Here is a 110539-nt window from a genome sequence, read left to right on the forward strand (position 1 = left end):
TTAAAGGGGTGGTAAACCATGATTTCACTTTTCTGACTTTAGCTAGTGTGTAATGTTGCTGTTTGAGCATAAACAACATCTGCAAAGTTACAACGTTCAAAGTTTAAAGCAAAGGGAGATATTTGCTTTTAAAGTAATCAATTTCTAAGGACTACAGCAAATGGCCGGTAGGCGACTACAGACATTCCTCCAGGGTTGCTGACATCACCAGCCCCAATATTTACATAAACCCCTCCTCCGAGAATATTAAATAAGGGGAGGCGAGGCCATTTTGCTGGGCCGTGCAGAGAGTTCTTCAGGGGCAGGGGCTCAAATGTAAAAAAGGGGCAATATATATATATATATATATATATATATATATATATATATATATATATATATATATATATATATATATATATATATATATATATATATATATATATATATATATATATATATATATCCTTATGCTCATCAAGCTTGCATTTATTTAATCAAAAATACAGAAAAAAAGTAGCCTAATATTGTGAAATATTATTACATTGTGTTCTTTTTAACTTTTTATTAATCAAAGAATCTTGAAAAGAGTATCACAGTTTCCATCATTGACATTAAATCCTCATATTAGAATGATTTCTGAATGATCATGTGACACTGAAGAGTGGAGTAATGATGCTGAAAATCCAGCTGTGATCACAGGAATAAATTATATTTTAAATTATTTTAAAATAGAAAACCATTATTTTAATATATTTCACAATATTGCTGTTTTTTATCAAATAAATGCAGGCTTGAAGAACATAAGAGACTTCTTTCATAATGCTGCATAATATTAAAAAATGTTAACGTTAATATAATAAAGTCCTTTCACGTAACCTGTAGGTGCCGGTGGCACTTGGGTTTTGTTAACTTTGATAGTTTCATGAAATAGTAAACGGTGTATCAATATACATAAATACAAGTGAATTTAACACGAAAATGGATTCATGTTGTGCATTCTCATTATATAATTTTTGTAAATCTTGAACACAAAAAAAGTTACGGACAGCAGCTTTAAAGTTTTTATAGAGTTGATGTATAGGCCAATAATATGTATGGCATGGAAACAATATGTATAAATTTTTATTTAAAATATTATGCTCTTAATGTCAATGTGTTCGATTCAGTTGTTTATATTGGAACTCAGCAGTTAAAAATAATTCAGTGTTTCAATATTTGCTTGGGGATTGCAGTCTACAAGGAAGTCTACAATTTTCATGTGCAAATCTTGAGTACACACACGTACGCACGCTAACGCACACACACACACACACACACACACACACATTGGGTTTTCATGTTTAATGGGGACATTCCATAGACATAATGATTTTTATAATGTACAAACATACCGTAAATCCTCTAATATTGGCCTGTATTCCATTAGCGGCCGGGTCTCCAACATTGGCCGGTCTCGCTGTCACCGAAGGTAAATAAAGGCCGGTCTCTAATAGCGGCCGGGGCTATTATTAGAACCAACGTTTTTCTGAGCAGGCCTCAACATTATGCTTGTGATAGTAACATGCAAGTACCACAGGGTACTGGTCATGTCAATCACCTCACTCTTGACTCGCACGTGAGACTTCAGTCACCGGGTCCGGTAGGCTAACGTTTATGGCGCGAGGATGAGAACAAACATGCAGCGGAACATGAGGAGGACGAAGAGGAGCTGTACAATAATGAACTTGTTGTAGAGGCTGGCGCGAGTGATGAGGAGTTTACAGGGAGAGATGAAAAGGATGAGGATTAAACAGAATTGGAGGATTTTTTTTTTATAACTTCAAACCAAACGAGAAAGGAATGGTTAAACTTTGGAGCGGTAAGGTGTCTGTTGCCTTTTGTTATGAATCAATAACCTAATTATCACCGTGTATGGTTAAGTGTTTACAATGCACTTCCTGTAGCCTATTTTTGCTACGTTTTTGTTGCCATATTTCTACACTGGAATTTAGCCTGAATTACCGGTATTTGTTGTTAATGTTCTGTATGCATACCATAATGTTATGGTAACTGTACGTTTTCAATAAATGAACCTAGTATTTTATAGGTTGAAATAGACGCAAAATCTCATTTTTAGTCATTCTACTGGTAGTTTGATTTGCTCAAATAGAAATTGAGGCCTGCCTCTAATTCTGGCCTCCTTCCAATAAAGGCCTGGACCGCGATGCGCTTGAGTAAAATAAAGACCCGGGCCTATATTAGAGGATTTACGGTATATTCTATTCACTAACCCTAAACCTACCCATCACAGAAAACTTTCTGGATTTTTACATTTTCAAAAAACATCATTTAATATGATTTAGCTGTTTTCCTCATGGGGATTTCTGTCTCTTCCCATTGCATTGATGTTTGACAAAAACAAGGAAAACATTTTCTCCTTTCAATTTTATTTGAGACATTCCAGATGATGGAAGGTTAAGACTTTCCAGTGAGCATAATTTATTCTGCTCTAAAAAGTCAATAGAAATATCAAAATAGTTGTTACAAGGCTTTTCTATTGTTGAACAAACGCCCGCTTCTTTATCACACACACATTCTCATTAGATGTTACATGGGCAGAAAAACAGGTGGATTGATCCCCAAATACGTTGTTTACTTTTTTCTGAAGAGTGAGTATATTGGTGCAGAGAAGTTAAACAATGAGACAAGACAAAATGTTCTCCAGACCGCATGACAGAACAGCTCAGTTTGCAATGGCATGAATATGGAAAGACTGTTGAGTTCTTAATGTCACAAACATGCGCGTATGACAGCGAAGTGATGCCTGAGATGGAGGTAAGAATTTATTCATCCTCATCATCATCCTCGTTGTCGTCATCATCATCATCCTCGTCATCATCATCGTCATCTTCACCATCATTGTCATTGTCATAGTCATTTTCATCATCAGGGTTGATTTTCCCATTCATCACGTCTTCGATCCAGGCATCAAGCTCGTCAGCGGTGGGCATGTCCTCTTCATCATCCATCTCCATCCACACACTGTCAGCCTGTGAATAAGACAGAGAAAATGAATCCGAGACAGTTACTGAAAATGAGACAGACAAACACTTTATAATAATCACAAACATCAAAAATCTCCATCCAGCAGAAAATAAATTGAATTTACAAAATACCTGACTGATACTATCAGAGATCGTTTAAGAAATCGCTTGACAAAATGAAGAAAATGCCTTGATTTTGACTTGAAAACCAATGACTCACTCAACTTGGACTTGACATGACTCGACACTGACTTTTTAGCAGCTGTAATTATTACCGTTATTATTGCACGATTGCATGTTGCTGCAGCACTCCAAATACACAAGAGAATCTCCCAAGATTGTTTCTTTTGGATATAAACACTTCAAAATTAACCATTTTCATAAAAGGATATTTACTGTATGCACAATTTGCAAAGCCAGGATATTGGACATGACTAAAAACATGTAATCTAAATTGCACTTGCATGATCACCAGCATTAGAGACATGAAAGAAAACGATGTTCTCACATCCTCAACATCCACCACACCGATCTGAGGGGACGAGAGGTCAATTCCGAAGGTCTTCTCCCAGTACGGCACCATCTGCAGGGATGGAGAGGGGTCAAAGGTCAAACCTTGGTTCATATGGTAGTTCACTGTGAAATGTTGTATTTGTAAATGAGCGATCACTCTTGTCACCACCTTTTGAAATTGTCATTTTGAGTAAGCCCTTTTGGGGATGGATATTTTCTTCATAAAGATAAATACACATTTTTTTCCGATTATTATTATATCTTGAATATAAAATAAAACACATTTTCCTTGGAGGTTTTTAGAGACGATGTGTGCTACATACTCATTAAACTCATTCAGTGGTCAGTTTTCTCCTTTAGAGGGCATCAGAGTCAAACAGAAATCATAGAGTGTTGAAGCACCCGCTCTCAATCGTCCTTTGTACGAGTTCATTACATTAGCTTGAATTTTTAACAGCTGATCATGTAATGTGTTGTATATGTTATATAATGTATTTTGTAGGCTATGTCATTAAATTGATTTTAATTATGAAAGTATGCATCCACTATATTAACAAAAGCACAGATTACAAATGTAAAAATTACAACAATATAGCTCTTATAGTTCATAGAAAAAAAAGCATTTTATCCAAGGCACCTTATGGATGTACTCTAAAAGGCACATCATTCAAAAAACATGTTCTTGGAGTTATCAAAGGTATGTTTAGTGTTTCTGGATACAATATTAGGTTTGTCATACCAGTGGAAAGTCATCAGGATCAATCCAGATGATGCTTAAATCTGGGTTTTCTGTGTTTTCTTGAGCCACTTCCTTCAGGATCTCCAGGAACTCATAACCGTCTGGGAAAAGTCAACATTCAATCATTTGGAGTCCCGAAAAGTCAGTATAATGAAATCCTTCAAAAGACTATCAAAAATAGTGGCTTATTGTACTCAAATCAGTGTTTACCAGGGTCAGACTCCTCAGCAAAAGCAACAATGTGCTGTCCGTTAATATCATCTTCCTAAGGCCAACACAAGACAGTAACTGTTATGATAATGATAATTACAGGTGTTACATATGAAATTACATAAGACAAGAACATTTTCTGAGCAATCACTGGATGCAACCGTAATGACTCTCTACTACTGTATGCCCTTTTCTAATCAAAAACCATTACAAAAACATACATACCAACTAAGTAAATAAGTGATAATAATTGTTTTCAAACTATATTTTGAGAGGCAAAAAAAAAAAGGATTTTAAGACTTTTAAAAAAACATACACTTAAGATATTAATTTAAAATGTTGAGTGTAACATAATGACTGTTAAATTCAGATAAATCAAATTATAAAAATATTGTAATTTAATAATATTATTTAATTAATAATATTACTGTTTCAGTCTTCTTCCAAGACTGATCAGAAATCATGAGCTTAACTGAGATTACAGTACTAGTTTATAATGGTGAGTTTTGCATATAGTTTTGTAAACAAAAAACAAAACAAGATATTAAATTAATGTAGAAAAATTATTTAATTTTGAAATGGTCTTCATAGTTTCACACTTTTTTTTTCTCACAAAGTGAATGGGTTTTTACTGTATACATGAAACTGTTGTTAGGACCATGTGGTCAAAAACTTGTATAATGTCACTCCCTAAATATGTCAATATGTAAATATGAACAGAAAGATGACATTTCCTGAGGAAGACTCATATTGCACATAAACAGCAAGATAAACATATAAAGCAAACTCTTTTGAATTCCATATATAGACTTTGTTAGTTTTGGATTGACTTTGTCTTACCCAGATCTCATACATGCTGTGGGGCTCCAATTTTCTTAGAGTTGGTCTAAAATAAAAAATGAGTAACAAGTGAGAAATTTTGTATTAAGGATTTATTCAAGCATCCTTCTGAAAAGACTTTTGAGGAAAAGTGTGATTTTATTTAATTTTTCTCTTCAGCTGATCAGAGTTCACCTGTCGTGATCCTCAATGTAGTTAATGATGTCCTCCTCAATGTAGGGTTTGCCAGGGATGGTGACAGGTTTGCTCATGAAGGGCTCGTAAAAATCCACTTCATTCATCTGCAGGTTTAATTTCTTAGCAATCTGGGAAAATTCGGAGATTACGTAGACCAGACACAATGAATGAATACAGGGCTCATTAAAGTACCCCTATTATGCTTTTTGGGATATTACCTTTGAAAAAGCTGTTTGTGAATGTAAAAGGTCTGCAAAGTTTCAAAGATCAAAGTGTATAAATGGAGTTTACCGGCCCTAAAACCTGATTTAAAGTCAATGGCACAGAATTTATTGTTAGCTGCGTTAGTAATATGCGCCTATATGCGGGTGCACAATGCACGTACACTGCAAACATTTTTAAATATAAAAAATAAAAGGATTCCTCTTTGGAGAAGCGGTCTGTCTTTCCGCTCGCAAATTCCGCCATGTAAATAGCAAATCCGCCATGGTGCAAGCGCAACTGGCTTTTAAAGGGAATGGGAGATGCAACTCTGATTGGTTTTTTGCACGTTATGCCTAAAACACACCCATGACTCATTAAGAGACTAGGTATAACCTTTTTGGACCATGTGCCTGGCGCGCCAATACTTTTTTTCTGTCATTAAACTAGCAAAAGTGGATTCGGAAGTGCACCTGCGCTATCCACTTCAGACCATGCGCTCAGATTGTTAAATAGGGCCTATTGTCTCCTAAAAGAAAGACCTGTTGTGCAGTGTCCTGTTTGCGCCACAATGTATTTTTCACTACGTGAGAACATGATGTGTGGCATGAGAGCGCCATGGCTTGTCGGACATAGCAACTGTAACTAAAGGTGGCACTTTTTTGTGGACTCACAAAGTAAAGACTCCTTGTAAGGCCGTAAGTGTTTAGGGTGCTATTTGGGACGGGGCCTTATTTCCTGCTCGAACCTACGTAGGTTTGTAACAAATCTGCATAATGCCAGCCTATGGTCTTCACTGGCTGACTGTGAACAGCGTCTACTTTGACCTGTCTTTAACACTGTAGTTGTAGCTGAGACTGGAAGAGTTTGTTTCATATTGTAGACATTTCAAGAAGATGCTGTTTTCTGCACTGCCAAAGCAAAACCACTTTGATGCACTTCCAAAAGATGAGAACTTGGTCTGGCATTGATACTATCATGGGCGTGGTAGTGGGGGGAAAAGTGGACCTGACTACCCAGGGCCCCGTCTAGGGAGAGGGCCCTTTGAAAAGTCTGGAATATATTTTAACATGGAACATGGGGGCCCATCAGGACTGCCTATGCATAGGGCCCAGGATTTTGTGCTACACCCCTGGATACTATTAATTTCACTCTGTATTTGAGCTGCATGATGAATCGTTAAAAGATCGCAATCTCGATTTAAACACCAACATGATTTTATTCCTAAATAACAACAATTTGGTTATTTCTATTAAATCTTTGACAAGTACAATCACAGCGAAGATTCAAAACTGTGTTGGCATTGCCGCTGATCCAGTAAGAGCAGTTGTTATGTAGGCTATAGGTATGAAACAGCTTCAGTCTTTTCAACCACACATTATCATTATTTCTATGTTTGGATATAAACACTGATGTCTACGGTAGCGTAAAAAAAAGTAAATCACCTTTTGAAACTAACTTGTGGCTTCATGGTGCAGCTCTCCTCTGCATACAAGTGCTGAGGAAGATCCGGAGCTGAAATTCAGATATGGGCATTTGGTTTCCGACACGCGCCGTAAGTGGTAGGAACTTTTAAAATAGCACAATAGGGACACTTTAAAGGCTTCTAGTCTGATTTCAAGGGTTTATAATTTCAAATCATACAAGACAACTTATGTTTTCCTACTTAATCCTAATAATAATTTGTATGTGAGTAATGTTAAAGCAGACAGTCTTGTGGGAAGAGCTGTGACACAACAGAATATATTTGAAATATAAATATTTTGTAACATTTTAAACGCCTTTTGATCAATTTAATGCGTCCTTGTTGCATAAAAGTATTAATAAAAAAAAAGAAGGGTTTTTCACTTGCTCTATAAGAATTCTTTAATTACTTATCATTTAATAAACGGGGTGTGCACACACAGACATGATAGTCACATGCCAGTTTCCCTTTGTAAATTAATCAATGAATATATTAAATGAATGAATGTGTAAAAGCACCTACTTTTGGCTCAAAGGTGGCAAAGAACTTGATGAAGGGATGAAATTCCTCAGCTGCGTCATCATACTCAATGAAGTCTGCGAAATAACAAATTTGGCATGATGGAAGTTGCTTGTTAAAAATAAATTTAGAAAAATAGTACAACCTAGGCTGGAATCATAACCTGAAATTATCTGGAACTTTTATCAGTGTTTGTACAAGGCAAACCCTCAATGGCATACTAACGTGAAGATTTCTCGCTCTTGAAGAAGCCCATGAGTTTAATGTCCTCCTCGATGTTATGAAAGCCTCTGAGCTCTCTGTCATTACTGATGATCTCCACTGGTTCCTCAATCACCTGACAGAAGAATTACTCAATTACCAGTGACCTTTAGGTGTATGATCTATAACCATTATATATAAGCACTCACATCATATAGGAATTCCAGCAGCGTGTCAGCTGCCAACTCGCCATCGTACTCAATGATCTCGTCATCCGCAAAAATGTAAATGCTCTCCACCTCCAGCAGGCCTGCAGAAAACAAAAGTCTGATGAACGTTTAAAAGGTATTTGATGGATTGGCTCATTCAGCAGATAATAGATGGTCTGGTTGCTATATAAACATTTGTGAGAAATGATTTACCCAAGACATTCCCTTTTTATCAGCCAGTCATAGCCCTAACTTTAATTTTAAAATCAGAACAAAATGTTTTGATGATAAGAGCGCTGTTTTAGTAACAAAAATTAATATTGATCAAGGAACATGCTCTACTTGTGCAAATTGCATTAAAGCAATAGATCCCACAACGAAAATCTTTTAAACATTCATTCAGTCTCATTTCAAACTTACATGACTTTAACAAATGCAATTTCAGCCTGTTGCTGGAGGAAAAAAACAAAAAACCTAATGCCAGGTTTCAGAAGACCAGAGTTAATATGGACAACCTTTATGGACGGTAATAATTTATAATAAGGTCCCATTAGGTAACAACATAGTATGTCATTTTCTGTGATACAGAGCATTTATTTTCACTTGTTGTTCTCCAACAGCATATATACTTCAACAGACTGATGGCTACGGAAACCAAAGGTAAGAATTACACCGATCAGGCATAACATTATGACATATGAGGTGAAGTGAATAACACTGATTATCTCTTCATCACGGCACATGTTAGTGGGTGGGATATATAACGCAGCAAGTGAACATTTCATTTCATGTCCTCAAAGTTGATGTGATAGAAGCAGGAAAAACGGGCAAGCGTAAGGATTTGAGCAAGTTTGACAAGGGCCAAATTGTGATGGCTAGACAAGTGGGTCAGAGAATCTCCAAAACTGCAGCCCTTGTGGGGGGTCCCCGTGATGCAATGGTCAGTATCTATCAAAAGTGGTCCAAGGAAGGAACAGTGGTGAACTGACGACAGGGTCATAGGCGGCCAAGGCTCATTGATGCTCGTGGGGAGCGAAGGCTGGCCATGTGGTCTGATCAAACAGACAAGTTACTGTAGCTCAAATTGCCTCCTTTTTGGGCAATGTTCTGCTGGGAAACCTTGGGTCCTGCCATCCATGTGGATGTTACTTTGACGCGTACCACCTACCTAAGCATTGTTGTAGACCATGTACACCTTTTCATGGAAACAGTATTCACTGGTGGCTGTGGCCTCTTTCAGCAGGATAATACGCCCTGCCACAAAACAAAAATGGTTCGGGAATGGTTTGAGGAGCACAACAACGAGTTTGAGGTGTTGACTTGGCCTCCAAATTCCCCAGATCCCAATCCAATCGAGCATCTGTGGGATGTGCTGAACAAACAAGTCCGATCCATGGAGGCCCCACCTCACAACTTACAGTACTTAAAGGATCTACTGCTAACATCTTGGTGCCATATACCACAGCACACCTTAAAGGGTCTAGTGAAGTTCAGATTTGGCAGCAAAAGGGGGACCAACACAATATTGTGAAGGTTATGCCTGATCTGTGTATATTACATGCTGTAAATCAGTGGTTCTCAACCCTGGTCCTCGAGGCTCACTGTCCTGCAGAGTTTAGCTCCAACCTTGATCAAACTCACCTGCCTGTAGCTTTCTAGTAATCCTGAAGAGCTTAATTAACTGGTTCAGGTGTGCTTGATTAGCGTTGGAGCTAAACTCTGCAGGACAGTGTGGCCCTCGAGGACCAGGGTTGAGAATGCCTGCTGGAAATGGAAGATTATGGACAGATGTATTCATAGGATGGGTTCAGAGATTACCCAGCTTCTTAGCAACAGCTCTCTCTTTCTTTGAATCCACCAGGCCGAATCCAATGTCCTCATCCTCAAGATCATCAAGCACCTGGGCGGCAAGCTGCAGGAACAGCAACAAGTTTATTGTAATGTATACGAGTCTAAATCAGAGACATCGTCTAAATGCAGAGCGTTCAGTCCTTTACCAATTGTGCAGCCATAAAACACAACCTCTCTCACACTCGATATACTCAAAGCCCAAACAAGACACAAGGCCATCAATGCAAATACCAGAAGTGCTGCCTTTGCACCTTCTAAATCTGTGTGAAATAGGATCTAGAGATAGACAAGAGATTTGACCAATGCAGGGTCTGATCAGGCATGTCAAAGACAGGACACATAGACACAGGTGCAAATGTATGTATGCTTTTGCTTAGGTCAACCGCATACATAAACATAAAGACAGACCGATGCACACTATGCTTCTCAACACAACATAAGCATGTGACCATTCTATCATTTCAGCTTGTATACACACATGCTTGAAATGAGTGCATGTAAACAAAATAGTAACATTCAATACATTCAAATAAAAATATGAATACAAATGTCATAAATAATTATTTACCTTCAGGTGGAAAACTACAATCTTAGTCAACCTGAACCTTTAGACACTTAGAGCGGGGCCTTACCATATAGCCTATAAAGTGACCCTTTATAGCCCTGCTTTTCTCACATTTGTACAAAAACCAACAGTTCACACAAAAATGAAAATCATTTTACTCACCCTCACATTCATTTAAAATCCATTAATTTGTGTGAAATAAAATAATGTCCAAGCTGCTTTTTGCCATATAATAGTGACCCTTTGTGATGTAATGAATGTGCATTCGTAGTGTATATTTTTAGAAGTATATTTTAAGGAAACTGTACTTGCAAATAATACAATAAATTAAAGGCCACTTAAATAGAGTACACTTCGTCCCCTTGGAATTATAAGGTTCTATCTGCGTTCTGAGCAGTTTTGAGATATTGAGCTTCAAAGTTTTTGCATTACATATAGGAAAATGTATATGGGGAACAAGTTTCTTTCAAACATGAAAATAACAGGGACCCTAAATGTATTCTAAATATACAATATCAAAATCCTCTCAAAATTGTAAATGGGGATTTTTGGAATGGGTCAAATGCAGATAGAACCTTCTAATTCTAAAAAAACACTTTTCGCTTAGAATTATAAGGTTCTATCTGCCAAACCATTATTTGAACATTAAATATAAAAAATAATGTTGTAACAATGTCTCAACATGTGTTGGAATGTAAAATGTTATCTTTTCTTTTGACATTTATTTCATATTTTTAGCACTTCCATGTATTTAGGACATTTCAAATTAAGCTAGGCAGGTCTAAATATTTTGTCCAGTGCAGATGTAAATTTTTGGTACCAATTTGGTGGGTAATTAAACACATTATTGAAGAAATTGTTCATCTTTCTTTTGTTTAGACGGAAAGCAGCTACTGTAATACATCTGAGCAGGATTTTATTCCACCTAAAGTGGGCCAGGTAAAATGTCTTTCTCTCTAGACATCAGTATGGCTGAAATAACATGCTAATGTTTATTGTTGTAATTAAGACCCCATCAATTAAACTTTTTACTATTTGACCTTTAAGGCTTAATATTGTAAAAATTAAGACATTTTAAGACTTTAAAAACTGCAAGAAAACAGACATGCTTCAGCAAATTAATTCATAAAGTTTAATAATCATTGAAAAATGATTCACTGACTATATGTGATGCCTGGAATTCGGGCTGCTGTCCTTGACAAGATCGTCAATAAAATTGTCGATCTTGAGGTTTCTTAAAAACTTTGCATTGTGTGCCATAATCCTCACAGATATTGTGTGTCTGCGATCTTTCCTGTCAAGGAAAAAGCCGGCGACACAACCTATAAAGTTGATCCTGATTGGTCCTCTTCTGTGCATTCGAAGTGCTGATTGGCTCACGCAGATAGAACCTTATAGAGCCAAGTCAGAGTTCGACTTTGTAGATAGAACCTTTTTGTTTTTCAATAAAAAGTCCCAAAATGTACACAACTTAAAAAAAAAAACATCACATAATGTAAATAAGTTGTCATAGAATAAGAATATGTGAATAACTCAATTTTGACAAAAACGTCAGATAGAACCTTATAATTCCAAGGGGACGACTTTCATTATGCTTCTTAACACAATTTTAAAAAGTGCACTTTGTAACAATGTCTATAATGTCTATGTCTTATTTAATTTATTTTTAATTGAATTAACTAATTCAAATTATGTTTTAATAACATTTTATTTATAGAAGTATGTTTTTTTAAGATCAGCAGACTTGTCAAACCACCATTGTTCTACATGCAAATGACAGTATCTACCAATATTTCTTAATTTGACCCACCAGAATGTTCTACTTCCAAACTAGTCCACCCACTCTCAACCTTTTTACTACATCTGTGGTTGAACAGCTGAAAGTTTTTTTTACTTATATTTTTATTTTGAACCACAACATACAATACAGTTGTAGCGAATTAGCTCAGAGGGGAAATATTAATAATTATTCATAAGTCATTATGATTATTCATTGTGATTAATTATGAATATTTGAATCAGTTAAATAGATTAACTTGATGTAGCTTGATGTAACATTACAATCAATCAACCAGTTCATCCTATGAATGTTCAGTATTTATTATTAATTAATTCTAAGAAAATTATATTTTTCATGGCCACAGAAAAATAATTCTTCCTTTGTATTTAAATAAGCGCTTAGAGCGCATAACACGATCAATCATTTAAGGGACAATTTGTTTGCAGCGGGGAGTCAGAACCAAACATATATTGTGCACAAACTTTAATAACTAAATCACGGACAAGATTAAATAGACATACATACACAAAACATACATAGCAAGAGGCAAAGTTAAAGTGGTTAGAAGAACCGGGTCAGAACAGATGGATGAAGTTATGCAAAGAGTCTAACCTTGGAGAACCATCCCTGATAAGCTCCTTTGTCCGAGCAAAGGAGTTTACAGTTTTACTACACAGCGATTTGTATTTCTTAGTACATTACTTGTGCTTGCCTGGGAAGGCGTCCAGATATACAATCGCAGGAGAAAGTCTTGCTGGTTCCGTCCAATGGTTTTGCAGTTGCGATCGTTTCCTTCCGTGTTAAGCGTGAACTTGCATGGTTGCTTTGACTCCATCGAGGTTGAGGAAGTTGCACACGTGAAGAGTTGGGCCTGCTGGTGTGGTGGCATCTGGATTCCTGTCCCACACACACACACACACACTTGGGGCTGTGTGTGTAGGCCTTATCTAGCCTGCTGGCCAAGATGAGGTGATGTTTCAGCCAGGAAGAAAAGAAGAGAGGGCGTGGATCTGCAGTGTCTCTTTTAAGAGTCTTAGAGAAATCCCAGCCTCGATGGTCGAGTTGACCAATGGGATTGTTGGGCTTTCCCAGCGGGAAATTCCTCTGTGGGAGATTTATGGCTCTTTGTTTCGATCAAGATTCAAGATTCCTGAGCCCATATATACTCCAATTGATGCAACAAACACACATTGCCTCCTACGAGGAATTGACATACATAAAAGTCGTGAAGCGAGCATTAATTTGATAGGAGACACGACATATATGAGGTTACATGAACTACTAAGTTGTTCATAAGACATGCATAAACGAAATAACATACAAGGGACACTTTACAAGACAGTTATATGCGTATGTACAATGTCCTGGGGTGCATGTTAATTTATAGACGTTTTATCTATAACTTGAGGCAAAAGCGTGTGTTTTACAGGCTTTGTGTCTTAACTATGGCCTTTTTCATGTGGCCACATTTTTTAGAGCCATAAAACGTCTTATTAGTTGGTATCCAGGGTCACTGAGGACCTTTCTCTGTTGTGTTGGGGGAAGGTCTGTTACTAAGCACACAGCATTTAAAACATATTTGTTAAATGTAACAGGCGATTGTGTGTCTGATTTGCCTCAGTCGCTACACAGTATAGCATCAGGTTTTAACATGTTAATCCATCATATTCCAACAACATTGACAATTCTTAATTATATCAGACACATACAGAGAATAAAAACAAATACACCTAGTACAGGGGGGAGGAAAGGGAGAAAAATAATACAAAATAAAATAAACAAACATTAAAAAATAATGGAGAAGGCAGAGGTGAACATAGGGTTGATAAGATAGCAGCTCATGATCACGGGAGTATTAATGACATTTAAGGGACTGCTTTTATAATAAATTAATGGCACTTATTTGTCAATTATGTAGCTTTCATCATTTTAGAAACCTGAACATTCTGCAAAACATCTCCCTTTTATGTTTCACAGGAGGAAGACATGGTTTCGAAAGACATGAGGTTGTGTAAATGATTTTCATATTTGCATTTTCATATTTGAGTGAAATCATTCTTTAACATTCCTGACTACAATAAATCAGCACACAAATTCAAAGTCAAAGTCATGGCACGCACAGCAAGACACATAAGCTTCATTCCGACACATTTTCACTACATCAGAGTTTGTCCCCATCTTCCTGAAATCATAAAGGCTGTGTTTTACACAGTTCATAATGTAGATGTTGGGACAAGCTCTGCTCCTCTCGAGGGTGAGCGGCGCATTCAAGAACAGACGAATAAGTGGACGGATGAGTTAATGGCAGCAGCTGGTCACTGGTCTCTGCCTCACAGGAAGTGCTATCCTGTAAAAACTCACTGCGACAGCTCTCACCGACCACATCCAACACGTCTGAAGGAGCATCATTCATTCTCTCCATGGGTCTTACAAACCGCTCATATGTCATAAAACGCCTTTAGAATGGCTCTAGTGAGGGGGGAAGGATGCTATTCAGATATTTTGGATGAAGCTTTAGTGATAAGCCAGACTTGAGAAACACAGAGAAAGAGAGAACAGAACAAAACACAATCATTTGAGGGCTTGAACATACCTGGTAGGTCAAGGCGGCAGGGCTTGTTAGCAACTGCAGAGAAAGGTCAGGTGACTTTAGACTTGAGCATAACATAGCCAACAAAGAATACAATTAACTATTCTTGCCCTTAGTCACAGTTAAAGATTTAAAAACGAATTTATTTTAGAATGGAGGGAAATTGCTTTGTACAAGCCTCTCTGTTTTTTGTTACTACTTTTTTTGTTCCAGTTTTATTAGTTCCGGCTTGTGTATTGCAAATACAGATAAATATTGTCTATTATGTCACATTTTCCGGTCTTCTCCTCCAGGGGCGTAGGAACGACTTTGACTTTGGGGGGGGCATTTTGGCCACTATGAATCAACGTCCATCCCACCATAATAGTAACATACAGTATGGTGACATGGTACAACATGTATGTTTTGCTCATGTGACAATGTAATGGGAAAACAACATTCTGCATATTGAAATAAGTGCTCATATATGCTGCCTTCACATGCTATCGGAAATTTCCTAATTCCCACTTTAGAAGTCGTGATTACGAGCTTGTTGCATTCAAGTGCTTTGTTGTCGGAGTGAACAGGAATCGTGGTTATTCTTGCCTATTTATTGGGAAAATCTTATTGAAACCAACATCATATGTAGTCTCCCATGCACCGACAACCATATAAACATTCCAGATAGTCCGCTTTCTGCTGATTCTGTAATTTCAGTCAAATGCAGGCTATTTTCGCTGAGTACCAAACATACAACACGCTTCATATGATTATTCTTACATGTATATATGTACTACATTAATGTCAAGACAAGACGACCTAAAAAAAAACAATAAAACCACACCTGCCACAGCAGTAGTTCTCCCCGCCACCATGTTTAAAGCTTATGACACGCCCATCTCGGGAGTTGGGGTATCAAAATTATTTCCAAACTTCCCAGTGGTAAACACGACATCAGAGGGCGTTCATGTGCAATTTTTACCTAGGAAACTCGTATTTACGATAATTCTGATAGCACGTGAAGGCAGCATTATTTCACCCCCATTTTCTTTAAAAAAATCTATTTTGCACTAGGTACACAAAATACTTCCTCTCAGCACCTTTTGGACAAAAATGTCCCCATTGGAACCCACATCATTTTTAATCCCATTGCCATTTAACTATAAAATGATGCAATCTTTGTTAATAGGCTTTTATTCTGTTGGCAGAAAATAGGCTAAAACAAACTTGCCCTCAAATAGAATAGATATAGACAAAACAGCAAATTAATAGCCTAATAGAGATTGAACAGGCTACTCCAAACTGTGATTATTCTGGTTAAAATGTTTTTTTTTTGTTGTTTTTTTTTTACAAATGAAAAATGTATGCATATAACATTTTATATATTAATGAGAGTAATAATAATTATTATATTCGATAAATACAAATATTTAACAAAATTTGAAATATTACTATTACAATAACATTTTAATTATTTAAAAAAATAGAGTATTTAAGAATAAATAAACAATATAATAATATTAACATTTATATTTTACAGAAAACTGCTGGATTACCTGTTAATATGCAGACAGCATATGACTAAATATCATTAGAAAGGTCTAAGGATTTAATGTAAAAAATAAATGAAATTCTGTGCTTTTTATCTGTGATATCAATTTCTTAAAGTCTATGTATTTAATATGCAATATGAGCCTCTTATGCATCCACTGTGGGGGAAAAACTGTACATTGGAGAAAAACATGGATTGACATATAGATTTATTTAGAGATAAGTATTATTTTTCTTATTTGTTACCCAAACGTTGAATTCATACTGGAAGCCAGAGGGCGCCCTTGAGCAGAAACTCATTTGCCTCAGAGAAGTAATCCTAAAGCTAGCGATGTAGGCAAAACAGAAGATAGAAACGCTTTGACTGATGAAATAAACAAGACAATAAACACGACTGCATCAAGATATGGTGTATTTGAGTTCTTCAAGCCTTCACTATTTTCATAATAATAAGGTATGCAGTGGTGATTGAGTGCAGACTTTATTACTGTATAGAATAATATAAAACAATGCTTGTCTGCCTCATTCTGTCCAACAAAATACAACGTTATTAATCGTAGACGTATTTTGCGGGCAGGTAATTGCCTTTATCACGAGGATTTGTGGTTTTATCACCGCATACGTGTACCAACACCAATATCCCCCAGAAAGAACTACAACACACCGAACGAATGCTCTGAGGGCGGTGTAGCAAAGACTCTAGAGCTCCGCTTTGTAGTTTACCATTTTGCTACTGTGTAACGTTAATAACTTTCTGCGGCCAGCGTTTTTGGAAATGAACAAAGATAAATAAAAAAAAGGTTTTAGACCGAATTAAATTTAAGACCTCGGATGAAAATCTGGCGGTTTTTAAGACATTTTAAAGCCTTAAATAAAAAAATAAAAAAAACCTATCACTCTGGCTTTGACTTGCTGGCAAAACCGAATATCATCTTTGTCACACTCGCGCTTTCAAAATAAAAGTTCCAAATGTACAGTGTTTGTCCCTGCGGTATAGGCTACTTTTTGGGTGGGACACATGCAGCATTTTCAAATATTGAGGGGGACACAGCACTTCTGGCAGTGTTGTGTTTTCGTGTATTGTATTTTTTTTTCACAGCACTGGATGTCATATGGTGATCGTGAAACACACGGGACACTTCACTACATGATTTCATGGTGAAATTTGTTATTTTCCATGTTAATCAGGTCAGTTTTGATCAAGAACAATCCACTGTGGCTTTAATTCAGCGTGAGCAACGCGGCAAAATAGACTCGGCGCCGAAACGATCGCGGCACTGCTGCTTCTGCTCTGTTCCTGCTACGCGCTGCCACGGCGCCTCTTAACATGGGCACCGAAAAAAATGTGCGCTGCTTACGCCCTGCTAACGCGTGCAGTGTGAAAACCGGCCTTAGCATCCAAGGCTCTATTGCCTATTGCCTCAATCGTGTACAGTGTCTTTGGACGGATTGCTGAGGAAGATTGCCGGTAACAGCCATTTTTGGATTGTTTGTGATTTGGGACTTAGGAGTCCTCTTTACTAACTTTTCACAGATTTAGGAACTGGTTTTAGTGCTAAATGCTTAGTGAAATACTCTTCGAGCAAACATTTTGGACACGCCTTTTAGCCTTAAGATGTTTTGTGAATACGGCCCTTCAGCATTTCTCATCAGTGTTGTGCAAGTTACTTCCAAACTATAATACATTATAGATTACTGTTATTTAAAAGTAATTATTTACCTTACAATATTACTGTCTCAGAATTGTAATGCGTTACATTACTCCTGTTTTACTTTTGAGTTACTTTCACCAAAATAACTACAGAAGTAGAACTTAACATTCTAAAATGTCAAAATGTAGTTCCCTTTCAAGGGAACTCGCGCTGCGTCACCGCTTTGGGAACGCCCCTGCGTGATTGCGTCGTGAAGCACATGTCATCAGTCCAATAGAGAGATGGAACGTCATAGGCGGGTGACGTCATAGACCCGGAAACTATAAAGCACACCGGCAAACACACGCCGTTAGCTTCTGTTGCCTTCAACAAGCGCTCTCTGTCACTCTGTCCCTGTCATTCTGTGTTGTGTCTGAGTTCAGACTTTTTTGTTTTCAAGTCACACTCACACTCACGTTTGTAGAGAGAAAAAAGCTATGGCGAGCGAACAACAGTTCAAACAGTGTGTTCCTCCCTGCTCACGCTACATTACGAGCGGGGATACACACTTGATGTGTGTTGTTTGTCTGGGTGAGCAGCACGCGCAGTCGGCTCTCGAGGGTGCCGGCTGCGAGCATTGTGAGGCGCTGCCTCTTCGCGTGCTGCGATCCCGCCGGGCGCTCTTCGAGGAGGGCGTCCCGGTTCGCGCTCCCCACGGCACGGGTCCCACTGCTGCTGAAGCTCAGCGACGACTTATGTTGTGGGGTTCGCAAAAGGATCTGTCGGAGGGGATGGAGACGGGCCCCGCCCTATCTCATCCTTCACCCGGCAGATCCAGTGAGGACAGTCATCGTGGCGAGGAAGGCTGCGTCTAAGAAGTCCTGACGCCTCTGGGCCCAGGACAGTGAGGGTGATCCCCTCCGCGGGCGCACGGTGCTCACCGCTGTATACGGTACCCGTGTGTCCGCGGTACCCTCATGGGGTCAATCCGCCAACCCCGCCCGAGTGCCGGGCCGCGAAGAAACCCCGCGGGTCATCCGAAGATGGCCCGCACCCTCTTCGGAGGGAAACTATGCCGTCGAGTCAGTCGTTCCCTGCCGGTTCGCCGCTTCAGGGCGCTGCACTCGCGGTGCAGAGTACATCAGAGGCCAGCCTCGAGAGGCTGGTACCCTTAGTAGATTTTGTGTCAGAGTGGGAGAATCTGCCTCACATATCTCGTTGGGTCCTGCGATGTGTAAGATTGGGGTACGCTATCCAGTTCAGATGCCATCCCCCCAGCTTCAACGGGGTCCTCTCCACTGCGGTGGACCCCGAGCAGGCTCTGGTGATGACTCAGGAAGTACAGACTCTGCTGCAAAAGGGGGCTATAGAGAGGGCCCCCCCCCCCCAGACAGGGAGTCAGGCTTTTACAGCCGGTACTTCATAGTGCCAAAGAAGGATGGAGGGCTGCGCCCCATCTTGGATCTTCGCGTCCTGAACAGAGCCGTGGCAAAACTCAAGTTCAGGATGCTTACACTCAAACAGATCGTGTCTCACATCAGGTCCGAGGACTGGTTTGTCACGATAGATCTCAAAGATGCATATTTTCATATATCCATCCTTCCGCAGCACAGGAAGTTCCTGAGGTTCGCTTTCAGGGGAGAAGCGTACCAATATCGGGTGCTTCCTTTCGGTCTAGCTCTTTCACCCCGCACGTTCACGAAGTGTGTGGACGCTGCTCTGGTCCCCTTACGCTTACAGGGGATCCGCATTCTCAATTACATCGACGACTGGCTGATACTGGCGCAGTCAGCGCGTCTCGCGGTTCAGCATCGAGATGTTGTTCTCGCCCATATGAGGAGGTTGGGGCTGAGGCTCAACTCCAAGAAGAGTGTTCTTTCTCCTGTGCAAAAGATCACTTATCTCGGTGTGAGTTGGGATTCGGTCTCTATGCAGGCTCGTCTGTCAGAGCCTCGCGTAGGGTGGATCCTCTCAGCCGTGAAAGGGGGGATGCTAGACCAGCCGCTCACTGTAAAACAGTTTCAGAGACTGTTAGGTCTGATGGCAGCCGCGTCCAACGTGATTCCTTCGGGCCTGCTGTTCATGAGACCGTTACAGTGGTGGCTCAAGACCAGGGGCTTTTCCCCGAGGGGAAACCCCTTTCGCGTAATCAAGGCAACGCGGCGGTGTCTCCGCACCTTGGTTATGTGGAAGGACCCTTGGTTCCTGACCCAGGGCCCGTCCCTGGGGGCACCGTGTCAGCGTGCGTCTCTGACCACGGATGCCTCCCTGACGGGCTGGGGGGCGACCATGAGTAGTCGTTCAGCCCAGGGTCTGTGGCAGGAACACCAGCGTTCGTGGCACATAAATTGCCTGGAAATGTTGGCGGTGTTTCAGGCCCTGAAACACTTCCTGCCACATCTCAGGGGCCATCATGTGCTTGTACGCACAGACAGCACATCGGTGGTCTCCTACATCAACCATCAGGGGGGTTTGAGGTCCCGTCGCTTATACAAGTTGGCGCGCCTTATTCTCCTCTGGGCCCAGGGAAAGTTGCTGTCAGTCAGGGCAATGTACATTCCAGGGCGGTTGAATGTGGAAGCAGACGCCCTGTCGAGGCAGGGGCCGAGGCCCGGGGAGTGGAGGCTTCACACAGAGGTAGTGGAGCTCCTTTGGGAGAAGTTCGGCAGGGCTCAAGTGGACCTGTTCGCCACTCACGACAATTCGCATTGTCGTCTGTGGTTCTCCCTGTCGCCCCCAGCTCCTCTCGGACTGGACACGATGGTACAGGAGTGGCCGAGGCTGCCCCTGTACGCTTTTCCCCCGATTGCTCTGCTTCCGGGAGTTCTAGAGAGAGTGCGTCGGGACGGGGCCCGTCTTCTGCTAGTAGCCCCGTTCTGGCCGGGCCGGGTATGGTTCTCGGACCTAGTGTCTCTCCTCGACGGCTCTCCCCTGGAGATTCCTATCAGGAGGGACCTCCTCTCTCAGGCGGGCGGAATCTTCGTACACCCCCGCCCGGAGTTGTGGAAACTGTGGGCTTGGCCTCTGAGGGGGCCCAGCTCATAAGTTCCGGTCTCTCAACCGAGGTTGTTGAGACCATTCTTCACTCCAGAGCTCCCTCTATGAGGAAACTTTACTTTCTAAAGTGGAGACTCTTCACCTTATGGTGTCGAGATCGCCTGCGGGATCCAGTTAACTGCCCTGCGAGCGTGGTGCTGGAGTTCCTGCAGGAGAGATTCTCTGCTGGGTTAGCTCCCTCCACACTGAAGGTGTACGTGGTGGCCATAGCAGCTTACCACACTCCTTTGAGTGGAGTTTCTTTAGGGCGACACCCGCTAGTAACCCGTTTCCTCCGTGGAACTTTGTGACTGAGACCTGTGACACGCACCAGGGTGCCGGCCTGGGACTTATCCATCGTCCTTCAAGGCCTGTCCGAGGCTCCCTTCGAGCCGCTCGAGGATGTTCCTGAGAAGTTTCTCACTTTAAAAACCTTATTTCTCCTTGCTATATCTTCCCTGAAAAGAATAGGGGACTTGCAAGCCCTCTCTGTTGCACCCTCGTGCTTGGAGTTTTCCCCGGGCATGGCTAAGGCCTTTCTCTCTCCGAGGCCCGGGTATATTCCTAAGGTCCTCACTAACCCAGTGAGACCTATTGTTCTCCAGGCCTTCTGTCCTCCTCCCTTCACGACGTCAGACCAGGAAAAATTCAATCTGCTTTGTCCTGTTCGCGCACTAGACGCTTATGTCCACAGAGCTGCCCTGTGGAGGAAAACTGATCAACTGTTTGTCTGTTACGGGCCTCCCTCGAGAGGAGATCCAGTTTCAAAGCAGAGAATTAGTAAGTGGGTGGTTGAGGCTATCTCACTTGCTTATGTGGCGGCCGGACAGCCCTCCCCTCTAGCTGTTCGGTCCCACTCCACTAGGAGTATGGCTGCCTCTCAAGCTCTTTTAGCAGGGGCCTCCCTGCAGGAAGTTTGTGATGCGGCGGGGTGGTCCTCGCCGCATACGTTCATCAGATTCTATGAACTTGATGTCAATGCTACTCCGGGGTCTCGGGTTCTCGCCTCTTAACTCGTGCCACAGGCGGGCATTCAGACTCGCACAGGGACGTGGGTATTCTCGTTCCCAAAGCGGTGACGCAGCGCGAGTTCCCTTGAAAGGGAACGTCTCGGTTACGACTGTAACCTTAGTTCCCTGAATAGGGAACGAGACACTGCGTCACCCTGCCATGCTCCTCGCATGCCCGCAAGCGCCTTGTTTCAGGCCTTCTTCAGAAGCTAACGGCGTGTGTTTGCCGGTGTGCTTTATAGTTTCTGGGTCTATGACGTCACCCGCCTATGACGTTCCGTCTCTCTATTGGACTGATGACATACGTGCTTCACGACGCAATCACGCAGGGGCGTTCCCAAAGCGGTGACGCAGCGTCTCGTTCCCTATTCAGGGAACTAAGGTTACAGTCGTAACCGAGACGGTTTCTATAGAGCATTTTACAACCAGTAGAAGGCGATATGATGTAGCATAATGACTGTGGGCTATCCAGGCTACTAACAATAACATATAATTGGCAAAGTGAAGGCTCAAGACAATGCAAGAAAGGATGACAGACAGAATCACAAACGATCCAAGTCTGTTAAAAGTATGGTAGAGGTAAAGTGATTATCTGGCAATATCTGGGAATAGCTTGGGTCTATTCATATTAGACACAACATAACTGTATGTAAACTCTAATGCCATGACAAGATGCACATTTGTTCTTTTCTTATTGTTGTCATTATTTTATTCTCTTTAAATTCAAGAGGTTCACAACACAAAACCGCCATGCACAAAGTGCAAGAGATGTTTTTTTTTTTAATTGCTAGCGCTATTTTGCGACGTTGATAGTTCTTTAAGTTTTAGACAAAGGTTGCATTTAACTGCATTTGCATTTGACTATTACGTTCTTCTTTTCCTTATCTCTGACAAACTCTAAGTAAAAAGGTACACCAGCAAGAGGGATATGAATGAAATAAATCACTATACAAATATATCAGAAGCTGTCATAGTCTTTATTTACAAACTTGGACACCACACGCATCTATTGATTGACCACGAACAGGTAATAAAATGTTTTTCATTCGTTAATGTCTCGCGGTCTTGCTGTTTTTTCTTTTTTTTTTTTTTTTTTGAACAATTACATTTTGGGCTAAAAGTGTGTAGTAACGTGAGCGTTACTGAACATGTACTGAGTAAAATATTATTGAAAATTGATTAGTAAAGCCTTACACTACTGCGTTACAGCAAAAAGTAATATGTTACTGTAATGCATTACTTTTTTAATGCATTACTCCCCACACTGTTTCTCATGTTTGTATATTGCGCTGTCAACAGATGTTCAGAAACAATTTCTAACAAACTACCCAGGCTCATTGGAAATATGTGACTGCAAAACTGCTAAAACGTATAGGGCTACCTATACGCACATTTCACTGCAGTTTCCAACTGAAATAAACACAAGTGGCAGTAAAACACCAACATATTTTACACAAATTATGATTACAGGTGCAGATTATCTACACATATCAAGCGTAGCGTTAATTCTGGCAGATGTCTATCACAGCATACAAGCTCGTTCAGGATTATCAGCAGCTATTGCATTTCTCCAGAGCTAATTACCCTTCTCCATCCCCAGCACCTCCTGTCATCTGTCAGGATTTGGCATTCTGATTCGCCTTGAATCAGACTAAATTCCCAAATTATGTTGTACATTTAATATGTGATAATGATATCTGCAATACATTATGTTGGCTCTGTTCTATTTACCCTAAGGGAGGTTATGCACACTCTCCTCTTATCCATGCTAGGCTGCATCGATGCGCAGGGAGTTCTTGCCAGGGAGAAGAACCATACCGCCAATCCAAACTGTATGCTAACTGTCAATCATCTTTAACAATAGTGGTCCTGACAGAAACTTATTTTAGCGCGGTTCCTTGCACAATATGATCTCAAAATACTTTTGCAATCGTGCATGATTTGTAAACGAATACATCACGCAACCAGCTCTATATGTGTGGCTTTTCTGACATAATAAATGTTGGTAGCTTAATAAAATGCTCGGTAGCTCATCTGGCTGGTACAGCATTGCACTTGTGATGTGTAATGCTCTGGCACGAACTCCTATGAAACATTACGATGATAAAAAAAAAAAAAAAAGCTAAAATGGCATGGTTGGTTCAGCAAATGTGTTTTTATCTCACGTTTGCTTAACACTATCGGTCTGGCTTAGGTGGTATTTTCAAATGGGATTTTAATACTCACTCATGCCATGATACTTACAATGAATGAAGTCACTGTAATGAAATATTGCAACAGTTATGTTTAGGTGTTTTGGAGGAAATTTAACCCGATATTTTGGGCCAAATTTTGGCCTTGTCTACACCTACATGGGTATTTTTATAACCAGAGTTTTTCCTCCGTTAAAAAAAAAAACAATCGCGTCCACACAAGCACAGTTTAAAAAAAATCTCTGTCCACATGAAAATGCAAAACCATACTATGATTGGCTGCCTGATTTCCACATGGGTGGTACCGATGCACTGAGTGATGCCATGGGCTCAGTGAAACCCTTCTACAAGTTCCTTTACTTTGGACTCAGTGACAGGTAACTGTAAATACACAGGGGCAGGGCCCAAGTGGACTGTAATAGCTTCACACACTTGCCTTACTATTTTGTTTTATTGCATTCTGGCGCCTCAGTTCTGCAATACAATGAGATAACTGCACATGTATCTGTATACATTTGATAAGCACTGTTAGCAGAGTTATTAAAAGTTATGTCTGCCATTGCATAGACTCGACTCATGTAAACAAAAGAGATAACGGAGCACAATCTGACGTCAAACAAAGGAGAGAACAGCGCACACTTCGACTTCACAACTTCACGGTTTCACCATCTACACGACAACGCTGCAACCGGAATTTCTAAAAATCTTCACCCTGGCCGGAGTTTTCAAAAAAGTCCGGTTTCAGTAACCGGATACTGCGTTTGCGTGTTGACGAACAGCCAAACCACATAGAAAAAGCTGCGGTTTTGAAAATAGCCGTGTTTGTGTGGACAGGGCCTTCATTTTAAAAATGCTGTGCTACATGCAACGCAATGACATTTAGCAAAAAACCTGTAACCTTCCAGTTTGCAGAATAATAAGTATAATAGTCTGGTTTTGTACAGGTAAAATAACTGGAAGCAGATGAACGGAATCCTTTACAAATGTAGGTTACAAATGCTGCTCTTACGTTAAAAATAAGGGCTATAATAATTCACAGCACTAATAATAAGCAAAAATGACCCCAATGACCTACTGCTTCCGGCGCATATGATGGAAGCTTTACTATCCCATGAGGCCACAGGAGAGAATTTATGAATGGCAGTGAAGCAAACAACTGACGCTGGTAGGTTGCATGACAGTGACAACATGGGAAATGTAGTGCATCTGGATTACATTCATATTCATACTATATAGAACACACTTCTTTAGGGCTTGCAAAGTAAGCACTTATTCAAAATAAAGTTTTCGCTGCTAGAGGTCGCTTATTCAAAACAAAGGCGTAGCTTGATGACTCCTGGATTTTGCAGAGCTTTTATGACGAACGCTTCCGCTTTTTCCGGTCATGCATACACTGCGCTGTTTTAACATTTTAGATACATTATTTGAGTGTGTTGAAGGTTATGTTTTAATGCTTTTCTGTATGTTCGCTCAGTGGCTACTATGAGACACTGCAGTAAGCTAGATCGATATTAGGCATGGTAAAACATGGTACTCGCAGTAAATCAAGAAAACAAGATTTAAACAATAAGACTAACTTCTGTTGAGCTATATAACAATGATTCATTTTCTGTTGATTAATGTATCCAAAAAGTTGCTCACCTGTCTAATAAAACACATATTAAAGCGTCTTTGGTGTTTCCATGGTTTCTACAAAATAAAAATCGAGAGTAACGCGGGTGTGATGTCATGTAGGCGATGCATGGACACGGTTTGTGTCCTTGTTAAAATTGCTTATTTCTCTGGATTTAAACATTCTTGGAAACATTTGGGATAATGTAAGTACACAAGTCAACAAAATATATTACATTGTTCTAGTGGTTTTTGGATATTTTAATCCAAAAATCTTACATATTGTTCCTTTAAAAAAAATTAAATAGTAAAACAATTCTGTTAGATCCTGATAACTAACCTGCTACATAAAATAAATGTTTCGCTGTACTTATAGCACCAGATTGTTGATGTGAAGTATGCTTATTTGTGAGAATATGACAGCTGAAATGACTCAGCTATGATTCATATCTGACAGCATGTGTTCAGACAGAAAAACAGAAAGAAAGAAAAAATAAGCTGATTTAACTCCAAAATCACTTGTGACATAATAATGGATGTTTTGTGTGAAAGGATTGAAAGGTCGAATTCAAATTACTTTGTTTTTTGATGCTGAAGAGGAACTAATGCTAATTTTACCACCAATGTTTTATTCCTCTTGTCTGTAATGTTTAACATGACTAGAGGGGTCTGACCTTCATTTCAGAAGTCAATGTGTTCAGGAAACCAGAAAACAAGGAGGCAAATAGTTTCTTTAAATAGATAAACCTGCACCAGAGAAAGCCAATGACATCTTTGACCTATTGGTTCAGAGGTGAGTTTATAATAGCTACTTTAACAAATAACAAACAGTACCATGGTGTTTCTTGGAGTTATTTTTCTTCCTTTAGTAAATGGCAAAATTGAGCAGTACTCCTCAACAGGCTTTGCTTTCAAGTGACAATTCCACACAGTACTAAATGTTTTCTTTTGTTGTTCAAGCTATTGCTCTTTCTGGCTGTAAGGCCTATAAAACTTCAAACTTTTTTAAATGTTTAAAAATGCCGTCAATCATTTAAATGTTTTATCAAAACTTTCAAACAAGACTTTGTCAAGTCAAGTCACCATTATTTCTATAGCTCTTTATACAATATGATTGTTTCAAAGCACCTTCACATTAATAAACAGGACAATAACAGAATCAATTATGCAATTTCATCTTATATGAGACATATTCAAATTCTGCTGTAAATCAGCTCTTAAAAGATAATAAGTGATATGGCCAAGTATGGTAATACTGCATTTAACCCATCCAAGTTGTGCACACACATTAAGAATAGTGAGTAGTGAACACACACACTGCGAACAGTGGACACACACACACACCTGGAGCAGCCATTTTGCGGTTGGGGTTTGGTGCCTACACAAGGGCACCACAGTCATTTCCTGCCAGTATTGAGAATCATACCCACAACCTTTGGGTTACCAGTCTGACTCTCTAACCACTAGGCCAAGACTGCCCCATTGTGTCATTATTCAGTTCAATGACAGTGTCGATGTTGCAAAATGTATAATATGTTAATAAAACTAATTTGATTAAACTATAAAGACAATACGTGACCCTGGACCACAAAACCAGTCATAAGTCTCACGGGTATATTTGTGGCAATAGCCAACAATACATTGTATTGGTCAAAATTATCGATTTTTCATTTATGCCAAAAATCATTAGGATATTAAGTAATGATCATGTTCCATTAAGATATTTTGTACTTTTCCTCAATATATAAATATATATATAAAAAATGTATTATTAGTAGTAATATCCATTGCTAAGGACTTCATTTGGACAACTTTAAAGGCGATTTTCTCAATATTTAGATTTAGATCTCACCCTCAGATTCCAGATTTTCAAATAGTTGTATGTCGGCCAAATGTTGTCCTATCCGTACAAACCATACATCTATGGAAAGGATGTTTTTTTTTTTTTTTTTTTTTTAATTGACCCTCATGATTGGTTTTGTGGTCCAGGGTCACATATAGTGTCATTATCCAGATCAATCCAGTAAAAGTTTTGTTCTTTCATCTGACAGTGTCAGTGAAGTCAAAAAGATAATATTACTTTGTCAATCCAACATTCAAAATGCATCTTGGCTAAATTACTTTTCTTTGAATTCCAATTAAATTCCTTTTAAATGGCTGCTGAGAGCTAAAATATGCAGCTACTGTTTGTCAATTCTTCTGTTGCGATGCACATGGTCTGCCAACACTGTGCACGTTTTCTTGGGGGTTTTATGATTGTCTTGGTTTGGGCTGGTGGCTCAGCGAGTGAGTTTGCTCTGATGATTCATGTAAATCAGCACATCACCTCTGACTCATCACTGCTGAGCTCGCAGACAGTTTCGTCGCACTAAACGACAGCATTTGTTTCTTTCCCCTCTACACATCAAATAATCCAGCGTCTTCTACCCTCCATAAACTGCTCAAACCACAACGGGACGTTCTAACCGCAGCTTGCTGTTTAACTGTGATAAAAAAGAGTGATGTGGACGGCAAAAGTCCAATAGAAATGAATGATGCTTTTCATTTGATGAACCCAAAATTTAGTAACAACATTTCAGTGAAGCCTAATTTTCTATCTTGCCATTTGAAACCAATAGGGAAATTCGAAACGGCTATGATTACAGAGCAAGACTATTAAAATCATAAGTACAATCCTGAAGGCACCAAGACAATATCTAATGAAACTCGAGCCGTCAATCATTTTCACTGTCTTATTCTCTTCTGCCAATCACTATGCCTTTGTTTCACATGATAATTACATTATCATACCAGATGGTCCTATTCATACATTTCCTAACTATGAGCGTTTTGAAACAAGTAGCAACATTTAAGTAAATTACACAGACAGACTTCTGAGGCAGCATAATGGTTTAATAATCTACAGAAAAATAGAGCGAGCTTTGATGATAGCTAAGCAAATATTTAATTACTAAAATAATAATTTCTTGCTAGAAATTACATCAGAAGTGGAAAATGTTTGTCAAAAACGTACATTTACACACAAACTGGCCACAAATCGCAACTTTCAGACACCATCTTTTTTTCTAGCTCAACTGTCACAGAATGGAAATCACAGGAAGGCAGTGAAGGATATATCTATGCTGACTTCAAAAATCGATCAGATAAAGGTAGGCTATCTAATTAGACAGGAAGTGAACATTGGATTCGGACATGCCAGTCATTCCTTAATGCCTAACTACCTTGGAATGCATCCTCCCAAGGCAGCATTTTTAAGCTTTCAGGTGCAGCTAAAGACTGAAGCCTTGTTTACACTATCAGTCCAAATATGATTTTTGTATACAATTGAAATTTGATCAGAATTAGCAAGTGTGAACGGCACATTTTTTTACATAAAATAACATTTGAAAAAAATCACATGAAATGCAATTTTTACAAATCCGTTTCAAGCTACATTCATATGAGGTTTGAAATCTTATTCAAATCGCATTTCTGGAAATCCGTTTCAGTCTGCTCTGCTCTGATTGGATTTCATGTGGTTTATGTCACTTTCCCATGCCACTTAAAACGTAAACGTCAGACGCTGTAGGAAACATGCTGAAAGTCGTTGCTGAAAATTGATGCAAAGTGCCAGATGAGCAGAATACCACAATAATGGAGAAATATAGTGGAATGTTTTAAAACTGACAGAGACACGAAATAAAGCCATGCATACCAGTCTCCTTGGTTTCTGCCGCTGCCTCATAAAATGCAGTAGTCCAGTGCAGCGGCTACACATTGTCATGTTGTAAATAAGACAACACCTGTATTGCAATTTGCAAACCCCTTCATATTGCAGTTGTTGTTATTGTTTTTGGAGTATGCCTACCAATGCAATGACATTGTTTGACAAAAAAATTAAATAATAATTCCTCTTTCTTCCCTTTTCCCTCCCTACTCTAGCCTGTGCTACACTGAGAAATGTACATGAACTCAGTATTTCAGGCCCTTGTTGCGCTCCCTCGACTCTTCATGACCAATCGCTTATTGTACCCCCAAGTTGTAAGTCGCTTTGGATAAAAGCGTCTGCTAAATGCATAAATGTAAAATATAAATGTTACAATATATGAGTTGTGTTTGTTAGTTGTGTTTTCATGGACTTTTAGTTTGTTTTCATTAATCACGTGTTCTTTGTTTGAGTTTTCCCGCCACTCATCAATTTCAATGGACAATATAATCTTCATCACAGCTGTTCATCATTTAGTTCATCACCATGTGTATTTAAAGGCCCACTGAAGTGCCTTGGAACGCGCAGCATTATTCAATGTGTTGACGTAATTTCCCCTGAAACGGCTCCTCCCCTTTTTTGAAACAGTCAATCAAGTCAAGTCAACTTTATTTATATAGCGCTTTTAACAATGTAGATTGTTTCAAAGCAGCTTTACAGTGTTAAACAGGAAAATAATGCAGCATAATTTTATTCAGCTGTATAGCCATTCTGGAAAAATTTCAAGTATCATACAGTGACAGTGTGGGCTTTAGATTAATAATTTGATCAGTAATTTAGTTTAAATGGTTAATTTAGTTTATTATTTAGATGTATTTCGATGTTTAGTTGAAAAATTTAGTGTCCCCAACTGAGCACGCCAAGCCAGAGGCAACAGTGGCAAGGAAACCAAAACCCCATTAGGTGACCTAATGGAGAAAAATAAACCTTGGGAGAAACCAGGCTCAGTCGGGGTGCCAGTTCTCCTCTGGCCAATTAACAAACAGCGTATTATTATTATTATTCTGGCAGTTTTACAGCTCGGAGGTCATAATAGATCAGAATATTCGAGGGACCGGGGGCAACATGCTGGAGACGGGTTTATTGAGGATGATGTTGATTAAATAATTATTAAAGTGCAATATTCGAATGATCGGAGGCAACACGCAGGAGACGGGTTTATTGAGATGCCGTGTCGATGAGGCAGTTTCAGGGGGAGTCTAATCACGGTCTCCCAGACACTTCAGGGTCCTGTGTTGGTCTTCTCTGGGCGCAGGTCCACCATCTGATCTGGATACGGCCCGGATCCAGCTGACTGCAGTAAACCTCGGGATAAAACAGAGAGACTAACATTAGCGTAGATGCCATTCTTCTGATGATGTAACGAGTACATCAGGTGTTATGGGAAGTGTTCCCGGTTCCGGCTGACCTAGTTAATGCAGCCTAACAATCATTTCATTGAAAAAGTGTTTTATGTGTATGCCACAGTAAAGAGATGTGTTTTTAGTCTAGATTTAAACTGACAGAGTGTGTCTGCTTCCCGAACAATGTTAGGAAGACTGTTCCAGAGTTTAGGTGCTAAATAGGAAAACGATCGACCGCCTGCAGTTGATTTGGATATTCTCGGTATGATCAACTGGCCAGAATTTTGAGACCGCAGTAGACGTGATGGAGTATAATATGTTAAGAGCTCGCTCAAGTATTGGGGAGCTAAACCATTTAGTGCTTTGTAAGTAATAAGTAAGATTTTAAAATTTATGCGATGTTTAATAGGCAGCCAGTGCAGTGTTGACAGAACTGGGCTAATATGGTCATACTTCCTGGTTCTAGTAAGAACTCGAGCTGCTGCGTTTTGGACCAGCTGGAGTTTATTTATTAAGCGAGCAGGGCAACCACCCAGTAGAGCATTACAATAATCTAACCTTGAGGTCATGAACGCATGAACTAACTGTTCAGCATTTTGCATTGAGAGCATGTGCCGTAATTTAGATATATTTTTAAGATGGTAGAAAGCAGTTTTACAGATGCTAGAAACGTGGCTCTCAAACGAAAGATTGGTATCAAAGAGCACACCCAGGTTCCTCACTGACGACGAGGACTTGACTCAATAACGTTTCATTATTACCAGCCTCGTTATGACTAGCCTTTCTGTTTGTTAAAGCCAGTTTCCTCCGAAACTAACCATTTATCATCATAATCTCTTCCATATCTCTTTGAAATTCAGCATTCTGTGCAGAATTTAAATGGGTCCGATATGTTTTGTTGTATTGTTGCGCCAACTCGCGCATATGATCCACGCTGCGCTCTCGTGTTTGTAGTCAACGGCTCTGGTCTAGACTATGCGTGTGCGCTGCTGCGGTGCGCGTGAAACTATCGTGAACCCAGACTTCATTCGCCTCAACTGAAAGCATATTTACACTGTCTGAATCGTTTCCTATCGCATGTATAGTGCGCTATGTGCCATTCACCATGTAGAAAATAGTAAATGCGTGAACAACTGACCGTTTTCAAACGCAGTTCAGGGTCTATTTATAACAGAGGGGGCAGAAATTCAGATTCTAGATTGCATTTGATTGGACAGAAGATTTGATGAGAAGGTGAAGTCTGCGATGTCATCAAAATCTGTGATTCGTTTTAACGAAAGTGAGAAACTGTACGTTTTGAATCTCATAAATGCAAATTGTGTAATTTTTTTGGAACACATCAGCTTATTCATAACCTTAAGGCTAAGATAATCATACTAAAAGCTAAAAAAATTTGTTTTGATTTCAGTGGGCCTTTAAGTTCCTCTCCTTCCCTCAGTGGTTGTCCGGTCTTGTTTGAGATAGCATGTGTGTAAGTTGCGTCAGTTCTGAAACTTCTGTGGATTTCTGTGTGGATTTTTTGTGGTTTCTGTGTGGTGTTTTGAATCATCATCATCATCATCATCATCATCATCATCATCATCATCATCAGCAGCATCATTTTCTTCTTCTTTGTGTATTCCTGCACCCTTGCTGACAGAAGACAGGACCTGAAATGGATTATGCAGCAAAATTTGCTGTGATTGCCCAAGAGGGTGTTGATTTTTTGTTGTTGTTGTTGTTGTTACACTGAACAATTCTGCCGTCTTGCCATCACCTACTCCTACAACGATGAGACACTCAAATCGCTGTTCTGGATCAGGGACAACTACCACCTCCCAGACACCTAAGGACTTGACTGGATGGAGGCCATCATCAGGTGTCTGGAAAGTGTCTGTCCCCGATCCAGAACACAGCCAGAGCCCAGCCCACGGAGAATTCGATAGAGCCCCCCGCAGACGGAGAGAGACCGCCTTCCGCGATGAGTGAGCCAGAGCCCGAAGAGGAAGGGACAGCGATGACTATCGCCCTGGAGCTGGTGCCCCAGAGTGCGTCTGACCTAGGGTTTGAGCCAGCGACAGCAGCAATAGAGGGAATACTGGTGGATTTGGACACAGAGGACTGGTTGATGTTTGGGCATGAAGTTACTGCCTCCCACTCTATTCCATCCGGCATTATCTGTCAGTTCTGAATCATCTGTGTTTCAAGACGACACTGAGACTGCTTCGCTGATCTGTTGGGAACTGGAATTACCATTATTGATCATGTCAAGCTTACCTCTGTCACCTTTACTGCAAAGCTCAACCAGTCCTCCAGGCCAGCCTCTGCTTGATACCTGCAGCCCTTCATCTTCCCTTGGAACGTCTTGCTGTGACGTGAACCGCAGGTCGTGCAACCACCAGCCTCGCTCGAGCGAGAGGATCCTGTGGTTCCGCCTCCAGCCCGTCAACCTATCGGCTTCGCCTTGGCTCCTCCCACCCTCGGCTCTACCAGAGACCCTCGACCTTGCGGCTCCACTGGGTTCCCTCGTAGCACCGGCTCCCCCTTGGTCAGTCGATTTGCGCCTAGGACATTCGAACATTCCACTACGCTCAGTCACTCCCTACAAAGGGGTTACTTCTTCCCTCTGACTCCACTCCTTCACCTAGGTCTCCAGTGTCAGTGATGTCACTCTGTACCATCAGTTCTCCATCTGCGCCATGGGATCCTTCGATCATCACCAGGATGACATCAGCCACAGCAACAACTTGGCTCTTCTATCATCCTCCCTTCACCTGCTCCTGTCACTATCCCTTTGCCATCTCCTTGTCCCCCTGCTAAGCCTTCTCCTCTTCATGCCGCAAAGTCTTACCTTCCATGAGGGGCGTTCTGTTACAATATAACAGTTGTATTTGTTAGTTTCATGTTCATGGACTTTTAGTTTGTTTTCATTTAATAACGTGTTCATTTTGTGTGAGTTTTCTTGCCACTCAGTTTCCAGGGACACAAATTTTCATCACAGCTGTTCGTCATTTAGTTCATCACCATGTGTATTTAAGTTCCTCACCTTCACTCAGTGGTTGTCCGGTCTGGTTTGAGAGCGAAAGAGCGGCATGGGACACACAAATCGGATCTGAACAGTTGCGATACACAATGTGGACAGTCAATCATTTTAGATCAGTGTAGTAAAACGTTGTTTGTACGGGAAGAAGGAGGCGGGAACCGGCGGACATTAAACAAACTTTTAATCAAATAAACACAAAATAAAATGGCGGCGACAGCCCCTCACGGTCGACTGCCGCCTACATACAAACAAACACAAAATGAAAATAAAAAGCTGCAGCCCCTCACGGACGACTGCAGCGGATAACACAACTAAAATAAAACATAACGCAAATTCCAGGCCTGGTCCTCTCTCGTCCCTCACTGTTGTCGCTCCTCCTTTATAGTCCCTCACTCCTCCGCAAGGGCCGAGATCGCTGCGGCGCGCAGCTGGCGCTCATCCTCCCTGATGAGCGCCGCCTCGTCCCGCCCTCACGGTCCCTCGGCCTCGCTGCCCGCCACATACCCCCAACGCCCTTCGCAGGCCGGGGGGTACTCCCGAGTCTGCGCTCTACTCCCCCCCCCCCCCCTCCCCGGGGGGGCCGATCACGGCGGCCGCGGGACCTGGGGGTAAGAACAGCGAGGTGAGAGAACGGAGCGAGGAACCTGAGGAGCGACAGGGACGAGAGAGTGGAGAGAAGAGAAAAGAGAGAAAGAAAAAAAAAAATTCTGGTCCGGTTCCCAGACACACTGCCGCTCGGTCCTCAGCCAGCCAAGAGGTTCTTCTTCGCGGTGCCATGCGGTGGTACTGGACGGCCGGTGGACGGCTCGACGCTCCTCCGCCCCCTGGCGGCCGGCGGTGGCTCCTCCTGTCGAGGGCAGCCGGCAGCGAGTCCCGCGCGCTCCCTGCCCCTCCCCTACACGGCGGAGGGATACAGGCTCCGGCCCACGGCGAACGCCGGTGACTCCTCCGCGCTCCCTCTAGGACGGCAGCCACCCCACCTCGACCCAGGGGCACGGCAGCGAGCTCTCCGTCCCACCGACCTTCATCCGCTCCAGCACCACCGCTTCGGGCAGCTGTATCCAATGTATGCCAGATGTATCCAATTTGTCCGCTCGCGAGCGGACCAATTTGTCCGCTCGCGGACTCCTCTCCTCCGCGCTGCCCGAACTCCGCGGCACCGCGATCCCCCTCAGCTGCGAGGGCTCTTCGACAGCGCGTCCCTCCTTCCTCCCGGGCTTCGGCAGCAATGATGAGAAACATAGAGAGAAAGATAATGAAGCATGTGATTACTCATTCAAAATGCCTCTTTGGAGTCCAGATGTATCCAATTTGTCCGCTCGCGGACTCCTCTCCTCCGCGCTGCCCGAACTCCGCGGCACCGCGATCCCCCTCAGCTGCGAGGGCTCTTCGACAGCGCGTCCCTCCTTCCTCCCGGGCTTCGGCACCACTGTAGTAAGACGTTGTTTGTACGGGAAGAAGGAGGCGGGAACCGGCGGACATTAAACAAACTTTTAATCAAATAAACACAAAATAAAATGGCGGCGACAGCCCCTCACGGTCGACTGCCGCCTACATACAAACAAACACAAAATGAAAATAAAAAGCTGCAGCCCCTCACGGACGACTGCAGCGGATAACACAACTAAAATAAAACATAACGCAAATTCCAGGCCTGGTCCTCTCTCGTCCCTCACTGTTGTCGCTCCTCCTTTATAGTCCCTCACTCCTCCGCAAGGGCCGAGATCGCTGCGGCGCGCAGCTGGCGCTCATCCTCCCTGATGAGCGCCGCCTCGTCCCGCCCTCACGGTCCCTCGGCCTCGCTGCCCGCCACAATCAGATTCCAATTGGATAGACACATAATCAGATTTGCACTGACAGTGTGAAAATAGTCATTGTTTATAGCGGCTGTTCAGATTCGATTTGTGTGTCCTATGTCACTCTTTCGTTTTCCAGAATATCTGCATTGGTTTCTCTGGTAATGACTGTCAGCAAGAGTGCAAGAATACACAAAAAAGATGATGATTTGCACTTTGAAAAAACACAACCTTGTTAACCACGTCGGACACTTACAATTTTGCGTGGTGTGAGAAAGTCACATAAACCATGCAGAATTCGATCAGAGCAGTCAGTTCCAGAAGTGCCTGCAGAGATTGTGTCAACTAGACTCTCCCCTGTAAAGGCCTCATCAACACGATAGCCAGGGGCACTGATCCGCAACAAACCCGTCTCCTGCGTGGTGACTCTGATCTTCCACCAGATGGAATTGGATAAAAATTCTGAATGTTCCGATCCAATCTGACTTCTGTAATGCTGCCTGAATCATAATCACACACTGTTTAATTGTTGGCCAAAGGAGAATAGCCCCTGAGTGAGCCTGGTTTCTCCCAAGGTTTTTTCTCAATTCTGTCACCTGATGGCGTTTTGGTTCCTTGCCCCCATTGCCTCTGTCGCCTTTGGCTTGCTTGGTTGGGGATACTAAATATTCAACAATATTACACTGTCACTGTTTTCTCCAGCATGAACATTTATAATTTATTTATGGCTGAAATGTTGCACGTATATGTAACAAGCAAAGTGTTTAGCATAATGTACTTTAAACAACATTACAAGTAATGTCAGAAAGATATCAGCTCTGCTGTTGTTCATAAATACCAGTAGTGATGTTGTACAATGAGGACATCTCGTCGCCTTATCAATGTCCTAATGTGTAGTGAGCCAGCATACTTTACTGTCCTTACCAATGCACGAATTCGTGAACACGATATACTGATTCAAGAGCTCATGAGCTAGGGAGCTGATTGAGACACACCCTATGTTTGAGAGATGCAATTGCTTTTATCAGTGTGATTCAGCTGTCATATGAACACTGAAGTCTCAGGCTTCTAATTTCACTGTGCAAATCTTGCTCTCCAGCAGCAATGATGAGAAACATAGAGAGAAAGATAATGAAGCATGTGATTACTCATTCAAAATGCCTCTTTGGAGTCCAGATGTATCCAATTTGTCTGGTTTGTATCTATAGTTTGGATGAATATGAAGACTCACTTACAGATGTGAACAGGAATTATACTAGAGGGTAAGAGTATGCGGTTAAAAGAAAAACTATGACATAATTGACAGGGGAATTATGTAATAGTCCTGATGGCAGCTAATTTTTTCTAAAAATATACTCTTAAAGATATACTGCACCATATCACAATGGAATTACTCTTATACTATTATACTATACTTATACTAGTATACTGTCCATTTCAATAAATTGCTTCAAACCTGTGATAACAAGGATTATTTTGCAAATATTTATTGCACCGTATATCACAATGATAAAACACTTATTTTGCTGCAAAAACATATATTAGTTTCTCAATCCTTCCTCACGAGTAAGATGAGTGTTTAGACTGAATGCTTTATTAGTTTCTCTGATACTAAACTTCAGTAGCAAAACAGTGATATAGTTAGTAAGTTAATTTTCTTGAATCAGTTCAAACTGGCCATTGAATACATCACTCATACAAGTTTTTTATGTATTAAGCTGTTATTATGTAAATATATAGAAGTTCAACAACGAAAGGAGCTTGCACACATAATCAAAGAAAAAGTCTTATCCAAATGTTTTATTTATTTATCTAGTAATTCTTTCAGTATTTTTGGCACAGATGTTTTACAGACTTAAGGGCTACTTTTGTTGCAAGTATATGGGTGCTTCTGTAACTACAGGCATTTGTAAGTCCCAGCAGTGCAATTTTAAACTTATGTTAAAATGTGGGTAACACTTTAGAATAATAGTCCGTCATCAATAGGTAACTGTGCAGGAAGTAATGCAGGACTAATGAGTAGTACTACATTAACACTTCAGCTATTACTACTAACTAATATAGAAAAAAGCTTAACTAATCAGTAAGTAATATTGAATTTAGGAGATAGTACATTGTTAAGTAATCAACACTTACTGTATGGGATTAGCCTCATTAATAACTATTAACTAACTGACAAATTATAAATAACATTATTGTGTGTCTGAGACGTAATCAATCATATTTTTTACTCTGAATAAATTCATAAAATGCATCACTAATTACTCAAGGGTTACCTAGTCACTATGCAGGAACTACTAGTGATCTGGACCATTATTTTAAAGTGAAAAAGATGTTTTTTTAAAGTGTTACCAAAATTTGTCATATGATGCTTGATAAATACAAACACGGTGTCATTAAACACCTTGACATAAAATATTTACTGATAAATCAGATTTAATGAAAAATTATGAAGCATTTGTAAGGCAAAAAGAACCACAGGCAAGGCTAAGATATGGACAACACAAACACGCATTTGTCTCCACATTCCACAGAGTGAAGATGTGGGAAATTGTCTTCCCTTCTGTCCTTCACATTTGTTCCTTCTCCCCCACTTCCTTCCCTTTACCCATTCTTTTCTACACTCAGTTCACTTAGAACAATTAAAAAAAGTGGTCATGAACTGGCTTTTTTATTTTTTTATACAGTTGTCTGAGGTCAACTTAAGACGTTTGCATGGTTTTTACATTCAAAAACATCAGAATGAATAAGTAATAGGCTATTTTCTACCCTGGTTTTTAGCCTAGCTCTTGAAACGCTCAGTTTTTTATAGGTGTGCCGCATTGAAGACTTGGAAGTAAACACCCACCACTATGATTGGATAACAGTTTTGCATATTATAATGAGCTTCGGCTCCCCAGTCATTACACGTGAGGAATTGTTTTAAAAACTTCCAATGTGGAGAAACGGCAACCAGAATGAATCGCACCACAGGGGCTGCAAAATGTCTTTATCAAACAAACACAATGATTTATCTCTCATCCACCCGCAATTAATTGGCATGTTATTTTTTATTACTTTGCCGGCCCGATCTGTGGATATAACCGTGAACCGTGCATAACACACACACAAACACACACAGTAGTGCGAGCCCTGGCCCAGTCATGTTCGAGTCTGATCACGAATCGCAGGACAATGAACCAACAAAACCTCAAATATAAAGCCTGTGACAGCGTGGAAGTTATGGTTAGTTAGCCACGTACATAATCAGTAGCTATCAAACTTAACAATGCAATACATTTTTTTACATTTTTTTTACACATAATTGTGTTGCATCATTCCTGTCATATCCAGAAGCCACAGCATTGTTTATTAATCTCATCCTGTCTGCAAATCCAGTCTCTTTTTTACAAACAAATTCAGTGAAATTAAGTGAACAAATGCAATGTCTTCCCCATGTGAGCTGGATCGTCATTAGTTGACGTACCATGTACCAAGTTCAACCATGCATTTTGGAATCCGAAGGAAGCTTATGGCATGTTTGAAACTTTGAAGCTTGGAAGTTCGATCAGGTTTAGCTCCACGTAGGCCTGTTATTTATCTAACACGCAAGGCACAAATCGGTGGGCGGGGCTACAGAATTAGTCTTCTTCAGTTAAGGTGACGTTTCACTGCTCTCTGACGTCACAGGGACGCACATTCGCAGATCGATCATTTGCTGAGCCAGCTGTCAATAAAAGGTTTTCTTTGACTAACAAGGAAGTTTTCAGCTCTGAAACTTACAGGATATTCTTATATTACCATGACCTTTATATCAAAAGCTCAAGGGAAAGTTGATTTCTCCGTTCACCCCTTTAAATAAAAAAATAATAATGTTCTATGTCAATACAAGTGAATTAACAGACATATTTGTTATTATTTGAAATGTCTCAGTGCCAGCTTCACGCATTACTAACCAGATTGACTTTATATCTGTCAGACGTCTACAAAAGCTCTTATTGAGAATCAACAGAGGTTTAGAAGTTGATGTTTTATTGAGCATGTTTACATGCACACCAGTAAGCTGATAACCCACAAATATCAGCTTATTGAAATAACCAGTTTTCCCAGTTGACATGCAAACCAGTAACGCGTTTACATGACTTTATTCATAAATCGGATTATTTCCTTGTAGTGACGTCAAAAATAATAATTTCCGTATCTGACTCCGAGTATTCCATATGTTATGGCAGTTGTGATGTTAAATAAAGCTTACAACGTGTCAGCGGGAAACTTACGGCTCATATATTACTCTCTCATGCAGTTACAGATGCAGCGTTTTGACTGAACCACTTCTACTACACGAGAGATGAGAACAAATTTTTTTAATTTTCTGGGTCTTAAAAGAGTCTGCGTTTGTGATATATTTCCTTCTTTCTTTCATGCAAAACACTCACTCTGTCTAGATGTGTTTAAATCTGCTCTAAATATGCGTTTCTGTCCCCTATCGCACATGCGCATTTCATTAAGCCGACAGAAAGCAGATTAATACGTTTACATGCCGCACAGAATCAGGATAAGAGGCAAAAAACTTCCTGTTCCGACCGGTTTATGCTTAAACGGTTTAAGACCTTACTCAGATAAAAGAAAATGGGTTACCACGTTTACATGACCGTGTTCATTGCCGGCTTATTAAGCATAATCGCTTAAGAACATGCATGTAAACGCACACTGTTTGGTTGTCAGTTTGTGGTCTTTGTTACAGTTTTTACTAAAAACTGTAAAAACTGTTTTGTTCTACAGTTTTTTTTTACCAAAAACTGTAGCTCAAACAATAGAGCGTGGTGCTAGTAACGCCATGGTCATGGGTTTGATTCCCAGGGAAAGCAAGAACTGAATAAATGTAAAATGTGTACCTTGAATGCAATGTAAGTCGCTTTGGATAAAATGCATAAATGTAAATGTAAACACATAAATCGTTACAAAAAAAGCCATAAAATGATTCAGGGTGATTCTGAATCCAGATCAGCCCATAATGCTGAGTGTCCTCCAGACACAGTATTTTTTTCTGCATATTTTATGCAGTTATTCATCTTTTACTCTTTATTCCTGAGCATTTTATGTTTTGTATTGATTTCCTTTTAATTGATTATGTAACTGGCATGATACAGTTGCCTGACAATAATAAATTGTTACATTTGAATTTATTCTGACTTACTCCGGCTAACACTTGGCAGTTGGCACTGATTCAAGTGTACTTAAACTGTAAAGGCTAAAAAGGGTGAGCCTTACCTCTGTTTAATATAATGTTACTCTAGATAAGTGTACACTGGAAACCATGGCATATTTTATGCAGTTATACATCTTTTACTCTTTAATTCTGAGCATTTTATGTTTTGTATTGATTTCCTTTTAATTGATTATGTAACTGGCATGATACATTTACCTGACAATAATAATTTGTTACATTTGAATTTATTCTGACTTACTCCGGCTAACACTTGGCACTGATTCAAGTGAACTTAAACTGTAAAGGCTAAAAAGGGTGAGACTTACCTCTGTTTAATATAATGTTACTCTAGATAAGTGTACACTGGAAACCATGGCATGACCAAAGCAAATCTACTATCTATCAGACAAAGTAATGTAGTAATCTGTAATAGTAGTTGTGACCTCTAACTAGAGATATAGTGACCAAGACTGGTGAATTTGTGACCGTGGGCTCTGTGTAAAAAAAAAACTCAGACACAAGACCCTGAGCTACATTAGTATCCAAATGAACAAGGACAATAAGAGTAAAGAGTAAAGTAATCAAGTGTCTAGATAGATGATTATATAAATGGTCAATAATCAATTGACATTCTAACCTAAATCTGAGGTTGTGATAGAATGGAGTCAGATAAAAGTTTAATTAGAATAAAATTACTTTGCGTACTGAAAAGGCAGAATGTGCATGCCCCACAACTGTGGTCTCAATTCTGAGATAAGTAAAATTAGCTAATTATTTTACAATATGACATTATTTCAAATGAATTTGTCTCATTTACGTACATATTACTTTACACCATATTCTTTTTTTTTTTTTTTTACTGATCATTTATATGATTTATTTTCATCTAAATGGACCTGTCCCACACTTTTGAGTCCTCAATACTGAAAAAGACTTTTAATATGACATTTGTTCAAAGCCAAACAAATCTAGTTTCTATGGAAACAGAAATTAGCACATGAGCACATGGCTGACAGATTGGGCCACCCACATTAGGTCACTCACAAGATCCATAAAAATAAGATAAATATCATATTTTCTTCTGAAGTATTTATTGTGTTACCATACATCCTAGTATTGTATATTGTAGTATTGTGTATTTTGAATTACATTTCAAAAATACATACATGTATTACTGTTGAATACATGTATATCAGGTGCTAAAAGTCAAAACAAATAGCAACAGCAACAGCACAAATACAATATAACATCCATACAAATAAAATAAACTGCTTTTTATGTTGTTGTTTTTTTCAGGTAAGTCTAACAGTAATTTTCATTTAGAGAAAAGTAATAATCAAATGTAAAATAGCACTGCAGTCTTCACTGTATAAATTAAATATTGAATAATCCTTAATTAAAATGACTAAAGTTATTTAGTCAAGAGCAGTGTTTTTTTGTTTGTTTTTTTGGTCCTTTTTTGTTTGATTAACATTACAACAAAGACAGCAGCAGGTTTATTTGGCTGCTGTCATTTTAAAGGTCCCATGGCATGGCATTTTTCTATTATTTTATAATGTTTCCTGAGGTGTACTTATATTGTTAGTATGATTTTTACATCATAAAATGTCATAATTTAGAAATAAAAGGCATTTTTTCAATACTGATGTTTGCCCTGTGGCTGAATGCCCTGTTACAAGAGGCGTGTCTGCTGTGAGACTTCAGTAAAAACGCCCACTGTTGTGATTGGCTGACAGGGGGGAGGGGGCGTGGTTTAACGAGGTCTACGAGGCACGAACAGGCACGAGCTGCTGCCAGAGAGATGGATGGACCAGAGTTCACTTCACATCAGTTCTGTCAGTCTCAGATCAGTGAACTGTTGTAGTTACAGCATATACTTCAGGTTATTAGTCTATTTCTAGTCGGAAGGACTGTCACTCATGTCAGAAAGTTAGTAACTTTAGTAAATTATGGATCAGCGCTGACTGGAGACGCGAACCGTTTAGAACGATTCAGTCCGATTTGGTGAACTGGTTCGGTTCACTAAAAAGAACCGGTTCAAAAGAAAGATTGTTCGCGAACCGGACATCACTTATGTACCAGAGACTGAGCTCAGCGATTGCTGACAAAGTTATTTATAGTAACTACTGAGTTATGAGAGCGCTGTCAGCGTGAGTTTATTGTGTTTGTATCTGAGAGTTCTGAATAAACACGAGTCCCAGTCACACCGAGTCCGTCTTCATCATTATTACCAACTTTGTAACACATGCAAAGTACCATTACAGCTGTCGAGATGAACGAGTTACGAGTAAGTGTTGATAATAGCATTATTTTTAGATATGTTCCTATCATATGAAAAGCGTCAGTGACGCGAATTGAGTACACAGCGCAAACAAAGATACAACAGCATTAATCGAATGTAATCCAGTTTATTGTGGGGATAGCTGGCTAGCCCGTATACCCTCACGCTTACCCCCCTTCTGCTTAATCTCGCGCCGCGTTTGGCGCCTCCGCTGTGGGCGAGATGCAGTACTGGGGGTCGGGGATGTTGAAGGCCGACCGGCCAGTGCAGCCCAAGCTTCGGGGTGCGTGATTTATCTCTAAAGAGATGTGAGTCTGCTGATGTGGAGCAGAAACGACTGTATGCACATTTTAGAACAGATAGACGCGACGAGGACGTACAAAAACACTGACTCACAAGATAGAAAACACGAAAACACTGTTCTGTCTGGAGAGAGAGAAGCCGCTGCGTGTGCACGAATAATAAATAATTAGCTACACATCAGAAATCACTGATCGCAGATCAGAAGGAACTGAAAAAAGACTTCTGTTTTCATTTGTACATCCAAACACTGAGAAACTGCCAGCGTTCACTCGTTCACAAGCAATGATCTCTCGAGCGCTTGCATGGGCGTGCCAGATTCTCTGGGCGGAGGAAAGGGAGGTAACCATTCCTGCTTGGATGTCAAACCAGGAGACTTCAGGATTGGCTAGTCTGGCCTGTCATTTTCTCAAAGGCAGAGAAAGACAGCCAGAACTCGGGTTTACACCGATCAACATTTATATCCACTTGGGGACAATATTCAGGCTAGGGGAACTATTAATGTTGAAAAACCTCATAAAATGAAAATGTCATGCCATGGGACCTTTAAGAGCTGCAGGGATCCAATATACTGTTACACATGCATTTTATTTCTCAACTGTTTATGTTCACTTAAAATATAACATATAACTATGTTTACTAGAATATTCAACGAGGCCAGCATTTTCAATTCAGCTCAATTCAGCATTGCACACATAAAACTTCTTACACTAATTTAGTTCTCTTTCACGTCTTGCGCTTGAATATTGAAATTGGCATGGCTTATTAACATGTGCAAATTATAAACTTTTGTGATACAACATCGATCGGTCAAGTGACAGTTGCATCAACTGTCCAGAGAGACGTTTACGCTGGTCCTGGGCCGTCAGGCAGTTCTTATTGTCGAGCCCTGCCATGGTAATGGTGTTCTCTGATGGAAGTGGCCTGTTTCAGCAGGCTAATGCACCCTGCCACACAGCAAAAATTGTTCACGAATGGTTTGAGGGACATGACAGAGTTTAAGGAGTTACCTCAGCCTCCAAATTCCCCAGATCTTAATCCGATTGAGCATCTATGGGATGTGCTTGATGAAAAAAAATCCCCTCTGTGCAACCTGATACCAATTCATAGGGGTTGATTTTTTATTTGTTTTATTTGGGAGGGTCAAAAGTGACAGTAGTTGCAGAAACACCCAGATATAGAAAATATAGCTGTTTACTAAAATATATTGCTATATTAGCTATATTATATAATATAAAATATATATATAATTTTTGTTTGTGTTCATTTACCCTGTTTATTTACTAGTATTTTACTTCTTCTTTAAAGCCCATCTGATTATATATTAAATATAAACATTAGAGATTAAATAAAGAGATTACATAAAGATTAAATATTAAGACACAATTATATTTTTATTGTGCATCTCTACCCAGCCATGATTGTCTGAAATGATATATAAAGTTGTAAAAGGCTCTGTTGGTGTCTGGGAAAACAGCCTATGGTGTGAGCCTGTACTTTCTACATTAATAAGTCATATGTGCCATGAAGCACACAAAGATTATTATGTAAGACTCCACTGGGCGGCCATAAAAAATTCACACAGCTAGCCTATATATGTAAACTACAAGAGAACAACCCACTCTCAAAAAGAAAAGTTACAAAAGCTGTTACAGGACACTTTTGTATTTACCCGTAAAAATACAACATGTATGCTCGACCCTATACCTACTAAGCTACTGAAAGAGATGCTTCCAGAGGTCGTAGATCCTCTTATTATATCATTAATTCATATTTGTCACTAGGATATGTACAGAAAATATTTAAGCTGGCTATTATTAAACCTCTTACTAAAAAAAACGCAACTTGATCCTAGAGAATTAGTCAATTACAGGCTGATCTCAAATCTACCCTTTCTGTCAAAAATATTAGAAAAGCCAGTATCCTCACAACTATGTTCCTTCTTAGAAAGAAATTATATTTGCGAACATTTCAGGATTTAGACATCATGGTACTGAGACTGTTCTCATTAGAGTTACAAATTGTTTGCTCTTTTCATCTGATCGTGGTTGTATCTCTCTATTAGTGTTATTGAATCTTAGTGCTGCATTTGCTACTATCGACCACAACATTCTTTTGAATAGACTCGAAAATTATGTTGGCATTAGTGGAATTGCATTGGCATGGTTTAAATCATACTTATATGACCGTCATCAGTTTGTAGCAGTAAATTAAGAGATGTCACACCAATCACAAGTTCAGTATGGAGTACTGCAAGGCTCAGTGCTAGGACCGTTGCTTTTCACCCTGTACATGCTATCCTTGGGAGATATCATTAGGAAGCATGGCATTCGTTTTCACTGTTATGCTGATGATACTCAGCTCTATATTTATTCACGCCCGGACAAAACTTACCAATTCACAAGATTAACGGAATACATAGCTTATATAAAAAATTGGACGACTAGTTATTTCCTACAGTTTAACTCCAGCTTGTCCAAAAAGCAGCAGCTAGAGTTCTTACTAGTAGCTCCAGCTGGTCCAAAACGCTGCAGCTCGAATTCTTACTAGAAGCAGGAAGTATGACCATATTAGTCTGGTTCTGTCAACACTGCATTGGCTCCCTATTAAAAATAGTATAAATTTAAAAATCTTACTTATTACTTACAAAGCACTAAAAGGTTTAGCTCCCCAGTACTTGAGCCAGCTCTTAACACGTTATACTCCCTCATGTCTATTGGGGTCTCAAAATTCTGGCCAGTTGATAATATCAAAATAAACTGCAGGCGGTCAATCCTTTTCCTATTTAGCACCTAAACTCTGGAACAGTCTTCCTAGCATTCGGAAAGCAGACACACTCTGTCAGTTTAAATCTAGACTAAAAACACATCTCTTTACTATGGCATAAACATAGAACATTATCAATTTCTATTATTAAAATCAGTTAAATGATTGTTTTAGACAGTATATACTAGGTCAGTCAGACCGGGAAAACTTCCAATGACACCTGATGTACTCGCTACATTAAAGAAGAATGGCATGTACGCTAATGCTAGTCCCTCTGTTTATCCCGAGGTTTACTGCAGTCAGCCGGATCCGGGCCATATCCAGATCAGATGGTGGACCTGCGCCAAGCCTCATCCAACACATCCCTGAAGTGTCTGCAGAGACCGTGTCAACTAGACTCTCCCCTGTGAAGGCTTCATCGTCACGTCATCCAGAGGCACTGATCCTCAACAAACCCGTCTCCTGCGTGATGACTCCGATCTTCAACCAGATGGAACTGGACAACTATTCTGAATGTTCGGATTTAATCTGACTTCTGACTTGTAATGTTTGCCTAAATCATCATCATACACTGTTTGACAGTGTTGGCGAAAGTTACTTTGAAAAGTAATGCATTACAATATTGCGTTACTCCCGGGAGAGTGGAGACTCTATCCCCAGGCGGTCCAGCTGATCTGGAGTCACTTCGGGGCCGCACCTGTTTGCCGCCCCAGACACGACCCATTGCCAGTTGTTCTATTCCCTGACCGAGGGGACCCTCGGCTCGGATGCCCTAGCACACAGCTGGCCCCGGGACCAGCGCAAATATGCGTTTCCCCCAGTGAGCCTTCTCGCACAGACACTGTGCAAAGTCAGGGAGGACGAGGAGCAAGTCCTGTTGGTTGCTCCGTACTGGCCCAACAGAACTTGGTTCCCGGAACTAGTGCTCCTCGTGACAGCACCTCCTTGGCCCATTCCTCTGAGGAAGGACCTCCTGACTTTTGGCACCTTTTGGCACCCGCGTCCGGACCTCTGGAAACTGGAAACATGTCTGGTCCCTAGAAGGGACGTGGAGGTTCTAGGTAGCCTACCACAAAATGTGGTAGACACCATCACTTCCGCTAGAGCTCCCTCTACGAGGCACCTCTATGCGTTGAAGTGGAACCTGTTCGTTTATAGCCTCCGTGTAGAGCCGGTATCTTCCTGTGTGCTCACTTCCCATAGTCAGTAACCCTGAAGTGCCCGTTCTAGTGTCGGCTTGCTGCGCCACTCCCTTCACTATGGAACGGATATGTGCGCTTAATGCTCCAGTCGAGCTCCCCAGATCGGCGAACCCTGTTGAGTTCTCCGCAACCCGCGGCAGTCTGACGTGGTGGAGTGTCCGACGCCAGGTCTAACACTTGTATGCATTGGTGGAACTTGTGTAAGGCTGGGTTCCATATGTTGTGACCCCTACGGCGGTCCCATATGTGTATTCTTCCACGGTACGGCTCCCTATGGCGAGCCCGTGTCTTTCCCTTGGCAGAGTTCCTCTGCCGTCTCAATGCGGTGTTGTCCCCCGGCGATTTTGGCCGGGGCCACCCCTGGGACTTCCGTATGTTTTACTGCCCAAGGCCAGTCCATACGTGTATTCTCCACATGTTAACTCCCTCCGGTCATGATGTGGCTTCCGCAGCGGCCCTTCTGGGCACGCTTTCCCAGCGTTAGCCAATAGTCAGCTGAGTGGGTCTTGCGGAACAGCAGTGTGACTCTCCCTGCATGAGTTTTCCCGCCCGGAACAGACGGGGTCTGAGGGGCTCTTCACTGGGTGCTGGAAGTGGTAGTAACTGTGGCGTTTTCCAAAGGGATCCCAATTCGTCTGTGACGTCCGACGTACGTCGAACGTGACCGACTAAAAGGGAACGTCTCGTTACGTATGGTAACCCTCGTTCCCTGAAGGATGGAACGGAGAAGTACGTCCCGTTGCCACAGTTGCTGTACCATCACTGCATGGCCGAATCACTAGTTCGGCTCCTCAGTGAAAAATAACTGTGTGCTGCTCTCGCTTCCGGTTTATAACCGCGGCGCGGGGCGGAGCGTGAGATGCAAATCTCGCACGCCAATGGCCCATTGGCCTGTTCTCCATATCTCGAAGCTGATAGGGGCTCTCTGAAGTGATCCCAATTCGTCTGTGACGTACGTCTCCGTTCCCTCCTTCAGAGAACAAGGGTTACCATACGTAATCGAGACGTTCCGCTGACATCCCCATTTGGCATTAAAGGGGTCATAGAATGGTACATGCACTTTTACAAGTTGATTATACGGAAATGTGTGTTGGCAGTGCCTGTACACAACCATCCTATATTGATAAAAATACATCCAGTGTTTTTTTTTAATCTCCTTATATATTTTCCCCTGTCTCAAATCGAGCCGTCCGACCGTGTGACGTTACACGGTGTACGCCCCTCCTAAGATTGTTGATTGACAGCAGCGTTTCAACACAGACCCGCCCTGAGCGAGCTGTCATCAGTCCGCCATTGTTGATACTCTGGAGCAGAATGGCGTCTAAGCGATTTTGGTGTTGTGTTGTTGGGTGTAATAACGAACACAGCAGTCGTTTTGATGTTCCTAAATCCGAACTGCTGAAGACCCAGTGGCTGCAGTGCTGAGTTTTGTTTTAGAAGGGAATATTCCCCCCGATCAACGTCAATGTTTGCGCAATCATTTCTCAGCAGACTGCTTTATAAACGAGCGTCAGTATAAAGCAGGTTTTGCTAATAAGCTGCTCTTGAAAAAAGGATCGTGTTCCTGCTGCACCTCAGGAAGATCGAAGATGTGAGTGTAACGTTTTATTAACCTTTATATTAATCTTTGTAAATCGCTTGCACGCTTCACGATGAATGAGGCTAATGTTTACAGGGTAAGTTACATTACGGCATGCTTTCTGTTTATGACGTTCTCAATATAATTCATAATCCCACGTTTATAATGAACAACGCGTTATGTTTGTTATTACAAACTGTGTACTCGGGTGATAAAGTTAACGTGGTAACACTACACTAAGCTTACTTTTGTACATGGTTTATAACGGTGTCTGTTACTGATTAAGAAGTAATGTAAAAAAAAAAAATCTTATAACATAACATCAATCTGTCAATGAACTAACACATCAGTAAACACATAGCAACTACGCTACTCTGCCAGTACAAAGATAGATCAAAATGACATGACGTTAACCAACCATTCAGAAACGTCCTGTTCGAACTTCGATGGGTTCGTCATCTGTTCCTGGTCCGACTCCGGTTCAAAATGATAAGGTTGCTTAGATGTGTCTTCAGAGACTCCCGTTGCCATTATTTCTCGAAAATATACCCTCAAATGTTGTCAAGGCAACACTCCACATGTGTTGTGGTGTTGTGTCGGGTCGAACCGAACGCCCCACAGAGCAGAGGGGGCGGGGTGAGCAAAGCTCATTATCATTTAAAGTCACATACACTGAAATGACTTGCTAAAAACTGAGCTGGTTTTGACCAGGTAAATTGAGTGTTTTCTTACAATACTAATGAGAATTTTTAATTAAAGTATATTACAAACTTTTCATTTAGACACTAAAGAATCATATTAACTTGCACAAAAATGTCATTCTATGACCCCTTTAACATTGGCAGCATCTTGTTCCCTTGTTATTAATGTAACCCCAAGACAATATAGTGCATTAGTTGTATGGACCACTTTTTTGGACTTGGTCGCTATGAATGTGAGCTGTAAGTTAGAATGGTTCAAAATAATTGACTTTTGAGTTCTACCAAAAATAATGGTTAGTATATAATAACAATTTTCATTTTTGAAAAGGCATCCTCTGCTGCCTTCAGCTACCTTGCACTAAACCTCTGAAGCTTATAATATCCAAAAAGCAAAAATGATTGGTGTATCAGGAAGAGAATAGGAAGCATCTATGAAGCAGTTACCAGTAACTACGAGATCTTGTACCACAATATATCGCGTTATCAAAAACGTGATGATATTTCTTGTTGAGGTGAAAAGCTGTCTCACGATATCAGCATGACGGAGTTCAGTTTGTGGTCAAAACCTTTTACAGTGCTTGCATTATATTGTTCTGTCTTTTATATGATAATCTCAGAAAGTAGAACTGAAGTGACAATTATTTGATTAACCACTTCAGCTCTGCAGCATATTTAGAATTTTTTTTTTTGAATAAGGCATATCTGAATTTAAAAGAGCGCCCTACCCACATACATTGGAGTAAATTGATAAAAATGGTCTCATTTTACACAAAACACTCTAAATTTTAACACAGTGGTGGAATATTGCATATATTATATTGTATTTATTCACAATTTTATGATAAACATATTTTGATTTATTTTTTAATTAATTTGTTATTTGAAAATCTATAATTTTTTATCTGTTTGGTATTCTTTCCTTCAGAAAGTTTCTGTGGATTCCACTAGGTGTCAGGGGAAAAAATAATTTTCTTGATATCTCCTTCCAAAAAAAAGTTATTGAGATTAATCTGTGCAAACTATCTAAAAACTCCTACTCATCTCCATTGATTTTCCATAGCCGCTAGGAAATCGAAAAGAAGGCTCAGCCTCCTCAACTTTGTAAAGGGAGATCTCGAGTTCTGATTGATCTAGAAGCATGATCGACATGTCTATAGAAAGCTGAGAGACTCAGCGTTTTTGACGTATGACGCAATACGTGATGACGTCATCAAAAAATCGTGGCTAACAAAGACGATCAAAACTAAGGATTTTTAACTGAAGTGGTTAAACTCGAGTGCTCGATACCGCCCCCCTTGGAAGTGGCTCGTTCCAAGGAAGAGAATCATAATATCATAACTCTATTCATCTATTCAACTGCGATTCAAATAAATAAACATATCCGCTACAATCAGAGTGAAACACAACGCTTTAATTATTTACATGTGTGCATGTTAAGTGTTTCTTCCAGCATCTCAGAGTGCCTCCATTACAGCACAGTAAATGCTGCTCTGCATGTGCTGTTTGTTTGGGTTTCCAATAAGTTGCATTTGGGAGTGCACAATATCTGACGGACTTTGTGTTTCATAGCAAAGTATTGCACTGTTATCATTTACATGCGTGGTGTCTGCATATGCTCTGGATTTTCATTTTTTGTAATTGTATTTTCATATATCTATATATTAAATATATTAAAGATTAAGTGGACATTTTAATTAAATGTTTGGCCACTATTAAATAAGGATTTTATCATGCCGCAAAGTCACCAGGCCATTGGCACCCTCTGCAGGAATTTGTTATCATAAGTAATGGACATAAGTTGATTATTATGTACATTGCATTATGCATTTTAAATGCGATTTCATACGATTTCTTGCTTTTGATACTGTATTTGAAGCAATTATTATTGTCTCCCTGCTATTATACATGTATTTTAAGTCATTTTAGTTTTATTACCACAAAAAATATATATTACTCAATTAATCATCAAAAAATAAACAAATTTATATATTTAATTATTTGTAATTATATATAATTATTTTAATAATTTGGGGGGTGCTCGAGCCCCTGCCCTTTTTCAAAATGAATCAAAAGTGCCCCTCTCAGACAAATATCAAGGATAATATCGTGGTCAATAATACAATAGTATACAATAGTAACGAACGGCTCAAAAGTCGGACAATTTCTGTTGAGGCGTTGCCATAACGCGTTGCTATGGGTCGCGTGCGTTTTGATTGACAGCTGATTTTCCTCTGTTCGGAAGCGGCTCTCGAGCCAAATATGGTCCTTTCAGAGTGTGTGGCCTTACGGGAAAAAAAGTAAACCAAGATTTTTTTTTTCATCCATAATCAGAGCTAATGTGTTGATTTAATTACAAATCTATATATTATATATTTTAAAGTATTACACAATTCACCAATGCCCGTTTGTCATGTATATACACCAACCAATCATGATCTGGCAAAGCAAGTTCAAATTCCATTGGGCGATGTGAAGTGGAGGTAATTTTCTGTTCTTATTCATAAATCGGTTGAAAATTACATGGACAGACGAACTAACGTTTGTGGAACGATTTCCTGCGGTTTGTCTCATTTTATAAATTGCATCACTGACAAAATGGATTTTAACAAACAAATCCCTGCACAACACCACAGCAGCAGCAGCAAAAGTCGCATTAATGGTAAGTGTTAAATTCACTTGTATTTATGTATATTGATACACTGTTTACTATTTCATGAAACTATCAAAGTTAACAAAACCCAAGTGCCACCGGCTCCTACAGGCCTATTATGTGAAGTGTAGGCTGGCGAAATGGTTACGTGAAAGGACTTTATTATATTACCATTTTTTAATATTATGCAGCATTATGAAAGTCTCTTATGTTCATCAAGCCTGCATTTATTTGATAAAAACAGCAATATTGTGAAATATTATTAAAATAATGGTTTTCTATTTTAAAATAATTTAAAATATAATTTATTCCTGTGATCACAGCTGGATTTTCAGCATCATTACTCCACTCTTCAGTGTCACATGATCATTCAGAAATCATTCTAATATGAGGATTTAATGTCAATGATGGAAACTGTGATACTCTTTTCAAGATTCTTTGATTAATAAAAAGTTAAAAAGAACATATATATATATGTGTGTGTGGCAGGATGAGTAAATTCCCTCCCACGTATTTATTGAGAGCCTATCAGTAACTCCATTCCTTCCTATATAAGAACTAAGTTTAACCTACCGGGGGATGCGTCATTGTTAGCTCCGCCCCCCGTGGCGCGGCCGCGCTGCCTTTCAATGCTGAACTAGTGTTTTGTTTGCGACTCCGCGGTGGTTTCCTCTCAATGCATTCATATGCGCAAGCTGCTGTGAAAAACTCTACAGCAATAGTACGTTCTATGCAGTGTTGTGATCACCTGCAGGATGCTCGATTCCTTTGAGGGTGCTCCGTCTTAGTGGGAGTGCTGGGGAGATCGTTCCTGCATAAAGGCGCCATCAAGACGGCGCTGCTGTTCTGCTGTTATGCGTATGCGTGTTTTTATTTTCACGCTAAAGCCGTTTGATCTCTTTATCAGTACCGCTGTATGTGCCTGAGCTGTGCACGCGGTCTTGCTCGTCAGCCATTGATACTGGCTGCAGGTGTGTCAACTAGTTTGTTATCTTTTTTTTGTTTGTTTGTGTATTGAGTTATTACGTTTTCAGTTTGTCTCTTGTCTTTGTTTTAGTTTGATTTTGTTTATTTTGTAACTTATTCAGTTGTAATATTTTGCTTGCTTTTTGTTGTCTACAAGTCAGTGCTCATTTGTGGTGAGTGTTTTACGTCAACAATCATTTGAAAGTAATTGTATCATTTGTTTGGTGTCTTTTTATTATATTCAGTGCATTGGTGTGTATGTATATTGGTTGTCTTTTTTCTTCTTTTTTTTGTGTTTATTTTAGGCTGATAGGCCCCGGGTCGGGAGGCTAGCTTTTCCTGCCCTTCTGGTGGTGGTATTTCTCGCACAGAGTGGTTTGCTGTGTATAACTGCTTACACATCACTTGGAGTGTGTGTGGTGTGTATAGTGTGTGTGTATAAGTTACCTTCCAGCTAGACCAACCCGTTACGGGTAAGCCTCAGCCGCTTTAATGTAATTTCTGTGTGTTGACAAACACTCTTATACCGACTTGAGTGAAGCTCTGCATTGCAGCAGTAACCGGAAAGTTATCTATTCATGTGACCTAATAAATTCATTTTTGTACCGATATCCACGTCTATTTGCCTTCCATGGTAACGAACCTGTGCCCTATTTCCATTGGGTAGTTATTTCCCCTTTCTCTGAAAAGGGGTGGCGTAGTCAGCTTATTATTTAGCGTTACCACCAAGGAGTTGGTGTTTGTGATCTACTTGCTCCCCACCGCCCCGCCACATTATATATATATATATATTGCCCCTTTTTTACATTTGAGCCCCTGCCCCTGAAGAACTCTCTGCACGGCCCTGGCAATGACTGTACAGTATTCTGAAATGCAATTTGTAATTTGAGTCCAGTTAATTTAACAAACCGAACTGACTGAGATTTAGACTGTGGTTTGCCTGAACCCTCGAACATAACCTTTCTGTGTTAAATCAGTCACCTTTGAAACTTTCACAAGGCACTTGTGAGAGATATGATTACATCCCACCATTATGCAGAGAGCAGGATAATCTAAGGACATGAACAGGCCTCCACCCAACCAGTTAATTGCTATAGTTTAGTTATTTGTACTGGAAAACAAAACAAAATACTGAGGTAAAATTTTTTTTGTGGTCCATTTATAAAGTTTTTTTTTTTTTGGGGGGGGGGGGGGGGGTATAGATGGTTGGGGTTTTTTGGTATGTTGTGTTCTTTTGTGATGTAGCTACTCCATGATAACCATAAAAAGTATTGTCATGTGCTGAATATTTCAAAAGGTCTGAATGTGCTCCACCATTTTGTTGATGATGTGACTAGAGCAACAAGTTTTGTTATTGGCAGACACAAAGTCTGTCTAGCAGATAAATAATACATTTGTGTGATACAGAACATAGTGTTGTTCTAGGCTAAACACAAGGACACACTTCTCAATTTTATCAAGGTTTTTGGAACGTTATTTGCATCTGTTGCAGTACCATCAATGGTCAGGGGGTATTCGAGAAAGCAGGTTATGTGACATACCATGTTTAAGTGTAAGTAAGCGGATACCCTGAAAGTTACCAAAGTTGAGGTTATGTAAGTAGCCATAGCAACTTATTCTCTGAACATAACCTGCTCCGAAGCAGCTCATGTTCCAGGCATAGTAAGAGGAATTCAGATGTAGGTTATATAATTAATACAGGCCTAGATATATTAATATAACTAAATTCGTTATAGGCTATAGTTACAGTTATATAATACAGTATACAATGGTATGTATTAATTTTAAAGCACTATATGACAAGGTAATGTTTCAATGTTAATTCAATTCAAATATATTTATTATTTATTTTATTGTCATCTCACACATGGATCTGCATTCAATTAATTAGCATTAAACAAACAATATAATCCTTATTCTAAGTGAATAAAGATTACTTATTTAACAAAAAGTTTGAAAATTATGGCACACTTTTTCTTAGCGTCTGTTTCCATGGTGAATCATCGATTCGTCGCTTTAGAATTTCTTGTGTGTTAACTGGGAACATACTCTGGGTTGTTTGAACTTACTCACGGACGCGTTTTTGGAACCAGAATACCTTGAGTAAGCAAGGTTTGGGTTAATCAACCGAGAGTTCAAGGTATATGTGATGGTAAGTTAACCTTGCTTCCTTGAATACACCCCAGATCCAATAGATGGCTAACTTTCGACTTTAACCCAAACATAGTTTGACTTGAAGTGTTAGCATGAGGAAAGACAAGGAAAAGAAAGCAAAAACTTGGAAAGTGAGGACAATAAAGAGGCAAAAAAGACAGAATGAGCAACAGAAGCACAGAGCGGCTGAATGTGAGAAGGAGGTGAGAACATTGGTCATACTGGATAAAATTAGCCGCTAACAGACAGTTAGACCCCAATATAGCAGCTATTCTAGCAGTGAATTTAGAAGGTCCGGAAATTGCTGATGCATAGCTATTCCTGGATCATGGGGGTTGTAATTGTCATGGTCAAGACACATTTTCAGTAGCGGAAGGTAAAAATAATTAAATTTGAATACATTTAAAATATATTACCATTTAAATGCATCATCATGCACAAAAAAAAATCTGTGTTTATGAATAAAATAGTTTTTTGAAGGAAAAAAGAATAGAAAGAATTAATCAAGTGAACTAACAAGATAAAATATATGATGAAATGAAGTATGTATAAACAATAGAGAGCAGCTGTCACGGTTAAGCTGCAGCAATAAAAAAACCCGGGAAGATGATTAAACTTTGTCTGGCTATCACCAGACCAAGCTCAATTTAAGATTGAAATTGGTCTGGGGAGTCTGCTATGTATTTTCTACTGCACAAGAGGCATGATAAACGAGCATAATTCAAGTGACTGTACGCAATTGGATAGTCCTTCAACCAATCAGACCACAAGAGGCGTGATAAACAAGCATAATTCAAATGACTCTGTATGCAATTGGATAGTCCTTCAACCAATCAGACCACAAGAGGCGTGATCAACGGGCAACGACCCATCGCTTCTCTATCCGTCATCGTGTTAAAGTCGCCAATAGCACGCCAGGTGGATAAGACAGTCTGTGATTGGTTCCCGCAAAAGTGTAACAGCAGCAGTAGAAATTAATGTACAGGTTTCCAGACTGAGTTTCAGGGCGAAATCAAATCGCTGGCAGATCAGGCTGGGTTTACCCAGTCTAGATTAAACTGACTTTTAGTAAACACAAAGGGAAACAAAGCACTAAACACTATAACACAACATTAACACAAGATAAGGAACTGAGCAAAACCAACGGCTTATGGCGCATTCATCGGAGTAAGATGGCGGAGTACTTTCTCTTAATTACACAAAAATTCAGCAAGGTTCTTAAAATCTACTTCCAGAAAATGAAGAATAAGGAATGTGCATCAGGTGTGTTTTGCCTTTTAACATTTTGTATTCATTTATGAAGCCACTGTAAACTTTATCGTTACATATTATATATTGTTAAATTATAATGCTATCATATGTTGTGCAGGCAATTAGATTACTTCGCTGTAAATAGAAAAACCTGACAATATCATAAATACCTTTAGGTATAGTGGTATTCCGCCATGTTTCTCACTGACACGCCAACTTGTAAAGATCGGGGCTTAAAGAAATTCCTGAGCTGCCCAGTGGTATTTACAACTTTGTGGTTCCATTCAAATTGTAAATACGATCCTTATGACATGACTTGAACGCACCATTAAATACACAAGGAAAGCTAAACAAAAGGAACATGCAGGGAACAGGGGGGTATTCCAGAAAGAAGGTTATGTGACATACCCGGGTATGTATAAGAGTAAGTAAGCGGATAACCTCGACTTTCGGTTCCAAAAACGGAGGTTACTTTCAGGGTATGTTAGTAGCCGTTTGCTCCGGAGCAGGTTATGTTCCAGGGTTAATTTGCTTAAGAGGTATTCAGATCTGTTTTATATAATTAATATAGTTATTAATATAACCTAATTTTTTTCAGTTAAATAATATACAATATTATATATTCATTCTAAAGAGTTAGAATAAAAAATAAAAAGTTTAAAATGTTAATTCAATTCAAATATAATTATTATTTATTTTATTGTCATCTCACACATGGATCTGCATTCAAATAATTAGCATCACACAAACAATATAATCCTTATTCTTAGTGAATAAAGATTACTTATTAAACGAAGACATTGAAAAAATTATTGCATAACCACCAAATAGGTGGCGATGTGCACTAAGTAGGTGTTACAAATCTCTGGGGTTCAAAGCTCACGAAGACGAAGAAGAACTTAGAACGGGAGGGGGAGCTAATGTTACATGTATGCCCTGTCTGCCGTGTTCATTGTGTTTTTAGTTCAATCCCTGTGACCTAGGGGAGAGGGAGACCGGCGAAACTGGTGGACTGGTGGTCCATGGCGGAGCAGAGGGAGGTAAGAGCCAGGGCAGAGTCAGATGCTCGACGAGCTGAGGTGGAGTCCTGGTTGTGGAGGCCAGAGGCGGAACCCATGGCTCCACCAGCCCAGATGTAGCTTCCGACTGGCAGACCCACGGCGACCACCCCACTCCAAAGGTGGATGGTAGGTGAGCAGAGGGGCTGACAGATGGTGGTGGAAGACAGGCTGGAAGGACGGAGATGAGCGGAGGTGGGAGAGGGAGGCTGGGTGGGGTTTCAGGAGACCCCGGACGTACCAATGTCCACTCTAGGCTGGAGACGGGATCGTGGCAGGCTGGAGCGGGCTCGTGGAAGGCTGGAGCGGGCTCGTGGAAACACGAAACGGTCAAAGGAGAGTCTGGAGTGGAATCCAGGAGACACGAAACGGTCACAGGAGAGTCTGAAGCGGAATCCAGGAGACACGGAGCGGTCACAGGTGAGTCTGGAGCGGAATCCAGGAGACTTGGGACTGGCCTTTGGAAGGTTGGAGCGGGCTCGTTCCAGAAGTCGATTAGCCAGTCATCTACTGCAGGCTTGGGCACTGGAACGGTGGCTGTAGCCCTTTTGGCTGGAGTCGAGGACTTGGGCGTGGCAGCGGCCTTCTCTGCAGTGGGTGTGGGCACTGGGTCTAGCTCTGGGACGGTGATGGATGGAAAGTGGGGCTGGACGCTGGCGGTGGGATCCTTTTCTACCTCGCCCACTATGAAAGATGATACTTCCACCCATAAGGCAACATTGATATACTCTGCCAGCGTCCAGCAGGGGTCTCCTCTCTGCATCACCAACTGGCTCTCGTCATCGAGTCCGACCCTGAACCCCTCCATGAGCGAGATGTCGCTGCAGATGGCAGACGCCCAGAAACTCCTCCACATATTCCTCCATGTCTCTGCCGCTCTGGAAAATAATAATTATAGCCCCTGAGGTTCCGAGACGATTCCCCATAGGGGCTACATTAATGGAGGCAACCTCCATTATTTCGGTTACGGTCGGTTTTTCTGTTACAAATCTCTGGTGTTCAAAAGCTCATGAAGACGAAGAAGAACTTAGAATGGGAGCTTTTAATGACAAAATCTCAGCAAACACTCCAAAAACACAGGTATACAATAACGAACACTGACAAACACTGAAGGAGAACTGAAGACTAAATACACAGGGCAAACAAGGTGAAACTAGATCACAGGGACTGAACTAAAAACACAATGAACACGGCAGACAGGGCATACATTAACAGTAGGTTATGTAACTCGCCATTAAACAAAAGAAGAAGATAAAGTAGAATGGTAGCCTTTTTCTTAGCGTCTGTTTCCTTGGTGAATCTTCGATTCGTTGCTCTGTTGAAGAGGTCTTGTCTGTTCACGGTTAACATACTCTGAGTTGTCTGAACTAACTCCCGGACTTGTTTTTGGAACCAACATACCAGGTAACCTTGCTTTCTGGAATATCCCCCAGGTGTGAACTGATTTCAAACTATGGAAACTAACTAGCTGGACACAGGAGATGTGGGACATTTCTCAATATGCTTCCTTGACTGTACTTGTGTTCTTATGGACTTGTGAAACGTCATCAGTCACTGCCCAAGTAGTTTTCCAATTCAAAAGTTCAAATCTAGCCAAGTGTAACCCAGTGTAATAATTTAAAAGGTTTCATTTTTTTTTTAAATACATTTATTTTATGTACACGTTATAATGTATGTGATTGGGAATTACTATGTTTGTCAGGTTGATGGGATTTTTATTAAATTTGTGTTTTGACATATCTATTGTTCAGCCTATTGTGTTCACTTGGCCATGTCGGGTGTCAGTACTCTAGATTAACGTGAAGGGGGCGGGAAAACTGGAGAGCAAAGGTGAACTAGGAAGGAGGAGGAGAGCACACGAGGGAAGAGTGTGCGATCAGCGTGAGGATTGCAGGATTGCAGTTGCAGACGAGGATGATTCCAGATAGACTTCGGAGAAGACGGGAGTGCTCAGAATTCCTTTGTCCATGGAAATCACTGCAATCATGGGTTTGACGGACATCTAACGCCGAGAGGTAAAACACGCTCTTCTTACTGGATACTTTAAGGTATTTTTTTGTTGTTTGCTCAGTGTTGAGTGAAGCGGTCTTTTATTTTTTTTGACCACAACATACCCAGCATCCAACAGGCCTGCAACATGAAAATTAAGACTTTCATTTTGAATTAATTGAAGGGTGAGCTTATGTTGCTGGATTATTATTTGGTTGAAGAGTTCTGAGAGAGTTTAGGGACTCAAATTTAAAGGTATATTATATTATGGTATACAAGGTATGTGTTTTATAATATCGTTTTGTTATAAATATATCCATGCAGTGAAGATAGTCAAGGGGCACGTTGCCTGAACCATATTTGTGTGGCTATTAATATGTTTAAGTTTTTTTTTATGAAAATGAAAAGAAAAGAGTTGTTTTATGACATATTTCGTTTTATTGTAGCCTAAAAAATACACACAGATATAACCATAGCCAGAGTAGCCAGAATGAGTGACGCTATCAAGAACGCTGCTGTTCAATTTGCAGAATTACCGGACTTGTGTTCTCCCGCCTCCGGCAGTTCGTTTTCCTGAATCGAACTTGGCAAGTCTGAACTACCAATGAAACAAGTCTGAAGTTTGCAGACTTGGTATTGAGAAATGGCCCTGGAGCTGGGCGGGACCAGCAGAGATGAAATTAAGAATAAAGGAAACATGAACTGGAACTAAACCAAACCAAAACACAATGAAACCAACATACATGTAACATAATGCCCCCCTCCTGGAAGGTGCGTCCTCATGCCACAAGAAGACCAAAAAATGCTTGTTCGACTTGAAGCAGCACTGCATACAAAAGCATAGGGAGCCATCTGCTGTCTAAATGCTCAGCTTTGATATACTTTGATATCATAAACCAATCGGTCTGTGCAGCGACGCTTCTAGTCAAACAAGCCTAGAAGAACAGGAGGAGGACGTTGAGCTGTAGAGGGATTAGACCATGGAAGGGTTAACAGAGTAGTCCATGGGGGAGTGGAGGGAGGGAGGAGCCAGGGAAGAGATGTGGGGCCCTGACAGAGAGGTCGGACAAAGTCAGGGAGATGACTAACAGAGGTGGAGGTGGAGACCCAGGTGAAGCCGAGGAGATGAAGAGCCAGGGTGACACCACCGGTCTGAAGAGCCAAAACAAAGCTGACGGCTCGTGGGACTAATGCTAAGACTGTGAAGACTGTAGTGGAGCTGGAGTGAGTGAGTACACTGGCAATGGTGAAGCCGGAGGAAAAGCGGAGCCTGGTGGAGCTGAAGGGATAAAGGACTAAGGCATAGCCGGAGGCCTGGAATCCTGTGGCGAGACTAGGCCGATGTCATGGAGCCAAAGGGTTGGAGGGCTGAGGTGTAGTTCGGGGCTCTGAGGCCAGAGGTTGAGCTAGGCGATCATCACACCAAGACGGATGGGAGGCCCAGGGCGGATCCAAACCATTGTATGGTACCACTGCAGAAGGAGCTGTGTGACTAACAGGAACCAGCAGAGACGGGGCCAAGGGACTGGCTGGCACTGGCTGAAAAGGATGGAGTGGGAGGCTGGATGGGACCAGTGGAGATGCAGGAGACTTAGAGCTAGCTGGCCATGTCCACCGGAGATGCAGGAGACTTGGCTTGGGAAAAGGAAGGAACCAGGAATCCATCCATTACATTGACTGTCAAAGCCTGCCACTGTACATCAGGGAAGGCGGCATGGATGGTATCCAATTACACACTGTCAAATTCCACTAAAATCCCCACTGAGACAGCAATAGGTGCAGGCTCTCACACCTGGTCAGAAACGACGACTGGCTCAGCCTCCAGGACAAAAATAGTCTCAGTATTAAGCTCTGCTGCTGTTTTTCGTGGCAGGCTCTGTCTCACAATTTGTGGTGGGCTCAGGTGTTTGGTCTGTGGGCTTGGCTGAAGTCTGGCTGGGCTCTGTGTCTGGGCAAGGTCTTCTTCTGGGCAGACAGTGAAGTGAGAGTAATTTTGGTACAGCTCCCACTGAGAGTAAACAGCGAAATTCCCCCGAGGATAGTCCACAAGCATGCATGCAATGGTCAGGATATTTGGTGAGGCATGAAAACCGTAAACGGAAACGGGAATGAAGCGTTGGAAAAATAGTTATTTAACCATATGAACAGAGGCATCAGTTTCTTATTTCAAAACACCTTGTTAACAAGTTTATCCTCTGGTTGGTTAAATGTACAATACTTTCAATGCCTTGGCCGTTGAATGAGCGTCCGGATGCAGTCAGTAATCTATGGTGTTGAAGTTGCAATCAATTTCTTCCGCATTGATTGAAAAAAAAAGGATGATAAACAGAGGTAGAAAGTAACAAATTACATTTACTCGCGTTACTGTAATTGAGTAGTTTTTCTGTGTACTTCTACTTTTTTAAGTAGATTTAAAAATCTGTAATTTTACTTTTACTTAAGTATGTTTTGTTTGAAGTATTGTACTTCGCTACATTTTAAACCACATCCGTTACTGAGCAAAATAAATAAATACAAAAGTGGAGAAAAAGCGATCCGGAAACGACTGCATTGAATTGAAGGGCGGGAGAACGCGCAAAAATCACAAAAAGATGGACACGGACAAGATATGTCAGTGATGCAGATCCAGCTGAAAGCGAAACGCCGTCGTGAACCAGTTAGTATGGAAATACTTTGGATATAGAAAAAAATTATGTGGTGTTGTCCTGGAGGATAGGCTATCAAAGTTACAAAAAATGTTGATGCAAATGAGGAAACGCATAGAACATGTTCGGGAACATCCCTCTGTGTAGATAAAGGTATGTTTTTAACTTAAGGCCGAGTGATTTCTGTGATGCAGAGGGAATTAATTTACAGTATAACGCAGATATCACGTAAAACAAGCAAACTGATGGATGAATGAATACATAGACGGTAGAGCTGTACAATAAATCAAATCGTGACATGGTCTGTGAATATTAAAGAGCACCTATCATGGAATTTTGAAATTTACCTTTCATGTAGTGTGTAACATAGATCTAAGTGAACAAAAACATCCTGCAAAGTTTGAAATATGACAGTGCACCGTATATATATAGTTATTTTCTTTCAAAAGTAAGAGTCGACTCTGAGTCATTTTTAAGAATCGTTAGAAGACCGAAGCTTTTTCTCTGACTAGATGACGTCAACTTGTCAAGTTATTTGAATACGATACGCCCAAGATGCCAGTGAAAACTAGAAAATATCATGGCGACGAGACGCTGTGTTCTGAAGTGCGACTCAAAAGCAAACTTTTTTCATCTGCCCAAGGATGAGCATTTGAAGACTAAGTGGCTTGAAGACAAACCATACATCGTCGCAATTGTGTGTTTATTAGTCTTCAAATGTCTCTATTTGCATGTTTCGCGATCTCAGGAAGCTTTATTATGGACTTCTATTATGGCACATGGTAGGGGAGAGCAGGGACGAAAGTACCATTTTTCAGAAAATCGTAATTTTAAAAGATAATGTTTTAGACCGAGATATATTTTTGCTGTGGCCAATAACTCACAAGTGTGGTTTATCAATAGCAGGTGGTATTTTGTACAAATGTAGAACGACTACAGTATAATTTCACTTTGAACATAAGCTGCACATTGTTACTTTTGACCCCATCATGTGGGAAGAAAGTAACACACAGGTGGGTCAAAAGTAACACAACAATACAAGCTAGATTTTTTGGTGCTACTCTTGTTTTTATTAAACATACCTGACTATGACCTTGTTAATATGTAACTGCAAAAATATTTTGTCCTTTATCTTTGCAAAAAAAAATATTAAATTACATTTTCATTTTATATGTTAAAGTTCATCAAATGTTTCAAATGTAATATGACAGTACAATCTTGAATTGTTTAGAATATTTTTTTATTTGCAATGTCAATCTATTTGATAAGTTTTTTCTTCAACAGTATGAACAATATAAAAATTAAATTAAATTAAATGTGCATAATATGCATTATAAATATAATAGCGGGACAAAAGTAACAAGTGTTACTTTCGTCCCGACAGGAAGTCCTGACATTTAAACACGATTTACTTTTATACTGAAAAACTCTGAAAAGACAAACCTTCAGGGTCTGTAACAGCACTAAATAACCCGTAGATTGATCATTACTGTGACACATAAAACAAGAAACACAACTTGTAATTAGAAAAAAAAGTACCGCTTCATTAATTTATTTGCCGTACTTGAAAACTGCATTTCGGACCTAACCGCAGGAAACGATGGCAGAATCACATGATATTTGGCAGATCCGTCATGGGTTGTGTGCTGAACGTGCTGTCATAGCTTGAAATGCAAATGTATTCAGGGCTCGGAGAAATTTGCGTTGTTACTTTCGTCCCATGTTACTTTCGCTCCAGTTCTCCCCTATCTTCTTCGTCTGTCTGTACCATATATGGACTACATGTGCACAGAGCGCCCTCCGGCTGCCAGTATGAATTGAAAACAACACATAAGAGACTCAATCGCTCATGATTAGGCTATATCTGCGCATTTTGAGGAAGTATTGAATAAAAAATACTCCTCTGTTTAGAAATTTGACACAGACATATGAGAATCTATCAATATGTCTCCTCATCTGCACACTTTTGAACTAAAAGCCCTGAGGGATGTTGATTTGTCGCGAGTCTTCGTGAGGAGAATAGAGGAGTATTTTTATGAATGAGATCAGCTGAGGCTCATATTACAATCAAACGGTACCGACGTGGTTTTCATATTCATAACTCCTGACACATATTAACAAATTACTGTCACTATAAGACTTTGATGGGCGTTCCGTTTCCGAAAATATCTGCACAGACTACACCAATCACAACTGACTGGGTCATCGGACCAATCACCACAGATTAGCGTCACGTAAAGGCGGGGTTTTGAAAAGTGAATCACTAAAGGAATCATTTGAGAATCGCTGTCAAAACAGGTAAAAATAAATGCATATTATAAGAAAACTAAAGTCTTTTTTGTCATTGCATGCATGCAAAACTGTTGTTGGGGACTTCTAAAACAATATTTGGAACATTTTAAATGCCATAATAGGTGCTCTTTAAAGCAAAATATATAAATAAATTATCTGCTTGTTCCGTCTCTGTGATGAGCAGCGCCGTTTCGTCTACTACATACTCAAGTATGCGATGCTCGTGGTGTTTTAACGTCCCACAAACCATATTTGGACATGAACACATGAACATTTAAAAAAACTGTCAAATTCACTCTGAAACAGGTTTTCACAGAAGCAGCTCTTCACTAAAACCCATCAAAATAAACGTTTTTTAAAATCTCTTGAAAATCTCTGTTTTGCAGCATTTTGCCAAAAAATAAAAGGATAAAAGTTTGTTACATTTTATTTAATTACCACCTTTTTGGTCATATATTTGTATAAAAATCATAAAAAGAAAAAATTCATAGGATTCTTAAACATTTTAATAAGTTAATGATAAAAATAAGTTGTTAATCTAATTCATAACCATTTATTGAATTTGGTTGATTAGACATGTTTCATTGAAATTTTAATAAACAAATGGTTTCAAGTTTGTTATAATAAAGCATTTGTTCAACCAAAAAAAAATTTTTTTCATTAATTTAATGCCAATTTAACTGTTGATAATAAAAACCATAATTTAATAATACAGTTTATTTATTAAATAATTGTTTAATACCATGATACTGTGAAACTGATGTTTTCTTACCGTGAAAATCTCATTCTACCACAACCCTACACAGGAGATTCCCCACCCCTGTTGTTAAAAAAGTAACTCAGTAACTTTTACTCTGAGTACATTTTAAATTAACTACTTTTTACTTTTACTTGAGTAAATTTTTAGACCGGTACTTTTACTTTACGACACATTGATGTCTTAAGACACGAAACGATCGGTTTCTGAGAGAAACCCAACGGTATTTATGCAAATATATCACCTCATATCAGACGAACGCTTCAGTTCTGCAGACTGCCATCACTTCCCGTGAGTGAGGTCAAAATTCTGGCCGGGTCATAGATATATACATAGATTCCTCATTAGTGCCTGCGTGGATCATGGCGTGGATCGCTCGAATGAGGAATCTACGTATACATATCTATGACCCGGCCGCTATTTTGACCTCACTCACGGGAAGTGATGGCAGTCTGCAGAGCTGAAGCGTTCATCTGATATGAGGTGATATTTATTTGCATAAATACCGTTGGGTTTCTCTCAGAAACCGATCATTTCATGTCTTAAGACATCAATGTGTCGTCATGAGCCGCGGGTTTAATTTGAAGTTGTCTGTCCATGTTTTTTTTACTCTAATAGAATTCGTCTCCATTGACAAGCATTATATGAGTGACACACAGCAACGGTTGGAGTTAAAAATCTTAATTTGTGTTCTACTGAAGAAACGAAGACACCTACGCCTTAGGGGTAAGCAGAAAAACATCAAATTTTCGTTTTTTGGGTGAACTATCCCTTTAAGTAAAATTTCATTGAAGTAATAGTACTTTTACTGAGTAGAATATTTTGTTACTCTTTCCACCTCTGATGATAAACTTGCGATGTTAGCCTGACTCAGTCGTTGTCGAGGAAGTTACAATAATTGTATTCTAAGGCCCCTCCGGTTCCCTGGCTGCGCACTGGGGGAAGGTCCCGCGGTCAAACTGGATGTCTCCATTCTTTTCATGCAAACAGCAACCAGGAGAAGGGGGAAGAAGAAGAGACCCAAAGAGGAGGGGAGGTCACAAGAGCGCCCTTTATCTTCTGTGGAGGTCACACCTCTCTAGTTTGGCTTGACCAATGAGAAGGGTGTACTTTTCAAGCAGAAAAAGTTCCTTTGTTTGGAAGCTGGCTCATTTGCATGATCATAGTGGCTGGCAGTTTGTGTCCTTTCATAGCATTCATTGTATTCTTGTTATATTCATTCAGACTATGAGGAGATGATGTACACCAATGTGTAAGGCCTTAAATGAGTATTATTTTGATTATTTTGAGGATTAACTAGTAATTCTATCATAACGCATGCATAAAACAGTATACAATATAAAAGACACTATACAAGACTATACAAGATTGATAATTATGTCCTGGAGATATGCATGTTCATTCATAGAATAATTTGCCAATGAATTAATGGAAATGCGTTTTTTTTATGTGCCTTATGTGTCTTTCTTATGGCCTGTCCGATTTCATGTGGATTTCCCTTCCTCCTGGAATGTCTCTGAGGTCCACTAGTTGATGCTTGCATTTTAATGCATTGTATTTTCAGGGCTTACATTTTTAGGGTCTGAAAATTCAACATGGTTGTATTTTTAAGCTGTGACTATTTCAATTGAAAACATTTCATGCACATTTTCATTATTCAAAATTCACATCCACCTTCCAGACTTCACTTCCGAAATATTCAGTATGTTAAAAAATACAACCTATAATATTCGACAGGCAATTTTCGGTTAATATTATTTCATTTTATTTCTGTGCTGTAATACTAGGGTTTCCCTCACGTCATACTCCAGGATTTCCCAACGACGCTTAAAGTGAATAAAGCTTAACATGGCTTAATGGACTAATACAGTAGTGTAAAAAGACCAAACTCAGTATACACCTTATGGATGAGGTATACTATTTACACAGGGGCAGCGTTTACGTATAGCAGAGTATGGCAGTTGCCATACCTTGGCATTCGGACAAGCAGGGGAAATAAACTGCTCATGATGCTGCTAGTTAGTTCTGTTGCAGCTTTGAAAAACAAATTCAAACAGACCAGACGCGATCAGAGACGATATAAAAGACTTTTAAAGGTGAACTATGTAGGATTTTTGCAGTAAAACATCCAGAAACCACTAGGCCAGTGTTATATATTTTGTTTAGTTGAGTACTTAGAATATCCCAAATGTTTTCAACTATTTGTAAATCGTGAGAAAATTGCTATTTTAACCAAGGAGCCGGGACGTGTGAGCTATGCGTGTGAGGGAGTCGCCTGTCGATTGCGTCATATCTGCGTCACCCTCGGTCTCCGGTTTTATTCAGTGAAACACTTTACTCTCACTGCAGTGTGAACAAGTGTCATAGCAGCCGCCGAGCGAACGTCATAACTTCCTTTTCAACACACTCAGATATATCTAATACGATAAACAGAGCTGCGTTACCTCACACTCAGCACTGGAGAAGAGGAAGTGCCGCCGGCAACCGTGTCATAATAAAAGTCCCGACAGCGACTATGCCATAATAACAGTCCCGCTCTTCAATCGCTCCTGCGGCCTTGCTCAGCTCCACAACACTCGCTCCTGCTCTGCTTCAGACTACAGTAATGTTAATAATCGCATCCATGAACATGATTTCTGCCCGAGTCCTATCCTGACTGTTTTCCACCGGCTGTGAGGTGAAGACCACATGTCCCGAGATTCTGCGCTCAAACGTGGCGTCATCAAACTACGCCTTTGTTTTGAACAGGCAACCTCTAGTGGACGGAAAAGTTACATAGTGTAGCTTTAATTTAATTTAATTTAATATCAACATATTAAAAATGTAAAATGTAAAATATTAAAAACTTGCGATTAATTACAGAAATGTTTTTATTACTTTTAGCGGAAAACCAGTCTCGACCCAAGATCAATTAATCAAAAGTCACAGCCAATCTGAAGAGCGTGTGGGTGGGCTCTCTCTGCAAGCACACTGACTGCATTCACAACTAAATGGATAAGTAAAATATCGAATTCCTAAATCTTACACCATTTTAGCATGATTAAAAATTAGTGCTGGGAATCGATAAAAAAAAAAAAAAACGAATTAAGAAAAACATTTCTGTAATTAATCGCAAGTTTTTAATATTTTACATTTTTAATATGTTGATATTGTATTAATTTCAGTTACTCTCCAAATTAATGTAGAAACCATTTAATGACAGCATATTTTAAATATTTGTTGTAATGGCATCTTTTTATAAATGAAGGCCAGTATCACTCATACTAATGTCTCTATGAAACATTAATGATGTTACATTACAGTATAACTGAATGCTACCAATTTCAACATTTATTAGGCTTTAAAAAAAAACTTTTAATTTAAGTGAACTTAAAACAATCTTCACATAAACCCATTATAATAAATGTTATATTTACCCATGGCCTTCCCTGTTAGAGATATACAGAAATGTAATGGTTGTAATGTAATGTAATGTTTTGGTTTGCATGTAGAGACCCTCATTATGCTACCGTGTTAGTGTGAGCCTATTTTGAGCCTTGTTAGTGGTATAAACTAGCGATTCAATTTTACTTACTCTGTGCCCCATTCACTCGCGTTATAAGCTAATCTGTTTTAGAGATAAAACTCTTTACATTCGATTTTCATGAAAATGCATCCCAGAGAACGATCTACTCGGTAACCATGTTTTAATTACCCCTAGGTTCATTTTTCACCGGAGTTGTCCTTTAACGCGCACGGCTGCATCCGCGGCGATGATGTCATTTTTGCCGTGCACACCTTTGGGCTCATGCGGACGGGGCGAGTATAAACCAAGCTTTAGGGAACAAGCATATTGCGGAGACCTTAAAAACCTTGAGGTCAACATGAAATCCAGTTCATGCGAACTTAAGCAACATGTACCAATAACATGGTGTGATGCTGATACCTAGATATCTTTAAGGACACGAATCTGTACAAATTCTGCATAATAAAAAACACTAAAAATCACCAAAATCACTAAAACAAAGTTATATATTTTGTTGATGTGTACTTGCATTATCCCAAATGATTCCAACATTGCTTAAATCAAGAGAGATCCACCATTTTAACCAGTGAAGTGGTCCGTATCATTGCATTGCCTGTCATTTCTCAGTTTTACTCCTGTAGAAACCAAGAAAATACAGTGTGCTTCTCATTCATTAACATGATTTCTGCTCCCATCGGACTGATTCCATCGGCCAAGGTAAAGCCGACGATTCCCATGATTCCTCACTACTTCACAGGTTTATCAAGCTACGACTGCGGCTTAATTTACCTACTGTGCATTTAAGCTAAAAGCATGTTACCGATACACTAAATAAGCTTTAAGCAGCAAGTATATTGCTGACCTAACCCTCTGGGGTTAATGAACGCGCCGGCGCTTTTTAGTGGATTTTTAAAATACGCCATCATTTATGGTCATAAAATTAATACATCATTCAAAACTGTAAAGGGTCTTAAATGTATCCACTTACAATAAAAACAAAACACTTTGCTTTTGTAAAATAAAGAAAACAAACAGGGTGCGCTTTCTGCCGTCTTATTCGCTGTGACCTTTCTGAAACATGTCACAAAAATGAACCTCAGCTACTTGCCACCAAGACATGAGAGAATGCTTTAGAATGCTTGAAGTGTCTACTTTTAAATTAAGTAAGTCATATCGAAAACAAAAATTCTGTTTATATAATCCAAATGAAACCATCAAGAGGTACAGTAATGTGACCACACCCACGTGCAGCAACAGCCTATTCATACGATAATCGTCCATGTAAACCTGTAAACGCCCCAATCACCTTGATAAACAAAGCATCAAGCTTCGTCAGATTCCTCTGCTTTTCATTGAGTTTATAAGAAGACACGCTGTGAGGAATAAGCCTTGAATTTACCTCAGAAAAACAACACGATTGATCTAATGGAGGCTATCACTTCTGACCAAGTAAGTTTAATCTCACTTACATTAGTTAACGTGTTATTGTTACATAAACTTGTACATATTTTACTAGTTGAACTATTGGCAGGCTAAAGTATGTGAAATCGATGGACACATGTTGAAATATCAAGGTGCAACCTTTCAATGCTAAATGTTTAAATAAAACTAAATGTTGTATGACACAAGGATGTTTTTATGCTATTTTAAATGAAGTACGATATAAAAGTAGTATTAGAGTGTTTACACTGTAACATTATGAATATTCAAATGTTTAGACCAGTGTTTACTGTGAAATACCGTGTTTCTGAATATCTGTTCATGCATAGATTTTTATAATGTGCTAAAAAATAATGTTTCAGTGAGGAGCGACAGTGTGATCAGAGCAGCTCGATCGGTTCAGTAAATGGTCTCTGCAAGCGCTGTGAGTTTGGGTCACTTACAATGTGCATTTGAAAAGCAAAATGTGCCAAACATTACATGTTTTTACTCCAAACTCCAATAACAACCAGATAAGCCTTAAACAACAGCTTTAAGAACAAGCATCTTGCTGGTACCTGAAAAAACTTACCACAGCATGTCACAATAATAACCAAATAAGCCGAAAGCAACAAGCTATCACGATCCCCAGTCAGTTCACCATTACCTGTCACCTTTGCACTACATTTCCCATAATCCCTCCTTATTCTCACCAGCACTCTTTCAGCTATGACCTGCACCTGTTACTTATCACCCTCGTCAGCAGCACCAAATCTATTCATGCCACTTTATTCATGTTTAAGCCCACCCACTATGTAGTACTCTTTCGTATGATGTTACCCAAAAACAGCTCACTGCCATAAATTGCCACCATAACACTTCTTATGGCTCGTGACCAAGATAAATGACAGTTACGTGAAATGCATAATCATTTCCATGTAGCTCAAAGCTGCAGGTTTGTTATGTAGCAGCTTGGACTCAGTTCATCAATGGATATGCCTTTCATTACCATGGCATCTGTGAGGCAAGGACTTTAAAGTTGCATAACCACGGGACAGTTACTCAGGGTGAAAATGGACCACAAATCACTTTGAGACTCCCTATAGGAATCCTATATCCCGTTTTAGAACAGGTCAGAAAATACACCCACTTTCCCACCCAGTCTGAGTTGTTTAAATTCGCCTGCACAGTCAGATCTGGAAAGCACTGCTACATACTGCAATATGTATTACTGGCGTCTCCTAATGTGCCAGCTCATAAGAACATCCAAATCACGACACTAATGCCTTTTCAGTGATGGAGTATTAGCAAGGAGTGTCTCAGATGGCTACCATGACCGATCTGTGATAGCTTAAGTGATTAAATGCACAGTGTTTTCAGATGTCATATTCTGATGAAGATGCAAATCAGGAATAACACAATGAAGCACTGCAAGTGGCAAGACACACTTTGAGCTGGCTAAAGGGGAATAAGGGGGCTGTAAAATAAGTGCTGTTTCCTTATTTCTGAAGGCTGTGCCTTTCTACATTGACAGCACAAGGGTTATCAAAAGGTTTAAGGGAAGAAACAAGTCCAAAAATCTCACGGTAAATTCTAAAAATATTCAAACTCAATGGCAGGTCCATGACAAATACAAACTAATAGACCGTAGTCAGGGTAGACAACCTACATTTGCTGCCATCTTAAATAATGCTGCAATTGATGGAAGTACAGTCCATTAAAAATGGTGTACCATTTTGATGTCAATAAAAGCCAATGGAGCATTTCATTTTTGATAATCCAAAACTGAGTTTGAAAACGTAGATTTGTGAGTATCACATTGAACAGATTTTCATCTCTCACAGCCTCATTAAATTTCATTATGAAATATGGGATTCACTTTATTTTGATGGTCCCTTTAACACATTAAGACTATAAGTAAAGTTGCACCTACATGTCTACTAACTCACATTAGAGTGTTAGTAGAGTATTAGTAGACTGGGTTAGAATAAGTTGACATGTACTTGCAAAGTTATTTCTAGTCAGTAGAATGTCTGTTGCAGGACCATCACAATATAGAGTTAGCAGATATTAAGCAGTCAGTTTACTAACACTCTAATGAGAGTTAGTAGACATGTTGTTGCAAAGTTACTTATAGTCAACAGAATGTAAAAGGGACCATCAAAATAAAGTCTTACCGATATATGGTATATACTTGAATTAAATTCTATATCTGACGATTATACCAAGTAAGGTCTTTGTTATAGGTTATAGGTGAAGTTCAGGAGTCTGGATTTCTTGTGACTCCTCTGATCCCATTAACTTAAATAAGACACCCTAATGTTGTAATGGGTTCAGTGGGGGTAATTGAGAAGGAAAGGGGGGAAGTCACATGAGAGGGGGTAATGACTCCATCGCGCTTTGATTCATATATTCAGTTATAATAGGTTGTGTGATAACTCTTATTAGAGTATTAGTAAACTGTCTGCTTAATATCTGCACTTTATTGTGATGGTCCTCCAACAGACATTCTACTCATTCTACTTGCTGACTATAAGTAACTTTGCAAGCATGCCAACTTATTCTAACCCTACCAGTCTACTTATACTCCACTAACACTTATGACATGCAATGTTTCTTATAATCAATAGAATGTGTTAAAGGGACCATCAAAATAAAGTGAAACTGATTTTTATTACTATTAATATTGTACGTTCTTGATGTATTAAGGTTAATTAAGGATAACTGGGCCATTTTTCCCCAGCCATCACCATGGTGGAAAGTGATACACCCTTAGAGAGGAATCAACATATTTTACTGTATTGACAGCCTTTGTTTCTGGTTATAGAAAGTTTGACCTCTATCATAATTTCAAAAGGAAATGTCAAATCCTATTCAGGAAAGGCTTTGAATGTTGTTTTGGAAGAGGGATGGGAAACCTTGGAGTTACAAAGACTGAAAACCACTTACGTAAATGAAATAAATGACAGAGAATCAGAGAAGCACTCAAACCTTGATAGATTTTTCTTTTTGGTGGGTGCACTACAGTTACTCACTGAGACACTAACAGTAGCTCAGCTGAACTGTAAGATGACACTGCAGTGATCTAAAAATGTCAACACCGACAACAGCTGAGAAGAGCTAGCTGATCTCCAGTTAGCATTTTCACGTTTATCAAAAATCACAGTAAGGAAACACATTTGTTAGCATAATAATAATAATAATAAAAATTCAAAGACCACATCAAAGAGATATCAGGTAAATGGCAGAGCTTTTATCCTTCCAAGACAAGACATAGTCCAGGGGCTTCATTTGTAAAACGCATGTGCAGTTTAATACCATGGATTTTATCCTACATCAAAAGAGAGGAACATATTGGGATTTACGAAGGCAGAAACTGACATGAAATGTTATTTTGCGTACGCCAACTAAAGAGCATATATATAACTTTTTGGTGCTTGTAAGCAGTAATTCAATTAATTCAACATTGTTTATGGAAATGTGATGATAAATAGGTGATCACAATATGCATTAATATAATTATATGCACAAATGAGCACATTAGAACTGCTTTTTATTAATTACATCACTGAAATTAAATAATTTATATTGATTATAAAAAAATATATATTTATTTAATATTTAAATTAAATCATATTTATATATTATTAGGCAGCACACATTTTTTTTGACATTTTATTTATTTGTTGTCATTTGACATTTCAGAAACATCATTATATGTACATCTTTATTAATGAGGCCCCAGAATCACACTTGCCTCTCTGTGATTCAACCCCATCACCCAATGGTTCACTGAAGATCACTTCATTCACTTGAATCTTTCTTGCTATCATTCTCCACGTACCTCCAAAGCAAGTTCCTCCACTTCAAACTGCTTTCTGGACATGCGGTCCTCGCCAATAGGTTTGTGGTAGTAGATCACCATGACATCATATTTCTTCATCACAGACTTGAAATTCTTGCTGGTCAGTTGATGGACACGGTCCTTCCCGTCATATTCAGGGAACTCCAGGCCCTTTTCGCTCCAGCACAAATAAACAAATGATAGTAGAACCCCTAAAAGTACCCAACCCCACTTCATGTCACTGTTATGTCTAACTTGAAAAGGTTAAAAATTAGTTGCTTGTTCTTACTTTGTTCCTAACTAAAGTCAGACTATTAGGAACAAGGTCCAATCCATGTGCTCACCACCCAGAGAAGAGCAGGTCTCAGCCCCTACACTCCCTTTTAAAAAGACACATGCACAAGTTGACTTGCTGATGGGGAGGGTGGGGAGCAACTAGTGTGAAACTCAAATTGCATCCAGACAAGTCGCGCAATCCATTTGTTAAGTCGTGACGTAAGGAATGCTGTTTCCGGTTCCAAGCCTCTACTTGTTTCACTTGAGAATTCTATACTCTCAACAGCAGTTTATGAGCACTATTTATTCATATTACACATGTAATGTGTAACTTCACCAGTCTGCTTTGTATTATGTTGGTGGTATAGTATGATAGTATGTAAATGAACAATGTTTACTTGTTCTCCGTGTTACCTGGATTGAGAAATTAATGTTTATTTGTCAGCAAAAGTCCTGACAAATAGACAAAAAAGACTTTGACAGCTCCAAGGCTTTCATGAAAACTACAGATTATTCTGATAGTAACTGATAGAATGGCAGTTTCTTTCAGGACTACAAACACTGAGATTTTTCAGATTTTCTGTTGTGGCGTTCTCTCCGTATTCACGATTCTTTGCCGCATTTGGCCACTGCCTATAATACGGAACCTTTACTGGAAACTGAAAGTAACGCACACGGGAACAATAAAAAAAGTTGATACCATTGTGACTAAATGTTTTGTAAGAAGTATTTCCTACAAAAGCAAGCCGGCAAGTTGCCAGGTCAGTGTAACAAAAATGAAATAAAACAAAAACAAAAAACAAAACAAAACAAATGACCATATTTCAAATATCATAACTCAAAATATGCCACTCATATACCTATACAGATTTTACAGTTACTGTTATGCAAATTGAAAACCACTCTATTGTAATCATAAACAGCTCAAATTAAGGCTCTCAGTGCCTTAATAAATTGTTATTCGGAGAAAATGGCTGTCTACACAACACAACACAAACTGAATAGGCAGGTTTGAAGGGTTTATTTCCTCAAAAAGATTTAGATGTTTATTGTCAAATTATAAATTCCTAAAATAACATAAGAACTGATTAATTTTTTTATTGAAAAAGTTTTAGCTTTTTAAACTATTATTTAAAAGTTTGTCAATATTATTTTTTACAATAGTTTAGGCCCTCTTTGAGGACCACGGACATGGCAACCCTGGAAGGCAGTTTTTGACTGGTAAGCATTTGACTGGTGGGAGTGGCTTTGGATGGCAACATTCCCAGTGCATTATTGGTGTTGAAGTTTTATAGAAACTTCAAAAATTAGAGTGCTTTCATTGAAAGAGGGCAGGTATTAAAGTGGGCAAAAAAATGCCAATGCCATATTAAGTTTTGCAGGGCTTTGACCCTTGCTAAAAATAAGATGATGTTTGGACACTGAGAACAAGATGGCGTTGTGCCACTACATGGTCAAGCTGGCACAGCTGAAATTAAGTGTCTTGTTTCACTCTGATTTTGTTGGCCAAGGCAAACACTCACAAAGCTTCCATAAAGGAAGGTGGGAGAAATTGTGTAACAATAAAAATTACAAAACATAACAAATACCAAATAAAATGTACTTTAATCAGTGTGTCTGCCAAATGCATTAATATAAGTTATGACAAATTCATAAGCATAAATCATATACATTTGTGTATATTGTACAGATACATATTATTTTGATTTGATTTATTTTTCTTTTTGATTATTTTCACATCAATCTGCTCCTGCAGAAGGAGATTCATAAAAAGCAGCAGATGGATAGAAAAATAGATGAAATGTTGAAACAGTCCCTAATATAGCCTATTCATTTACAAAGTAAAATCATTCAGTTGGGATATTAATAAAGTTTGACACTTGACCTCAGCTCTTATATTTCATGTGCTGCCAGCTAAAACAATTTGAGGCATTTGAAGAGAGTTATGTTTGGGCAAGTGAAGTGGAATGTATGGACTGTAAAGATTTATTTTTTATTTAATTTTTTTTGCAGTGCTTTTGCTTCCAAGGTGACCACATTATCAAAATCCCTCATATTTCTTATTGGCAATTCTATTTTGTTTTGTAGATGATATTGTGTGCTGTGTATTTTTGTTTTTGTATTAAAAGCTTTTTACATTATTTAACATTAAAGTTTGAACATCTCATTTGGCACTGATAGAATGGCTACATTCACACTTCACACAGTAGTACTACTTACAGTAGTGTCTCAAGTACTGTCTGTATGAACATGCAATGGAAGTCTAGCCAATATTCTCTTACCAGTAATCATAGTGACAATGCCCAAAGTAATATCAATAAAACTGAAAAGACTTCACTTTTGATATTACAAGAGTCCAATCGAGCTGAGAGTTCATCTGTCAAATCTTCATTAAATGACAGCAGCTTTTATATTTGGGTGGAGAGTGGAGCATTTAGGTTGCGTGTAACACAAAACGCCTTGGTTACGACTGTAACCATGGTTCCCTGAGTAGGGAATGAGACACTGCGTCGGAGATGATGCTATGGGAATGCTTCTGCGTTATTGCATCTGAAGCACGTGTAATCACTCAGTGGTGGAACGCATCGTCAGCTTCTGATTGGCTGAAGTAAGTCACAGGCATACAGTAAGTATGGTAAGGGGACACCGCATCTCATTCCCTACTCAGGAAACTATAGTTACAGTCATAACCGTGATGTTCCCTTTCGAGGGAATTTCTACGTTGCGTTGGGGATGATGAGAATGTGAATACCCATTACGCGATATTGAAATGTCTGTCCTGGTGTGAATCATGGTGATGAGTCCAAGTCTAGTCTATAGAACCTCACAAATGTGTTCAGGGAGGACCATCCCGCTGCATCACACACTTCTTGAAGGGAAACCCCCGATAAGAAGGCTTTGGAGGCCATCATACTCCTAGTTGAGTGAGCTGTAAAGGCCAGAGGTGAGGGAAGGCCATGCACCTCGTAAGACAAAGAAATTTCAACACTAACCACTTGCTAATTATTTGCTTACGCCACTGGGAAGCTCTGTGGATGTAACAACCTAGTGCTCTGACCCGACATAGCAAGTTTGATCTTTTCTGGTCTAATGCCTGAACGGGTGGAGGACAGAAGGCCGGTAAATCTATAGAGCATGCCGCATTATTCAGCACCTTAGGCACATAACCCAGTCTAGGATGAAGGAAGGCTTTGACTATGCCGGAGGCAAACTCTAAACTTGAATGGGCAACTGGCAGAGCCTTAAGATCTCCTACTCCCTTTAAAGATTTGATAGCAAGGAGGAAGGAAGGCTATCTTAAGAGGAACTTCTCTGACACCTTTTCAATGGGCTCAAAGAGCGCCTCAGACAGATCCTAAACTGGCACCCTTGCAAGACTTACAGGCCCCATTTTCAAATTACCACGTAGGAAACAAGACACCCAATTGGTTTCTTCCCAAAGACTCACCCCCCAAGTGAAGACTCTCCACTTCAAGGCACACAGTCTCCTCATGGAAGGAGCTCCAGAGTTTAAGATGGTATAAATGACCTCAGTCGAGAGACTGTTCCCCCTCAAGGGTCAAATGCACAGTTTCCACAGTTCTGGCTGGGGGTGAAGTGCCCCCGGCCTGAGACAGAAGGTCCCTACTAATTAGAAAACGCTTATCAAATTTCCTGTTTCTACAAGCTTCTCTTTTTTCTGCCGGCCAGTTGATATTTAATTACATCATTAGAGACAACCTCCACCAACTCCTCATAAGCTGGGGAAACAGGGGGTGAGTCCTCAATCTCCCCTGCCTCAAATCTGAGAACATCTTCCTCCTCAGAGCTGGATAGTACCAGCACCGTGCCCTCACTCGGGATGAAATAAACCACAGAGCACGCTTCCTTAATGAAGGCGCTGGATCTAGCAGGTGAGAGCTGAACAAGGGCAGTAGTGTTGTTTTGGTCAACGAAAAGTATGACAAAATATCTTCGTCAACGAACCTTTATAACGTGACGAAAACGAGACGAGACGCAACGTAAATGCTGGTCATGTGACGATGACGAATAAAAACGAGACTAAATGTGGTTCACAAAATAAAAACTATGCTAAAATGTCTCTTCATTTTCGTTGACGAAAATGAGACGAGACGAAAAGTCGTGTTTTTATTTTGCAGTATTTCTGTGCGTCTCATTCAGGGCTGCATCAGGGCTCACTGCGCAGACGCAGGTGACATCACTCTCTTCAAGCCCCACTCGCGCGGCGTCTCCGGCGGTGAGTGAACGGGTCCGATGGCCGGCCAGTCGGGGTTCGTAAGCCCTATTCGGACGGTAATTGTTTGTCCTGCGGTCGTAATGTGTCTTCATCATTTATAGGGGCTAGTCAGTGCTTTTATTGTCGTCTTAATGCAGAATATCAGTGTTTTTCTCCCACCACCCGTGTAAAAATCTCCGGCCGAATTACCTAACTGAATTACTGTCTGACAAACACCAAGGTCGTGTGGTGCCGTCTGAATCCACATCTCTGAGTTTTCAATCACTTCAGAATTCACTGTTTATATCCTTTTTGGCCACTGCAGAGCACCGTGCGATTGTGCTTCGCTGTAATTTGGATGCATTTTAAAGATCTAGACTTGTATTACTGAAATATTGGCAAGTATTTACAAGAGCAAGATATTTTATCACCGCTCAAAAAAAGAAAGAAAGAAAAGCACGTTAAAATTTGAAATGTGCCGTTATAGCGGCAGCAATTATATATGTTAAAATAACCGCAGCATTATGAATACCTCATAAGTGAATAAGAGGCTATATTCACTGATTTCCACTCATTTCCATGTGGAATAAAATTACATCCTTTATTTTGAGATAAAATACAAGACAGAAAAAACATTTTAACTATAATGTGGGTCTAATTTTAAACATATTTAAATAATTAAATAATAATTTGGATATTATTTTCCTATTATTAAATTAAATATGCATTTATTCTTATTAAGACATTTGGAAAAACTTTTTTTACATTGAAGTGGAAAATAAAACGGGTGTTGTGGAAATAGATGGGGAGAAATGTGGCCACAAAAATCACAGGAAAAAACACCACAAACCTTAAGAGACATCTCAATGTTTTTATTTATTTTATTTAAATGTATGTGTGTGTACTTCTAACATGTTTAGTTGGTAAAATAAATACGTTGTAACTTCAAATCAGAGCGTCTTCCGTGTCTGGAATGGATGTATTCTTGAGTCTATAAGGTAACAAATATATAATAAGATAACCTTGTTTGAAATGGGTTTGGCTAAAAGAAGATTTTAGTTTTGTCTATAATACGTACTTATACTATATTGACTGGGTTAAATAGAATTGCATTACTAAAAAGAGACTAAAATACAATTTTCATTGACTAAAACTTGACTAAAATGTCATCAGTTTTCGTCGACTAAAACTAGACGAAAATAGTCATAGATAATTCTGACTAAAATAAGACTAAAATGCTCAGACTTTTAGTCGACTAAAACTTGACTAGACTAAAAAGAGTATGACTATGACTAAAACTAATAAAAACTAAAATGACAGCTTGACACAAAGACTAGACTAAAACTAAAATTAAAACAGGCCGCCAAAAACAACACTAAAGGGCAGTGCCAGTCTTAAGCTCCTCCACTAGATCCATTTGCGAAGCCAATGATCTGAGCTACTGTCTGCCTTGGCAGATGCGGGACCTGAACCACTAGGAACATGAGCCTGGCCGGTCTCCTCAAAAACCACCCGGTGGGAGTGGAGCATCCATAACGGCAGACGTTCACAATGAACACATCCAGCCCCCGCAACAGCTTACTGTGCATGCTCCGCTCCCAAACAAAAAACGAACAGATCATGAGTATCACCCCCCATAATGTCGTGTGGGCAGAAAGACTCACACAATCTGCTGTTTACTTGCCATAATCATTCAATATAGTTCCGAGACAAACAAACACCAAATAACAGAGACTGAGAGGCACAGAGCACTTACTGAAGGCACAGAAGCTGACAATGTTTGGTCCGGGTATCCTTTATAGCTTCCTGTTTACGATGTCACACTCTACGGAATGATGTTCCACCAATGAGTGATTACACATGTGCTTCAGACGCAAAGGTGTTCCCATAGCATTATCTCCGATGCAGCATAGAAGTTCTCTCGAAAAGGAACTAATGGGGTCAGCTCTGGTGGAGAACAGTTGCCATATCTAAAACCTTCAGATGACCCTATATATATCTCCGAAATATTACCGAAAGAAAAACCCCACATGAAAAAATGCAACATGCGTTTGTGCAATGCTGAGCACTCCCTCACTGTATGTATGTCAGACAACCAGTTGTCCATTCTGGTTCTGTTGACACAGCGTGGGTTTTCCAAGAATGTGGTTGTGTCCTGAAAATTGAAGCGTGTGAGTTTGAATATTATAGAATGCAGATGCCACTCCAGTAAGTAATTGAACTGTGTGTGAATGTAACTGTACTGAAGGTCCTGTTCTTCGTGATCCCATTTTTCAAACTTTAGTTAGTGTGTAATGTTGCTGTTAGAGCATAAATAATACCTGTAAAATTATAAAGCTCAAAGTTCAATGCCAAGCGAGATATTTTATTTCAAGTTCCCTTTCAAAGCCTAGCGAACGGCCGGTTTGGACTACATCCCTATACATCCTGCTTTAATGACGTCAGTAGAACAGTTTGTTGACTAACCTCCGCCCACAAGAATTAGCAAAAAAGGGGCCGTGGTCTTGTTGCTCTCCCACGTAGAGAAGAGGAAGTGTTGCATTCGTAGAGTGTGTTTGTCACCATGTCGTCGAGACGCTGTTATTTTCATCCCGGAGTCAAATCACCTTTGTTTTGCCTTCAGGGACGCTGTACTTTGAGCACATGCATCTCCCCGTTATGGTAAGAGGCGTGACCTTTCCGGGCAACGTGCGCTAAGCTGCTGTCGAATCACAACACGGGAACCACTGGCACAATCAGAACTCGTTACGTATTTCTGAAGGAGGGACTTCATAGAACAGGGAAATCCTCAAGCCGTTTTTAGGACAGTGAAAACAGCGGTATACAGATAAGTAAATTGTGTGAAAAATACTGTGTTTTTTTACACGCGAAACATGAACACATGTTATATTGCACACTGTAAACACAATCAAAGCTTTAAAAAAAAAAACAGGAAAAACGGGACCTTTAAGCAGTGGTGTAGTCCTAAAAAAAGAAGTGGTGTACTATTACCCAGCCCTCCCACCATGTAAATACCTGATAAATACAACATTTATAAATAAATACAAATATTTACATAAATCAATACAACTAAAACTGGTTGACAGATTATTTTTTATTATTATTATTTGATATTTTTGAACTGCATTACAGTTCTGACTATATTTTAAACATGTTGCTTTGGAATTATATTCACTGTGAAAAGTGATGCATCTGAAATTAATGATTCATTTTATGCACGTGGGTGGTAAAAAAAACAACAAAAAAAAGAATATGAATATGAAATAAATATTTCCAGATAATAGTTTCTTAAATTAGCTTTGGCATTATTGGTAATATAAGCCAATTATCCAAGGATGTAGTTTTGGTTTGAACAAGCTTCTTCGGGTCTCTCACCCTTTACCAACAAATGATTGATAAAAAAATAAATTAAAGGGTTACTTCAGTGATTTAACATTAAGCTTTGTATTTAAACTGGGTCATTTATGCAGTAGAAATGTTAAATTATTTTTGAATTTGGTGCCTTCTAGACTGAGAAAAGACAGAACATTTATTTTTGTCTCATGTGGATGAAAGACAACAACTCACAGAATACACTTGCTTCGCTGCCCTACGAGGCCACTCCGTACACCGTCGTTTTGATCTTCATAGTAATACAATCATTTCTTTTAGTTAGAGAATAAACACTACAGTTAAAAACTGAACGTGTCTTTTCAATAAAGTGTGAGTGAGCCGAACGAAAGTCACGGTGACGGCACAGACGCAGCAGTGTCAGATTTCATTCGAGATGAGCAGAGCTGAGGTAACGTTAAGCGCCAGTCTGGCACGTTTTCAGATCGCATATGGAAGGTAAACTATCACAGGAATTCATTGAAAAGTTGAAACACTCACTTTACTCTGCACCGCGATCCGTTATGATTGTCCGTGCGGCCGTCTGTGTCTTACATTCTGTGCGTGAGATCTCTCCCTAATGGTCGGGTTGATAACATGCGGAACAGCTCCATCTAGTGGCTGTAGTCTTTAGCCTCTGGCCAAAAAATCCTCTGAGGAAGCAAAATGACGATATTTGAGTCATCGGAGGATTTTTTCCAGAAATAAAATGCATAATTCTCTCGTCTCAGGGGGATATGAGGGGGGAAAGTACCATCATTTGAATATACTACCGGGTTTCTACTGATACCTGATGAAGCCTAATGCTAAATCAATGAAGTTACCCTTTTTTTTTTAAATTAGACACATCAACAGAGATCGAGTCTCTGCAGAAAAAGCAACCAATAACAATTCCCTTGTTGTACAGCCTACCGAAGTTAATGAAAAGTTTATGATAATAATAATATTCAAGTTGTACCAGCCAGAATGCGTGTTCAGTGTTGTTTGCGAGTGTCACGAGTCACCACAGCAATAAAATAACCATTTAAGTTTCTGTGATAAACTACAGCTCCTGCACTCTGATTCAAACTATGTAGCTTGTTTGAGATAATAGCAAAAAACATTATTAGAACAGCAGCGAAAATTTAAAAGTAGGCTATATAAACTTTAAAATATCGTCGCTGCCCGATGAAACTCACGTATGTCCAAAATGGTTACTTTTCAGGAAGTGAAAGAAACACCTTATTTAAAAAGCAGTTGAATGTAGCGTTGTCATACTTGGTACGGCATCTTTACATGTAACCATATTCTTGACAGTGTAATGATATAATCCACATTTGACCAAAATTTAGTTTAAATGGACATATGTGCATATTTTACAGTAACGGTGGTCGATACCCGTTCTTCCGATCATTAATTAGAATGGCCAAGTCGCGTTTCATATTGACAGAGGAATACGTGCTGGACATTCTCAGCCTCTGGCAAGCGGTGATAGCAGTATGAGTGAGGCATGTTCTAGTGACAATCATGACAGTAGCATTACAGGATATAATTTGATCAGTTTGACTAAGAAAAAAAAAGTTTGAATCTTATCAATGAGACCGAGTTTATTTACATACTAGCAAGCAAACTAATCTGTGAAGAACTAGATTAGAACTAAACTGTGGAGAGCTTCAATGTCGTACTTTCGGCTATCCAGTGCTGAGCTTCGATGAAACTTCGCGAGACCGGCGAGATGCTTCCACAGGGCGGGAGATACGCGGCGTGATTGACAGCTTTGACACCAAATGGATATACGTGAAAATCAGATGACATGATTTCACACCTTTTCATTGGCCATTTAGATATGTAAAGCATACTGTATACGGAAATGGACCTGGACATTCAATCCGTCGAAAAATCTCAAAATCGGCAAAATGGACATACATGGTTTTCATCGGACAGCGACGATATCCTTTTATTGAAACTGGTGCTTTGCTGTGCAAAGAGACATTTTCAAAACATTTTACCCGCTATTGATGAAAATCCCCCCTACAGTGGGAGTGGGACGAAAAAACAGCCCCGCGCAGATGTAATTTGTATTTAAAGAAAGTGCAGAAAAAGAAAGAAAGAGCAGGGAGAGAACTGACAGACTGTTTCCTCTTCTTGAGAGAATGGTTGAGAAATACATTTATGCAAGTTCAAATTGGGAAATTAAACATATTGCCAGGTTGCTCAAGACAGGGAACTGGGAATGTGTGAATGCCTCCACTTTTGTTTACTTGAAGTTCAAGCGCGGTTACGCTGTGTCGGGAGTAGCCGGGCAATTGTCAGACTGCCCACTCCCGTCCAAAGTACACCAGAGTTACCGACGGCTTAGCCTGGTCTTACCAGACTCTACATTTCATTTGTACAGAGAGTCTGGCCACTCTCCATTGACAAGCGTTTACTTCCTTGAAGGTGGGTTCTCTGTTGAAGTTTAAAACTATTGGATCTGCTCAGAGTCACTCTGATCTGCCATAACCAATCGCTAATGTTTGGTCGTGACGTATGTCATGCGCCGTTCGCCTTTGATTCTCACATGGAAATCCGTAAAAATAACTGTGCACATTGTGCACGCCACCTCAGTGATAAAACCTTGTGCATTCGGATTGTGATTTATTCATAGTGGCAGGGAGAGTTTTGTGATCGGGAACGCGCTGCTCTCGTGGTCCGTGACATGATTGTATATGCTGTAAATATGCTGTCATATGCTTGGTATGATAAGAATAAATGCTGCCGTAAATAACGGCCCAATTCAAATGTTTATGTGCTTTTCTTCTTTTAATTTTTTTAACGGTGATGAAATATATTGCTCTTGTAAACACTTGCCAGCATTTAAAGAAATATAAGTCTAGAAATGCATCCAAATTACAGCGCATGCAACCGCACGGTGCTCTGCAGTGGTCAAAAAGGTTATATTCTGGTCAAAGATATAGATAAGATATCTTGAAAACTCAGAGATGTGGATTCAGAGATCAATTAAATTACCACACGACCTTGGTGTTTGTCTAAAACAGTAGGTCATTTGGCCGGGGACTTTAATGTGGGTGGTGGGAGACGGACGGCTTCAGCCAACTCCTTCACCACTAAAAATCAGCAAAGATTGTTCTTGCTCTGGCTTTAACTTCTGGATATTTGGCAGTGGTGCCAGGAATGAATGGCTTCACTCGCATCTTTTCTCCGCTGCCATTACTGAACTACAACTCAAACTAGCGCCCAACATCAACGTCATCGTTCTCAGTCACTCCCTGTGTTCGCTGATTGGACCGGTAAAAAATTGTTCTGAGAAAACCAAAGCATATAAAGCAGTCCCACACAGAGTACTGAAGGAAAATGAAAATGTAGCGGAAGTACGTATGAGGGTGGAGCCAGGCTACCGACGGCTACCGTCTTTCACAAATCTGATTGAGCGCCGCGAGAATGCAGACCAGTCTATACAAATCATGTTGTCACCGGTATGCTATGAATTTTGGGATAGGTAGGCTGCGAAGGGTCAATCTGCTATACTTTGCCTGAGAAACGGAGGGCGCATTTTGAAGTCGCTTTCGAATTGCGGCAGCCTTCGTCACACCGCTGTGATGCAATCGCACTTCAAATGTGGCCTTCAAGGATGCAGCCTTCACATTGGGACAGCCTTCGTAGTGCTGCTATGATGCAATCGCACTTAAAATGTGGCCTTCAGGGAGTTCAGCCTTCACATTGGGACAGCCTTCGTAGTGCCGCTATGACGCAATCGCACTTTAAATGCAGCCTTCACATTGGGACACAGCTTACGCCTTACATGGAGGGAACATGAAAAGAAAACGCCATCAAAACCTTTCTCAAGGCAGTCATCCCTTCAGAGATATATTCATAGATTAATACTTTAATTCATACAATTTCCCTCAGCACTCGCTTGTAAAGGCTGTAAAACCTCACTTATTTCCGTATTTTTTTCAAACAAAAAGAAACGTATGCTGTCTGTGTGAGACTGTTGCTTACTTTTCTTAGGCTATTGGAGAGTTTTTTTTTGTTGTTTTTTTAAATCCTGGCAATCAAATATTGTTTTAATGATGATTAAAATATTAAACTGTGGTACTAACCATCAGAAATTGCATCGTGGTTTATCGTCCAACTGGTAACTGTTTCATCCCTAATACTCAAACTAGAGTGAGGTTGGCGACCCCTCATGAATCTTTAGCGACCCCCAGGTTAGGAAACTACGGTGACACATTGCTGCCACATAAAAAAATTTCTTCCCACTCAATTATGTTGTAATAACGAGACGTGATGTCGTTTTAACAACATCTTTTCTCGTAATAACAAGATGTTATGTCGTAAAAACAACATAATTTTCTCGTTAAAAAAACATATATTTTCTCCTAATAAGGACGTGTTGTACAGTGATGTGTACAAAATATGACTGTATCCACATTAGAGAATTCATATAGCCTATGTGCCTTCGTCCCACTTCCATATTTGAAAAGCAGAAGCTGCGGGAACATGACCATCGCGGTGCTGCGGTCGAGACTTAAGGATCTTCGTAATGAAGTGAAAGTCCCCTCAACCACACCCCGATCTACCGTGCCCCCCGTGGCCGGTACTTCGGGTGGTGGTCAGGGTGACCTGAGGGTTACGGTGTGGAATAAAGCCCCGACGCTCATGCCTCGGGCCACACCCCCCTCTAGCGCTCCGCAACCCGTGAGTGTTCAGACTGAAAACGCGGGGCCAGCTCCGGCTCCCTCGCGCATTTCGTTTGGCGCTCCAGAGGATGATGCGATGTCGGTCACCGCATCACAAGGTGGGCTCGAGTCCTCTGAGGATGATGACTCGGCTGTGCTGCCGCCTTCGGGCGCGCCAGCATTGCCCGAGTCGGACCCAGAGCTGACAGCCATGCTGTCTCGGGCAGCCGCGAGTTTAGGGTTAGAGTGGAACCCTCCACCCTGTCCCGAACGCTCGCGGCTCGATGATTGGTTTTTGGGAGCCCGCGCTGACTCACGTCAGTCCCCGCCCCCAATACCTTTCTTTCCCGAGCTGCATGAGGAGATTGCCCGGTCCTGGAAGTCCCCGTTGTCTTCCCGTGATCGGTCTGCAGTCTCCTCCGCCTTCTCCACCCTTGATGGGGCCGCGGCCAAAGGGTACACTGGGGTCCCCCAGGTTGAGCGTTCAGTTGCGATGCAACTGTGTCCTCAGAGCGCTTCAACCTGGCGAGGTGATCCTAAGCACCCCTCCAAAGCCTGTCGATTCACATCAACCTTGGTGGCGAAATCGCACAGAGCTGCGGGGCAGGCTGCCGCCTCGCTGCATGCCATGGCGATCCTTCAGGTCTACCAGGCCAGGATCCTCAGGGACATGCACGAGGGTGGAGTTGATCCGGGGCTCTTAAATGAGCTGCGTGCCGCCACCGACCTCGCTCTCCGGGCGACGAAGGTGACCGCACGCTCCCTGGGACCACTCCTTCCCCTGGTGGAGGGCCGGGGGAGAATCCTTTGTTCAGCTGCTGGCCCCCGGGTCAGCAGCACCCTAATTTGGTCAAAGAAAGAATTAACACTCCCATCCTCGAGCCCCCAGAGATCGGTGATGTCAGTGCGCGCCACCCACGGGTCTTGCCACTCGCATCCCACTCTGTCGCCAGCCTCCTGGCATAGCAGACCCCAGTGGAACGTGCGTCCTGGTCTCCTCTGTCAGGACGCAGCCGTTAACCGCACCCCCACACCGGGACGCCCAACAGCCTCCCTTGTCCGGGTCGGTAACGCTGCATCGCTGCCCCACACCGGGTACGTCTGTAGTCCGAATGACCCCGCTGGTGCAGTTCCTGGGAGCCTGGCTTCAGATTCCAGGGCTGTCCCGCTGGGTCGCGAAGACAGTCAGGCGCGGCTACGTGATTTAGTTCGCGCAGGTTCCTCCCTGTTTCCGGGGAGTCCGCTTTACTATGGTCGGGGCTTATGCCCCTGTCATGCGAGCGGAGGTTGCCACCCTACTGGCGAAGGGTGCGATCGAACCTGTCCCTCCAGCCGAGATGAAGGCCGGGTTTTACAGCCCCTACTTCATTGTACCCAAAAAGACCGGTGGGTTGAGGCCAATCCTGGACCTGCGCATCTTGAACCGTTACCTACATAGGTTTCCGTTCAAGATGGTGACAGCGAAACGCCTTTTCGAATGCGTTCGTCGCGGCGATTGGTTTGCAGCGATCGACCTGAAGGACGCCTACTTTCATGTCTCCATCCTACCTCGACACAGACCGTTCCTACGGTTTGCTTTCGAGGGGCGGGCATACCAGTACGCGGTCCTCCCATTCGGGCTATCTCTGTCCCCTCGCGTCTTTACGAAGATTGCAGAGGCAGCCCTTGCGCCCCTACGGCAGCACGGGGTTCGCATCCTGAACTACCTCGACGACTGGCTCATACTGAGTCACTCTCGAGAGCAGGTTTGCGAACACAGAGATCTGGTTCTCCACCACTTAGCCTGTCTGGGCCTTCGGGTCAACTGGGAGAAGAGCAAACTCTGCCCCGTGCAGAGGATCTCTTTTCTCGGTATGGAGATCGACTCGGTCGCCATGTGCGCGCAGCTTACGAGCGAGCGCGCGCAGTCTCTGCTGACTTGCCTCCGTCAAATCGAGAGCAAGAGTGCGGTTCCACTGAAACATTTTCAGAGGCTCCTGGGGCATATGGCATCTGCAGCCGCGGTAACGCCGCTCGGATTGCTACATATGAGACCGCTTCAGCACTGGCTTCGCGATCGAGTCCCGAGATGGGCATGGCGGTCTGGCACGCTCCGGGTCCAAATAACCCGGGCCTGCTTACAGACACTCACTCCGTGGTCGAACCTCAGTTTTCTACGGACCGGCGTGTCCTTAGAACGAGTTTCCAGGCATGTTGTTGTATCAACGGATGCCTCCTCCACGGGCTGGGGTGCCATGTGCAATGGACAAGCAGCCACTGGCTCCTGGACAGGACCCCAGCGCCTTCTGCATGTCATTTGCCTCGAGTTGCTGGCAGTACGGTTCGCCCTGCACCGCTTTCGAGCGTTGCTGAGGGGTCAACACGTACTTGTCCGGACAGACAACACAGCCACAGTAGCGTACATCAACCACCAGGGCGGTCTACGCTCCCGCCGTATGTCTCAACTCGCCCGCCATCTCGTTTTATGGAGTCAGAAGCACCTGAGGTCCCTTCGTGCTGTCCACATCCCGGGAGACCTGAACCGTGCAGCCGACGAGCTCTCACGGATTCAGCCACTTCCTGGAGAATGGAGACTCCATCCCCAGACGGTCCAGCTGATTTGGGAACAGTTCGGCGACGCACGGGTAGATCTGTTTGCCTCCCACGACTCTTCCCACTGCAGCCTGTTCTATTCCCTGACCGAGGGCACGCTCGGCATGGATGCACTGGCGCACAGCTGGCCCCAGGGCCTACGCTTATATGCGTTTCCCCCAGTGAGCCTTCTCGCACGAGTACTGTGCAAGATCAGGGAGGACAAGGAGCAGGTCATGTTGGTCGCCCCGTATTGGCACGGCCAGACCTGGTTCTCAGAACTGCTACTCCTTGCGACAGCCCCTCCCTGGCCTATCCCTCTGAGACCGGACCTCCTCTCTCAGAGACGGGGCACCCTATGGTACCCGCGTCCAGCGCTCTGGAAGCTCCACGTGTGGCTTCTAGACGGGACGCGGCAGGTTTGAGTGGCCTGCCACCTACGGTGGCCGCCACCATCACTTCCGCTAGGGCAGAGTCTACACGACACCTCTATGCGTTGAAGTGGAACCTCTTCATCACCTGGTGCTCTTCCCGCCAAGAAGACCCCTGGAATTGCCCGATCGGGTCCGTGCTTGAGTTTCTCCAAGAGGGGCTGGAGCGAAGGCTGTCTCCCTCCACCCTGAAAGTGTATGTGGCTGCAATATCTGCCCATCACGACCTCTTGGGAGACAAAAAGGTAAGTCAGCACGACCTGATCATCAGGTTCCTGAGGGGGGCGAGGAGACTGAATCCTCCTTGCTCTCCTCTCGTTCCCTCTTGGGACCTCTCAGTAGTCCTAAGTGCTCTGCAGAGGCCTCCCTTTGAGCCTTTGCGGTCGGTTGATATTAAGTTCCTGTCGATGAAGACGGCTCTGCTGACCGCATTGGCCTCTCTTAAGAGGGTCGGGGACCTGCAGGCTTTTTCAGTTGACGAAGCGTGCCTAGAATTCGGGCCGGCTAACTCTCACGTGACCTTGAGACCCCGGCCTGGATATGTGCCCAAGGTTCCTACCACTCCCTTCAGAGATCAGGTAGTGAACCTGCAAGCGCTGCCTTTGGAGGAGGCAGACCCAGCCTTGGCATTGCTCTGTCCAGTACGCGCTCTCCGCGCTTACGTAGACATGACGCAGTGTTTCAGGACCTCAGACCAGCTCTTTGTCTGTTATGGTGGAGAGCGGAAGGGAAGAGCTCTCTCAAAGCAGAGGTTGTCTCACTGGATAGTGGACACCATTGTTTTGACTTACCAGCAGCAAGGTCGACCATGTCCCCTTGGTGTGAGGGCACACTCCAAACGGAGTGTGGCCTCCTCTTGGGCTTTAGCGCATGGCGCCTCGCTAACAGACATCTGCAGAGCTGCAGGCTGGGCGACACCCAACACATTCGCCAGATTCTACAATCTCCGAGTGGAGCCAGTGTCCGACTATGTACTCGCCCCCCCGAGGGGCCGGTAATGGACCAGGCTCTGGTGTCTTCGCTTGCTCGCCACTCCACTCCACGGACTGGATACGTGCAATATTCTCCTCAGTTGAGCTCCCCGAGAGCCCTGAGCTCCTCCAGCACTGTCGACGCCGACATCAGTTCAATCTGCCCTTTCGAGCCCAGACCCTCATGTCCGGCCAGGTGCCCCGTGTGCATGGTTCCCTCCGGCGACCCCCACACGAATATTTCCACCGTAAGCCTCCTCAGTGAGCAGGTGTCTATCCCTTGGCAAGCCCTGCCACCCCTAGGGTTAAAAATCCACCTTCGGCTGGTACCCTAGAGTTTCCCATATGCAGCCCACAGCGGGTCATATGTGTACTCTCTAAGTCCTCCCCACGGGTAGGCATCATTGGCATTCCCTCACTGGGATATGCTTCCCAGTGTACCTTGGTAATCCTGTGATAAGTGGGAGTCCTACGGCCTTAAGTGGCGGGATCTCACACTTACGCAGGGCACTGGACGACAGCTGAGTGGCGCGGTTATATTGGAACCCCCATTCGTCAGTCACTGACGTACGTCGGAGTGACTGAACGAAAGGGAACGTCTCGGTTACGTATGTTACCCTCGTTCCCTGAGGAGGGAGCGGAGACGTACGTTCCTCAGCCACGTCAGCTGTGCTGCTGGAACGCGGAGTTCAGATCTTGGCTCCGCAGCAGATACATAATGCGATGTTGCCAGCATACTTCCTTATATACCCACGCGGTGGGGCGGAGTTACGCATGCAAATTCCGCATGCCCATGGCATTGGCACGCCATTGGGCGCTGTTAAACACCTCGAAGGTAATTGGCTTCTAGGCGAAACCCCCATTCGTCAGTCACTGACGTACGTCTCCGTTCCCTCCTCAGGGAACGAGGGTTACATACGTAACCGAGACGTTCCCTGAATCCACGGCCTCTGTTGTTATTGTGAGTTTACACAAACAAAAGTAGACAGTTTATAGTTTATAATTATGTCTTGAACTTATCTGTATGGCTAAAAATGACGGAGTATTGTGAGTTGTTTCCGCTGTCATAAAGGAAAAAATGCGCCGGAGCTTTCGTCGGACAGAGGGTTAAAGAAAACGTAGCCTATTTAGTTTCATAGTTAGGCTCTGTTTAAATATTAGCCTATTATATTATATTATTTTGTTTACTTTCATATGTTATTATAAAAAGTGAGCAGCATGAGTAAGACGTGCAATATGTCTGGAGACATGGAGTGGGGTCAGACATGATTTTTTTTTAGTTTTGTAGAAAGATCTTTCTTTAAAGTTAATTTTTCATTTTCTATGAATTGTATTTTAATTTTGATCAACATTTCATAAACTAATTGCATATATTTAATAAACAAGAGGCAAACCAAGAACGCCGGGAATGGATTTACGTGCGTAACGAACCCACTGGCCATGTTTCCGTGGCCTTTGAGTAAGGCTGAAACTATAGCGTCTTTCTGTTTTTAATACATTTCTTGAATATATGTATTACAGTATAACATACAATATATTACAGTAGGCCTATTATAGATAGTTATAATATTTGTGCACCGGTGTCCGTCATTACTAGGTTAAAGTTACGCCACTGAGGCTAATCATGAGCGGTCAATGGCACCTGTTACCTATGGCTATCTGTTAAAAACTGTAGGCTACATCAATAAATTACAACAATTTCGTGCTATGCCTTTTTTATGCTGAGCTTGCTTCTGCTTTTCAAACATGGAAGTGTGACGAAGGCACATAGGCTATGTACATTCTCTAATGTGGATATAGGCAAATTTTGTACACATCACTATACAACACATGTCCTTATTAGGAGAAAATATATGTCATTTTAACGAGAAAAATATTAGGGATGCACCGAAATGAAAATTCTTGGCCGAAACCGAAAACCGAAAAAGAGGAAACCAAGGCCGAAAGCCGAAAACCGAAACACCGAAAGAAATTATGCCAAATATTAGTACCATTGCATCTATGACTATGACTGTGTACTAACTTTACTAAAATCAAGGCATTGCAATTGCATACATTAATATTAAAGTTTCAAAGAATAAATCAATTACAAGTTATGCCAATATTTATTTAGCACATTGCAACAATGCACAGTATAAAATAAAATTCAAACTAAAATGTTTAACTTGACCCCACTCATTTGTACATTAAATAATAATGTACAGGCCTACAGAAAGGTTTTTAAATTAAATGTTCTCTCATAAAAACAAAGTGCATTTAGGTCTAGTGCATTTAAAAATTTTCTCTGTAGGACTACTACAAGAAAGTGCATTCAGAACAAGTGCAACTGCTTAAAGATACAACTATTTTCTCTGTAGGCCATTAACATAATAGTGTATCAAAGCAAAGACTGCCATAGCCCATATGTTAACTGTAGAATAGGGGTGTAGCGGTACACAAAACTGACGGTTCGGTACAGCAGTTTTACAAAGTGGCTTTTTATTTATTTTTATTGGTTAACTAAAAAAAAAAGTCTGTCCCTAAATGAATTAAATTATAACTAAAAGTTTATTGAATATATTGCTCTAAACTATATGGGAGCCCTTACTTGCACATTAATATTAAAGGTTAAAAACAGAGCCCAAACTATTAGCCTAAATTCAGTTGCTATGTATTTTCAGGTCTAATAATCAACACTCAAATAACATAATACACAAACATGTACACTTCACATAAGGCAGTTTTTGCAATAACTTCTAAATCTAATTATAAAATAGTTTTTAATCCAATTCGTTGTTGAAATATAATCATTTATACACAGTGTCTGTCATTTTATTTAAACATACATGAAATAATCAAGATATCATTAACAGGTTAAGTAGAATATAATGAATATAACGGCTAATATAGGTCATATATTTAGTGAAAGAGTTGATTTACTCTAGTGAACTAACAGATGTGGACACTGAATGACTGCCTGAGGTAAATGATGCTACATGACTGTTTAGTTTACAGCAGTTATATAGAGGTCTTTCTGCCGTTGAAACACTGACTGAGCGATTACACCACATATGATACGTGACAGTAAGTTGTAATGTATCCTCAACACACCTTAGATGTTCATTCATGTTTATTCTTAAGGAAGAGATGATCGATCGCGTTCGCAGATGATCGCGTTCACGCGCGCGCGCGCTGCCGCCAGATTGAAGTGTGTTCCGCGCTTAAAACATGCCCACTGTTAAAGATTGCGTTCGGTTTCACAGTGAAGTCTGGTCCTCTTCTCATCGAGAACATGAGCTCTCGCTGTCAATGCTTGTGCATGGAGCAGACGTGTGTGTTTCTCAGATATACTGAAATACGTCCACACTGCAGACATGTTGCTTCAGGCAAGCACGTGCAGGTCGCGGTTTCTGTTTGCGTCATCACAACATTTCGGCCATGTTGTTTCGGTGATAAAAGTCTTTCGGCCGAAAACCGAAAATGCACTTTGGGGCATTTTCGGCCGAAAATTTTCGGTGGCCGAATATTCGGTGCATCCCTAAAAAATATGTTGTTTTAATGACATAAGATCTCATTATTATGAGAAAATTATGTCGTTTTTACGACATAACATCTCATTATTGCGAGAAAATATGTTGTTTTTACGACATAAGATCTCGTTATTATGAGATAACTGAGTGGAAAAAATAATATGTATTTGGCAACAATGCGTCACCGTAGGAAACACTGGGATATATGATTAATTAAATTTTATTGAAGCACCTGGAAGCTTTTCAGTTTGACAGAATTTTCTACTTCAATGTGCCATAAGAAGTCAAAATGTATTTAACTTTTTTTTAACTATAGCATTTGAAAATTATGACATTTTGAAAATTAGAAACCTATATAGAAACACTCGCTACAACATGTCACAGTTGTAGTAAATATATCTATAATGAAAAATATATTCACTTAATAGATTATAAATTAATAAATTAGTCCAAATTTACCACAGTAAATATAAGGTGATAAATTCTAGTAAGGGTGTTCAAGAATAGTATAAAAAACCTTTCTAATAAATGTTGGCGCAAGGTGATGTTTCTTTTCATCAGTCTTTGTAGTGCATGTGGCTGTTCTAAATAGTTTGACTTTCTCCATAGCGTTTTTAAAGTATTACATTTTCAATAGAATTCAAATGGGTCGCACATTTTATCATTGTGTCACAATAGGAATGGCTCGTGAAAATCTTATCACACTTTTGGAGAGTAATAAGATTCAAAGTATACAGTGATTTGCACGCCCTCATGCACAGTTAAATAAACTTCAGTTTATTTATGGGCTTCAGTCATGTTGTGCTGATAATTGGTCTTTTCAGTTCGTACGGGAACTTAGCGCTTATAAAAGCTCAGGACGCATGATGTAGCTATATTTAATTAATAGCCACTACCAATTACAACAAAGAATCGCAATTTTACTCAACAGCATTGGGCATAATACACAAACAGCCCTGGGCAAAAATGGTACATATGGCCCCTACAACACCGCTGGTATTAAGGACTCAAATACAGGCCTGACAACCATATTCTGCTGCTGTGTGAACATGGCCAATATAGCGATTCAAAATCATTCAAGTAGTAATGTTATATTGACTTTATATTTTAACTATAAGGAAAGAGAAAGAAATATAGGACATGATACATCCAAACATTATGACAGCACCCTCTTGTGGCATGGTTATTAATAAGCTTGTGTACATCAATTTACATTTAGCATATGCATCTGACAAAACATTTTTATTCAAAGCCACATTAATTGAATCACTGGAAACACATCTTAATACAAAGTTGAAACAGGGCCATTTTTGTTATTTGACTTTTAGTAGACCACAGTAATTGCATCATATTCAGGATTAATATTATTTTTGTGTGTGTGTGTGTGTGTGTGTGTGTGTGTGTGTGTGTGTGTGTGTGTGTGTGTGTGTGTGTGTGTGTGTGTGTGTGTGTGTGTGTGTGTGTGTGTGTGTGTGATTTGTTTTGTTTATGTGAAATAATAATCCAGGCAGTATGGACACTGTGGAGATGTAACAGTGAAAGGCGAAAGAGGAGCCTTTAGGTTGGTGTCTTTTTGTTGTCTTTTTTTTTTTTTGTCCGTCAACTTTGGCCTGTGCTCTGATGATAATGTCATGTAGTCACATGTAAACATTTGCCCAAAACTACTCTATTGACACAATGTCAGGAAAACCTGTAGGCAGAGTGAAGAGATTATTGCACTAACATGTAAACAACAAAACATGACACCTATTCACTTACAAATCTGACTTACGAGGTGCAGGCTTCCGTCTGCTGTAAAACAGCCAATGTATTTTTATTTTCGTTTTGCAATCAAGTAATATCAGTCAAATGTGCATAAAGATACAAAAGACCTGTGATATCTTTATACTCAGTCAAAAATCATTTTATGGTGATTTTTGTTGCTTGGCAACTACAAACCTGACAGTCTGTTAGCTGAAGTTATTGTTTTGTTGCTTTTGCTGTTGGTTATTGGTTTAAATCGATCTCTTTTAGGTGATTCAAATTGATTTATTTTTCGAGGTGAGGGTCATCCAAACGTTTTCACATTTCAGTAGAGAGCATATGATCGAGGTTGTAACCAGTGATGGGAATAACAGCGTTAAAGATAAACGGCGTTACTAACAGAATTATTTTTTTCAGTAACGAGTAATCAAATTAATTTCTGTTTCTCCCGTTACAGCGCCGTTAGTGTTACTGAGAATAAAATGCAGCGTCACTATAATTGAGCTCACTGAAACGGTTTTCATCCGAACAGACTCTCTGTCAGTCGGACCTGCAAAGTTTTTTTTTTCTCTGGTTGGTTAGTGTGTGTGTGTGTGTGTGTGTGTGTGTGTGTGTGTGTGTGTGTGTGTGTGTGTGTGTGTGTGTGTGTGTGTGTGTGTGTGTGTGTGTGTGTGCGGGCGTGCGCATGCCATGCGTGGGGGGTGGTTGGGGTGGTACACATAACTGATGATGATTGGTGGGTGGGAGACAAGGTTGAGGTTGATAGGTTGAGTTCACACACACACACACACACACACACACACACACACACACACACACACACACACACACACACACACACACACACACACACACACACACACACACACACACACACACACACACACACACACACACACACACACACACACACTATGACACACAGGCACACACATATGCACAGTCACACACACCAACGACCAGGAGGAGTCAGAGCGATGGCAAGTCCAAAGACTTCAAAGGTAGTTTTCGCAAACGTGAAGTATAAGCGCTACTTTTCCCTTGTTCTAATCTAATGAAGCACCTCACAGCATCCCATGCCGCCACAAAATTAGTGGCTAAAAACACAGGGGATAATGTGAGCTCCATAGTACTGATAAAATTCAGAACAAGGGAGAAACCGTCACATTTACCTCTTAATTCTTTTCAGGTGGGGAAGAGGAAGTCATGCTTTCGCTTTGGATCGGAGGCACACTTAGTTAAAGCTACACTGTGTGATATTTTCCCCCATCTAGCGGTTAAAAGGTATATGACCAGCCAGTGAATATTAGTTTCTCTTCCTCTTAATTCCGATTTCGTTTTAACTCCTACGGTGGCTGATTTAGTCCAAGATTAATATGGCTTCCAGTTTGACCTCATCCACATTCGACACGGTGCCATCGAGTGTTAAAACGCGAAAGGCGAAGCTTGAATTTACGGGTATGTCCCTCTTTGGCTAATGTACTTTCAAGATGGAGAGGCAACATGGCGACCCGCATTCGAACCCTTACCCGTATGTATTTTCAATGGCATATTATAAACTTACGAGAATACTTTATTACTTGAAAGAAGTAAATATACATTAATGAGCACATGTATTTTTGAAAGAACTAAGTGTTTTTAGCTAAGAATAAACTAAAAAAGTTACACAGTGTAGCTTTAACGCTGCGAACTGCCCAGCTGCAACTGCAGCATGCAGGAAGTGTATAAAGATTGGACATTATGCTAAACTGTGCCAATCAAATACATACAAGGTCTCTGAAATTGAATGGCCAGAAGTTTCTGCTGTACACAGAATATTCAGCTCATAATTCCAGCATTAAAAAAACACAGTGACTATATCTACTTCTGATTCACAGACTTGTGTGGTGGATTTGGAGTGGGTCTTCCATATCTGTACGGCCCTAAAGCACTTATGCATGCCATTTCAGTGCTGTCGCAACTCACAGCCAGACTTGTGACATATTCAAAAGCCCAAATTCCATTGGTTGGATATTTGTCAGTGACTGTTTCCCTGCATGACCACTCAGTTCAGGCTACATTCTTCATTGTGGACAAAGGGACACCACTCAAGGGGAGGGATATAATGTCTGCACTGCTGTGAAAAGATCATTGCTCTTCTATCTGCTGCCTGTAATTCTCTGTCTGCTGATTTTAATGTTGCATGTGCTTCTTGCTCTGCTCTAAGCAAACTTTGTACACAGATTTCCATTGGTTGACCTCCTTCCCACAAGGGACTGGATGTTGAGTTGTTGCGATACACTGTAAAACCCAACAAGTTAAGCTAACTCATGTAATTTGAGGAAACTGATTACCTCAATTAAATTGAGTTTAACAAACTTAATTGAAGTAAAGAAAAACTGTAGTTATGAGTACTCTGAACTTATTTTAATTGAGTCCACTAAACCAAGGATATTTCTTAATATCCAATTAAACTTTACACTCCATTCAAATATTTTTTACAGCTAAAACTTCACTATAATGAGTAAAACAACAGAAATAACAAACTTTAAATTAACTCAGAGAGCTTGCTAGTTACTGCTAGCTCACAATAGCACACACAAAGTCAAACCCAATGAGTTAAGCAAACTCATTACATTTCAGGAAACTTATTACCTCAAATAATTTGAGTTTAAAAACCAACAGTTATGAGTACTCTAAGCTCATTTCAGTTGAGTACACTAATAGACTTTTTTTTAAATGATTCTTAATATATGTTGCAGTTGAGTAATTAAGTGATTAATTAAGTGATGATTGAGCATTAATTATGAACACCTGGTGATAATGAGCAGAATCACAGAAGGAAAGAGAAACACAAGAACTACAATTGATTCAAACCACAGCTTTAGATGAAATAACAGAAGATAAAAGAAGACATTAAATCTCTGAATATCTCAGCAGAGGAGGATTAAAAAACTCCACAAACAGCATTTCCAGCTTCACACATTACTAACCAGACTGGCTTTATTTCTGTTTTAATGAAAATAATAGTTTAAATGATCATTCATTCATCATGTCACCATGATGGAGATGAGTCTTTTCTTTAGTTGGGCTCTTGACCCTTAAACATTTAACTTTATTTTTTTTCCCTCTGGCTGCTTTAACTTTGTGTTTAGAAAGCACATTTGTTATGGTAAGAAATGCCTAGAGAAAATGTGATTAGGTGATGTTGGTGCCATCATCATGTGGTAGCTTAAGTCACTGATCTCACTCAGAGCTCTGGTTATAGCAGTATTGTGTTCTTAATATTTGTATTATTCATAATGGTGCCTACGTGATTCAGCAGCACAAGATCCAGCACTGTTGTGGTAATTGAATAATATTCAAAATTTTAAAATCATGTAGTGCTCAAAAGTTGTAATGCAGTTTTAATCTATGGCATTACTTAGAATCTGCGTAAGCATCTCAACAATGGTGACAATCAATGAAAAGCTTCATGCTGCAGTGCATGCTGGGTACCACCGATCAAAACTCCCTCATGGGTCCCAGCATGCATTGCGGCATGAATAAATTATGCATCTGAATTGTGATTAATTTTCTTTGATTCTTACTATTTGCTTTTACTTTTGCTGTGTTTGTGATGTTTTTGTAGCTTGTTTTATGTTCAAAGTTGATCTTTATCTGAATATTTTTTTTGATTGTCACCATTGTTGAGATTCATACTCTGATTCTTGATGTCTGTGTGTGTCTAAGTATAGTTGTAGATTAAAACATTTTGTGCATTAATTTTATTTATTTCAATCCTGCATATTGTTCGATTACACATCCATCCTGGATTTTGTGCTGTAAAATCATATAGGTTCTATTATGAATAATACAAAAATATAATAACACAAAACCTCTATAACCAGAGCATTAAACTCTGACTGAGGTCAGTGATTTAGTCACTACATGACGATAATATCATCAGCAACCAACACCAGCTGATCATATTTTCTTTTGGCTTTTCTTACCATAACAAATGTGCTTTGTAAACACAGTCAAAGAAGCCAGAGCAAGACATGTTATGTCAAGGGTCAAGATCCCAACAAAAGCAAACACTGAACACCATCATGGTGAATTCAAAAAAAACGTCTCGGTTACGTATGTAACCCTCGTTCCCTGAGGAGGGAACGGAGACGTACGTTAGTGACTAACGAATGGGGGTTTCGCTTAGAAGCCAATCATCTTCGAGTATTCAACAGCGCCCAATGGCAGTGCCAATGCCATGGGCATGCGGAATTTGCATGCGTAACTCCGCCCCACCTCGTGGGTATATAAGGAAGTACGCTGGCAACATCGCATTATGTTACTGCTGCAGGAGCCAAGACTGAACTCCGCGTTCCAGGCAGCACAGCTGACGTGGCAAAGGAAACGTACGTCTCCGTTCCCTCCTCAGGGAACGAGGGTTACATACGTAACCGAGACGTTCCCTTTCGTTCAGTCACTACGACGTACATTAGTGACTAAAGAATGGGGGTTCCAATACAACAACGCCACTCAGCTGTCATCCAGTGCCCTGCGTAAGTGTGAGTACCCTGTCGTAAGACTAGTACGGACGAAGGACTCCCACTTATCACAGGATACCAAGGTACACTGAGAAGCATATCCCAGTGAGGGAATGCCAAGATGCCTACCCGTGGGGAGGACTTAGGGAATACACATCTGACCCGCTGAGGGCTGCATATGGAAGATCTCTAGGGTACCAGCCGAAGGTGGATTTTTAACCCTAGGGGTGGCAGGGACTTGCCAAGGGAAAGACACCTGCTCACTGAGGAGGCTTACGGTGGAAATACTCGTGTGGGGGTCGCCGGAGGGGAACCATGCACACGGAGCACCTGGCCGGACATGAGGGTCTGGGCTCGAAAGGGCAGACTGAACTGATGTCGGCGTAAGCAGTGCTGGAGGAGCTCAGGGCTCTCGGGGAGCTCACCTGAGGGAAAATATCGTATCCAGTCCTTGGAGTGGAATGGCGAGCAAGCGAAGACACCTGAGCCTGGCCCATTACCGGCCACCCGTAGGGGCGAGTACATAGTCGGACACTGGCTCCACTCGGAGATTGTAGAATCTGGCGAATGTGTTGGGTGTCGCCCAGCCTGCAGCTCTGCAGATGTCTGTTAGCGAGGCGCCATGCGCTAGAGCCCAAGAGGAGGCCACACTCCGGGTGGAGTGTGCCCTCACACCAAGGGGACATGGTCGACCTTGCTGCTGGTAAGCCAAAACAATGGTGTCCACTATCCAGTGAGACAACCTCTGCTTTGAGAGAGCACTTCCCTTCCGCTCTCCACCATAACAGACAAAGAGCTGGTCTGAGGTCCTGAAACACTGCGTCATGTCTACGTAAGCGCGGAGAGCGCGTACTGGACAGAGCAATGCCAAGGCTGGGTCTGCCTCCTCCAAAGGCAGCGCTTGCAGGTTCACCACCTGATCTTGGAACGGAGTGGTGGGAACCTTGGGCACATATCCGGGCCGGGGTCTCAGGATCACGTGAGAGTTAGCCGGCCCGAACTCGACCGCCCTGGTGGTTGATGTACGCTACTACGGCCGTGTTGTCTGTCCTGACTAGTACATGTTGACCCCTCAGCAACGCTCGGAAGCGGTGCAGGGCGAACCGTACTGCCAGTAACTCGAGGCAAATGACATGCAGAAGGCGCTGGGGTCCTATCCAGGAGCCCGCGGCTGCTTGTCCATTGCACATGGCACCCCAGCCCGTGGATGATGCATCTGTTGTTACAACAATATGCCTGGAAACTCGTTCCCCTTCGAGGGAACTCGAACTGCGTCGTCGAGTGACAACACTCTGGGAACGCCCACAGCATTACGCATCTGAAGTATGAATGAAATCAAGCCAATCTGATTGGTGGTGCGTCGTGACGTAGTAGATGACGGCATACCCGGAAGATACAAAAAGGAAGCTGATGCACACACACATTAGCTTTTTTGCTCTTCAGCGAAGCGCTATATGTAAAATTGTCTGTCTATTTGGTGTTGTTTGTCAAATATATATCCAAGTTCAAGATGGCTAGTGAGCAACAGTTCACAAGGTGTGTGCACCCGTGTCCGCGATTCATTTCGGGCACGGACACACACCTTTTGTGTGTACAATGCCTGGGCGTGCAGCACGCTAAGGCGGCTCTCGAGGGAGCCGCCTGTAGCGAGTGTGAGAAGCTGCCGCTCAGGGTGTTGCGCTCACGGCTGGCTGTGTTCGGCGAGACCGGCCAAGCCCGCGAGCCCCAGGGTTCTGGGCCCGCTGTTGCTGAGGCACGGCGGCGCCGTAGATCATGGGGCTCGCAGCGGGACCTCGTGACGGGATATGGGACTGCTGAGGCACCTTCCCTATCCTCGTCCGAGGATTCCGATGTTCTTCCGCCCCGTGCGGAAGCCCGCGATGCGGCTTCTTCCCGCGGGGTGGAGAACCCGATGCTTCAGCTATCTGGCTCTGAGGAGTCGGATGTGCTGAGCGTCGAGGCGGGTACTGTGGAGCCTGAGCCATCGCTTCACGCACCCGCTCAAGAGGAGCTAGTGGAGGTTTTGTCTCGCGCCGTGGCCAAGTTAAACATCCATTGGCCACAGGAAGAACCGGAAATCCAGCCGCCCAGTAAGCTGGATGAACGGTTCTTCAGGCGCAAGCCTCAACCTCCACGCCGGGGTCTGCCTTTTTTCCCGGACCTACACAATGAGTTGTGTAGGTCTTGGGATAAACCCTATTCGGCCAGATTAACCAGCCCTCCAGTACTCGACTTCGGTAACGTGCTGGGGGCGGCCGAACAGGGTTATGGGACACTGCCTAGGGTAGAGGAGGCTCTCGCGAGCTACCTCTCTCCCGAGGCCGCTTCGTCCCTGAAGACCCCGGTATTGCCCGCCAAACCAGCGCGCGATACATCAGCGCTGGTTGGGAGGGCATATATGGCGGCTGGGCGGGCTGGTAGTTGCCTGCACACTATGGCGGTGTTGCAGGCCTACCAGGCCGACCTCCTCAGGGAGCTCGACGAGGGCGGGGGCCCGTCTCCGGACGATATCCTCGAACTCAGGAAGGCCACCGATTTGTCTCTCCGCATCGCCAAGGAGACGGCCCGTTCCATCGGCCGCTCCATGGCAGGTATGGTGTGTGTGGAGAGGCATCTCTGGTTAAACCTGTCGGGGATGAAGGAGAGAGAGAAACACTTTCTCCTGGATTCCCCGGTCTCGCCTTCTGGGCTTTTCGGCGGTGCGGTTAACACCGTCGTCGAGAGGTTCCAGGAGGTGAGAAAACAGGCGGCGGCCTTCCAGCAGTATCTCCCTCGTCGATCCAGCTCTTCGGGGAAGGCTGTCTCAAAGGGACCGGCAGGTGCAGAAAGAGAGCGTTGCTTCTCGCGCCCCTCCTGAGGGAGCTTGGCAAAAGAGGCGGCGCTCTCGTGGCAAGCCTTCAGAGCCTAAGGCCGATCTGAGGACCGTCCTTCAGGCGAAGAAGGCTGCCACTAAGCGGTCCTAGCTGCGGCTGGACCGCTCAGAGCTGCCCCCCCCCGGGTTGGAACGACCGAGGTCGTCTTCCCCCCGGAGCTCTCGGGAGATCAGTGCTGTGTTCCCGCCGTCACAGACGCTTCGGGCCTCACTGATCTCCCGCACACGCGCGCTGTCTTCGCTGCCTCCAACAGGACTTGCGGCTGGACAGCAAACGTGTGCACCCACCGAAAATTGTTCCCGACTTCTCCCTGCCGGAACGAGGCTCGGTTGACACCCGTGGCCAGCCTCGAGAGGCTGGTTCCCTTAGTAGATTATCTTGGCGCATGGACATGCCTTCCGAGTGTATCTACATGGGTCCTGCAGACTGTAGAGCTGGGTTACAGACTGCAGTTCGGTTCTCCTCCCCCGAAGTTCAACGGGGTGGTCCGGACTGTGGTCGGCCCAGAGCAGGTTCGGGTTATGGAACAAGAAGTACAGGCCCTGTTTGCCAAGGAAGCCATAGAGCGGGTTCCGTTGGCGAACAGGGACTCCGGGTTCTACAGCCGGTACTTCATAGTTCCCAAGAAGGATGGTGGGTTGCGTCCAATAATAGATCTCAGGCTTCTGAATCGGTCTCTGAGGAGATTCAGGTTCAGGATGCTCACTATTCCAGCCATCGTGAGTCAGATCCAGTCCGAGGACTGGTTCGTCACGATAGATCTAAAGGACGCATACTTCCATATTTCCATCCTTCCAACCCACAGGAGGTTCCTGAGGTTCGCTTTCGGGGGCGAAGGGTACCAATATCGGGTTCTTCCCTTCGGCCTGGCACTCTCCCCTCGCACCTTCACCAAGTGTATGGATGCAGCACTGGCTCCGCTGAGACTCCACGGGCATCCGTATACTAAATTACATCGACGACTGGCTCATATTGGCCAGATCGTGCGAGATGGCGGTTCGGCATCGAGATGTCGTTCTGGCCCACATAAGGTGCTTGGGGCTGAGACTCAACACGAAGAAAAGCGTGTTGACGCCCTCCCAGAGGACCACGTTCCTGGGAGTCGTATGGGATTCCACGTCGATGCGGGCACGTATGTCTCCCGCACGCGTGGAATCCATACTGGCGAACGTCTCCAGAGTGAAGTCAGGCCGCAGCCTCACTGTGAAGCAGTTCCAGAGACTGCTGGGGCTCATGGCAGCAGCGTCCAACGTGATACCTTTTGGCCTGCTGCATATGAGACCCCTACAGTGGTGGCTGAGGGCCAAGGGGTTTTCCCCGAGGGGAAATCCGTTTCGTATGATCAGGGTAACGCGCAGATGCCTTCGTTCCCTCGTCATATGGCGGAAACCTTGGTTCCTGTCCCAGGGGCCAGTGCTGGGAGCATCATGCTGCCGGAAGGCCGTTTCAACAGATGCCTCCCTCACTGGTTGGGGCGCGGTCATGGAAGGCCGCTTTGCGAGAGGTCTGTGGGAGACCCGGCATTCTTCATGGCACATCAACTGCCTGGAGATGCTGGCGGTCTAAAAGGCTCTGAGGAGCTTTTACCCGGACCTCCGTGGCCACCATGTCCTGATACGCTCAGACAACACTTCGGTTGTCGCGTATCTCAATCACCAGGGGGGTTTGAGGTCGCGCCCTCTATGCAGACTGGCGCATCAAATCCTCCTGTGGTCCCAGGGGAAGTTATCGTCCCTCAGGGCGATTTACATTCCCGGGGACCAAAACCAGGGAGCAGACATCCTGTCGAGGCAGGGGCTGAGGCCCGGGGAGTGGCGACTCCACCCAGAGGTGGTGGAGGCCATGTGCGAGAGATTCGGCCCAGTGGAAGTGGACTTGTTCGCGTCTCGAGAGACGTCCCACTGTCCACTGTGGTTCTCTCTCAGGCATCCAGCCCCGTTGGGACTGGACGCCATGATGCAGACGTGGCCGAGGCTGCGTCTGTACGCATTTCCCCCGATCACTCTGCTCCCGGGAGTTCTGGAGCGGGTCCGCCGGGAGGGCATCAGCCTGCTCTTAGTAGCACCCCGGTGGCCCACTCGAGTATGGTTCTCGGACATCATAGCTCTGCTAGACGGCTCTCCGTGGCAGGTTCCTCTGAGGAGGGATCTGCTCTCTCAGGCAGGGGGCACAATATTTCACCCCCGGCCGGAGTTGTGGAGCCTCTGGGTCTGGCCCCTGAGGGGGCTCGGTACCTAGAGGCAGGCCTGTCAGCAGAGGTAGTCGAGACCTTACTCAGCTCCAGGGCTCCTTCTACCAGGAGACTGTACAGCCTCAAGTGGAATGTATTTTCCACTTGGTGTAGAGAGCGTGAGGTGGATCCAGTTAACTGCCCAGTGGCTTCAGTGCTGGAGTTCCTCCAAGATCGCTTCTCCGCTGGTCTTACCCCGTCCACCCTGAAGGTGTACGTGGCTGCCCTTGGGGCTTTCCACGCACCTCTAGGTGATGGACCTTTGGGGAAGCACCACCTGGTTGTACAGTTCCTCCGTGGGGCTCGGAGGATGAGGCCGGTAGCTCGCTCCAGAGTCCCAACCTGGGACCTGGCGGTGGTTCTGGAAGGGCTGGCTGAGGCCCCCTTCGAGCCACTGGAGCTGGCTGAGCCTAAGAACCTGACCTTGAAGGTGGCCTTTCTACTCGCCATTACCTCTCTGAGGAGAGTGGGAGATCTCCAGGCTTTGGCGGTCACGCCAACCTGCCTGGAGTTTGCCCCTGGCAGAGTAAGGGCCATTCTTCACCCTAGACCGGGTTACATTCCCAAGGTTCCATCTCAGGGAGCCCGGTCTCTGGTTCTTCAGGCTTTCCATCCCCCTCCCCACCTGACGGCGGAAGAGGGGAGACTTCATCTGCTCTGCCCGGTCAGAGCTCTGGGTATTTATCTAGAGAAGTCTTCCCATTGGAGGAGGTCAGACCAGTTGTTGGTGTGCTTTGGCTCACCCAAGAAGGGGCTGCCTGCGTCAACTCAGACGATCAGTAACTGGATCGTCCAGGCTATAGCCACGGCTTATAGGGTGCGCAATTTGCCTTCACCCATGGCCGTGAGGGCCCATTCCACCAGGAGCATGGCTTCTTCAGTGGCCCTCCTTTCTGGCGTCTCGCTTCAAGAGGTATGCGAGGCGGCCGGGTGGGCCACCCCGCACACCTTCATACGTTTTTACAGTCTGCACCTCCCGGTGACGCCTGGTGCTCGAGTTCTTGCGTCCTGAGTGTGCCTGGGTCTCCAGCTTCACACTGGGACGTGGGGTGATTTCGGTGTGGCCTAGTGGGTATTAACGTTCCCAGAGTGTTGTCACTTGACGACGCAGTTCGAGTTCCCTCGAAGGGGAACGTCTCGGGTTATGACTATAACCCTTGTTCCCCGAGAAGGGAACGAGACACTGCGTCTCGTCGCCACACCTATCACGATTAGAGCGCTTGCTTCATCGCAAAAGAGCTAATGTGTGTGTGCATCAGCTTCCTTTTTGTATCTTCCGGGTATGCCGTCATCTACTACGTCACGACGCACCACCAATCAGATTGGCTTGATTTCATTCATACTTCAGATGCGTAACGCTGTGGGCGTTCCCAGAGTTTTGTCACTCGACGACGCAGTGTCTCGTTCCCTTCTCGGGGAACAAGGGTTATAGTCATAACCCGAGACGTTCTAAGGACACTTCGGTCCGTAGAAAGCTGAGGTTCGACCACGGGGTGAGCGTCTGTAAGCAGGCCCGAGTCACTTGTACCCGGAGCGTGCCAGACCGCCATGCCCATCTCGGGACTCGATCGCGTAGCCAGTGCTGAAGCGGTCTCATATGAAGCAATCCGAGCGGCGTCACCGCGGCTGCAGATGCCATATGCCCCAGGAGCCTCTGAAATAGTTTCAGTGGAACCGCACTCTTGCCCTCGATTTGACGAAGGGAAGTCAGCAGAGACTGCGCGCGCTCGCTCGAAAGCTGCGCGCACATGGCGACCGAGTCGATATCCATACCGAGAAAAGAGATCCTCTGCGCGGGGCAAAGTTTGCTCTTCTCCCAGTTGACCCGAAGGCCCAGACGGGCTAGGTGATGGAGCACCAAATCTCTGTGTCCGCAAACCTGCTCTCGAGAGTGACCCAGTATGAGCCAGTCGTCGAGGTAATTCAGGATGCGAACCCCGTGCTGCCGAAGGGGCGCAAGGGCTGCCTCTGCAATCTTCGTAAAGACGCGAGGGGACAGAGATAGCCCGAATGGTAGAACTGCGTACTGATATGCCCGCCCCTCGAAAGCAAACCGTAGGAACGGTCTGTGTCGAGGTAGAATGGAGACATGGAAGTAGGCGTCCTTCAGGTCGATCGCTGCAAACCAATCGTCTGGACGAACGCATTCGAAAAGGCGTTTCGCTGTCAACATCTTGAACGGAAACCGGTGAAGGTAACGGTTCAAGACGCGCAGGTCCAGGATTGGTCGTAGCCCACCGGTCTTTTTGGGTACAATGAAGTACGGGCTGTAAAACCCGTAATTCATCTCGGCTGGAGGGACAGGTTCGATCGCACCCTTCGCCAGTTGGGTGGCAATCTCCGCTCGCATGACGGGGGCGTTGGCCCCGATCATAGTGGAACGGACTCCCCGGAAGCAGGGAGGAACCTGCGCGGACTGAATCGCGTAGCCGCGCCTGACGGTCCGTGCGACCCAGCGGGACAGCCCTGGAAGCTGAAGCCAGACATCCAGAAACTGCACCAGCGGGGTCATACGGAGTACAGACGTACCCGGTGTGGGCTTGCAGCGATGCAGCGTCACTGGCCCGGACATGGGAGGCTGAGGGGCGTCCCGGTGCGGGGGCACGGTTGACTGCTGCGTCCTGACAGAGGAGACCAGGGAAGGACGCACGTTCCACTGGGGTCTGCTCTGCCAGGAGGCTGGCGACAGAGTGGGATGCGAGTGGCGGGACCCGTGGGTGGCGCACACCGTCATCACCGGACTCTGTGGGCTCAGGGATGGGAGTGTTAATTCTTTCTTTGACCAACATAGGGTGCTGCTGACCCGGGGGACAAAGAACAAAGGATTCTCCCCCGGCCCTCCACCGGGGGAAGGAGTGGTCCTGCTACCATCTCCTTGAAAGAATTTCCCATCCCTGAGCCGTCCGTCTCAGGAGCGCCGCTTGGCCTGGCGTTTAGCGGGGCGCGGGGCGGCCTGAGGGGACTTGGACGCCTTCCTACGGCTTCCTCCACGACCCGGCCCGGGTGAAGGCTGCTGCTTGGACCGGGTGGGAGGGGCGGGAGCCTTAGGAGGGCGTCCTCGGCGTGGAGCAGACTGAGGCGACTGTGCCGGCGGCTGGGTGGAGGCAGCAGCTGGCCGCCGGGGCAGTACGTGTTTGATAGCCTCAGTCTGCTTCTGGGCGATTGAGAACTGTTGGGCAAAGTCCTCAACCGCCCCGCCGAAGAGGCCGGCCTGGGATATGGGGGCATCGAGGAACCGGGTCCGCTCGGTGTCCCGCATATCGGCCAGGTTCAGCCACAGGTGACGCTCCTGGACCACATTTGTGGACATCACTTGACCCAGGGAGCGTGCGGTCACCTTCGTCGCCCGGAGAGCGAGGTCGGTGGCGGCACGCAGCTCATTTAAGAGCCCCGGATCAACTCCACCCTCGTGCATGTCCTTGAGGATCCTGGCCTGGTAGACCTGAAGGGTCGCCATGGCATGCAACGAAGCGGCAGCCTGCCCCGTGGCTCTGTGCGATTTCGCCACCAAGGTTGATGTGAATCGACAGGCTTTGGAGGGGTGCTTAGGATCACCACGCCAGGTTGAAGCGCTCTGAGGACACAGTTGCATCGCAACAGAACGTTCAACTGGAGGGACCCCAGTGTACCCTTTAGCTGCCGCCCCATCGAGGACGGAGAAGGCGGAGGAAGTTGCCGAACGGTCACGGGAAGACAACGGGGACTTCCAGGACCGCGCGAGTTCCTCATGAAGCTCGGGAAAGAAAGGTATTGGGGGCGGGGACTGACGGTTGTCAGCGCGCGCTCCCAAAAACCAATCGTCGAGCCTTGAGCGTTCGGGACAGGGCGGAGGGTTCCACTCTATCCCTAAGCTCGCGGCTGCCCAAGACAACATGGCTGTCAGCTCTGGGTCCGACTCGGGCAATGCTGGCGCGCCCGAAGGCGGCAGCACAGCCGAGTCATCATCCTCAGAGGACTCGAGCCCACCTTGTGATGCGGTGACCGACATCACATCTTCCTCCGGAGCGCCAAACGAGATGCGCGGGGGGGCAGGAGCTGGCCCCGCGATCTGCATCTGAACACTCGCGGGTTGCAGTGTGCAAGACGTGGGTGTGGCCCGAGGCATGAGCGTCGGGGCTTTGTTCCACACCGTAACCGTCAGGTCACCCTGACCACCAGCCGAAGTACTGGGCCTCTGGGACTCAGTAGATCGGGGTGTGGTAGAGGGGACTCTCACTTCAGTACGAAGGTCATGGAGTCTTGACCGCAACACCGCGATGGTCATGTTCCCGCAGTGGGAACATGACTCATCCACAAACGCTGCCTGGGCATGTTGAAAGCCCAAACATACCAGGCAGTGTTTGTGCCCATCAGAGGGAGATAACGACCGGCCACACCCAGAAGTACACGGACGAGACATCCTGAAAAGGACGCGTCACGTGTAAGCTCTTTTAGGAGAGGAAGCTTAGCAGAGAACGCCGAAGCGCCCAGGGACCACACACCAGCTGTCTAGCGGACCACTGCGCAGATCAGCAGGCAGGCAGTATTATGATCACTGGAACGCGCCGTAACACCAACGCCTCTGGAAAGCTGTTTGTCTCGAAAAGCTGTCGAAGACTCAGATCAGGCTTGAAGGAGTGAAGAGATCCTCTTGGCTCCAAAGCAGAAACATAATGCGATGTTGCCAGCGTACTTCCTTATATACCCACGAGGTGGGGCGGAGTTACGCATGCAAATTCCGCATGCCCATGGCATTGGCACTGCCATTGGGCGCTGTTGAATACTCGAAGATGATTGGCTTCTAAGCGAAACCCCCATTCGTTAGTCACTAACGTACGTCGTAGTGACTGAACGAAAGGGAACTATTATTTTCAATA

General features: G+C 42.2%; 1 protein-coding gene across 20 annotated transcripts; it reads right to left on the reverse strand.

Annotated features, from left to right (window-relative positions):
• Positions 1-1087: 1087 nt before the first annotated feature.
• On the reverse strand, positions 1088-74788 carry casq1b (calsequestrin 1b). 20 transcript variants are annotated; one of them, XM_079810745.1, is made up of 13 exons: positions 74618-74684; positions 74329-74540; positions 14869-14901; positions 9898-9991; positions 8080-8180; positions 7895-8006; positions 7673-7746; positions 5482-5612; positions 5308-5353; positions 4468-4522; positions 4258-4358; positions 3514-3588; positions 1311-3011 (listed from the first exon to the last, which is right to left on the reverse strand). In XM_079810745.1, the coding sequence occupies exons 2-13, from the start codon at positions 74425-74427 to the stop codon at positions 2805-2807; spliced, it is 1128 nt and encodes a 375-aa protein (XP_079666871.1). In that variant the 5' UTR covers positions 74428-74540; positions 74618-74684; the 3' UTR covers positions 1311-2804. The 20 variants fall into 20 exon arrangements, with proteins under 20 accessions (XP_079666885.1, XP_079666871.1, XP_079666882.1 ...); XM_079810754.1 differs by having other exon boundaries at positions 1796-3011; positions 3470-3588; positions 5482-5588; positions 74618-74701; XM_079810751.1 differs by having other exon boundaries at positions 1796-3011; positions 3470-3588.
• Positions 74789-110539: the final 35751 nt, after the last annotated feature.

This window comes from Gobio gobio (assembly GCF_949357685.1).
Source record: "Gobio gobio genome assembly, chromosome: 2".
NCBI lineage: Eukaryota > Metazoa > Chordata > Actinopteri > Cypriniformes > Gobionidae > Gobio > Gobio gobio.

Bases quoted from the DNA above. Each gene is read 5' to 3' on its own strand.
- casq1b (XM_079810742.1), bottom strand. From the start codon at position 74,565: ATGAAGTGGGGTTGGGTACTTTTAGGGGTTCTACTATCATTTGTTTAT. The intron at 8,181-9,897 runs GTAATCTCTGAA...TGTTTTCTGCAG, and splicing joins AGCTGTTGCTAAGAAGCTGG to GCCTGCTGGAGGTGGAGAGC. The intron at 4,523-5,307 runs GTAAGACAAAGT...TGTTGGCCTTAG, and splicing joins ACAGCATGTATGAGATCTGG to GAAGATGATATTAACGGACA.